This window comes from Hippocampus zosterae, chromosome 13 (assembly GCF_025434085.1).
Source record: "Hippocampus zosterae strain Florida chromosome 13, ASM2543408v3, whole genome shotgun sequence".
Classification (NCBI taxonomy): Eukaryota; Metazoa; Chordata; class Actinopteri; order Syngnathiformes; family Syngnathidae; genus Hippocampus; species Hippocampus zosterae.
In genome coordinates, this window is record NC_067463.1 from 15,116,462 (window position 1) to 15,246,220 (window position 129,759).

General features: G+C 42.9%; 10 protein-coding genes and 2 long non-coding RNA genes across 23 annotated transcripts; 6 read left to right on the top strand and 6 right to left on the bottom strand.

The window, feature by feature from the left end:
- Window positions 1–2,874: 2,874 nt before the first annotated feature.
- On the top strand, window positions 2,875–15,145 carry colgalt1b (collagen beta(1-O)galactosyltransferase 1b). Its single transcript, XM_052084950.1, has 12 exons — window positions 2,875–3,234; window positions 9,388–9,498; window positions 9,605–9,722; window positions 10,266–10,400; window positions 11,832–12,036; window positions 12,145–12,264; window positions 12,693–12,769; window positions 12,856–12,962; window positions 13,307–13,439; window positions 13,717–13,844; window positions 14,087–14,293; window positions 14,471–15,145. The coding sequence occupies exons 1-12, from the start codon at window positions 3,017–3,019 to the stop codon at window positions 14,739–14,741; spliced, it is 1,830 nt and encodes a 609-aa protein (XP_051940910.1). The 5' UTR covers window positions 2,875–3,016; the 3' UTR covers window positions 14,742–15,145.
- A 1,541-nt stretch (window positions 15,146–16,686) lies between these two features.
- Window positions 16,687–20,959, top strand: LOC127613824 (nucleoredoxin-like protein 1). Its single transcript, XM_052085084.1, has 4 exons — window positions 16,687–17,034; window positions 18,559–18,842; window positions 18,935–19,024; window positions 19,663–20,959. Exons 2-4 carry the CDS (start codon window positions 18,607–18,609, stop codon window positions 19,937–19,939), a joined length of 603 nt encoding a protein of 200 aa, XP_051941044.1. The 5' UTR covers window positions 16,687–17,034; window positions 18,559–18,606; the 3' UTR covers window positions 19,940–20,959.
- Window positions 20,960–22,627: 1,668 nt separating this feature from the next.
- On the top strand, window positions 22,628–25,312 carry LOC127613817 (nucleoredoxin-like protein 1). Of its 2 annotated transcripts, none has more exons than XM_052085072.1 (4): window positions 22,628–22,953; window positions 23,288–23,553; window positions 24,426–24,515; window positions 24,614–25,312. In XM_052085072.1, exons 2-4 carry the CDS (start codon window positions 23,315–23,317, stop codon window positions 24,942–24,944), a joined length of 660 nt encoding a protein of 219 aa, XP_051941032.1. In that variant the 5' UTR covers window positions 22,628–22,953; window positions 23,288–23,314; the 3' UTR covers window positions 24,945–25,312. The 2 variants fall into 2 exon arrangements, with proteins under 2 accessions (XP_051941032.1, XP_051941033.1); XM_052085073.1 differs by having other exon boundaries at window positions 22,628–22,926.
- A 2,182-nt stretch (window positions 25,313–27,494) lies between these two features.
- On the top strand, window positions 27,495–60,354 carry LOC127613681 (adhesion G protein-coupled receptor L1-like). 5 transcript variants are annotated; one of them, XM_052084822.1, is made up of 26 exons: window positions 27,497–28,364; window positions 42,365–42,484; window positions 44,513–44,726; window positions 45,120–45,229; window positions 46,312–46,326; window positions 47,802–48,009; window positions 48,429–48,693; window positions 48,776–49,115; window positions 49,194–49,487; window positions 49,939–50,042; window positions 50,154–50,339; window positions 50,451–50,489; window positions 51,174–51,354; window positions 51,444–51,566; window positions 51,718–51,929; window positions 52,016–52,189; window positions 52,859–53,071; window positions 53,165–53,385; window positions 54,464–54,530; window positions 54,637–54,725; window positions 55,341–55,509; window positions 55,579–55,728; window positions 55,813–55,909; window positions 55,990–56,100; window positions 57,139–57,159; window positions 57,433–59,824. In XM_052084822.1, the coding sequence occupies exons 2-26, from the start codon at window positions 42,415–42,417 to the stop codon at window positions 59,391–59,393; spliced, it is 5,634 nt and encodes a 1,877-aa protein (XP_051940782.1). In that variant the 5' UTR covers window positions 27,497–28,364; window positions 42,365–42,414; the 3' UTR covers window positions 59,394–59,824. The 5 variants fall into 5 exon arrangements, with proteins under 5 accessions (XP_051940781.1, XP_051940779.1, XP_051940780.1 ...); XM_052084821.1 differs by having other exon boundaries at window positions 27,495–28,364; window positions 48,776–49,487; window positions 55,618–55,728; window positions 57,433–60,354; XM_052084819.1 differs by having other exon boundaries at window positions 27,496–28,364; window positions 48,776–49,487.
- A 1,131-nt stretch (window positions 60,355–61,485) lies between these two features.
- LOC127613803 (phospholipid phosphatase 3-like) lies at window positions 61,486–68,880 on the bottom strand. The gene is made up of 6 exons (XM_052085059.1): window positions 67,882–68,880; window positions 65,824–65,981; window positions 65,466–65,752; window positions 64,989–65,046; window positions 62,822–62,998; window positions 61,486–62,748 (listed from the first exon to the last, which is right to left on the bottom strand). The coding sequence occupies exons 1-6, from the start codon at window positions 67,976–67,978 to the stop codon at window positions 62,650–62,652; spliced, it is 876 nt and encodes a 291-aa protein (XP_051941019.1). The 5' UTR covers window positions 67,979–68,880; the 3' UTR covers window positions 61,486–62,649.
- Window positions 68,881–75,088: 6,208 nt separating this feature from the next.
- On the top strand, window positions 75,089–78,722 carry LOC127613814 (uncharacterized). 2 transcript variants are annotated; one of them, XM_052085070.1, is made up of 4 exons: window positions 75,089–75,441; window positions 75,765–75,895; window positions 75,997–76,030; window positions 77,236–78,722. In XM_052085070.1, the coding sequence occupies exons 2-4, from the start codon at window positions 75,803–75,805 to the stop codon at window positions 77,616–77,618; spliced, it is 510 nt and encodes a 169-aa protein (XP_051941030.1). In that variant the 5' UTR covers window positions 75,089–75,441; window positions 75,765–75,802; the 3' UTR covers window positions 77,619–78,722. The 2 variants fall into 2 exon arrangements, with proteins under 2 accessions (XP_051941030.1, XP_051941029.1); XM_052085069.1 differs by having other exon boundaries at window positions 75,092–75,441; window positions 75,518–75,895.
- Window positions 78,723–79,379: 657 nt separating this feature from the next.
- On the bottom strand, window positions 79,380–83,792 carry LOC127613808 (tumor necrosis factor ligand superfamily member 14-like). 2 transcript variants are annotated; one of them, XM_052085063.1, is made up of 6 exons: window positions 83,592–83,792; window positions 82,009–82,077; window positions 81,909–81,924; window positions 81,320–81,385; window positions 80,944–81,181; window positions 79,380–80,825 (listed from the first exon to the last, which is right to left on the bottom strand). In XM_052085063.1, the coding sequence occupies exons 1-6, from the start codon at window positions 83,790–83,792 to the stop codon at window positions 80,624–80,626; spliced, it is 792 nt and encodes a 263-aa protein (XP_051941023.1). In that variant the 3' UTR covers window positions 79,380–80,623. The 2 variants fall into 2 exon arrangements, with proteins under 2 accessions (XP_051941023.1, XP_051941024.1); XM_052085064.1 differs by having other exon boundaries at window positions 81,891–81,924.
- Window positions 83,793–88,483: 4,691 nt separating this feature from the next.
- On the top strand, window positions 88,484–91,705 carry tmed1b (transmembrane p24 trafficking protein 1b). The gene is made up of 5 exons (XM_052085068.1): window positions 88,484–88,764; window positions 89,511–89,608; window positions 89,709–89,898; window positions 90,019–90,186; window positions 90,263–91,705. Exons 1-5 carry the CDS (start codon window positions 88,582–88,584, stop codon window positions 90,311–90,313), a joined length of 690 nt encoding a protein of 229 aa, XP_051941028.1. The 5' UTR covers window positions 88,484–88,581; the 3' UTR covers window positions 90,314–91,705.
- A 1,377-nt stretch (window positions 91,706–93,082) lies between these two features.
- Window positions 93,083–109,307, bottom strand: LOC127613840 (dynamin-2-like). Of its 5 annotated transcripts, XM_052085101.1 has the most exons (21): window positions 108,848–109,307; window positions 105,023–105,096; window positions 104,399–104,548; window positions 104,104–104,307; window positions 103,623–103,721; window positions 103,110–103,270; window positions 102,347–102,489; window positions 102,139–102,274; window positions 101,889–101,956; window positions 101,496–101,634; window positions 98,955–99,041; window positions 98,810–98,880; window positions 98,355–98,409; window positions 98,178–98,189; window positions 97,432–97,542; window positions 96,870–96,979; window positions 96,643–96,754; window positions 96,026–96,193; window positions 95,291–95,514; window positions 94,444–94,683; window positions 93,083–93,718 (listed from the first exon to the last, which is right to left on the bottom strand). In XM_052085101.1, the coding sequence occupies exons 1-21, from the start codon at window positions 109,006–109,008 to the stop codon at window positions 93,649–93,651; spliced, it is 2,595 nt and encodes an 864-aa protein (XP_051941061.1). In that variant the 5' UTR covers window positions 109,009–109,307; the 3' UTR covers window positions 93,083–93,648. The 5 variants fall into 5 exon arrangements, with proteins under 5 accessions (XP_051941061.1, XP_051941064.1, XP_051941063.1 ...); XM_052085104.1 differs by lacking the exons at window positions 98,178–98,189; window positions 101,496–101,634 and adding an exon at window positions 99,762–99,900 and having other exon boundaries at window positions 93,083–93,715; XM_052085103.1 differs by lacking the exons at window positions 98,178–98,189; window positions 101,496–101,634 and adding an exon at window positions 99,762–99,900.
- Window positions 109,308–109,820: 513 nt separating this feature from the next.
- Window positions 109,821–110,746, bottom strand: LOC127613848 (uncharacterized). Its single transcript, XR_007966332.1, has 2 exons — window positions 110,563–110,746; window positions 109,821–110,489 (listed from the first exon to the last, which is right to left on the bottom strand). It is a non-coding gene; the product is annotated as an uncharacterized LOC127613848 (long non-coding RNA).
- A 3-nt stretch (window positions 110,747–110,749) lies between these two features.
- On the bottom strand, window positions 110,750–113,844 carry LOC127613847 (uncharacterized). The gene is made up of 3 exons (XR_007966331.1): window positions 113,096–113,844; window positions 112,909–112,971; window positions 110,750–111,063 (listed from the first exon to the last, which is right to left on the bottom strand). It is a non-coding gene; the product is annotated as an uncharacterized LOC127613847 (long non-coding RNA).
- Window positions 113,845–114,899: 1,055 nt separating this feature from the next.
- Window positions 114,900–118,162, bottom strand: LOC127613821 (CMRF35-like molecule 5). Its single transcript, XM_052085080.1, has 4 exons — window positions 118,009–118,162; window positions 117,571–117,877; window positions 115,414–115,520; window positions 114,900–115,332 (listed from the first exon to the last, which is right to left on the bottom strand). Exons 1-4 carry the CDS (start codon window positions 118,058–118,060, stop codon window positions 115,160–115,162), a joined length of 639 nt encoding a protein of 212 aa, XP_051941040.1. The 5' UTR covers window positions 118,061–118,162; the 3' UTR covers window positions 114,900–115,159.
- Between the last annotated feature and the right edge of the window lie 11,597 nt (window positions 118,163–129,759).

A 129,759-nucleotide genomic window follows, 5' to 3' on the forward strand; every position in this document is an offset into this window, starting at 1 on the left:
TGAAGACTTCTCATTTTGCTTTGATGCTCCAGGGACCATGCAGGCTCTGACTCATCATCAGGAAATGAAACGGGGAGCATTGGAGCTGGTGATGGTGTGCGATTCACATATGGAACCACTTTGGTTTGGTTCCGAAGGAATATACCAAATGGAAGCAAGGGAACACTGGGGTGTGTGTTTGGTGGGACTACTGTTACATATATTAGTCTTAATGGGAGGCCGAATGAAAGTTTTCAAGATGTGTGCTAGTTACTGATGGCAAGATCAAAGGTTTGATGTTGTACACGGTGCACTGAAAAAAAAAGGTGGTGGATTCAATTTACTCAATGTCAGCTTTACATATTCAATAAATCAATCAATAATAATTTAAGGTGACCATGTTTTGATTATAAAAAGGAGAGGATTTTTCTTTGTGTGAACACACTGCCAGGAGAGAGTTTTTGTTTAAATGTGCCTCAGGCAATGTTAATTATTTGACTGACAACATGTAATCTCAAGGAATGTGTGGGTTAAATGCCTAAGGGCTGTACGTATTTTTATAGAGCATGTTGTATGTGATTAGCAATTTCTAAATTCAAATTAATATTTGCTTGGTTCCCATCAAATGATATAACTACTATGCATGGGGCGTTAAGAAACAAGTCACAGGACATGAAATTCAAGGATGACTTTATGATTTCCAATGACAATTCACACATGATGATGCCGCCTCCACCAGCCTTGGGTCCTCTTGGATGTTTTTATAAATGCTCCTATCTGTGCATCATTTCTTCCCACTCTTTTCTCAGAAGGCTGACATTTGAGCTGATTTGTTCTTCAGGCTGGTGTCATGATTCGTGGCTCTTTTGACACCTAACAAGCTTGGACTAGACCTGTGTAGGCTCAAACATCAAGTGGATAATATTTACGTAAACCCTGACTGCTGTGCATTTTGTTTTCCTATTCACGACCGGCATTTACATATGTTTGCATGTACCGTATATGTTGGCATAATCATCTTTTATTCATCTTTAAACATCAACCATCCATCCTCATAATCACATTTAGGGAGAAGATAGAATGTTCAGTTAACCTGCCATGCATATTTTTGAAATGTGGGAGAAAACCCACACAGGTACGGGGCAAACATGCAAACTCCACACAGGGAGCCCAGAGTCCAGAATCTACCACCAGACCGCTCGGAGATGGACGTGCTAAACAGTAGACGAGTGTGCCGCTATTAAAAGGTTGACAAATATTTATAGTTTTCAGAGCCTGTTTATTTCATTTAAAAGTTTAACATATGAAATAAAATAACATTTGAGCCCTAAGTATTAACAAATTAATTATGAAAAAACATCTTCATTGACATACTTCATTAAAACATCAAACATTTTCCTATTTTAAAAAGAAGTCTTTGTGAAGAAATGAAACATTTACTGAAATCCTTCCAATGTCTAAGAGTATGAGCAGATCCTGGGTGGTTTCCACAAAAAGAGCAACAAACATTATTGTCCCTTTTAAACGTACTCATGTAATGGTTGGCCAGATAATATTTATGTAATATGTTAACATTCAATTGCTTCACCTTACTACTGAGCAAATACTTTTTGGGAATAGACAGGCCTTTTTCCAACCGATATCAAGTGCTTTCTACTTCTACTTTGTACTTCTAATAATGCCTGGGTCCGCAGACCTGAGGCGCTCTGATGAGCTCTGAGACGTAAGGTGGCACGAGGTCATTTAAAGATTTGAAAACATGTTTACCCTTGATTTGCTTTGGGAGCTGTCCAGTTCCTTCTTTTCAAATATGTTTTGCTATCTACCCAAGAAAAGTCTAAACGTGAGGGTGTGCTGTGTGCACGGACTAATAGCTTCATGATATAGCAACATATATTGGATACAGTTAATCAGTGGTTGGATGCCGCAGACTGAGTCTGTGCATGAGTGCAGGGCCATGACACATGACACACTTCTCCCAAGTCAAGTCACATTTATTTATATAGCCCTTGATCATAAATGGTCTCAAACGGCTTCACATGCCCACAGTTGACAAATATTAACGACATTCCCTGACCTTAACCCCGAGAAGGGCAAAGGAAAAAAAAAACCCTCTGGGGAATAATGAAAAAACTTGAGAAGGGGCTGCAGATGGGAGAATCCCCCTTCCAAGATGACCAGGCTTCAATGGATGTTGAATGAGCAACATTTGACACAATATTGTGCTATATAATGTCAGTTAGAGTGGTATAAAAATGCATTTAACAAGACGAAAACGCTGCAGGGAGGTGGTTGTTCGGCTTTATGTGCCCTACGGCTGGCTGGCAATCAGTTCAGGGTGAACTCCGCCTGTTGCCGGAAGACAGCTGGGATAAGCTCAAGGACGGCCGCGACCCTCATATGGATAAACAGAAGAGAAGATCGATGGATGGATGGATGTGATACTGAAATTGTTTTACAGTCTGTAATTAGCATTTTGCGCGTCTGTATTCCTTGTGCAGAGTACGTGTGATCATTCTTTTGCCACCTGTGGAGCAACGGTCCCTGGAGTCCAGTAATAAATGTAGAGAGGAAACGTAAAAAAATATATAGAAGAGTTGAAGATGAACATTAGGGCACGCCCACACGTCGTCCTAAATACTTCCTGTAAAAGTCCCGATTGGTTATTCTTAAAGGGGACGCTTTGTGTGCGTGTGTCACGCACACGCACGCACACGTGTCAGAACGATATGAGCCATTCTCATCGATGGCACAGACGGAAATCACGTTTGCTAAAATAAGTCTTATCAATGTAACAGTGAAACTATGATGTGTATGTGACTGTGTGTGTGGTTTTTTTTTGTTACCAAAAGCACGACAGCACATTCTTCGGAAGGCGGAGCCCCACAGGGAAAGCCTATAGCTTCCCCTTTAAGTCAGCTAACTCCTCCGCCATGTCGCAACTATCGGCATAACACAAAAGCGGGACGCACCTAACTTCTGCACGCCGGTCTCCCCATCTGTCGGCCGCAACACCTTAAACGCTTCTCCCCTTGCCATGCCCCGCATCGCCTCGCTGTTATCCGCCCTGCTGTTCGTCCACTTTTCGGGCCCGAGCCGGGGCTACTTCCCCGAGGAGCGCTGGAGCCCCGAGTCCCCTCTCCTCGCCCCACGGGTGGTTGTCGCGCTCATCTGCCGCAACTCTGAGCACTCTTTGCCGCTCTTCCTCGGAGCCTTGGAGCGCCTTCGCTACCCGAAGGACCGCATTGCTTTGTGGTGAGTGTCGTTGCTGCAAAGTCACCAGTATAACATTTCCATTGAATAACAGACCTATTCTGACGGGCAAGCGATCGTAAGTATTATAAGAGTTTACCAAACCAAGTTAACCAGTGTGAGATAACATCTGTTTTCGTTGACATCCTTTTTTTTGCTCTCGTTATTTCCAGTATCGTTTACCCCGATAATACATCTCACCATATGATGTGCTTTTATAACTGTTGTAATAATTGTTTGATTGCTTTAATTTATGCAGCGAGGACTCTGGGTCCTCTGCGCTAGTCGAGTCGTGCCTGTGAAAAAGTTCCATTCAGTTTGGGATCCTCTCTCATTCCCCCCTCTGTCCCTGCCCCTCTTTTCCTGCCACATCTTTCGACTCGACTGGAAACACCGCCTCACTCCTCTGCACTCCACAATCCTGGCTCAAAAACTCCAGTGTAGAAGATTTATGTCCTTGTGTCCCAGTCAGAGGTGGCAAAAGTTCTCACACTCTGTACTGAAGTAGAGTACAGATACTTGTGTAATATAAAAGACCTTGCTACAAGTTGTTTAGATTTTAACTCCTGAACTAAAAGTAAAAAAAAAACATTGCAGGCTCTGAAAAGTACTTCAGACCAAAGTTAAAAAAAAAAAAAAACTCCCGACTGTCAGTTATCCATTCATCCATTTTCTACACCGCTTATCCTGAGGTGGGTTGCAGGGAATTGCTGGAGCCTATCCCAGCTGACTTCGGGCAGAAGGCAGGCTACAACCTGAACTGGTCGCCAGCCAGTCACAGGGCACATATAGAGATAAACGACTACTCACACCTACACCCACACCATCACTGAGTGGTAACCGATCCCATGCCGTTTGCACACAAGTCAGACGAGAGTACCACTACACCACCACTGACTGTCAGTTATCGACAAAGCTAATTTTTATACCCCCCCCCCCACACACACACACAAAAGCTTCTGTCTTTAGTACTCATACAGAGCAGAAGAAAATATGTAAAAATATGTATAACTCATGCTGTAGAAAAGTTTGCTCGAGTCAACAAGGCGTGTTCATATAGTTTTGGTGACGATGTGAACTGCCTCAGAGAAGATGCTAAATTAGCTGAGGATATCGTGAAAAAAAAATCTTAAATTGTATGTGTGTTTTGTTGTTGTTTTTTTTTGGGTTGATGCAGAAGCTAGTGGCTTTTAGGTTGTGGTATTTGCCACAAATTACACTGTGCAACAGCAAATTTTCATCAGAGATGGCTTAATAAATCCTTAAATGCATTTTATCTTCGTATCTATCAGGCTTTTGAGGTATCATATTTTTGAGTTTTAGATGGGTTTAGAAGTTTTAGAAAAGATATTCTTTTTTTTTAGTTTGATATATAAAAGCTGACACAATATGGATCTTAGCATGCCTTGTAATTTATAGCCATGATGTTTCAGAAAAAAATTCTACTTGTTGCTCAACCTATTATTTTACATAATAATAATAATAATAAATGTATTATTATTTTTATTATTATTCAAAGCTATAATACTAGAGAATAAACAAGGGAATATTCAGAATCAGTGCAAAACACCTGCATCTCTGATTTAAAAACTAAGATCTCAATCAGTCAAGATCCAACCACGATCACCATCTTTTTTTACGTAAAAAAGCCATGAGACTTTTTTTTGACAAAGTAACGAGTAAAGTGCAGATGTCTATTTTCAAATGCAGGGAATCAAAAAAATAAATACTTAGGTAAAATACAGATACCCCCTTCATACTTTCTTAGCTTCTACCACTGATCCCAGGATGTTTTTTTTCTCCTCGTTTTATCGAGTCTCGGTCTTCCAGACTTTTTATTGTATCTGGAGCTTACTCCCTCTTTTTTTCATCATGTGCCAGTGGACCTGCGTTTTAGAGATGAAACGAATCTTTTCATCAGCGATCACATTTGACAGGTTAGATTATATTTTGGCACTCAAGTGGTTTAGCAAAGCAACGGTGCATGAAGAGCGTCAAACAGACTAGAGTGTGGTTAAAATAATGGAGTGCCTTTGAACTAAACTTAGACGAAAGTGAATATATTGTTCATTCGAGTGAGAGGGCTGTCTCCTTTGAATGTTGAATTTAGTTTCAAACCAGTATTCCTCGGTTTTCTTGCGTTCTGGCCACAGTTTAAAATTGGTAAATCCACGTGGTAGCTTGAGCACAGCTCTTTGTCTTGCGTTCTCTGTTCAAGACCTTCTTGAAAGTTTCATAACATTAACTCAGTGGCCCTAGCCACCTGTCAATACCTGCAGCTCTCAACCCGACAGTTGAAGATAAAGCACCTTGGCACAGAGCCTCATATAAACACATGGATGTGTATTGTTACGTGGAAAGAGTGTGCTGCGTCGACTTGCAGGATGGAGAATAACCTTCCATTAGGCTGACATTCTTGCCTACCTCATGTCTCTACCATTGTTCAGGGCTGTTTTTGCTGCTATTGAACCGGTGCCATGTAAACTGGCGAGAAACTCGGTTTCAAGACAGCATTCTTCTTTTCCAAAGATTCTGTGGAGCGTTCAACTTTTATTGTCCCTGAAGTAGTTCACATTCTGAATTCCTAAAGCCTTCATCTTTGGGTAAAAGTTGCCTCTCAAGTCACATAACACCGTTTCAAATGCCTTGAAAAAGTAGAATAGTTTTGCCCTTACTCGGGCTTTTTGTGTAGTTTATTATTAAGATTTTTTTCCCCCAAAAGAGGGACTGTTTAGCTTCTTTTGGCATTTTTGTTTCAGTAAAGTGAGATACAAGAGGCACATCTACTTCATGACTCACCTTAATGTGATTCATTTAATTGTGGTTCAAGTCGCTGTAAGAGCAAAAATTGACATTTTAATTTAACACACCGCACGGAAGAGTCTTGTTCACGATCCTATAGCTGGAAGGCAAGCTTTATTTTTCCAGGACTTTGGAGTCTCATTTTGTATGTTTGGCCATTGTTTTGTTGATTCCAAATTGTTAGACTTGTCAACAATACTTTTGTGTTCTGACAAATTTGCAAGAAATTTTTCTTGATGTGGTCTTTTAGGAGATTTGTTTATTCTATGTGTGTTGGCCAAATTTTGCATAATCTACTATCAATCCATTTTCGATACTGCATGTAGTCACTAGGGTCCCATGTTAGCTGGTGCTTGTCCCTGACTTTAGGCAAGAGCAAACACGTCCCTCGACCTCAGTCGAGAGGGGCACATGAAATGCGCGGTGGGATGGGGAGGGACGCCAAATATTTTTATGACACTACAAACAACTGCGTAAGTCCATGTGTCAAATGCAATGTTAGAAATTTTACTCAATGCGTGTATGTAGTTATTTTTTTCTCTGAGAAATTAATTAATCATCCCTGGCTTCAGACAGGTCCTCTCATGTTATTGCTCAATGCGTTCGTGATAGGAAAATGAAACTTCAAGATTGTTTCATGAACCCGTTGTTGTGTTTTTAGAGATCTGTGCCTCAAGTTGGGCAGGGTGGGTGCAATCAACAGACGGAGCCTGGTACACATTTTTCCAGATTGTGTCGCAGTTGTCACAGATATACAGTAGACGACAGCAGGCTCGCATACGTGCCTACATGGCAATCATGTTAGCAGCGGCTAACATTGTTATGCAACAAAAAATGTACTTCAAGTTAACAGACAATTCTCTACCGCTCTAATTCTTGATCTCTTTCCCCCAGTTACTACATCAAATTGAGCTTCCACTGTACATTACACTTCAGAGTAGTGCCACTAGACTTTTGTTTTTCAGTCAAAAAATCAGATCTATGATTGTTTGTGTATGTAGAGGGTTTTGCTTGATGAAGTGTCATTCTACTATACGAAATACAGAAAATAAATGTTGTTGCAGCCCTTGTATTGGATCTCATTGGACTGTGCAGGTGTGCTCTACTAGATCTGGATGGTTCAGGGAAAGGCATGGAGACATTGAAGTGAGCAGTCGAATACCAAAAATGGCTGTGCTTTGAAGTGGTCGCATGTAAACGCTGAGACAGCACTTGAATGTGAGAACACCACACGCAGATGGCAAAGTAACCACCTGCGGCACGCCGTCCGTCAACAGCTATATGATGCCGAAGGCTGTAAATCCATTTCCTCCCATACCTACACATTCTATGTGTCGCTCTTTGCCCCTGCCCATCAGGCTCAAAGATTTGTTTTGATAACACGGACCGCGTGCAAGCCGCTTCCACTACTTCTACTCAGTCTTTGTCTGTATGCCACAGCCCACATTGATGGTACATAGCTATGCAAAAAAAAAAGAAAATACAGAGCCTGAAATACAAACTCATCATGTGATGCCAACGTTATGAAATAGGATACCGTATCGCCGTGATACAAATCAAAAATTACCTTCAAATTTGTGCCATTGTGTAGCGTGCATTCTAGTATCCTACAAGACCGTGCAAAATTCTGAATTTCAGAAATCAGTTCAGTGGATGAATTTGGATTTGAAGTGACTCCACCCCACAGATTGCTCAATTGAATTTGAATTTGAACTACAGGAAGTGACATTTCATTCATTCCAATTCAGAAAAAAATTCACATCATCTCCTAAACAATGTCCGAAATTTTTCGCCAGCCATTTTAAAGACCTAGATAAAGCAAGGTATCAAACCTTTATTTTTCAATTTTGATGACCTGATTTATCTGAGTAGGTTTTAATTTGAATAAAAATACAATTACTACACTGTACTGTTGACTATAATTAAGTATTGTGTACGTAAAGTCCTTATATGAAATTCTTGTTGTAAGTAGGCTTATTTACCGTCAAGCTTCATTATTATTCATTCATTTATTTTCCAATCCGCTTTATCCTCACAAGGGTCGCTGCCGTCTTTGGGGGGCACCCTCAACCAGTTGCCAGCCAATCGCAGGGGCTTCATTATTAAACACACTTTAATTTTTGCACCATCCATTTCTTTAAATGTTATGTAATTGCAGTTTTAGTTTTCTGGTTCCTGTTTGCCACCTCAATTTAAATTCAAATTCAGTCATTGAATTTGAATTTAGAATTCACTCTGAATTCAGTTCTGCGTTTGGTATGGCTATACTCTTTGTAAATTGCGGGTTGATCTTTGGGTGGGATTGCACTCGAGGAGGAGTGCTTGATAAGCAATTCTTTTCAATTCTTGGTATTTTGACAATTATTACCACTTTTTTTCTGTACTTGTCAGTAAAATCATGGGAAAGTATAGTATGTCAAGTTAGAACAAGATTTTGACAAGCACTTCAAAATCCTCCAAATAATGCTTTTCATAATGCTATTTCATTGTATGTCAAAACCCCCGAAAGTATTTGTGCCTTGTTTTTTGGGGGTGCAGCACAGCTGAGTAATGATTAGTGCTTGTGTCCGTTTTTGTTGCGATAAAAGACTCCAATATACAACGATTCAATGCGATCAAAAGGACGGTTCGATATTAAAGTGGAACCCTATTACTTGGTTCGATTCAGTGGGATTATGATTCGATTCCATACGGTGTGGCTCCGTTCGAGAGGGTACGATATGATTCAATGACTTCCTTCTTTTCAATTTAAATACATATAAATGAATTTGTCAGTACTGTATGTGGCGTTGCCTTCAAAGATATATATCTCCCAAGAAAAGACAAATCATTGCATATCTCTACATTTTAAAGTGGAATGATTCAATTCATTGCTTGTGTTGTTTTTACGCCCCTACTTTTTAATTTAAACAGATATTTGAATACATTTCATCGAACTGAAACTACTGCGGACGTTCACGTTTAGAAATTACTGTGCATCACTGACGTGAGAGTCCTGTGCACTTCTTACAACTGGTTGTGTGCAATTGTGAATTTATTGGAATATATACGGATGCAGCAGGACACAAAACGATAGTGGCGCTCCGGGCATTTGTGTGCCAGACGACTGAGGTGATTAGCTTGCCCTACTGTGATTGATACGGTGTTCCGGATTCAGTCATTGAACCCGTGCAGCCAAATTATACCACCACAGAATCCTTTTTATGAAGACCATATTTTATAAGCAGGCATTTTAATTAGGCATCAACACCTATGCTTTTCCGATATATTTAATCAGTGGATCCCATCCAAGTGCCTGGTGTCCCCCCCACCCCCTCCAATGAAAAAGTGTCTCTGTCCCTCATATTGCCACAGGGTGGCGACAGATCACAACATAGATAACACCACCGCCTTCCTTCGAGACTGGCTCATCAAGGTGCAGAATGACTATCACTATGTGGAGTGGAGACCAGATGATGGATCCAGGTAATTTTCTTTGTGTGTGGGTGTGTGTGCGTGAATGTGGCCGAGTGACCGACCCCAATCAGTGTGTTTCAGCTCTTAACACCAGTGTCATCTGTGCCCGCCTTAGTGCCTTTGAGGACGAGGTGGGCCCCAAACACTGGAATAATCTTCGTTATGAACATGTAATGAAGCTTCGTCAGGGGGCATTGGACACAGCCCGTGAAATCTGGGCTGACTACCTCCTGGTATGTTGTCAGTCAATCACTATCCTGATCGAGTTGCTTTTGTCATGCGTCCCGGATTCTGGGTAAATGGATGGTCATCAACACGGAGGCATTTAAATGAAGTGATTAAATGGACACGCATGGAAAATAATATTCAGTCTCACTGAAACGGTTTCTATTTTAATGGACAGTGAATGTCTTGCTTTCTGTTGATTTTAATATTGAATGGAATGGCCCGACACTGGCGCTATGTCCCTGGGAAATGTGAGTCACAGTCTATTTAAACATATTTTACTCACCCGCTTTGTATCTGACCATTTAAATGGAGGAGATGGTGCTAACAGAGATTTTTTGGCATCGGATGATAAAGCTTACATCCTGTTGCTATGGTTACCTGTGTCGAAATGCACTTTTTTTTCCCTGGTCGAGCTTCTTCCCTATTCAGTATAATTTGCCACCAGACACTTTTCCAGCCAGTACAGTTGTATCAAAATTCACAGAGGTGGTCTTTTCACCAAAGCATTATGTCCACCGGCAGCGTCATGCTCTTTTCTTTGGTGACAGATGGCCGACTGTGACAACTTGCTCACCAACCCAGATGTATTGTGGAAACTGATGAAAGAAAACAAGACCATTGTCGCCCCAATGTTGGAGTCCAGAGCTGCATACTCCAACTTCTGGTGCGGCATGACCTCACAGGTAATGTTGATAGTCCTTTGTGAGCCATTTCACACTGTGTTCGCTTATATAGCTTCCAATCCGCATGTCCTTAAAATTTGAAGGATTGTCCGAATGCCCTGCCTTTGTCGAGTACATCATTTCACTGATATTCGCTGGGTGCAATGAAATAGCATTGAAAGAAATTATTAAATTGAATTACGTACTAAATGGAGCCTAGAGTCATTCATAGGCCAAATCCGCATTCGTTGACCATTTAACTGCAGAATCCCGAATCCATTCCATTGGCTTTACGAATTGTCTGATAAGGTAGGCGTGTATATGTCACCAAATGGTGTATTTTGATCTCACTGTGCTTTTACGCTGTCATCGCTTATCCACTTTTGGAGGCATGATTTCGAACTGTGGATATCCGATTCCAGATATTTTTTAAAAATATTTTGAGCAAAATGCCAGAATTTTGTCCGTGTCGATCCAGCATTCATCCGTGTCGATCCAGACATTTCTTTTACAAAAAAAATATGACTTAAAAACACATTTTGTCGCATGTTTGAGAGATTTTGTTGTGATGCACTGGAACCAAGGTTAAACATTTTGGCAGGTACGTTTGGCGCAAACACAACACTGCTCATCACCTCAGAAACGCCATAACTACAGTGAAGCGTTGTGATGGCAGCAACATGTTTTAGGGCTTTTTTTTCTCCAGCTGGAACTGTGGCCTTTGACTTGGTAGAAGAAATGCTCGTGAACTGTTGGAAATACAAGTCAGTGTTTGTACGAAATATTCAGTCATTTACGCTGAAACAAAAAAACAACCAAAAAATTTTAAATCTGGACGTTGGTCAAACTGAATTTTTTGGGGGTTTAACCACAGGCACTTTAAATGGTGGCACGTATGTGCCGACTCCATTTAACCTGAGTTTAAATATAACTTGTCTCCTTTTCCAGATGATGACAAGTGAGCATTAAAATGTTTGTCAAGGCATGCTTTAAGATTCAGCTCTTGTATGCAATCGGATTGGATTTTCTAAGTGTATCAAAGTGCATCATACATACAGTATGTTGCATGCAAATGCTCACTGCATATTGAGACGTGATCTCACCCGATCCATGCCAGCGTTTTCGTCCACAATGTATGCGCAACTTAAGGCTCCCTTGAGCAATATTGCGCGTCAGGAAGGAGAAATGCTTTGACACGGGCCGTGAGTCTGAATTCCAAACGCTGAAATCTCCTCGCTAGTTGCAAATAAGATGTTCAGCTGCAGCAAAGGAAGTTATGGTGACCATCTACAAAAATAAAAATGTATGAATCGTGATTCTGATCATGTACTTTCCTCTATATATTGCATGTACCACTTAGCATTTATACCAATACCAGAATCTCTAATATTTAATATGTGCAGAACTAGTTTCTTTGTCATGATTGGTGAATGAGGGCAACCATCTTGGCAGGGCTACTACAAGCGAACGCCAGCCTACATACCAATCAGGAAGCAGGAGCGTCTTGGGTGTTTTGCCGTACCGATGGTCCACTCAACGTACCTGGTGGACTTACGGAAGCAAGCCTCTCGTCAATTGGCCTTTTACCCACCACACCCGGAGTACAGCTGGGCCCTCGATGATGTCATCGTCTTTGCCTATTCCGCTCGCATGGCAGGTGAGATGGATGAAATGGCCTGGCAGGTGAATGTTACATGTGTGATTTATTAATTATTATTGTTGTTGTTTTTTTTTTCATCGACTTGTCATCTCCTGCCGTTGTCAGACGTTCAGATGTACGTTTGCAACAAAGAAACGTACGGATACTTTCCCCTGCCTATGCGCTCCCACGCTACTTTGTTGGATGAAGCAGAGAGCTTCTTGCACACTCATCTTGAGATCATGGGTGGGTTCAACGTCAAATTGTAAAACTTGTATGAAGAGGCAACACAACACATTGCATAGCGCAGGAAAGTGGGTTTCATTAGATTGTCTCCAGTTTCCAAACATTGTCAGACAGCTCTAGAAAATAATGAGTCATGCATTAGGCAGAAAGCATGGAGTTCCTCTGAGCAACCAGTGAATGTTTTTGCTAGCGTTGTCACTCCTACTGAAAAAAACAAAACATTTTGGTAACCAAAACATTGCAAAGTCATTATTTTTCAGATACCACACGATATGTAGTCATCCACAGAGGCAGGAACACAAACAAGCCGTGAAAAATGATTGCTTTAGTTTGAACTGGGCACGGCATTTGGCGCTGCAGGCTGCTTTTTGAGAGCCTCGGATTCATTGCGCATTCTCTTTGTAACCCTGTGCCATCTTCTTTGAAAGTGAAAAATCCTCCACTGGAACATTCCAGCTTCCTCACCCTTCCTCCCAAACAGCCGAGCAAGATTGGCTTTGATGAGGTACAGTCTTGCCTTTCTCACACACTCGTATAAAAACACAGGCCGCGAGTGCACTAGTGTGAGGTTTTGCAATTGTGTGCGCGCAGGTGTTTATGATAAATCTGGTGCGGAGAGCTGACCGGCGGGAGCGCATGCTCAGAACTTTGCACGAAATGGAGCTCAGCTGTAAAATAATTGCTGCTGTGGATGGCAAGTACGTTTCGTCTCCTGCGTCGTTTTTTTTTTTTTTTTTTTGGTATGCACGTTTGTGGTTGGGCAAAGCGTGGACGTACGGGCGTTTTCAAATGACTAAATTAGCGTGACGTGCGTTTGAAATTAGAAAAGGGCCGTGCAATATTAGAGTGGGTATAAATGTGCAACTGGATTATGTAAAGCTGCTGTCAAATAAGATCCTCAAGTATCAATTGGAAAGACATTTCATCCATTGGGTCTCCTTATTTCTGCTGTATCGAATGTTTACTCACCGTTCCAGCAATCTCATCCGTATGATGCGTTATTCCTATTGCTAATCTTGTTTATCTCGCCTCTGTTCATCAGGGCTCTGAACAAGAGTGACATTGAGTCCATGGAGATTAATATGCTGCCCGGGTACAAAGACCCATATCACGGTCGACCTCTCACCAAGGGTGAACTGGGTTGTTTCCTCTCTCATTACAACATCTGGAAGGAGGTGAGGCTTCTGTACTTCCATTCATTTAAGTTATTACGACACATTGCATCAGCAGTCGCAAAGAATGGTTTGGTTTTTTTTCCCCAATGCTTTCCGAGTTGGGGAAACTATTCTCTATTCCCACCAATTTAGTGACATAGTCTGTAAAGTGCAGGAAAAATCATCTCGCAGCTGAGAATTTGGGTTAAAAAGCCCTACCCGCTGTGGCTGTTACATCCAGCTTGGATCTAAAAATACAAGAGAAGTGTTCCAATGTTGAGGGTGTGCGTGCGTGCAGATCGTGGATCGAGGCCTGCACACTTCCTTGGTCATTGAGGACGACCTGCGCTTTGAGGTGTTCTTCAAACGCCGTCTGCAGGCGTTGCTGCAGGAGGTGACGGCACACAAGCTTGACTGGGACCTCATGTGAGTCAATGCAATGAAAAGTCAGTGTTAAAAATAGAAAGGATTATTTCTCCCTTAAAGAAATCCTTCCATCTGCCGTTTCCTCGACACCCGTGACCAGACGCTGAAATCACCGCGACTCGGTCTTTTCACATTCACGGGCAGCACAAAAATAATAGAATTCTTTTCGCTCTAAATGTTTTCTGTGTGATTGAGCTGCTGTGATCGACCCGATGGTTGTCGTCCTCACTTTGCTCCTGCAGTTACATTGGAAGGAAGCGAATGCAGGTGGATCATCCAGAGAAGTCGGTACCTAATGTTCACAATCTGGTAGAGGCTGACTACTCGTACTGGACTTTGGGCTACATGCTGTCCTTGCAAGGAGCCCAAAAGCTCCTCAAGGCTGAGCCTCTGAAAAAGATGCTTCCTGTTGATGAGTTCCTTCCTATCATGTTTGACAAACATCCTGTGTGAGTATCATACTTCTCTCTCGCCTGTCGGTTCATTTCAAAAATGCTTGGCTTGGCTTGACTTGTTTTCGTTTCACTTTGGCACGGGTCTACCTTTTTGTTTTCTAGCACCCGCTACTTTTTGTAGGTGTGTCCCTCGGAACCTTTGTCAATCTGCTTTTGTTGTCATCTTTTTAGTTTAGACTACATGGAGCACTTTGAGGATCGGAACCTCCGTGCGTTCTCTGCGGAGCCGCTACTGGTGTATCCGACCCACTACACGGGAGACTCGGGCTACATCAGTGACACGGAGACCTCAGTCGTGTGGAACAATGAAACAACTCAGACCGACTGGGACAGAGCCAAGTCCAGGAAAACTCAGGAGCAGGTGGAACTCAGTCTCGAAGCACAGAACTCTGATGTGCTACAGTCTGAACTGGAGAACTGGAGTGCGCGGGATGAATTATGATGCCATCGGAGAGCACTCTGTTGCACACACTGAGCAGGTTGGCATATTTTCAGCAGAACAAATCTGCGATAGTGGTGAGGACCGTAGAAATGGACACAGTGAGACTTCCACCTTCACTTGGTCTTTCTCTTAAAGGAGGAGGTTCGAGTTACATTAGAACCAACTCTTGAAGAGTCACTTCCAATCCGAGTATCTTTCTTTCTTTCCGTTTTGAATTAGCAATCAAAAGTAAAAAGAATCAAAAAGGGACTGATTGTTTTATTTTTTGTTTCTTTTAATCCAACACAAAAATTAAGTGAAATATGTCATATACGTTTCATTACCGAAACAACCATCTTTCAAATATTTGTTTCTCTGTAACTGAGTAAAGATTACACTGAAATGGCTAACAATAACGTCATCCTCTAAATCTGTCGTATGTTTTGAGTTTTAATTTGAAACCGGAGTTGGGACAAAAAAGATTCCATATTCTCAGGTTTGGCGGTTATTTCCTTAATTTTAGGGGACAGGGGATTAGCCAATCTGCTCCACCAATCTCATCTCCCACTGTAGAGGTGTGAAAAAGCCAGCCACTGTCCTTTTTTTGCATGATGTGAGATGACTGATAGACTTTTCATTTTTATTTGAAATTACAGTATAAAACAACCCGTTTGTATTGTTTCACAACTATTGTCACTGGTTTACATTCAAACAAGATTGAAACATTGAAGGCGTATGCTGTTGGGTTTGAAAAAAAAAAACATCAGAATTGTCAGGACTGGCTTTCTGAAAATCGGTGATCGGCCAAAAACTTGTGATCGGTACAGCCCAACTCTTGATTGATGTTGATCAAATTCAAGTTGTCTCCGGTATGTTTGTTTGGAGTTTCCACCATCACAACCAGGTGCTCTGTTTTCCTCTGCTGTGATGGGTTCAAAGACCAATGACTGTAATGACAGCTCAGTTGCTTTATTTATTATCCATGTATAACATTACTTAAAGTTCTTTTGTCACTAGTGAATGTATGTATGTCCTTTTGTATTAAATATCTAACACAACCGTGCTTTCGCTTTTTTTCCCCCTCACTACTGTTTTAATGCTCAATTAATGCACATTGTTTGAAAACCAAAGCATAGATGCATTTCTTAATGTGTGTCAGTTTTGTGCAAATTCTGTTTTTTTTGGATCTGAGAATATTTGATGTACTCGTGTTAGGCTGATATTTTCTTTATGGTTTTTGAAGGTGGCCCTCCATCAAACCGTCTCCGTTGGGCTAATGGCAGTATGATCTGCACGGGGTAGAGGAATCTCTTTTAATTAGTGCCTGTTGGTGCATGGCTGCGAGCACACAGGTGACTGCATGCTGCAGTCGGCCTCCATTACTTCTCATCATCCGCCGCGCTTCTCGTCAGAGGCTCCTACAGTCACTGTTCACTTGTGATTTATGACTGTGCAAGCTCCTCTACGCGCTCACAATATTTGAGTTTATCAGCGAACAAAATGGCTACGGTCTACAACCTATTGGGGGCGTTTTGTGTTCCCTGTGTGTGTTTACGCATCCGTGTGCAGCTGCAGAGGTTTGTGTGAGCCAGACTAATCCTATTAGATCTCTCCCCCCCCTGCCCCCTCCATCCCCCACCTCTATATTTACCTCACCCCCTTTCGCTGAGATTAACGCAGGTTCTTTTTCTGCAAAAGGCCCCACAGATCAATAGTCACTTTTCAAGCGGTGGCACTGGCTGAGGTTTCAAAGAACTGCGCCATAAAATGGTGATCCACTTACTCAGCTTCGCATCTTGCCTGTCACGTCATCTTGATATCAGGGTGAAAAAACAGTTATGCTCGGAGGGATAAATGACTGACATTGATAATTAGTGAAACACAGTGAGTGGAGATCTTATTCAACGTTCAATTGTCCATTCTGTCCTGCTTTTTTTTTTTTAATCTTCACGCTGCCATCCAGTTCATCCAATTTTTTCATCCTGGTTGTCCTCCGTTCTTCTGTTGAAGTAATAAGATTGTCACTCCTGAGCCGCCGTTTTTAGGACCTGCACGATGACCTCTGCTCTGCTAAATGACTGCATGGACACACCCACTGTAACACATTCGTAATCTCCATCTGTAAATCCTGCTGTCGCTTAAATTCAAAGCGCTAAGTGAAGAGACGAGGCAGTGAAGGTGCCAGTGAAAGGGAACAATAATAATGAACTGAAGTGAAACAGAACAAGGCCAAGGAGGAGAGTCAACAAATCAAAGATGAACACAAAGGCTCGGAGGAGAAAGTTGGGATATATTTGAGACGAGGAGTTTCAAGGTGAGGTAAATTGCTTGTGCTGTATTCAGCTGTCACCACACGTACGATTGATCGCCTATTAAATTAGCTATTAACTCAACAAGACAGTGGCGCTCATATGTCAGACTAGGATCAGTGAGCTTCAAAAAGTGAACCGGATGATTGCAAAATTACTTTTTCAAATGTGGGGTTTAAGCTCTGACCTCTCCGAGTCTTACAGTAAATCCCCTTTTCCAGGCAATGTCCAGCTTCCAACATATTTCTCCTCTATCAGCCTCGGATGTTTCAGTGTGGAGTTGTAGTCCCAAATAGATCAGCTGAAAGCCAGAGAGCCAAATCTAATTTGTGAGGTTATCACTGTCAATTCACAGCCTGCAGTGACTCCTGCGACACTCCAATACAGGCTGGCCGAGACTGATAAAGTACATTTCGGAGACGCTGGCCCGAACTTTATTTCAACATCAGACGAGTATCGGTATTTCTTGTGTGGTGTCTCATCCATCGACACCATAATCCCAATTCCAAAAGGCTACCTGGGCCATGGCCTGTTATATACTGGACACCGTTATGTATCATACATTTAATATATACTGTGCTGTACGCTGCAATGGCAACAATAAGTAGCATTGCATTCGATTCTTCTTTGGGGCGTTGGGGTGGCATTCAAGGAGCAGAGGAAACAATTTTACCCTTAAAGTTTTCTTAAAATAGCCTATTGAGACTGAGATGCATTCTGGAATTTAGATTCCGTTTGCATGTTCATATTCTGAAGTGTTGTATAAGAAACATGAAAGCGCAACAATATTTTTCACTCTCTATGATGATGTGCATTTCTACAATATTGCAATGAGCCATTTTAAGAATTTGAATGTGTTTAAAAAAAATATATATATATAATATTGATGCTATTAAAATCCTAAATGAGTAATGAGTTACAAAGCCCTTGCTCCCAATTTGGTAAGTTCAGACTCCAATTGACAACCACAGTGTTCAGAAGAGAAACTCAAAGTGACTCACTACTGTATATGCCGGGGGTCAGCAACACGCGGCTCCAGAGCCGCATGCGGCTCTTTGGCGACATCTAGTGGCCCCCTGGAGCTTTATAAAAAATGTTTGAAAATGGAAAAAGATTTTGATAGTAGGCTAATATAGCTCAAATAGATATTGATACATGTTGCAGTTCCGAAAAGGGAGAGCTGTGGTGTTTTTTTTAAATATCCACTTTATTTATGCTTTTAACAGTCTTGACAAACACAGACACGTCTGCATCTCGTTCAACTCGAGAGGCGTTCTAAGACAGCTTCCAAAAAACGGAAATTCATGATCACTTCACTGATCACTTCACTGGACATAGTGGGCACCATTGTCCACTATGTGTATGTTGTTGTTTTTGTCATGGAATTCTGTATCTGGACTCAAATCCGAAATAATGACTTTATATAACATGACACGTATGTATCTAACTTTGGATATTGTCATGATAACAGGCGACATGACGGCTTGCAATACATTGCAACTATAGCGATAAATTTGCTCTCCCCACAGAGAGATCTTCTGTCCGTCATTTCATCCCCTCTCTGCTTGTGTTCCACCATGGTGGACTTTTTCCTCAACCGAGTTCTGGTGGAGAACAACTGGGATCAGGATGAGCTCAACACTGAGCGGGAAATTACTGGCATTCTGGAAAACCGGATCCTCATGCTGCTCTTTGCATGCGGAGAGTGTGACAAATGCTGGGAGTTTGTGCCCGTTCTCAACGACTTTTTTAAACGACTGAAAGACCCAGCTTACATTGAATATCCCAGATTGCTGGCGCTCATTTACATCAGGTATCTGCCAGCATCTTTGCTTGTTTATATGTCACCACACAAGATAAACTCATGTGTATTCACTTGATTACTTCCATCATACTTCTTTGCAGTTTGGACCAATCAGAGGAGCAGCAGAGAAGATTTCTTAAAGAGATGCACAAAAAGGTTCTGTTTTTGGCCTTTGAGGACCCGTACAGGAAGTAAGTAGAGGGTGGGTGTTGGGGATCGGGGAGTTGGAGAGGAGAGAATCATATTTTTGAATATTTACACAACATTTTGAACTTTTATATATTTTTTTGGCTGTGTTCAGAATCATTTGCTCATTCCTTGGTCCCTTTTTACTATACTCTATAGGGATTTTTATACTGTGGACTTTCTAATTGACTCATCAGTCAAATGAAAGTAGATTTCCAACACTAGTAGAGGATGCCTTTTAATAGGTCGTTGTTGTTGCACAATTACGACACAACCGGAACAATGCCAACTGGTTTATTTTTGAAATTCTATGATTAAATAATTAGAACATAAATAAAATATAAATGATCTCTCTGCTAGCTAGCTAGCTAGCTTGGCAACCAGTTACGGTAGCTAGCTATCGACCTAGATAGATAGATTTGAGAGGTAGACAAATTGCGACAAACATTGTGCATAATAATTGTAATATTCATTTACTATATAAGGGAAGACGCATACCAAATGCGCATGCGAACTGCACAACAAAATGTCAAACTCCCCAAATGGGGAACTGTATTTTGGCTGGGGAATGAATGGTAGTGATGTTGATTGTGATTGACCGTGATGACTGTGATTGTGGTGTTAAAAATACACATGCGTTTAGGGAACTCCAGGCCAAGTTCAAGGTGAAAGATGTCCCGACCATGGTGGTCCTTCGTCCAGATGGCTCCGTCCTGTCTCAGAATGCTGTACAGGACATCTATCGGTTTGGTTCCGAATGTTTCCGCAACTGGCAAGAATCATCAGAGCTGATTGAAAGAAGCTTCATGCTCAACGAGGAGTTTGACAACCTGAATATGCGCAGCGCCACCGACCCCGTGAGGAGGCTCAAATATAAGACGGAGGAGGACAAGAGGAAAAAAAGATGGTGGAGGTTGTGAGGTGGAGGGAAAGCTGTCAATGAAGAAAGTGAAATCGTGGAATACAAAGAGAGAGGAGGGCTTTAAAGGAACACGGAGACGACAAAAGGAAGGACCGAAGAGAAGTGTGTGTTCTCTCTAGAGAAGACAAAGCTTATCCAGGATTCTCCTTTTTATTTGTAGTCCTGAAAAACAACACCAATCGATACGATTATTGAGAAATGTCCAACAAAAGATGGCTGCAGTGAAAGGTCTGCTTTTCAAGAGTCCACAGTTGCCATTTTGAGCTGATATTGTTCTCCGATGTCTCACGCTTTGTAGGGACCACCAGGGGTGCTGCTGGAAAATTGGGTCTCTGCGTAAAATAATCACTTCGGGCCCCATCATTTCAAATGATGCAAGCTGAAAATATTATTTCCCGGGGGCCTTGTCAGTGACCGGCCTGTAGAATCGTCATCACTTCCAAATGTGGGTGTATTAGAAATGAGCTTCTTTTACATGATACATTTCGTATATTAAAGCAGTAATTGCCAAGCAGTGTACCGCGGCACATTAGTGTACTGTTCAAGATCTGATGTACCAGGGGAAATTATCTGAAATTATATTTCAGATAATTGGTGGGAATTCTTTGTTTTTATGCTACAAATAATGTATTTGGTTTATTTAGCTATGACAGTGACATAGTATATAGAAGGCCACTAGATAGCAGAAGGTACATAATTAACCTGTATACCCATTTATTATTTGGTGATGTGCTGTGAAATTATTTCTATTGTGCCCTGACCCCGTAAAGAATGAGACACACTGCTTTAAAGGTACTAAAAGTAATTTCACAGCATTAAATATCATGAACATCTTATCCACACTGTATCAGGAGCTCCCGGAGGTGAAGCGACAAGCTGAAGCACACTTAAACCTGCGCCTGCAGTTCGACTGACAAACACGATAGTTCACCTAGTCATAATATTAGAATTCCCTGTGATCGTCACTTTTGTGTACTCAGATGCATACGGCTTCCAATAAATATATCTTTCTGCTGCAGTGCTACTTGTGTGTATCATGACAATGGAGGTTGGTTTGTTTCCTCTGAGCCCTTCAACTGCTTTTCGGCTCCCATTTTGATTTTCTGACTTAGTAATTAACCACTGACAATTTGCTGCTCGCTGGTATGGCTGTGTTTGTTTCAGCTTGAGCTACTGTTCGCTCACAAAGTCGGCTCAAGCCTAAAAGTGTGTCAGGCTTGTAAATTGTAAATGGAGCAGGAAAGCGCCGATGCTACGATCGGAGGCTTGACTCCATCACGCACGAAAAAGGACTTACTGTTGTTATCGTTGGTAGATTGCAGTGTTATATGATGAGTCAAATATACAAAGTTCACCTGCTCTGAAGTCCGAAAGTTTAAACTTGAATATGAACAGTCAAGCGGGTCAAAGTCAATGTTGTGTCCTCAGCAAAAGTCGATTTTGCAGCCCTATATTCCTGCCAAGAATATTGATTACTGATCATTCATTGTGATAGAATGCTAAAAAAAATAGTATAAAATTAGTCTTTATGAATGGACTAGAGTTGATTAATACAATATTCCAAGTGTTCAAACACAACGTGCGGAACTCGTGATTATGAAGATCTAAAAAATTACAAATGCAAGAACAACAAAAAAGTGCACTTATTGAAAAAAATAAATACATTCCCTTTAACCTTTACGATTTGACTTTTTATTTTACTCTCTTCTTTTTCTTTACAAGTCCAAAAAAAACAAAAATAATACTGAGATATAGACCCTGTAAAATTATTTCTTTCTACCTACATGTACATAGGAAGGAAAAAGTGATGAAAAAGAAGAAACATTTCATTCCATTTCTATTGACACATTTTGGGGAGGGCTAAAAACAAGCCGAAGTGCATCCTTGCGTATATACCGAGTACTAAGCACCATCATTCAAATGGTCAGCTCATCAGTAAGCTCTGTAGAGGCCTGAAGGGATCCTGAACAATTGAATCAGGTGTGTTGAAGTAGGGAATGATCTCAAAATGGCAGGATATGGCTCTCAAGGAACTGGAGTTCCCTACCTCTGCACTAGTCTGCTGCAATTCAAGTTACATGGTTAGAATAACGTTGCCCTTTTTGACTGCTACAGGGGAGCTGCATTAACAAATGCATCTTCTCTAAAGTGTAAAAGTGTGTTATTTGAGCTATAGTGTCTCTGTTATGTGAACCTATGCACAGGGAAAGAGGGTGTCCCATTCAGCACCCCCTTGCTCCGTGTGCTGCGTATGGGTCCACACAACAGAGACACTTGAGGAAAACGTCACTGTTTGAACAAACTCATTTGCCTGTTAGCTCACAAGCTAAGAAGCAGACAACGGGGCTCGTCCAGTACATCGCCCGCTCAAACATGTTGGTGTGTGGGTCCCCGAATCAGAGACACCTCAGTTCCAGGCATGTTGTATTTGATTGACAGGCGAAGGAGAAGAAGGGCCCGTTTTTAGCGCATTTAGGGGCAATGTCCATAGTATTGCACAGCTCAGAGGAGAGCTCACTTTTGGTGCCTCATTCATTCAAAATTTTTTTTTATTCATTCAAATTTGTCAAACCTGTTAATAACACGGTGGATGGACTTTTTTTTTTCACTTTACAGGGTCCTTTTTTTAACAGTTAATTGTTCTTGGCGCCTCCTTTTACGATTGTTATTTTTGTGGTATGATTGAGTACTCAAGTTGGATGAAACAAAACAACGAATTACATTTGCTTTGGGTGAATGTTAATGTTTTTGGGCCTGGGTGCATGTTTGGGTCTTGCTGGTTTACATTCTATGCTTGTGTGTTACCCCCACCCCATACAACACACACACACACACACACAACCACAAGCGTACATCCACACAACACTCATGCGCACACATTATGCCCCTTTGTCCCCTTATCTCACCCCACCCTTCCAGACACAAGAGAGGAGGTGGAGCGCAGACAGACATGCAAAAAGGAAATCGGAGTGAACAGCAATCAAGGTGAGGAGACACAGTTGGTGAGAGAAGGTGATTTGAAGAGACAAATTTGATCATGATTCAAGTACAACTCGAAAGGGGAGATAAAGGTGCGGGGCGTAGTCTGTTCCCTTTTCGGATTTGCTGGTGTGAGATAGAGGTACGCAAGAATGAGGATTATCAGATTTAACAGCTAGCGAGACGTGCTCGTGTGATTAATGGGAGCGGGATGAGAATGACAGCGAGGAGACTCATTAGTTCATTTCAAAGACTGGCATTGAGCTACAAACCACAGCCACCTGTCGCTGCATTTCCCCTTTGCCTCGTGCTGTGTTGCATTCTTTTCATGTTACTAATAAAGCAAACACCCATACATTTTCTATAGCTTCAACGCACCGTCCCGAGACAGTTCATGATGGTGGACCTGTTCGTCGATCGGGTCCTGGTGAAGAATAACAGGGACCAGGATGAGCTGGACACTGAACATGAGATTGCCATTCGCCTGCAGAACCGCATCCTGATGCTTTTCTTTGCTTCTACTGCATGTGACAGATGTCGACAGTTTGCACCCAAACTCAGTGACTTCTTCACACGCTTGACAGATGAGTTCTATGTGGATCGCTCTGCTCAACTGGTCCTCCTGTACATCAGGTACAGCATACACACACTGTACAAGATTGCCAACCCCCATGTGCGTGCACAACAGTTCATTACCATAAGATACATTCAAGCCGGTGGTATGCATAGATCACATACAATAACCCCACTATATCCTTGCAAAGGGAACATTATGAATGTTGCCGATCTGCCTGTTTGCCGATTGACATTTGACATCTGGTTTTTCCTCTCCTTGAGCATACTGTATATGTATTGTATTTGCAAGGCCTCATAACTAGAAATCCATCCCTCCCTCTTTCTGTACTGTGTGTCCTCATCAGTGTCTCACCTGAGTTAGTTGGAGCTCCGGTTTCTCAAGAGCCATATCCTGCCCATTTTATATCCCTCTCAACTTCAACACTCCAGATTCAGATTCAGGAGAGGTTTCCAGCCATCCTTCCATTTAATCAATCAATCAATCAATCAATCTGCCAACCGGCCACAATTACATCCTTACATGCATTTTCTGTACCGCTTGTCGTGTTCGGGGTCACGGAGAGCTGAAGCCTATCCAAGTTGACTTTGTTCAAAAGGTAGACTACACTTTGGACTGGCTGCCAGTCAAATGCAAGACACATACTGTGAGGAACAACTATTGACACTCACACCATCACGGCCATGACATTTGACAACTGATTTTCCTCCCTAGTGTCTCACTTCCAGGGGGCCGGAGTGGCAAACGAACACACGCTGCCTGCGGTGAATAATACCGGTCGCAACACCATCAGTGACTTTCATCCACCAAGTCACCCATCAAATTATTTATCTCCCATCCCTCATTTTATTGCTACATACATTTATTTATGTATTTAGATGACTTCATTTACATAGACGTTTTGTTGTTGTTGTTGTGTGTATCATGTAAGTTTGGACCAATCGGAAGAACATCAGTACGACTTCCTCAAACAGCTGCCCAAAAAGTGCCTGTTCCTCGCCTATGAGGACCCCTACAGGAGGTGCGTGGTACAAGCTGCGTACACATACTCCTGGTTAAGACGATTATAATATATCGACATGCTCAGCTGGCTAAATCGACATTGACTCGTGTCCACAGGGAGCTGGAGGAAATGTTTAACATCAAGGAGCTTCCCACAGTAGTGGTCCTACGTCCCAATTGCTCCGTCCTCACCCCAAACGCAGTAGATGAGATCATCCGCCTCGGTCCGGCCTGCTACCGCAACTGGCAGGAAGCGGCAGAGCTCATCGACAGGAACTTCATGATTACTGAGGACTTTCAAGAGAAGTCCATTTGTAGCTTCACTGCCCCCGTGAGAAGACTCAAGTACAAGGTGGAGGACGAGAAGAAAAGGAACAAGAAAAGAATACCGGGTGTAGTTGGAGAGAATGCAAATGTGGATGGACAGGGAGGATGGTCACCATGGTGATGAAGACAATACCAACAAAATATTGAGTGAGAATGTGTCTGAAAAGCTGCCACTTTTGTCGGATTTATGGTCTTTAAGAAGGATGATAGAAAAAAAAGAAACTTTGAGTCTATCATTCTACAACTTATTGTAGTCAGTTACAGTATTACCATCAGATCAGCTGACGTCCTTTCGGAGCAATTGGTCAAGGCCAAGTTGGCATTATGGAAAATAACTTCCCTGCATGCCCTGATGCATCATTATAATTGTCGACAAATGGACACAAAACTGTGTCGCGTGCAGTGTGCAATTTGAGATAAAATTGCATTGAATTATTTCGCTGGTGAAATGGATTGTTTCCGGCGTAGCGTAATTAAAAATAAAGACATTCTGGCTATATTGCTTTGTCCACATTTTTTATTCATGATTGTATTGTGCCCCTGCCGCAATTCATATCACCTCCCGGCAGCCTGCGGCCAAATCTCATTCCATTGTGTATTCGACCAAACCGCAGGTAAAATGGAGTCTCTGGAAATGCATTATTTCAGTGTTTCCCCAACCCTTATTTACATGAGAAAAATCTAATGGCACATGGCGAAAAAGAAATGTCACAAAAAATAAGAAGACTGTATTTTAAAAAAGTGAACCTGATCTAGATCGTAGGGAGACGTGACTTTCTCTGTCGTAAGAATAGCAACAGGTGGAAACAGGGTTTGCGGTGCCTTCTGCTGTAGATGTATTGTGAGGATAAACGGATCAGAATATGGATGGATGGATGAACATTTGAGAATCAGGCCTTTATGCATTTATCATGAGGTTTCCCATGCTCAAATTTGCCCGATTGTTCATATATGTATCCTGCTCGGGTTTGTTCATGCCGTATTAGAGTAGTTCCAAAGCAAGGAAGGAGGACTCCAGCCACTCTGTCTTGGCATTATTGTCTGGCCTCACTACTGTGCGCTTGTTCGTGATTAAATGCTTTCTGTCAGAAGTTACAACTGGTGCCACCCACAACAACGCCCCCTCCCGCATACAAACAAACCCGTATCTGTTGAAAAGATACAGTCTTCTATTGATGTCGTCGGAATGCCGTTCTGATGAGTGTAATTACATTGCGTTCTTATTACAGAAATGGCTCGGTGCTCTCTACTAACAAGAGTGAGTATTGATTTGCGAGCTACCAATTAAAAGTAACTGAACAAACAGTAAAATGAACCAACGCTAATTTGAGATTGGATGCCTTGTTGCTTGTGAGCAAAGTCTTCCCCGTTGCAGGTCGTGTCGCCGTAAATGGGGAAGCGGCAAGAAGAATCAGGTTGAAGTAGAAAGCGAACCATTTGCATCACCCAATCAAAACATGTCATGTTTATTCTCAGATCTGAGACGCCGATGAATTATTCAGCGCCATTAGGATAATTTTGTCGGTGAATGTTGTGCTCGTATGTTTATCCGAGGGAGTCTGGCTCCTCTTTTTGGGCTGCACAAGAGGCAATCAGGCTTACTCTGAGTCTCTTGTCTGTGACTTTCACATAATTAGTGATTTCCTTTGAATGTGACGCATCTTCCTTCATGCTCAGGACTTCATGTTTCCACACCGATGATGATGGTGACGATGCAGCGGTGCTTTTATGTGATCTGGCAGGATCTTCACATTGCTTTGCAACAGTTCTTGATCTCTCCATTCTGAAATGTTTTTCGCCTTCCTCTCACTTCTGAGGATCGCTACACTGCCATTAATGCCTGCGTGTTGTAATCGTGATTGCAGGAAACTAAAATATGTGTGCAAAATATGTCACTTCCATCCTTACAACCATCTGCGATTGTTGCTTTTACACCATTTTAAACACAATGCCCCTCACCTCTTAGCAATGTTGTTGCCATCGGAGGAGGGGGGTGGGGTCTTTGGAGTTTTAACTATTGGTTTATTGATTGGAATAAGGGCAGCGCGGTAACTAGTGGTTAGCACGCATTCCTCACAATTGTGAGGTCCTGAGTTTGAAGCTCTCGATGAAGATGGCAGAATGATATTGAACCTATCCCTCCATCCGTATTCTGACCAGCTTATCCTCACAAGGGTCGCGGGGCGTGCTGGAGCCTATCCCAACTGTCTTCGGACCTTGACGAACCCTGAAGGAAACTCAACATTCGCTACCTTCGCTCACACTCGCGACCACGGAGGACAAACTTGGTTAGGGGGTAGAACTGCTACAGTAGTAAAAGGCTATCGGCTGACTGTGCTGCCGTATTTTGTTATTGCTCATAATGGTGGCACTTGGAGAGCCTATGATTATTTGAGCTGGTAGAACAGAAGATTGAACCGCTGCAGCAGACGCCCCTGGTAGATTTAATGATGAAGAAATACATGTTTCATAACCTCTGAAATAGCAACAAGTCATTCATTAAAACTACTTCTGTTTTTCATGACGATTTATTGGATACACAGCTTGTTGCTTGGTCAAACAGACCTTATAGAACATGATGGAAGCATCCGCTCCCCCATGTACTGGGCGCACACGCACGCGCGTGCACGTACGCGACACACGTACACGCTCACGCACGCGCACGCACGGAAATACACGCGCACGACCACAGGCAGGCGTTGCACGCTCCCGAGCACAGAACGCGCAACAAGCGGACCAGCGGATGAAGCGAGAGCGCGCACTCGGAGAGCAGAGGACGGACGCAAGGCGATGCCAGGAGCGGGAAAACATCGCCTCTGACGGTCCAGCTGTTAATGTGTCTGGGTGTGTGTGTGTTTTTTTAGAAACCCAGGAGCGTTTAATTTGACGAAATTGGCACATTTTTTTTTAAATAGAAAGCATACGGCATCCGCCCTTGGTGTTGCGACTGAACACAATTCGTCGTGATGATGCCTTTTCACTTCGACGCGATTTGGCGATAAGTGCAAAGAAGGATGTCTTGCAACAATGTCGGAGGAAGATGCGCAGTCGTGACAACAACAACAACGGGCTTCGGTGAAGTGTAGTCGTCGAAAGAGGTCCGCACGGGGTCTGCGGCTCACGTTTATCTCCGGTCGTCTATTTTCTACCCGCGAAGCCGATCGGACCTATCTACAACAAGGCCAACAGCCCGTGGCGTCCGTGGCCATGAACGCCGTGGGAATGAGGGTACCAACGTGACGCACAGTGCAGCGGAGAGTCGGGGACGTCATCGAGAGGACGGAGGTCCAGCAGAGAGCCCTCATTCCTGGAGGAGGGAGGAATAGGAGTAGGAGGAGAAGGAGGAGGGGGCGCCCAGTTGTTGTTGGACCCCTAATGACTGCTTCACTGTCTGCTGTATCACCCGCCATCACCACTGCCGAGAAGAGGGCATCGGTTTTCATGTAACGGGCAGTGTCGTGGAGGGAGCAGAGAAGCAGGAGGATGGAGACGCAGTGAGCGAGGAGGAGGAGGACGAGAAGAAGGAGGAGGAGGATTGACGGTAAGATATGGACAGAAGATGTCAGGACGCACCCCGCCCCTCTCTCTCTTCTACACATTGCACATGTACGGAGATCGATGCAATGGCATGACAGCAGGGGTTTATCTGCCCGCTCATAAAAATATACACCATTGCTCTTTCAGGGCTTGTGTTGCGCTCTCAAAAGTCTCGATACATTTTATACCCTTGCCGTCATGGACAGACGGTTTAATTTATATCCAGGCTCCCTAACAGCCTGAATAGCATTTGCGATAGCAGACTAAACACCCCAATATCAACGAATTAAAAAAAAAAGTTGATTATATATGCAGTACAATCATTTTTGGGTACCCACAGACATGTCGCTTCGGGAACCCCGAGAGCATCTAACCTTACATTCTAAAACTGATGTTGATTAAATTAGTTTTGATTGTCCCTAGTACCTCCATTTGCGACCCCTTTTTCAGCAAAGCAAGCCATTAGATGGGTGTGATGTGATGCCCAGCTCGGCTAGCATGAAGCTCCGTGGGTCAGTAGTAAGCAAGTGTGAGATGAGCGGTGAAATATTCATGTTCATTCGATAAATGTCCCCAAAGCTTTGCCAGACAGAGAGGTCTTAGAGTGTCCCACCAAAGGGGCACATTGTGAGCATGATCCAAATGCAGCTTCTCAGCGACGTCTCAAAACCTCATCGCACATGCACCGTTCGATATGCGACGACTGGTTTGACCAATTCACTGTAAATTTGAACACCGCGCGAGAAAACGATTAGCATCGAGTGATAGAGTGTTCGGATTGAATGAGAGCTCATGTCAAATTCAGAGAGGTGTGGGTCAGCAGAGGAGGCCGGGCAAGCATGCATGGCAGTGGATGGAGGGAGGCAGATGAGTAAAGGATGAAAGGATGGAGGAGAGAGGGGCAAGGGGGAGAGATGCTCCGTGGCTGACGGGACGTCTGCTCTTGTGTCAGCCCGCATTTTATCTGCATGTGTAACCTTCACCGTGTGCATGTGAAGGTAATGAACTATAGCATATATATTTACCAGCTGGCCACAACATCATGACCACTTGCACAACCGAATTACATTCAAACAGAAGCGCTGTATCAAACAGTGTGTCTTTGCAAAGATAACAATGCTCCCATTTGAAGGACTATTCATTTAAACCGTAATCGCATTTGTGCGATTACAATTTCCTGTAGTTGAAGCAAAATTGATAATGCTGTGTGTGTGTGTGTGTGTGTGTGTGTGTGTGTGTGTGTGTGTGTGTGTGTGCGTGCGTGCGTGCGCAAGAGAAAACAAAATGTAATCAGGTGTGCTTTCAAGTACGGGTAATTTATATTGACACCCAAGGGGCAAAAGAAAGAGAATTGATTCGTTTTTAATCCAGGCACACACGCAACCAACTCATGCATTTGGGATGGGGTCTTTTTTTTTTTTTTTTTTTTTTGCTGTAGTCGATTAGAAGAATGTACCATATTTGTTCCAAGTCCGTTTGGACATATTCCACTGAGGAGGCCTCTAAAGACTGCATCATACTGAGAGTTGTGTCTTTTGGCTCTCTTGTCATGAAAAATGGGCGGCCCGGTAGTTCAGTGGTTAGCACGTCGGCTTCACAGTGCAGAGGTACCGGGTTCGATTCCAGCTCCGGCCTCCCTGTGTGGAGTGTGCATGTTCTCCCCGGGCCTGCGTGGGTTTTATTTGGGTGCTCCGGTTTCCTCCCACATTCCAAAAAACATGTGTGGCAGGCTGATTGGACGCTCTAAATTGTCCCTAGGTGTGAGTGTGGGCGTGAATGGTTGTTCGTCTCTGTGTGCCCTGTGATTGGCTGGCAACCGATTCAGGGTGTCCCCCGCCTACTATCCGGAGACAGCTGGGATAGGCTCCAGCACCCCCCGCGACCCTAGTGAGGATCAAGCGGTACGGAAGATGAATGAATGAATGAATGTCATGAAAATTATCACCAAAAGGTCCCGCACACACCAACAATGTCGAAATGCTTTTAATAAAATGTATCGCAATTAGTTACTGGCTAATGTTGGAAACTTACATCAACAGTTTTGATCCTTGTTCATCTTTTCTCATGTGTCACAAAAAGCCCAGATGAGTGTTAATCATGAATATGTAAATCAGTAATCTTATAGAAAAACACAACAAGCATGCACCAGTGCTACGTACATCATCTGGAACAGTTCCGATTCCATATTTAAGATGACATGCACATGAACACATTAAAAAAAACACAAAAAAAACATGACGCTCCCCAGAGATTCTGTTCCTCCCTCCAATGTACGTGTGCAGGTTGTTGCAGATGTCTTTTGCTCTACTCAATGTTGCCTATCCACCACTGTAGACTAACTTTTGGACTAGTAGTACTGGTGCGACCAGCCACCATATTTGCTGATGTATAGCCATCTAAATTGGCATGCCATCGTTTCGTATCATGTAAAGATTGACAGTGACGGAAGATTTTACTAGAACAACGACTGTGATTGCACCAAGCAGCAGATGACAAAACAGATCAATTAAGATGAAAAAAGGAAATGAGACCATGGCAATTACTGAAAAGAAAAAAAATCCCCTGTGAAATTGATTATCATGAGTAAAATAGCAAAGTGACTTCACCCCTCTCATTCTTCTCGATATATGTCAGCTGTTATTGATTGTATGGAAACCTCTTTTTATTGACTGCATTGAGGGACTGTTTTAATTTGAAATGTCCGACTGTATTTGTATGCACCTCGCATATTGCCGAATGCGAGAGATGGCCATGTTTAATGTCATGTTCCCAAATCTGTTTGAACCACTAAAGTTGGGTTTATTATAAAGGATGATACAAATATGTATTCACAACCATCTGCCTGTTTTGTGGCACAAGTGATCCAAATGATCAGCCTGCAACATGAACTCACAGAATACACCGGTAGCGATTATTTTATAGTTGGAGACTGAACCGGCCATAAGCATGTTGTGTTTTAAAACAGTAGTACCCAACAATATTTATTATTCCACTTGTACCACGCAAAATAGACGAGAGCACAGTCTCTGTGAATGGCAGCAAGGTGATTGGGAAGCTGTCCTTTTCTATAGCAAGTAGTGCTAGTTAGATGGTCGTTAACGTAGCAAAGTAAACATCCAGACGTGAATATTTATTTAATTTGTACAGGAAAGATTTACCGTGACTCGCGTTCCATGAAGTTAGATATATCTGTCCTAGCGTTCAAACATGCACTCAAGCTGTGCAATCGGATGACATTTTTTACTAGAACACAGTGAAAAAATGGCCGCATTTGCATTGAGCCCTGCTTTAAGTTTTGCTTGACCAGACAATCAGAGGGCGTAAAAATGCTGTCGTTCGAGAAACAGTCGCATTGTTTATAAAGTGCAAATTACATTTGTCAGCATTCGTGATTCTGAAGGCTCTTGGCAGATGACATTGACAGTGCATCACATAGGAGGCTGGAATTTGATTGCGTGAAAAAAAAAAAGTCGTATCGACAGGAAGCCGAAAAAGGCTACGAAATGAAGAGAGCACTCGAGAATGAAGAGAATACAGATCTTACAATTGAAATTTGATTGTTGCTTCAAAAGGCACAAGATCAAACTGGTGAAGAGGTAATGAGGGCCTTTTGTCATCAATGTTGCCGATTGTGCAGTCGGACTTGACACTGTCCAGCATCAACGTAAAGTCCGACCGTCACGGTGAAGAATGTCTGACAAGAGTGCAACGTTTGAGTATCTCCTTCCACTGGCACATTTCATACAATGTGGTACCGTCCCTTTAAGTGTGAACGTGTCAAACCCGTATCCCGTGAATGCTCTGGTGAACATGTGACATCAATTGTTTTCAAAGTACATCATTCACAGTGTGCCCGTTCTCGCTCCTCCAGTTAAGAATAACACCGGCGCGTTTGTAACGATGTTTATGAATGACAGTGCTAATTAGGAAAGCTGAGAGCATGATTTATGGCTTGATAAAGAGAGATAAGTGGACTCCAGGGCTCGGAAGCAGGTCTTGTGTCCGTCAGTTGAACTCGAAAAAGCAATCATACTGTATATTCACACATGAAGGATATTTTGTTGTTGTTGTTGTCGTTGTTGTTGTTTTTAATCATGTAAAGGCAGAAGATGGCATGTTCATTACAATTTGTACTTTCGTCCAGAAAAATGAGGTCAGCCTCAGATTATAGAGTCCTTTTATATGCTATTTATGGTGAACTTGGGCGGCCCGGTAGTCCAGTGGTTAGCACGTCGGCTTCACAGTGCAGAGGTACCGGGTTCGATTCCAGCTCCGGCCTCCCTGTGTGGAGTTTGCATGTTCTCCCCGGGCCTGCGTGGGTTTTCTCCGGGTGCTCCGGTTTCCTCCCACATTCCAAAAACATGCGTGACAGGCTGATTGAACACTCTAAATTTTCCCTAGGTGTGAGTGTGAGTGCGAATGGTTGTTCCTTTCTGTGTGCCCTGCGATTGGCTGGCAACCAGTTCAGGGTGTCCCCCGCCTACTGCCCGAAAACAGCTGGGATAGGCTCCAGCACCCCCCGCGACCCTAGTGAGGATCAAGCGGCTCGGAAGATGAATGAATGAATGGTGATCTTTGAGCAGTGGTGGTTTTTTCAAGACTCTGCCTCCATTTGATAGGAGACACTTTCTTTTTTTCGTCCTCACTGAATAGGCTCCGCCTTTAGATTTTCTAGCTGCAGTCTGTTCCACCTGCCTTCAAACAAGCGCTAAACTGAATCTGCTCATCTTAGCTCTTCTCTGTCATATGTTGCCGTCGATAACCATGTTGCACGGACACGATTGCAATGATGTATTGTTCAACTATTCTGTATTTTGCGAAGATTTCATGCTGTAATATTTTGCGGCGCTTCGTTGCAACAACATACACTGATGCACAAACCCTAACCAGCATGCGTTTAGAAGACAGAGAAAGTTTTACTGAAACCTCACCACGTGGTGGTAAGAAAAACGTTGCTTAACGATATCCGCCATGCATATTTGGGCTCATTTTTATGTGTCCTGTGTTGAATGGAAAATGAATAACTAACTAACCCGGAGATATTTGGCTTGCATTAGTGTCTTGCACTGAAAAAATATGGTTGTTGAATTTACTCAATTTTATTTCTTCAAGTGGTTGCGCGAAATAAAATCATAAAGATCCCAATATAAAGTAGACATTTTTAAGTAGACTATATAGCTATCCAGATCCAGAAATAACATTGAGTCAATGCAACACACCATTTTTTTTTCCAGTGTGTACATTTCTAGATTTTGCATACAGGTTCTGATCCAGCACAATAGTTTGCATCTTTTTCCTTTTGAATCCAGACATGATACTGTAGTTTTTATTTTCGGCATATTATTACACTTCATGCAGATTATCAATTCAGAAATCCAAATTGATTCCCTTGCATTTAATGGCTATTCATTTCTGCTACTGTGCTTTATAAATGTACAGAGTTCAAATAAAAAAAAATGGATAAACTCAGGCGCAATATTGTAAATCCTGGAGATGTTCAGATACTGAGAAAGCGCCATGAGTCACTGGAACGCGGCGTGCTGTTATCTCAGAGGATGCTTGCCGGGGGTAGGATTACAAGCTTGATGAATATGTGAGGAACCTTATCAACATTTAATCAACTTTCTAGCTGCCTTGAGACGATATGTTATTCTTCAGGTGAAAGAAAATCTACCTCAGTTTTCTCTTCACAGAGCATCTGTCTCTTGACACATGTAGGACAAATAAACATCAACGGTTTAGCATTCATGTAGCTGGATTCTATTTGTTTATTTGGGGTCCACGCATACTGATAATTGGGCTTTTTTTTTGGGAGGGGGGAGCATAATTCCCACCTTCTGAAGCAAATCTACAAAGGCCCATTTTTGGATGTCCAACAGATTCTGGAGCGATTATCCTGTGGTGTGGGGTATTGTTAAGAGTGATTTTTTTCCCCTCGGTCATCTGAAAATGGTCGATGACGATAAACGTTGTTAAACCTGTTCAATTTTAACTATCGCAAATCGTTAGTGCGTTGTCAACACAAAGTTAAGCCGAGCCACGGATTTTAGGATTGCGACATGAAACTGCTTGTTGCTCATTCAGGAAGGACTCAATGAGAGGAGCAACTGGTTGTGTTTGTATAGCGGGTGACCCAAGTCATTCGCCTCAGTCAAAAGTTCGTAAGCTTATTTTGTCTGCATTGCCTCTCTAGTTTTCCTCAGAATTACATTTTTGTTCAAATCAATCAACTTTATTAACTGAAGCACATTTCTTTTTCTTTTCGGAACATTTCCCAGCAGATTTTTCAACATTATTTCATCACAATCTTGCACCGTACAGCAGAAAAATCACTGGCAGACAGAAGGCCAAACAGTTCCCATGATTCAGAAATTTCCAACCAGCGAATGACATTGCACGGGATGTGAACGTTTACATTTCACAATCTTCAAAAAAAATTCGGCGGCCCGGTAGTCCAGTGGTTAGCACGTCGGCTTCACAGTGCAGAGGTACCGGGTTCGATTCCAGCTCCGGCCTCCCTGTGTGGAGTTTGCATGTTCTCCCCGGGCCTGCGTAGGTTTTCTCCGGGTGCTCCGGTTTCCTCCCACATTCCAAAAACATGCGTGGCAGGCTGATTGAACACTCTAAATTGTCCCTAGGTGTGAGTGCGAATGGTTGTTCGTCTCTGTGTGCCCTGCGATTGGCTGGCAACCGATTCAGGGTGTCCCCTGCCTACTGCCCGGAGGCAGCTGGGATAGGCTCCAGCACCCCCCGCGACCCTAGTGAGGATCAAGCGGTTAGGAAGATGAATGAATGAATCTTCAAAATTGACTCCCCTTCAAAGTCAAAATAACTTACTTGTACAGTTCTATTTAAGGACGGTGTTCAATATTTCATCAGGAAATGATGTGGAATTGTCAGTTAAATTTGACTGCGGTGAGCAGGTGGTGTTTGAGGAGTTTCTTAAAGATGTGTACAAGAGATGAGATAGCAAATATCACTTCTGTTTGCCCTTCTGGCACAGAGCAGAAGGTGCAGGCTCATAGCGAAGGCCATGAAAAGCAGTCAACTTTGAAAATATATCCTGCCTGCAATTTGCTCTAATTTTTCGGTGTGGTGCATCGTGCTTGCCACTGCGTCCAGCGACAAATGCTGAAGGTCAAAACAGTAGCCTGCATTTCGTGCAACGCTGGTCCTCATGCTACCGATTTGGCGCTGAACGTTGCCTTTTGTTTCCTGCCTGCAACAAACAAATGATTGACTTGTGGCGACACCTCCACTCCCCCGAGTCACGCATCGACCAGACAAACACACGGACTCGAAAGCCCCGTAAGTGGTCAAACTGCAGCGTGCGTGCAGTCCCCAGCCCCGTGGGAGCCGTGGAGGTCAACTGTCTGAAACTCCACTTCACTACATCTCAAACGCAGGGCGCAGTGGAGTGCTTTAAAATGCACTTCTAATCTCTAGATATTACAGATGACACATTTTATACCACATTAGATAGTGTTGTTACCCGGTGTCAGAAGTGGAATGTTTGGGTCCGTCCCACATCCTTTGACTCCCCTTCACACACTCACGCATCACTCGTCCATTAGCGGCACAGCACCACACGCCTGTTTTGTCACTTGGTGCTTTACAGCAAATTAGCCTCAGGCTGTGCTGCACTCTGCAGCCAAATGAGGAGGCAGTTGCTCTCTCTTGACTTTATGGTTACTTTTATTATGGTGTGAATCTTTGTACCTGTGTGATTGAAATCATTTTTTACTCATCTCCGGCAGTCTAGCTTTATTGGCTATGACGTATCACTTGCTTTGGGTAGAGCAGCTTTTTTTTATTTGATATTTGTATTTTTTACTATCTCCATCAAGTATACGAAAGCATGGCGCTGCCAAAGTGGAGTAAACATATTTGGAATGGCAAATATGTGATCGCTTTAGAACGTACTCGCAAATATGTTCAAACGTACTCACAAATATGTTCAAACATACTTGTAGGCTAAATGCTACAAGCAGAGTATTTTCCCATAATGCCATTGGGTAGGGACTTGCGCATGCGCAAGTAAAAAAAAAAAAAAGAAGCTTTATTTATTTATTTTTGTAGGATTTGGCCTACATTGCCCAAATACGATTAAAAATGAAATAAATGTGCATTCATAATTTTATAATTTTATTAGGGCTGCGGTTCATGATTTAAGTTCAGTATTTTTGTTTTCCCAGAATGTCGCGGCTATTGACTTCTCAATGTGCATTTCCCGAATTTATTATTTTTTAAAATTATACCAATACATTAGAAAATTAAGTAAGTAAACACTGTTTACTCATATTTTTATGTTTTTATTATGGCTGTAGTGCATGATGTACAGTTACATTTACAAACAGAAAAAAACCGTCCATCATACCATGAAAACATTAAAAGCTAGTACCCGACTAAGGACACTAAAGAGGCTGTGTGAGAGAGGCAGTCCTTTTCTAAAAATTTTAAAATTCATTTAATAAAGCAAGAACGACTTCATGCCGTCATGCAAATATGCAGAGATGGGCAATTGACAACAAGTCAGTGGCCCAGGAACCCGTCCGGCATCATCAGTTCGTCTTTTTAAACAATTTTATTTTAAACCCAAACTGTAATCATCAGTCGGTCAGTTTGTCATGTTATTTTTACCGCGATTCCATCATCACTTCCGCAAGTCTTCGTTCCTTTTCAATGGTGACAGCAACACTTCCTCCTCGCGGAGGGAGTATGACTATCTGAGATCTGTGTGAAGTTTGTCTCAAAAATAAATGTGAATGCCCACTCATTCCCAAATGCGCATTCAACACTTCACAAGCAGAATTGAATATTTAAAATGTTTAAAAAATGCACCCACAACCATTTTTTAAAGAACACCTGAAAGTAACAAATATAATTTTGAGTCTATAAAGCACTTGTGAAAATGCGGATGTATTTGTGTGAATAATTATTAGTCAAATCTCTCCTCCGAGAGGGGCGAGAGTTTCACCCGGCACACAGAGGAGCGAGAAAGACATGATAGAAACAGAGCAAGGGGCCGCTAGCAGTAAGGAATAGTGAGGAAAATGAGTGACAACGGCAAGGTAGAATCTCGACACATTTAAACTTGATTGACAATACAGAGAGTGTAGAGTCTGCAAGGTAAAACAATTATTAATCGAGGTGCAAGCGTGTTCAATGCATCTGTTGCTGCTGATGTTGGAAATTTAATTGCAGTAACGTCAGCGCCTCCTGCGAGAATCTCCTCCAAAACAGGGCAGATCATTTCGACACAGAAGAAACCGGATCAGCTCCTCAAAGCTGAGGCACTTGCCGTTCCTCAATGCAAGTCTTAACAAGAGACAAGATAGCAGGATGCTGAGAATTATTATTTTTTTTGTATACAGCACTTCTGTCTCTCAGTGCAGAGGTGCGGGGTTCGATTCCGGCTTCGGCCTTCCTGTGTGGAGTTTGCATGTTTTGTTCAAATTCTTTCAAGACACAAATGTGCTCACATTCAGTTTGAAAATACTCTATACATTTCCATGGTGAAAACTCTCCCATTCAACCAAGGTTTTTATGTAGCTGTTTTGCCTGATAGCGAGTCAGTGATTGCTTTGTGGGGATCATGTTGTCACCTGTGGCAGTTTTCTAGTTCACACACACACACACACACACACACACACGCACACGCACACACACGCACACACACGCACACACACACACACCTACTGATATAAAGTGTTTCTGAATTTCTCTGCTTGGGTTTTCTCCGGCTCTTCCGGTTTCCTCCCACATTCCAAAAATATGCGTGGCAGGCTGAGTGAACGCTCCAAATTGACTTTGAGCGCGGATGGTTGTTCGTCTCTGTGTGTCCTGCAATTGGCTGGCAACAACCAGTTCAGGGTGTCCCCCGCGTACTGCCCGAAGACAGCTGGGCTAGGCTCCAACACGCCCGTGACCCTTGCGAGCATAAACGGATTAAAAAATGGATGGATGTATTATTTTAATTTACATTTTGTTGCGTTATGTTTTTTTTAATTATTCTGTTTTATTTCATTTAAAATTAGTTTGTTGGAAAAAAGCTTAAAGTATCACAAGTTCAAATGTAAATAATTCAACTTTTTGGACCATCCATCCATTTTCTGATCTCACAAGGGTTGCGAGGCAGGTTTTTTGTATTTAATATTTTTGAAGGACTATGTAGAGCAAATAAAGGCATGCTGTAAATGACTGGAAGTAGCAGCAAAAATTAGAAGAGCGGTTTGGAAGCCGAAAGAGTTGTTATTTATTTTTTTATTTTGGGTAAGCCAAGCCAAAGGAGCCACTTCTCTAAAAAGAGCCAGAATTCCCCCTACTGCTTCAAAGTACTTGTGAAAAGAGGATCATCTTTAACAGAGGATCAACCTCACCTAAATTCATGCAATTTTCAAATAATTTATTCATATTATGATGTTGATAGATTCACTTGCCATACATAAGTACCGGTATGTATATTCCTGATTTGAAGAGGATGGGCAAATGGGGTGGGGACTTGGTTCTAATTTTCCATCTACTAAGACGTTTTATGGTAGTGTAAGCAGAATGCCAGAGTGTGTTTGGGTGTGATCACCTATGCACACACAGTCCTGTCTGTGTGTGCTTATTTCACTCCAGGCCCACACACTCGCGCACACACACACATACACTTTCATTTTGATTGCCGCTCCCTCAAGTAGGCCGGCCGGTGGCCCGGGGCTGCATCCTGGTTGCGGGCAGGGAGCGCGTTGATGTGAACAGGGGGACTGGGTGTGTGGCTTTGTCAAGGCCCATCAGTGTCCTTGCTCTACTTACTCTGCACCAACACTTAAGGATGTGCTTAAGGATGTGCGTCTGAGCATATACATGCATGTGTGTGTGTGTGTGTGCGCGCGCGCGCGAGTGTGAGAGAGAGTGAAATGGGGAATGCGAGCAACAGAACATGCCGCCATAAGGCTTTTTGGCTGAGATGAGACATTTATGCGCACTCGAATTGTTAGTGTGTGTGTCCAGTGTCTGTGCGTGTGATAACACTGGAGAGGGTCTCATTCGAGGGAGCCTTTTTATGTACTGTTATGACCGTGTAGGGATGTGTGTGTGTGTGTGTGTGTGTGTGTGCGTGTCACTGTGGTCCTCAGGCCTTTAATACAGTTGTGTTGGTTCGGTGGACGTCAGTGGAAAGGCTACGAACTCACTTCCTTCAAGTATTCTTTTGGTCCCATGCTTTTCTTTGAGTGATGGAACATGCATACGTGGAATTATGTGAACACATGATGCGGACAAAGAACATGCTCATCATGTAAATTAGTATCATTTCAGCTGAATACATGGTCTGGACATGGTTTTAGTGAAGCATGGTTGAACTTGGAAATCGGATGTAATCTGTCTAATATTCCCTCAAGGGTTAGAAATGCTGTGCGCGCTTATGTGTGTGTGTCTGTGTGTTGGGTACACTCTCCTGCTGTAGTCCGTGCATGTTGGATGTTTGTGAAGGAATGACCTAAATCTGTCTCCCGTCATTATCAAGCACGAGGTTGCAGAGAAGCACAAGTCACATGTGAGCACACACATAACATGGGTCGAGTAGTAACCGATGTAGCCTCATCCCAAAAACTCATAGAAAACACTTTGGCTTAGCCCCCCCCCCCCCCCACTGTAAATGTAAGCCTAAATATAACCTTCTCCGAGACCCAGTTCACCTCAAAGCAGAACTAACCCGTCATCCTTCAGCAACCCTTTTCAAGTCTTGTCAGAAACACACACACACAAAAGAAATTCAGTTTCAGACCAGGCTGTAGGGTGTTTTCTTTTATTTTTGGTAAATACCTGTATTTTCGTTATCTTAATGTCAAGTCAAGTCAGCGTTATTGCCAAATGCTAATACGTGCAACCTACAGCACAGATGACATTTCTTTCCTCTCAACCACAGTGCAAACATGCAGTGCATTGAAAACACACACCGCTAAAAATGAGGACAGCAAAACTGAATTGCATAAAAAGATATAAAGACCTTGATGTATCAATATAAACAAATAAAACAATAAATAGCAATCAACAGACAACCAAGGGCACGTATGATTATTGCGGGTTAAAGTAAGGTGTTTGTTTCCTATTACTCCATTTTGACCGATAACATTTTGAGCTGCAGTAAGGACTAACTACTCCAGCAATCAGAATGAGAAATGGTTTGATGTGGAGCATGCAAAGGTCTACCGTTGCCGGCAACTATAGCCATCAGAATGAGAAAAAATCATAACATTTGATATCTGCTGATTTGTGGCACTGTTCTTAAAGACAGACAATAAGAGAAACACAGCATCCAGCACCATTATAGCATACACGCTGGAAGTGACATCAAATGCAGTTGTGATCTTTTGACAGAAAGTTGCTGAAATTGTCCTACACATACAATGCATGTGCTTTGGTCGTAAACGTGGCGATGATGTGAAGTAGGAGTGTGTAAGAAATAATAAGAAACTCTTATAAAGCCATATCGCCGATGGCAGCGTTAGTGATGTCACACTGTTTACTCGCTTTGCGAGGAGTATAGTGTGTGGTACTAACTGGGTGAGGGTTTTCTGAGTGTGTTGGACAGCTTTACTTAAGTTTTCATGAGCAGTAGTTCTTGTTTTGGAGTAGCAAAGTTTCCCCTCATAATCCTTCTTTATGCTTCATGGTGCTGAAACTGAATCGCTCTTCACGGCAACCGTTTTAGCCCCTCTTTCAGTGTTATTTTGACCAATGCCAGTCTTGTTAACCCCAAATCATTTCCAGGGTGGGGACGTGGACTTACGTCCGTCCATCCATCCATCCATTTCCTGAGCCGCCTAGTTTCACAAGGGTCATAGGGCATGCTGGTGCTTCTCCCAGCTGTCTTCGGGCAATAGGCGGTGGACACCCTGAACTGGTTGCCAGCCAATCGTAGCGTGGACTTACATCTTGCTATTAAATTATTCACGGAGATGGGAGACTCTACCATTTCCTCGATTGGAAATTGTGCTGTCTTCTGCTCAGCAAGGGCCACCGAGTCACGTGACTGAATCCTGCCCGTTGATTTGCAGAATGAAGACTTTCATGATTTTCTCCTACTTGGCTGCCTGCCAATCAAAGGACACGTTTTCTTTTTGAGAGACTCCACAATGTAAAATGTCACATATAATGTAACACCCTTCATCACACACCTGCACACACACACACACACACACACACACACACACACCATATTATCGCAGCATGCGTACATGATGCAGTTAAACCTCAATTTTCCTTCCATTCAGGGTCTTGTGTTGAGTTTCGATTGAGCAGCCATCTTACTCTTGTTCCTCATGCTCTAGTGTACTTGCATCATATTTGTTCTGTGCATTGTAACAGTCCACTGCAGCGCATCGCACATTCACCTACATTCAGCAAACATTCAGCTGTGGAGGCCGCCGCTCCTTTTCAGGGGGTGGGGGAGATTGTCTCTGCTGCATCATTTATTTAGGATTACTGAAAAGTGGTCTAATGTGTGTGTGAGTTTATGTGACTGTGTGTGGTTGTGAGTGATTTCAACAAGCTGCGTGTGGATTGTAAAATTAGGATTGGTTTGTGGGTCAGTGGCCATTGTTGCTCCGGGGCTCACGACGGACTTTCAACACGTATTCACATATTTACTCTTAAAAATGCAGACGTACACAAACCCAGCATGTCTCTTTGCTTTCTCTCTCTCTCTCTCTCTCTCTTGCTCGCTCCCGCCATGGCTCTCTCCTTCCCCAGACTGCACTGGGCTGTCACCATGGTAACAGCAGATTGTGAGACTTTGCTGCTCGATTGCTCAATTGTTATCTCGGTTTCTCTCGCACTCTCCTCTCTGTCTGTCTGTTACTCTGCCTCTTCCCATCTGCTGCATTTCACATGTGTGTCAGCATCCATCCAGCGAGTGCAAAGATGCGAGCACACGCACATCATTATTATGCACAGAAGCAACGGGTGCAGCTCTTCACTCCGCATGGCTCACCTCCACCTCTGCTTCCTCCCCAGGCTCTCCTAACGCGGCTGGCGGTGTGACGACCGAACTCTTCCTTCCCGGCATGGCGGTGTCATTGTGCTTCTTGGGCGTGTGCGTGCTAACTTTGGCTCAGGTCGCCCCCTCCAGCCAAGGTAAGCATCATCACCGCCACAATCAAGTATTATGCCAAGATGTTGACCCCTGGGAAAACGGAGATTTGAGAAGTGTAGCAAAAATAATAAATAAATCAATCCCAACAGTACAGTATGTGTCAGAGGTTGTGAATCCCCCAAATCAAAGAAAAGCCATCTTCGCAAAGTTTTCGGAAGACAGTGACCTACATAAACACAAGACTATGAACGCACTTGAAGCGTGGCCAAAGGGAGTGTTTTAAAGCTGCCTGGAGCTGCTCCTTAATAAAAGCATCAGTCATTCAGCACCATGGAGAGTTACGAGACGCCGCCAGCATACTGATCACGCCGCTGTCGTGTGCTCGCTTTAATCCACGTTTGGCGACGACCTTTTCATGTGTACGCGCCGCTCGGCTTGGTGGGAACAGCACATTTAGGTACCGGTAATGCTAATGGGATTTTCTTCATTAACCAAGGTTTAGGTGGGTTAATATGCCTTTTTGTATGTAATGCGATTAGAAACCCCAAATCTTACTGTTGGTGCTCATATTTTGTTTTCCGCATGATGAAAGTTTCGAGTCAGTGTCACGTGAATTATAATTCAGAAATTTACAAGGGGACGGTGTGTATTTTTAAAAATATATATTTAGTGTTTGTTCTTAAATGTATGAGAATCTAAGTCACGAATGGCAAATGGTATCTTACCATACAAGATGCAATTGGAAGTCCTTGGGAGAATGCTGACAATTTAAATTTTATGCAAGAAGGGGCCCTTTGACATTCGCTCTTGAGCTTGGCGAATGGCTGAATACCCTCGCCATCCGCAGGTGTCGTGATTCGGTTTAGGGACCAACAGGTGGCACTGTAGGGCTCGTCCGGCAGCTGCACACCTGTTGGTCATTTGTTAATTTGTTGTATAAAAGGACTCCTGCCCGAACACTCGGTGTTGTGTTGCTTCTCGCTACTGTCAAGTGGTCATGGTTTTTGTTTGATACTTTGGACTTTGTGTGTTTGTATTTGTACTTGTATTCTTTGGCGTTCGACTCAGCATGATTTTACTGCTTGGTGCTTTCTACCGCCTTTATTACCATTTCGTCTTACTGTTTATTGTGTATGTTAAATCGCTCCTTGTACAGCACTTTTATGCAGCGATGGCTGTTTGAAAGTGCTCTATAAATACTGTTGACTTGACTTGTTTTGGATTTAGTTTTCTTGGTTTTAAATACAATTCTTCAAATACACCCCGCTCCTCCCTCCTGCCTGCTTTTTGGGGTCCACCACCACCTTGCTACGTGACAGCAGGAGTAGAAGGGGTCATCATGCCCATATGAGTGGCCAACTTGGAGTCTGATCTTAACAACCTGTGTTTTGTTATCATGTCCACTGCGATTCGCTGGCGACCAGTCAAGTGTGAAGCCCAGCTCTAGACTGAAGTTTGGCCCTAGATCACCCTAATGAGGACATTAGAAGGAAATGGATGGATATGTGTGTGTGTGTATGTGTATACTGATACTGTGTATCTGTGTATACTGATACTGATACACTATATCATTTGTGCCATGCAAACTGTAGAAAAACAAAACAAAACATCAATCTATCCATCCATTATCTGACCTGCTTGTCCTCACGACGGTGGCAGGGGTGCTGGAGCCTATCCCAGCTGTCTTTGGGCAGAAAGAGGGGTATACGCTGAAATGGGGTACACATAAGAGAACAACCATTCGCACCTTGGGACAATTTAGAGTGTTTCATTAACCTATCATGCAAGTTTTTGAAATAGGGGAGGGAGAGAATTGAGTAAATTGAATGCACCATTTTTTTCATTGCAGAGCCAAATAGCCCAATCTGAAGTCCAACAATTTAAAAGCCGAATCACACTTTCAATCGGTAAAATGTGATAGTAACCACTTTTAGTTGTCGTTCACAGATTCCATAAGCAGATTGCTTTTCCAATGAACACAAGTGTGTTGTTGAAGTGAATGTATTTGCTTCTCCTTTCCTGCACTCTCCACCCCACCGTGACATCGCCAATCATCCTCACCTGGTCAGCCATGTCCCGGGCCGCCATGCCATTCGGGCTGTTGCGCAGGGAACTGGCGTGTGAGGGTTACCCCATTGAACTGCGCTGCCCGGGAAGCGACGTGGTGATGGTGGAGACCGCCAACTACGGACGTACTGACGACAAGATTTGTGACGCGGAGCCCTTCCAGATGGAGAACACGCAATGTTACCTTCCAGATGCACTGAAGATTATGGCTCAGAGGTGCGTGTGCGTGCGTGTGCGCGTGTGTACGCACCTCGTCCACGAGCTTGTGTCTTTCACAAGAGATGCAAATCGCTTTGTCGCTACGACTGGAAACGGATAAATCAATGGAAGCATCTGCCGTTTGCAGCCCGCTCCCGACCAAATCTGTCTGAGACGAAACATTACACCCAGCAAATGCGTTTGTTGTGTGTCTTTGTGTGTGCGAGTGCAATAATCACTCCAGCTAAATCTAGCTGCACCATTAGCTGTGTACTCAGCAGCGTTTTCCTCGAAGAACAAATCAATATTGGGGGTGAGGAAACAAACGGGCAGCCCTTTGCTTCCCCTTTCCTGTAAATTAATCACTCTCCTACTTTCTCTTCCCACTCCATCCCTCACTGCGTTGTGCAGGTGTAACAACAGGACGCAATGTGTGGTGGTGGCAGGGGTGGACGTTTTCCCAGACCCTTGTCCTGGAACATACAAATACCTGGAGATCCAATACGAGTGTGTCCCTTACAGTGAGTATGCATCGACACGAATTGGGTTTGTGTGTGTGTGCGCGCGTGTGTGTGTGTGTTTGTGTAGTAATAGTAATAGTAGCATGACGCTATCTTCACATGTATTTTGACACTATATTCACATATATTTAAACATATACCGTATGGCACACAAAGATTCACCATATGGTCATTGCATAAATGAAAAGGGAAAATCTAAGTCGGTATCGTTTAGACCCCCCCAACCCCACCTCTTTGGAGCTAAAACAGCTGATACTCTTCAGGGAAGCCTTTCGAGAAGGTGGCTCTGAATAAGCACGGAAGTGTTTTTTCAGTTCAGTCGGCCAAAACTGGAATCATAGCAATGTCCAAAATGTGTTGGTAAGATGGTGGCTGACAAGGAAACCTGACGAGACGCGCCCAACCCCTGATTAATTGATGAAGATATGTGTCTCAAGACTTTTTTGTTGATGCGGTGTGAAATCTTTTCATGTGAAGGCATGTTTTACAGACTTTAATAACCTCTTGTATCCCTGGGATGCTTTCTCTCCTCAGAGAGGGTGAGCGCGCGCTTGAAATACAAACAGAAATTTGAAGGAACAAACTAGAGAACTGGATTTTTGCATACTGTATGTCTCCAGTGTGCGAGTGCGTTTGTGTGTGGAAGTGTGTGTTGTGTGTATGCGTGTGTGTGTGTCTGGGGAGGGGGAACATTTGAATCTGCGCGTGCATGTATGTGTGTGTTTTCTTTTCCAGAGTCGCACCAAGCCCAGGAGTTGCTCTCTTTTCTCCACAGGAGTTGGACGAAAGGATTGAGCGAAGGGGCGGGGGGAGGGGAGGGGAGGGAAAGGGAGATGACGGGTGATGACGGAAGAGTGGGAACGCGGCGATGAAGGGTTGTGGGGCTAAGAGGCTCGTTTTGGGGATGAAAATGTTTGTGAAAATGGCACTCATAATCTGTGCACTTCTTTCTCTGCTTTCTATTTTCTTCTCCGTCTTTTTCTTTCTTGCTTGCATTCTTGCTTCTTTCATTCCTTCTTTTCTTCCCCCCCTCTGATTTCTCTCTCTTTCTCTCCCTATTTTTTTTCCCTATGCTTGAGTAGAAGTGGACCAAAAAGGTAAAGACAATACATTGTAGCATCTTGATCTCCTTCCCCACCCACGCCTCTTTTGCTCCCTTCCTTCTCTCGCTCTCACTTACCATTTCTCTCTCTTCCTCCTACCCTAGGACGTTGTTTGTAATCATGCTGGATGTTGCCCCCACCCTATTTTTTTCCATTTACTCCTCTGTTCTCCCCCTCATCCCTTGTTGTATGGAAATCAGTGTTTTTATCCAGTTTGATACAGGTTCTGCACACACTCTACCCCTTTCCTCCCTTCGTCTGCTCTTTCTGTCCTGTTTGATCTCATTGCACACATAAACAGCGCATCGCCTTTGCTTTCTTTCTTTCTTTCTTTCTTTCTTTCTTTCTTTCTTTCTTTCTTTCTTTCTTTCTTTCTTTCTTTCTTTCTTTCTTTCTTTCTTTCTTTCTTTCTTTCTTTCTTTCTTTCTTTCTTTCTTTCTTTCCACTCTTCCTTATTTTATTCATTTCTACTTACTTGCTTTCCTCCTCACTTTCTTTCTTTCATTTTTCTTTCACTCTTCCTTCCTACTTTTCTTCCTCCTTCCTCTTTCCTTCCTTCTTTATACCCATCTTTCCTTCCACTCTTCCTTTAATTGTTCCGTCTTTCCTTCCTTCCTTCCTCCATCCTTCCTTCCACTTTATGCTTATTTTCCCTTTTCTTCCCCTAGGTAGAGTCCCTTATTTATCTTCATAGGACAAATAAGACCAAATCTGTGTGATGGGTCTGGATGTGTGCTTATTAAGCACTGCTAATATATACGTGTGTGTGTGTGTGTGTGTGTGTGTGTGTGCGTGCGTGCGTGAGAGCGTTTCCATGTGTGAATGTGTGTATGCATGCCTTCTTGCATGCCAGCGTGGGACTGTACAGTAAACCTATGTGTCCATATGTAATTTATTTTTTTTTGACATGTGGGTGGACCAATCTTTGTGCTCGCTGTAAACTAACCTGCCCTCTCATTCACTTTAAGGCAAAATGTAGCCCTGCCCTCTGCGCCCCTGATTCTACCTCACACTGCACTAACCGACACACCCACGCACCTATAACATACTCACACGACTTTCATTGCAGTGTCCCGTTATATTACTCACCACACAAACACAAACATACGCACACACAGACTCACCCCCCCCCACACACACACACACACACACGCACACACACACACTCACACACACAAACATATGCTCACTTTTACGTCTCGTCTCTTGCTTGCCTGTTGACATCAGCACAGGTGTTTTAAAGCGCTTTGTGTCTCCTCTTCTTTGTCTTCCTTTAATCTCATTGCATCAACTGCATTTGGCTCAATCCAATTTTCATGCATTGATCCTTTTGCACCCACAATCTTTCCTCTTTCTCCCCCTCCCTCTCTCTCTGTCTCTCTCTCTCTCTCTCTCTCTCTCACCATCATCCATCCATATCCTCTGTCCTCTCTCTCACATCCTTCTTTCTGACAACTTCCATCTCCCAGTTTTCGTCTGTCCCGGATCACTGCTCAGCATCCAGCCAGCTTCCTCTCAGCTGGAGGCAGAACATCAGTCAGGGGCGTGGTGTAAGGATCCTCTGCAGGCTGGCGACAGACTATACGTCATGCCATGGACGCCGTATAGGACCGAGGTGCTTTATGAATATGCTTCCTGGGACGACTATCGGCAGAACCGTGTCACCACTACCTATAAGTGAGTGTGCGTGCAAAACATCGGCAGGTCTGGCTTCCAAGTGACTGTTTGCTTTTCTTCCTCTTTGGTCTTTGCTCAAATTTTGTTACTCCCAATCCAAGTCCCAATTTAAAGTCGAGGCCCACTTTTATGATTCCATTAAAGCCATCTTTTATTATGAATATAATATAATTCTGTTTGTAGTCTCTTTAAAAGCATACACGGAATTTTGGGTTAAAATAATACCAAGCAAGTTTTATTGGGGTAGAACTACATCAAATTAATCTGCATGTACAAAAAAAAATAAAAATTGAGTGTTTGAACAGGCAAACGAAAATCGCTGTTGTTGTGTGTCTGTGTGCGTGCGTGCGTTCATTGAAGAGATATGCACCCCTAACGGTTGTGTAACTAAACAATGTGCTTTATTTCCATTATCCTAGACTTCCAAGTCGTGTAGACGGTACAGGTTTTGTGGTGTATGATGGCGCCGTGTTCTATAACAAGGAACGTACACGGAACCTGGTCAAGTATGACCTGCGAACCCGCATTAAGAGCGGCGAGGCGGTGGTGGTCAATGCCAACTACCACGACACGTCGCCTTACCGCTGGGGAGGGAAGTCAGACATCGATCTGGCAGTGGATGAGAATGGCCTTTGGGTGATCTACTCCACTGAAGCAAACAACGGACGCATTGTGGTCAGCCAGGTAACGCAGACTACAAATTTGAGAAGCGACAGCGACACAACGGCATTTTCGCTCGCCTTTCCACCTCTTCCGTGTTCTCCAGGTGAACCCGTACACCCTGCGCTTCGAGGGCACGTGGGCCACAGGTTTTGACAAACGTGGGGCGAGCAACGCCTTCATGGCCTGTGGTGTGCTCTATGCGGTGCGCTCAGTCTTCCAGGATGATGAGGGGCAGGCGGATGGCCGTGTGGGCAATGATATGGTGGTTTATGCCTATGACACCAGCCGGGGGCAGGAGCTGCCCATTCAGATCCCCTTCCCCAACGCTTACCAGTACATCTCTTCCATAGACTACAACCCTAGAGACAACCAGCTGTATGTGTGGAATAACTATTATGTTCTCAGATACCCGCTTCAGTTCACGCCACCACCACCAACTAAAGGTCTGTTGATCCCGAACCTCGATTGGCGTAACTCTGAGGCGTCTCCAGAACCCGAAGTCAAGTTTTCGTTCCCTACAGGTCCACTTTCCTCTTTGATGACAACCGTTCGCTCTTACACGGCTACCGTTGCACTGACTCCTGTGCGGCCATCAGCCTCGCACCCGGTAGGCGTCATCAACCGAGGACCCTTTGACCAGAGGCCAATAACAGCCATGGTCCCCTTAACGCCCCGCCCCCCTTTGCGTGTTCCCTTGGCCCCGGGGGGCCCTGGTCAAGTGGGTGGATGTGAAGGAAGAGTGGCCAGAGGGGTACAGTGGCCCCCAACTCTGAAAGGGGAGACCGTGGAGAGGCCCTGCCCCAAAGGCTCACTGGGTAAGACAGACGTGTGTATGTGTGCGTTTGTTTCATGTCTTTTATTACGCGTGTGTGTGTGTATCTTGTTTCCCTTTGAAATGTAGTCACATGCCCTCGCTTTGAACTCCCCTTCACATGACAGAGAAGAACCAGTCGTTATACTTTTTACAGTCACGATCCGTCAACTTTTCCTCTCGGTGCGCAGCTGTCTTTCTCTGTGCTGCTCTGCCCCACAGGAAAAGAGGACATTTTGTCTGTTGCACATTGTGCCTCCTAATCCGGTTTTATGGCTCGATTTAGGAGCCCAGTTAAACTGGGGAATAATTCTCCATCATAATTGAAGTGACCTAGTTGCATCTAATTTTCAGACATGTACACCAATATAATGTTTCTGCCTCTCATGGCCTTTAATTATTCGGTCGTATGACTCAGCCTTCTCGAACGTCTGTACCTGTGTCTTGTTCTGCAGGGATTGCGTCCTATGAGTGCACGACGTCGCCAGTTAGCTGGAGCTCCAGAGGTCCTGACCTATCTAACTGTACCTCTCCGTGGGTCAGCCAGATTGCACAAAAGGTCAGTTACACATGCACACACCTTGTGCAAACGGTCCGAATCCCATAAAGAAGCAACTCCCACTTTAAATGTCAAACATGAGTGATTCTGGACAACGCCACTTTCCTCCAGATTAAAAGTGGAGAGAACGCAGCAAATATAGCTGGGGAGCTGGTCAACCTAACCCGGGGACGGATCTATGCAGGTGATGTCAGCATGTCTGTCAAATTAATTGAACAGTTACTGGACATCTTGGACTCCCAGCTTCAAGCCTTGAGACCAGCCAATAAAGAGTCTGCAGCACGCAACTACAATAAGGTGGATTGCTCCTTGAATTCATGCTGATGTGTACTTGACCTTTTATAGGAAAGAGGAGCCAAATGTCAGCACGGGTATTTTTAACACGGATGTTGTTTTCTGTCTTTCTAGCTGCAGAAAAGGGAGCGCACGTGCAGGGCTTATGTGCAGGTAGGTAACCAATGCATGGATGGACAAATGGATGTGAAATGAACGGATGATCATTGGCTAGATGAACCGACAACTCACGGATGGACAGACCGCTGGGTAGATGGATGAGGAATAAAAAAAAAGGAAAATGGATGGACAGACGGAAGGATGTAAGATTGCATCGGGGATGACTGATGAATGATGGATAGACGGAGGACCATATGCAACAATGACGGACACAAAAGTGCTCATGGACAGATGGACATATGATTGAAGGGCCTACAGCATAGATGCTGGACAGATTTATGAACGGATGAATGATAACTGATTGATATATGGTAGACGGATGGAAGCACGCAAGATGGAAGAATGGATGGATGGATAACTGTGAGGTAGACAATGGATTGTTGGGGAAACGGATACAGTTAGATACAGAGGTAGAAGTGGCAAGCTGACAGTCAGGTGGATAATCGACAACAAAGGGGCAGATTATTGAGTGGCGGATGATGGATGGATAAATGAATGGTTGAAAATGACGGTTTAAATAGATTGACTGGCGATGGAAGCATGCAAGATGGAAGAATGGATGGATGGATGGATGGATGGATGGAAGCACAGATGGATTCACGGATAAAAGGACAGATGGAAGGATGGACAGGCGAATGGATACACCAACAGAATGTGGTCTACCTTTCTCCTCGTCAGGCTGTGGTTCAAACGGTAGATAACTTGTTGGGTCCCGAGGCGTTGGTGTCCTGGGCTGACATGAGCAATTCTGACCAGTCCCGCTCTGCATCACTCCTGTTGGATGCGGTGGAGAAAGGAGCGTTCCTGTTGGCTAACAACCTCTATGAAGGTCGATTCAGTGACAGAGCACCAAATGTCGGTCTGTTGTCTCCCTTTTTCTGAGCGCAGAACATAGCGCCATTTTAAAACGAGCTTCTCGTCCTGACATTTCTGTATGTGTGTGATTAGATCTGGAGGTGTACGTGCTCAACACAGAGGCGGACATACAGGACCTAACTTTCCCGCACTCCTATGACAGCGACAGTATCCTGCAGATCTCAGCTGTGGCCCTGCAACAGTACAGCAATAATGGTGTGAATATTTAATTTATTTCACAATATTTACAACAGTGGATCAACCGCAATTACAACTGATGATTGATTGTGGACTTCATGGGATGATCACACTCGTACACAATCAATGACGATATGCCTCTAAATATCTTGTTTCCTTCACTGTACAGGCCAAGTGAAGTTGGTCCTCTCTCTGTATAAGAACTTGGGCAGCTTCCTGACCACCCAGAACTCCACCTTGCGGCTTGGACTCGGACAGGGGTCAGAGGTCAGGCTCAGGAGCCTGGTGGTCAACTCCCACGTCATCTCTGCCTCTGTGCACAGAGGCTCCAATAGAGTGTTCCTCTCTGAGCCTGTGGTGTTCACTCTCAGGCACCTGCAGGTCTGTTGGGAAATGCAACTTTGGCAAGAAAGATTCTCGATCATATTCATCAACATTTAAGAGTCGGTTTTGTGTCGCGTCTACAGCTGGACAACCACTTTGGTCCCAACTGCTCTTTCTGGAACGCCTCGGGGGTCTCCGGGACTGGCAAGTGGTCCACACAAGGATGTCGCCTGTTACACACCAACAATACGCACACGACTTGCGCCTGCAACCACCTGTCCAGCTATGCTGTACTCATGATGTACCAGCAACCAGCTGTAAGTGAACCCTCAAGTCCACAAACTTGCATTGGCTGTGGTTGTCTTTTTTATTTTTTATTTTTTTAACAAAAGACGCCATTGAAAGGTTGACATTAAAAAAAAGTCACACTTTTTAGAATTGTGTACAAGAATTCTGATGCTCCAGTTTCTTTGTTCGGCATTTAATGCTATATAATTTTGCCACAGGATGACTGACAGGTAGATGCTGTCATGTTGACTGTCTGTTTGACATGAACTGTGTTTTTGCATTCGTATTTTGCAAGTCAACAGAAGCCAGCCAAAAGTGTTGTTAAAGAATCAACAGTCATTTCTCGAAGTCTTATATGTGACTCTCTTGATTAATTACGGCAACACCGCTGCGTCTCAAACTCCAAGATACGGTTCAGTTCTCAAATTAGAAAGGCTGATAAAATGCTGTGATTCCAAATAGTCTCCGGCAGTCAGATCCCATTTTTGCACTAATTTGTAAGATAAAGACGTTTATTAATTCATCATTCAATTATCTTGAGTTGAAACTGTGAGAGAGATTTTTCTGAACGCTGCAGGCTGCTGTGCTTTGGTCTCCCATGAAACACAATTCAAGTGCTCGATGTATTTGTAATTTTTTTTTGTGTCATCCATCCAACTATCAAACATGTTTTCTATTTTTCTATTTGGGTTTCACAGTCTGGTGTGGGAGTAGAGGAGCTTCTGGTCTACATTGTCTCCTGGGTGGGCATCTCGGTTGCTCTGGTGTGTTTGGCCACCTGTCTTACCACCCTGTGCTGCCAGGCGGCACCGTGGCACACTGACCACAGCACCATCCACTGCAACTTGTGGGCCAATCTGCTCATCACTGAGCTGCTCTTCCTCATTGAATCCATTAAGACGCAATATACCGTGAGTTTTACCTAAAACATGAGAGGTGCTCGGAAAACGTTTGTTTCTCTTGTTCTTGTTGTATTCTGCTTTTCTCACACTTATAATTTATAGGTGGTGTGCTCCATCATTGCCGGCCTGCTGCACTTCTCGCTGCTCTCAGTCTTCTGCTGGCTATGTCTGGAAGCGGTGGAACTGTACATTTTGCAACGTGAGGTGTTTGAGGGTCGTAACTCCAGGCGGAAGTATTTGTACCTGAGTGGCTACTCCATACCCGGGTTGGTGGTGGCTGTGTCTGCAGCCATTGACTTCAGAGGCTACGGCTCAAAAACGTTGTAAGTTCATCACACTACTATTGCGCAGCGTGTGAATGTGTGTGTCCCAAGATACTGTATGCGCTTTGCATATGTGATCACTTGTTATGACATTAGGAACACTCATGTAGCAACATAAAATGTTCATCAAAGAATATGTTGTTCGGATTGACACTGTCACTGAGCAGCCGGATGGTTCAGTGGGTAAGACTACCGACGCAGGACTCGAGTTCAAATCCCGGTCAGGCCGAACGATAACGTCCACGCAGGTCCTCAGTCAAGACCCGCCAAATTATACCTCGGACCAGTGATACAAATAATGATTGAGTCATGCAAATTAATAAGTGTCTGGTCTGTGGAGAGAAAATGAAACTCCTGTTATGGTGTACCTCAGCCGGGAGGAGTGGCCTATAAGTTTAAAAGTATATGAATATAGATAATGTCAATACTATAATTAATGTTATTTGTTTGAACAAGAGTTTGTTTGATTTTGACTTTTGGGGTCTGCACAATAAATATTCTCAAAACCCCGTTGTCAGGTCCATGGGATGAACCTGCAAAAAAAAAAGTTCCACAAACTTTGCCCCGGAAATTAACTCATGACCTTGATTCATAAAATGTTTTATTCTTGTAAAGGCACATTTTCTGATACCACTTTAGAATTGCTTCACATTAAGGACTGTGATTGCATCGACAGATATTGATGTTGTCATAAGAGGGGGCACATAACTCCTACTCTGGCATCCCTTCACTGGTTATTTTCAAGATCCTCTTATTTGTTTTCAAATCTCTGAATAACCACTGAACATTCGGCAAGCCTCCTCTCTGCCCATCTTTAAAACCCGCCTCAAGACTCACTTGTATTCTTTGGCATTTGACTCAGCATGTCCCAAATTATGATCTTAGTTATACCGTTTGGTGCACTCTACCGTCTTTGACACTGATTTGTTGCTTTGCTTTACTGTTGTATGTGTTAGTTGCTCCATGTACAGCACTTTGTGTGCAGTGATGGCTGTTTGAAAGTGCTCTATAAATACATTTGAGTTGATTTGTTTGTGTTCCTCCTCAAACATGTTTGTTTGTGTGTCTTTATTCACAGCTGCTGGCTGCGAACTGACAATTACTTCGTTTGGAGTTTTCTTGGACCGGTGGCCGTTATAATCACGGTAAGATTGTTGTTCCTGCCCTCATACAGAGTGAACCATTTATGTGGTTTACAAATGTATGTGTGAAAAAAAGCCGAGTGTTGACAGTGTGTGTTCTGGTCTGCAGCTTAACCTTGTGATCTTAGTGATGACCTTACATAAGATGCACAGCACTGCGGCCCTGAAGCCCGACTCCAGTCGCCATGACAACCTGAGGTTTGTAATTGTCTTTAGATCGGGGAACAAAATTGTTACTGGGCAAATTTGGGGTCAAAACCAGCCCCGATTCTAAAAAACAATTCAGTCAGGCGTGGAGCAGAGGTTCACCTTGTGGTATTAGCTTCAGGCGGGATGCGACATTTTTAACAACAAGCCACCAACGTGATGAATCAAAAATGATGAATTGAGTAGTGTGATGGTTGTCAAGAGTCAACTAAGCTGCGAAAAACGGTGCAGTTCTGCGTATTACACCCACGCAACCTCTCAATGAACAGATATTAGCATTGTCCATGAAGGTAAGAATGTATTTGAATCGGGCCCATGACAGCAGTGCTAAACTGCAGCCAGGAGGAAGACCCATCAGGACCACTCCTACCGATACTGTGTTGTTGCAGTCTGTCGCTTGGTGAAAGATCAATCCTCCGCTTTAAACGGCATTGGACTGCGTCATGAGGAATGGCGGCTTGATTGCCATCCAGCTATCACACGTGCCCTCAGTCAAACCGGTTTATGAAATGCTTGGGTCATCCTTCTTCTGACTGACCGTGGATTTTTATTGATGTTCAAGCAAGGATTTTCTCATGACATTGATGTGCGGTCTTGTGTGTCCAGGGCGTGGGCAGTGGGCTCGTTGACGCTTCTCTTTCTGCAATGTGTCAACTGGTCCTCAGGCCTGATGTTTTTGTCCGCGCCCTCTCTCCTCCTGGCTTATCTCTTCGCCTCCCTTAATACAGCGCAAGGCTTCCTCATCACCATCCTGCACTGCACCCTCACCAGGAAGGTCAGCCTCAGAGCTGAGCATCGTTATCTAGCCGGTTACGTCACCGCCGACGTTGTTCTTTGTGTTAAGGGTCAGAAAGACTACGGCCGATGTCTCCGTCTTTCCCAGTGTTGCGCAACCTCTTCGTCCAGCTCTCCGGACTCGATCAAGGGCGCTGCATTGCGCTCCAACAGCCGCTACAGCAGCAGCCAGGGGCGGAGGGCCACGGCGAACCGACAGGTGCTCACTCCGTTTCGTGCACTTGCTTCAAGTCTGACGGACGAACGCCCGATTTGACTGTCTGCCAAATATTCCGCGCTCCAGAGCCGTATTAGGAGGATGTGGAATGACACGGTGCGGAGACAGACCGAGTCATCTTTCATCGCCGCTGATGTTAACAGTACCCCAACTCTTAACAGAGGTGAACGAGCATCTGCTTTCTTGTTTTCCTCCTTTGTTGTCGCACAGTGCAACGTGTATTTGTCTATTTTCTATACGTAGCTGCATTGGGGAATCATTTCCTGACCAATCCAGTGCCGCAGACTCGCGCAGGAGCCTCTCCGTATGACACCATGTTGGCACAGGGATACAATCAACCCTTCACCTCCACAGGTATACCTTATCACAACGTCAGTGGCTTTATGGCTTAGTTGGTGCTTCCCTTCACCACACTTCTATTTGTGAGAGTCGTCATCAAGTCTGCAGGAGTGATCATGTTTGTTTGTCCAGGCGTTAAGTTAGCACACAGTACTGTGCTAGAGCCGCTGCTAGTTGGTGGTTTTAATGATCTATTACCATCGCAATCATTTTGGCATCATTAAAAAGCTAATAGTACAGATACAACATGATACAAGCAATACCATCCACCCATGATCCCAAAATGTACACTGTTGTGCAATAAGCCGCTCAGTTTTTCTATGAAACCGAGAACACAAAATATTCTGCAGTGTGATGCTCGAAATAACGTTTTTTTTCTATTAGGAGCAGTTTTGCGAATCAATATGTAACTTAATTTGAGGGGCAACTTTATTATTTTAAGAAATTCTTTTTTCAGGTTAATCTCAGGGATTTGAAGCAACGGGTAAATCGTGGCTCCTCTGTCTGGGTGGAAAATACACAACCCCTCGCCCCTCACAATAGTAGTTCTCATTTGAAGGTATTCCCGGTGATTGTATGGGTTTTTCTGGACCCTCCCCCCACCCGACCCCCCACCCCCACACACATTCCAAAGCCATTCATGTTCGGATCCCTGAAGACTCTAAAACATCCATAGGTGTGATTGCGTGTGTAACTATCTGTTTGCCTAAATGAAGCCTGTCATTGGCTGGGGACCAGTTCAGGGTCTACCACTGATGACAAGCGTAATCGAAAATGCACGGATGGCTTGATGTTTATTGTTTGTGTTCTCAGAGGAAGCAATCTCCGTAATACTTTGTGTTTTTTCACATCTTCCTAATCCACTTTGAATCAATTATTTTTGCTGGTGACACACGCAAACAAAGATTACAGCCTTGGTGGCAATGTGTTTGTGACTTTTTCCTTTCAACAGATAATTGCTGCGTACTTTAGGGCTGCCGTGCTTTTATTTTTATAGTTGTGTTGGAATGTTTTTGACTTTTTTCTTCTCTGTCTCACTCTTTCGTGGAGCAGTTGGAACCTTCCGAAACAAGAGTATGAGCTCTTCTTTCTTGTGCTCACCCAAGTCATTTAGCACTGTGGTTGTCTTTCATATTTGCACACATTTGTCATATGTAGTCGATCAGAATGACATTTTTCTCTCAAACGACCACATTTTTTTTCCCCGTAAAACTGAAAATGCCTCAGTCTTTGGGAAGACGCTCTACTCATTTGATCATACGTCTACTCATGCAACTCCTTTCAAAACACAATTTTGTTGGCCCGTTTAACCTTTTACAACTGTTAATTTCTTGTTTCTTCCTGTAGAAGTTGGTGTGTCGCAGAGTCAAGAATCCTGTGGGTTGGACAGCGTGTGTCTCAACGGAGGCTACACCCCAAACACCTTCACCCTGCATGGACTGGGGGCCATGCCTGGATCCAGAGCTGGAGTGGTGGGCAGCACTGACCTTCTGAAAGACGGAGGAGTCGGCATGGGAGGCGATGGCATCTCCCCCGCCCTGCTAACCCCGCAGGGCGCCGCAGATCTGGGCACCGGTGCCGCAATGCGTCGGAACTTGTCCGATGCGGCTGCGCTGGAGAAGATGATCATCTCTGAGCTGGTACAGAGCAACCTGAGGCCTTCGGGTGACATGCCCGTCCCTCCCGAGCGCTACGGAAGCCTGGCAAGGCCTCATCATCTGGACAGGGCGGCCCTGGCTCCCACTGCCACGCTGACTCGGCACGCGCAGCAACCCCAAGAGGGCTGGGCGGCCACCATGCAGCCCACCTCTCGACACAACGCACAAGAGGGTTGGCCGCATTTGAGGCAGCACCTACAAGGTGCTGAGACACATTCCTCATCACATGAACAAGATCATGCCACAACACCACACTCACAAGATGGCTGGTCACACGCACGCACTCCAGCAGATGCTGAGTCCCGCGAGTTGCTGAAAGATGCAGAGAGGCTCCAGCTGCAAGGCACTCTGGGTCGTCGAGGGCTCCAGGAACGGCAACAAGCGCGTCCCCCCGATGTTCAGGCTCGGCCATACTCCACCCTCAGCCGCACTCCTGGCACCCTGTCCCGCCACCGAACCACAGCCGAGTCAGGCGGAGGGACGGACAAAGAAAGGGAGCGAGACCGGGATCGTTATCGAGACAGACCCTTACCGCCGCCTCCTCCCCCACCCCCGCAGGAGTCGGAGCCCTTGTACAAAGCTCTGGAGGAGCCACTTCTGATGAAACAGCGGGAGGCCGGTGTCGACACTTGGCGAGGAGTGCAGGACAGGGAGAAGGATGAGACATTTCTCCTAAAAAGAGATGGACTTATGGATGAGTGGCGGGGACGTAACAGAGCAAGGGAAGAGTCTTTTTGCTCTCAAAAGAGAAATGGAGACATGGCTGAGTGGCGAGGTGGAATAGAAAGAGGAAGGGAGGAACCTCATCTCCTGGAGAAGAGAGATGAAAGGATGGATGCCTGGCGAGGAGCAGCAGAGACCGACAGGGAAGAAACCTTCATCACTCAGCGAAATGATTTTGGGATTGGTGGCTGGAGAGCTGGGATGGAGAGGGAGAAGGACAGAGATGGGTGGAGAGTAGGATTTGAACGAGAGAATGAAAAGCAGAAGGACAGAGCACTCGATGTGTGGCGTGGAGGGGTTGATGTCGACAGAGAGGAATCTTTTCTGTTTGAAAGTAACGACAGTGGTCTTGATGGCAGAAAAAGAGGAAAAGATCGAGGTCCGTTCAGGTACCATGGTGACCGAGAGGATTCTGATGGCTTTACTCTGCCTTTGACCCCTGATCTTGACCTTGACCCCGACACCTCGCCTATCTACGCCCAAGATTCAAACCCCTCGCCACTGTACCCGGGAGACCGTCCATCGCCGCCTCTCGGTCTCTTCCCGCGAAGCTCACCCCCAACCAACATATTTGCTCCCCGAGACGCAAATTCTCCTCCCAACAATCTCTACTCGCGCCACTCACCTCAAGTGTACAGCCGCAGTAGTTCGCCTCCCCGCTTCTACAGCCGCACCTCCCCCCCGACACTCTCCTACCCTGACAGTAGCCCCGAAGGTCCCGAAGAGCTCAGCCCCAGCAGCCCGCCCCAGCAGCCTGCCCTGGAGCTGCCGTACAGCCTCGGGAGACCTCCTCTCGGCCCTCGTCCCAATCACCTGCAAACCTTTTATCAGCCACCGCCGCCGACGACTAATGGAGAGGCTATGTACACCTCTGAGCCGTCTTCGGAAGGAGACGATGGTCAGATGCAGCGGGTGACAAGCCTGTGACTAGGGCGGTGGTGATCGGGGCATAGAAAACAGGGAGGTGGAGAAGAGCACAACCAACAGGAATAAACAAGCAGTTTCTAATGATGATGATGACGATGCTAATGTATCTCAGTTGGCCAGTGAAGGTAATGATGATGTCAGAGATGGCTCCTCCCTGCTTCTATCTCCCGATCACCACGAGACTCCCCCTTTCCCCTTTCTCATTCTTTTGTTATCTTTCGAGAAGTGTGACCGTCATTGGCCGTAACTCTTCCTCTGCTCTCCTTCCCTGGACCCCTGCTGTGTCTTCCTGCTTCATCAGTGCTTTATTTTTTACTGGCCCATTATCTGACTTTCTGTTGGTCAATTGGCTGGGTTTCGCCCTTCCTCGTAGCAAGAGAAAAGTGTTGTGACGGATCAAAGCACTAATGTGTTGCCAAAAAAAAAAGAAATCCTTTTAAAGAACACATGCATGACTTTCTAATGGCTCTTACAAGGCCATGCGTTCTGTAAGAAGGAAATGTTCAAGTGCAAGTGAATGAATGTGTGTAGCTTGATGAGCATGCGTGTGTGCAAGGTGTGTATGTATGCGCGCGTGTGTGTGAGAGTGTATATATACAAATCTTTTATGATTATGATTTATGATTAATGTATCACAGATTAATGTATCACAGAGGAACATTTTAGCATTGTTGATAGAGGTGGGCCTTCAACGTGTGCCCTCCTCCTGATTTTCAACTTGTTCCATCGCATCAAGACCAAAACGTGTCCTCTCGTCGCCAACTGTTGGCAACGGAACAGTTTTCAGTGGAGTCGTCATAGCTACAGCGGAGTTGTCATAGCAACAGAACTATTGTCTCCAGAGCAGATCATGTGAAACCTCAGAACTTTTTCTGCAACCCCTGATAACTTTGTACATATTACCCTCAACTGTTCTAATTGTCTTGTATTGCTATTGACATTCAAGTAAATGTGAAATTAATCTTTCTTGTCCTTTCTTTGACTATAGAAATTAAGGCAGTCACGAGGCATAAAAAAAGGAAGTCGGAATATACCAATGTAGCCTTAGTAGCCCATACAGCCATCCAATCCACCTTTTGATACTTCAGTTCTCAGTTAGATATTTGTGAACGATCAATCCATTCATTTTCTTCCAATTCTCCAGAATCAGGTTGCAGGGCCAGCAGTTTTAGTAGGAAACCCCAGACCTCTGTCTTTCCCAACCACATCATGCAGTTATTCTGGGAGGGTTCCAAGACCTTGTCCATGTGGGACATGCTAGCCAGAGCCCTCACCAGGGAGGTGTCGAGGAGTCACACTGATCAGATGTACAAGCTCGCCTTGATGCGGAGGAACAGCGGCTCTACTCCAAACCCATCCCAAATGACCGAGCTTCTCACCTTTTCTCTTAAGGATTCCTGGCACCTTGCAGGTCTTCAATGTATTCTCCTCATTGATTCACAATGTCCTGTGTCAAGGTCAGCAGTCTCCCATCTCCATTATACAGAATTAATGGTGTTCCACCTCATCCAGAAGTCATTCTCCATGGCCTTAGGTTCCCAATCACTTTCATACTTTTAAATATTTTCATACTTTTCATACTTGCTAGCTTTTAAATGAAACCCATTTTGAAAAATTCACTTGACAAATCTTGACATAAATTAAGGTCACATTGTGCAGCATTCGCACTTTCAACGGCAAGATTGCATCCACTGTGGAGCAAGTCAGGGAATTTTCTGGCCTCCTATTGCCACAAAAACAGAATGGCGTTGAGACTCTCACCTGTTTCACACTTTACTTCATCAGAAGAGACCAATTTGGAAAAAGTCAATTGGCAAAAAAATTGAAGATAGGGAATTCAAAATGTCTTACTGAGCCAAAAGGGCTGCAGAGTCAACACTTTCGGTCAATTTGGAGATTTTGGTGGCCTCATTGTCATAAAAGTAAAATGCCATTGAATTTCTCATCTGTTTCACACCCTCGAGATTTCAGATTAGGCCCACTTTGAATGAGGAGAGTATTCATGCACTTTGAACACCTTGTAAGGAAAAAGCACTATACAAGCCATTTACCATTTTTGAAAATGATCACCTTTAACAATAAAAGAGTGATGAATAATCAACATTCATTTATTCACTTCTTGGAAAAACAGTAAATGTAGTAGACATTTATTCAGCAAAAAACATATAATGCATTTAAAAGATGTCAACCAAAAATAAAAACCAATTATTTGTGAACTCTCAATCTGTTATGTTGTCTGGGAACTTAGATACCACATCCTTTGCATGTTCTCCCCGTGCCTGCGTGGGTTTTCTCCGGGTACTCCGGTTTCCTCCCACATTCCAAAAACATGCGCGGTAGGCTATTTATCACTCGAAATTGTCCGTAGGTGTGATTGTGAGTGTGAATGGTTGTTCGTCTCTATGTGTCCTGCGATTGGTTGGCAACCAGTGTAGGCTGTACCCCGCCAATTGGCCAAAGACAGCTGGGACTAGCTCCAGCAACCCTCGTGAGGTTGAGCGGATTGGATAATGGATGGATGGATGAACGTTTTCATTGTGGTTACAATCAGATTAAGTGCCGTTTCAGATCAAAAAATTGCATATACTTCACATGCAGCTGTTGATCACTGACGCATTCATCATAACTGAGTCACAAGGTTGGGTGCACACGACTTCACCAATGAAATGGAAAAATGGTGTTGCTTCTAGTTCAGCTGTGAAGTGTACTTTGTTATCCAATGTGCTAAACGGGAACTGGCAGCATTATGAAACCGTCAGCAGCTAAAGGCAGCGAGCCGATATTATGCACCTGCTAAATACTAACAACCTGGCGGTCATAACATGATGTCTTCAAATCAACATCGTCTTGATCATGTCATGAACAGCAACACTTTTCTAAGCATTGCAGACAGTGCTGAAGTGGGTTAACACTAACAGACCATATGGGGTGTCCTGTCTGGTCAACCATGACAAAATCTACAATGTAGATGATGTTGTTGCCATGACAACAATGGACGGTACTGTATTCATCGTAACACACAGCAATGCACTGTCACAATGATTTCAAACTGCTCTTGTAGGGCAAAATTACTCGCTTTTATGATGTACTCTTTTCTGTCACACCCTACTCGCCCCTCCACTCACTGATACTGTTGTCCAAACGGTAGAAGTGTGTGGTCTGACTTCACAGGAAACAGTCTCACACGCTTCAGATCCCCACAGGCTCCTTGCTGACGGATGCCGAGGCACGCTGAGAGCGATGGTGGAGGTGAGCTTTAGCAGATGCTGTGGTGCGCTGATAAGTGGTCATTCTGGGTCTCATCTTGGGATTGATGCAAGATGGGCCTCTTAAACATGGAAGAGATGTAGAAGGCCTGACAAGACACAAGAGATGTGAATGAATGTTGGAACCGGCACCAGAACAGCCAAGCAAATGGGGGAACTCACCACCCAGTATGCGGCGAGTGCTCCAAGGATGAAGCCGGCAAGGACATCCGATGGATGGTGTCTGTTGTCAGTGATGCGGGTCAGACCCGTGTAGATGGCCAGCAGAAAAAGAAAGAACTGCAGAACGGGTCTCAGCAGGCGGGCTTCGCGCCATGTCAATCGCGCTTCAAGGTAAAACTAGGAAGCCCCCGGGGGGAAAAAAAAACCAAAACAGTCAGCGTGCTGGCATTTTTGTGCGTCATGTAAAATTGACCGAGCCCTCTATTTATATGGTGAAGCAATGCAAAGTAATGAATTTCCCCAAACTTCAGCACAGTATGACAGTTCAGGCAAGACGAGAGAAGAGTGCAATATATGAAGAGTTTAGCAAATCCTTGATAAAGAACAGCCACCGATGTAACTATTTGACCTTTGGTGTATTCTAGGTCGCATTGACCAAAAAACAGATATCTGTGTTCACGCCATAAATTTGAAGTCAACATTTGTATTTACATGCAACTGTCAGGGAATACACCCGAACATCTTGAACTATGAATGAAAAGACTCGACTCGACTCAGGAACACATAGATTTCACATGAATTGAGACACTGTAACAAACTGGAGGACATCTGGTCATGCTGCCCTCCCGTAGTTGAACCTTCCTGCCTGTCTTATCAGTTAATGAGGCCCTGGCGTCCTTCAGCTCAAGTTGTCCCTTTTTTCTGGGTTCTCCATTGTGTACAAATTGTGAGAATATAGCGTTTGAGGTCAATCAAGCATATGCTGAAATTAAACTTTGAAACATGATAATATTAAGTTTGTCTTTCTCCATCAGCAGTCCACAATCTTTTTGTGTTGACAAGAGGAATGCGTGCTCATGTACGGAGCCCCCAGACATGACATGAAGAAAAAACACCCTTTATGCGCACAAACTACTCATTTGTATCCTAAATAGTTGCAGCATGCACATGAAGTAGCGCTGATCTCTTATAGGACAAGAGAGTAAACAAATCGAGCGCACCTTCCCTAACTCACTTCTCACTGATCGATTCATTCATCTCATCTTCCGAGCCGCTTGATCCTCACTAGGGTCGCGGGGGGTGCTGGAGCCTATCCCAGCTGTCTCCGGGCAGTAGGCGGGGGACACCCTGAATCGGTTGACAGCCAATCACAGGGCACACAGAGACGAACAACCATCCACGCTCACACTCACACCTAGGGACAATTTAGAGTGTTCAATCAGCCTGCCATGCATGTTTTTGGAATGTGGGAGGAAACCGGAGCACCCGGAAAAAACCCACACAGGCCCGGGGAGAACATGCAAACTCCACACAGGGAGGCCAGAGCTGGAATCGAACCCGGTACCTCTGCACTGTGAAGCCGACGTGCTAACCACTGGACTACCGGGCCGCACTGATCGATTCAGTGCCTTCAAAAATCCTCAAGTTGCTGTATCTGACATTTATTTTTCTCAACATTATGTAGGGATATTATGATAAAATGTTTTCATTTCATCTACATCCACCCGTAACCATTGTCCCACCTAGAGTGTTGCAGTTGCTGGACAATAAAATCGATCCAAGTCGTACCTCCACCGGTAAAGCAAGTTTGCTCTCAACAATCTACTCAATTGTCTCTCATTTACGATTCCTTGCCATGCCAAGCGTTTCATGATGTCCTTGTTACTCCTTCCGAGCCTAAAATAAATTTCGATCATAGCGTGTGCATAAAGTAGTTTTGTTTTTGTTTTTTTTCAAAACAAAAAGAAAAAAACAAAATAAACATCCAAATGAAAATCAGAAGTCAACATGAGACTGGTTACACAAACCCCTTCGTAGTAAGCATAAGCATGTATAAAAATGCCATCGAATGAGTATGAATGCTCCTCCATCAACACATAAAAATGCAGCTCCTCTCATACAAAAACTCCCAGACAATAGAGGAGAGCAGTGAGGCAGGGAGCCAAGGTCATACCCCTCCCACAGCAAAACAAAGCAACTTCTGTCTCTCACGTCTCCTTCCAGTATTTCCCCTCCTCTCTTTTCTCATGCGTTTACACAGTGCTGCTCACTGGACTGGCGATGGCTGTGTTTCATTCCTTTTCAGCATAAAAGCACTGGTAATTGTAAAATGTGAGGGGCCACACAGCAATAAAGATAGAAAGGAATGTGTAGAAAATATACTCACAGCTAAATACAGCAGCGTGTACATCGCAAAGGAGGCATGACCAGAGAAGAAGGACTTCCTAAATTGAGAGACAAAAAAATGAATTATAATAGCTGGAACAAATACAATTTGGGCATATGGTCTCTAAAGTGTCAAACTTAAGAATGTTATACAGAGTCAAGTCTGCAAAAGTGATGTGCTGATTTTTAGATGGATGGATGGATGGATGGATGGATGGATGGATGGATGGATGGATGGATTGGGTGGTATGACATCAGCACATCTGAGTATCTGGAAATGAGCTGTGGATGACAGCAGCTGGTGTGAGTGTAGCCATTATGTTTGTTTTATTGTTCTCCTGGCGACCGTGGCGCTCTTTTCCCAAATGCAATGATCACTTTAAAAATTCAGATGAAAGGAAGGGCTGGACGAGCAGATGAACGAAGGAGCGGCAGCAAGTAGTTGATGGATACGTAGCATACACACACACACACACACCTGGCCTCCTCTACAGAGCGGTGGTCAGTACTGTTGCATCTGACAGACTCCAAATAGGTTCCGTGCGTGCAGTTGAGTGAGACGTAGGTGACGCCGCACACCGACAAGAAGTGCGGCCGCAGTCGGCCGATGCTCAGCTTGGCTACGTTTGTCAGGGATTGGCCGACGCAGCAGCCGAACAGGAAGGAGCCCAACTCCTTGTAGAGACAGGACACATACTTGTTCCTGAGGAAGGCCTTGGAGGTGACGCCAAGGAAGCGCACGCGGTAACATTCCCCTACAGCGATCTGCAGGGAGGCATGTGGTCACAACGATTATGTTAAGAGTCCAAATGTATGGAATTCACTGTAGTACTCACACCGAGGCCCGTGATAAGGATGCCGCCAGCAATGAGCAGTTTGTCCGATATGACCTCCGACTGCAGGTACGGGTAGGCGATGCTGGTGTCTCCACAAATGAAGCCTCTTGTGTATGGTCTGACCGCTTTTAGCTCACTTAAAAAGAAAGGGATGGAAACTGGGGGGGGGGGGGGGGGGGGTGAGTGCGATTGCTATTAAAATTGTGATTAAATTGTGATTAATTGCGATTAATTGTGATTAAAATAATGCTTGCATAGATTCATTCTGCAACAAACACAACATTTTTTCGAAAGGTTTAGCAAGAATGCGGTGAGAGTGCGAGAACAGGACAGTAGAAGAAGACAAGTGATTTGTGTTTGACTTGAGCTCAACTCTCCGCTGGAAAACAAAAGAGTGAATTCTGAAACAGACCAGAGTCAGAAGCTGCCTGACACTGCCTATACCCAACGCCACCCGCCCCCCATTCCTCCCCCCCCCACATCACCCCGATACTCTTCTCTGCCTCTCAGCTCACACTCCTGCATGCACACAATCGAGCAGGCAACTGGACCGACAAAAATGTCCGACACATTGTCCTCTGAACATTTAAGACAGGGGTTACAAAACACGACCTCTCCAGCCAGCGAGTGTGTGCTGATTAACCACCATGACGTGACGTCGTCCTGTCACGACGAGAGTCAGTGACACACACGCACACACGCATGCACCTGGGGCTCATACATATATTTATTTATAGCAAATATAACTCCCCCAATTCCCCACCGACTTTACTCTACCCTGAGAACAAGTGGTTGCTATAGAAACAGTCGAATTCCCCGGGCAATACACAAAGCAGCTGGCAGAGTCTCAGAGTGTGCATGGGTGGGAAACAAGAGTTTTACATGCGCATAGAGGGAGTGAAAAAAGTTTTAGGGTGAATATATTTCTTTGAATGGCAGTGTGTTCAAGAGAAGTCAGCGTACTAAAAACAGCAGCTGCTGAGCAATTTCACGACAAAATGTGGGGGGGAAAAATGAATCTCTTGTTGGCAAACCTCTGCCTACGTGACAAAACATCTTGGCATTTGGAGTGGCGAGTGCTTACACAACGCCAATGGGATAATGCATTTTGGGGGAACTATTTATATAAGTGAGGATTTACAAACCCAATTCCAATGACATTGGAATGTCGAGTTCAACATAAAACAGAATATATTGATTTGTATCATGTTCAGTTGAGATTTAATTGAATCAACTACAAAGAAATTTAATATACAAACGGATAAACTTTATTTTTTCGCAAATAATCATCAACTCTGAATTTTATGGCTGCAATGTTTGAGCGCTGGCTTTCAAACTTTGCAGGGTTCGATTCCTACTCCGGTCTTCCTGTGAGGAGTTTGCGTGTTCTCCCCGTGCCTGTGTTGGTTTTCTCCGGGTACTCCGGTTTCTGCCCACGTTCCAAAAACATGCGTGGCAGGTTAATAGAACACTCTAAATTTTCCCGAGTTGTGAGCACGGATGGTTGTTTGTCTATGTGTGCCCTGCGATTGGCTGGCAACCAATTCAGGGGTTGTTCAATTCAGGGTGTACCCCGACTACAGCCCGAAGACAGCTGGGGGATAGGCTCCTGCACACCCCGCAACCCGCGTGGGGATAAGCACATCAGAAAATGGATGGATGGATAATAACAATAGAAAAAATAAAAATATACTTCATATCTATCTATACAGATAGATGGATAGATAGATAGATAGATAGATAGATAGATAGATAGATAGATAGATAGATAGATAGATAGATAGATAGATAGATAGATAGATAGATAGATAGATAGATAGATAGATAGATAGATAGATAGATAGATAGATAGATAGATAGATAGATAGATAGATAGATAGATAGATAGATAGATAGATAGATAGATAGATAGATAGATAGATAGATAGAATATATGCTCCCCCACAATGGGCTGCATTGGCTGAAACTTAAACACGTTTTATTCCACTCCAATTGTTCCGCAGAAAAACTGACTTGTAGAAAGCCATAAGAAATAGAAAAGACGGATCTTATATTCACCTAGGAAAAGGCACAGGACGTCTGAAACCACCAGAAGCTTCCTTGCGAATAAAGCCTGTCCAGTGTGCGGTGGTTTATTGCCGGCGATGTTCTCCATCCCCGTTGTGGCTGCTGCCGGTTGCGAGCCGCTCTTGGTGTTAATCCCTTTGGGTCGGATAATTAGGTTCGGTCGGAGCTCTGCGCTCACACGGGCGCGCCGTGGTCCCAACTGGTCCAGGTGAATAACTTCTCATCACAAAGTTCAAAGAGTCTTTGCGTCGGGCTACAAAGTGACGCGTCAGAGCAAAGTTGCCCCTTCACGCGTTTAAGATGTGACGACATCACATCCTCCGCAAGACTCGTTGGAACGGGCAACGAGGACTTGATGGGCACACGTCACGTTAAAACTATGCGTTGCGTGTGGTGGCCTTGCTTTGTCTCGCTGCCATTTTAGCGTTTGTCCTCTTGAGGGCTCTGGACCCTATCCCGGCAGATTCCCGGCGGACAACGTCCTGGACTGGTCGCCAGTCGCCCGCAGGGCAGAGTCCAGACAACCGTTCTGGCTGGTCGCACTGTTCCTAAGTGGGGACTGAAGTGCCTGCACCGAAGTCTGGCGAATATACCACAATACATCAGTGGCAGAAAGAGCCATCGTGTCAAATCACTGGGGGGTCCGGATCGAGTCTTTTAGAGGGTCTGTGCTCAAAGTTCAAAGTAGGCACATGGGAGAAGAGTTGGACGCAACTTACTTTTCTTTATGACTCATGAGTGTACTTTGTATAAGTAGTATTATCTAACCTTTATTCTGCAATGGAAAATTATTTTCCATCATAAAAATCTCACAAAACACCACCCAAAATGAATACTGTATTTAACCCATTTAATCCCACTGGTCACATTTGTTAAAGACAACAATGGTTTAATTGACAGGGCTCTAAAATTTGTTATTACTGATTACTTAAAAGGGCTACCAATGACACCTGATTTTGACTTTTAAATGTCTGGGGAAAATGTGGGATTAAATGTCTCATTTTACACAAAGAAATTTACTTAGCCTGATACAGTGTTTCTTAACCTGGGTTCGATAGAACCCCAGGTGTTCGGTGAATCTGTCTCAGGGGTTCGACTCAACATATCAATTAGTTATGACGCCTGCTTGGCCATCACTGGCTGCAGATGATTACATTACATTGCTTGTCCAATCAGTGCTGCGGGAAATTTAGTTCACTAAGTAGTCAGCGTGTGACGGCCGTGATAGTACGCCATGTGAGTTTTTTTTATTTATTTCTTTTTAATTTTTTAGGACATGCTATGACGAGCAAAAATGTAAAGTGGTCGGACGAATATGTACCACACGGATTAACATGCACCACGCAACGTCGGCGTCATCTGCATGATTTGCACAACTCTCGTCTCGCACCGGCAAAACGGAAGGAACACCTCTCGAATCATATCTTTATTTTTCACTAAAAGGTCGGTGCATCTGCATATGAACTCGTTGGGTTCGGTACCTATAACAAGGTTAAGAACCACTGCCCTAAAATATAGTCAGAAATTATTTTCTCAGGCCCCCCTACATCTCAGTCAAGCAATACTGGAGCCGTCCATGTATTGTGCTGATTTTACCCTCGTGTTGTAAAATGGCAACTGCGCTTTGGAAAATAATTACGTCTCAGAAACACATTTATGCTAAACAGTGACACTGAGGACATGTTTGTTTAGATTTATAGTGTACTCCTTATTCCTCTGTCAGAGCACTTTGAATGGCCACAGTCTGTTCGTCGCAATCATGGAGAGGAAGAATGTGCTTCCAATAATCACATGGCAATCAGTTAACAAAATATCATGTTTTTCCTTTGTTTTCGTAGAAAGCAGCACAAGAACATTAGGAAAATTGTCATGTTGCAAGGTGGTAGTTGTAGGACCCCAAAAAGCAGGGAGGCAGGGAGGAGCAGGGTGGAGTGACCAAAATGTATTTAACAAAAAATACATACAGGAGTACAGTGGGAAAACACAAAGCCAAATTACTCAAAAATGCCTGGAAATCACAAGGAATAAACAAAACTAAGACAGGAACCAAACATGACAGGTGCACACGTATGCTCACATACTCACAGCTCACAATGACCCGACACCGAATGGTCGTGCCGGGAGTCCATTTAAACAAACCAACTCATGACACAATGGCCAATAGGTGTGCAGCTGCAGGTGGAGCCCTACAGTGCCACCTCTTGGCCACAAACAGAACCATGACAAAAATGTTGAAATTTAATGAACATATCTTTTACAAAACATTTGACAAAATGCCTTGACTCTCTGTTTCAAGTGGCTGTCTAAATCTGCTGATCGGTCAGAAATCCTCTCTGGTATAGTATTCTTCGTCGGGCTAATATTGGCAAAAGTGTGTCGCTTCTTGGGATGTACAAGTTCAGCCACCTTCATCATGCATCCTTAAACAAAGTCACCGTCAGAATACGGCTTTGATTCTAATGTTATTTCTCTAGCAATTAGGTAGCTGGCTTTTATTGCTGTGTTGGGGCTGTCTCAGTGACAGACTAACACCGCTGCTGTCTTTTTCTCTGATTAAAGCAGTGTTTCCCTAGCGGATGAATCATGAATTGCAAATTATTCAAATATTAATTCCATGTGTTTTGTGTATTTTTTCACTTTGAAATTATCCTGGCCTGACCGACCTCCTTGGGGGCCGGTTCCGGCCCGCGGGCCATATGTTTGATATCCCTGGCTCTCACCCGACCTCTCAGTTCTTCCTCATAAGGTGTCTTGATGTATGTATTACGGTGCTGTTTAATCCGACAAACTCAAACCCCGTCCTAATTGGCTCTGTCATCAACTGTCCCGGGCTCTGGGGTGACTTGTCAAAAATTGGGTCATTTAAAAAAAACAAATTAAACAGCCCAGAATATATAGATAACTTTTTGAGTGATAATATTTTTTGATTAGTTAAGTAAGTTGGGGTCCAACACCTTGCCGCCCTCTGAAGCAAGTTGTGTGAGAACGTGTTTGTCACGTTGCATGGTGGTGGTGGGCCCCAAAAAGCAGGCAGGAGAGAGGAGCAGGGTGTATATGAAGAACACAGAAAACTAAATCCTAAGCAAACAAAGTCCAAAGTAGCAAACAAAATCATGACTGAAGATAAAACATAACAACCAAAACATGACTCAAACAGACATGACAGTAGCAAAAGCAACAATGACCCAACACCGAGTGTTCGGGCAGGAGTCCTTTTATGGGCCTGATTACCTATGACCAACAGGTGTGCAACTGCCAGGGGAGCCCTACAGTGCCACCTGTTGGTCCCTAAACCAAATCGTGACAGTGTTAGTGTTATGTTTCTTTTTAAGTCACGTTTTGTTTTGTTTCCTCACGTGTCCTTTTTTTCACCTGTTCTAGTCATCTGTGTTTAACCAATCAGACCCCTCAACCCTTCATGTCTTGTCCAGGTGTATCTCCATTTCTCGTCACTTTGCTTGTATTTAGTTCCCTGAGTTCTGTCAGTCTTTGTTGGGTCATTGTGAGTGTGCTCCTGTCATGTTTTGTTTCCTGTCATAGTTGTTTGTTACTTTAGTTCCTTGTGATTTCCAGGAATTTGTTTGGTTACTTCAACTTAGTGTTCGTGGTTTCATCGAATAAGAAGGCAAGATGAATCTCAAAGCGCTACCCATCACCATGTTTTTGTCCAATTTAAATACCTCACAGCTACATCCTTCACCTCCACCCTGTATGAGTCAAGTGAGCTATTTTTTACGCCACTAACCCAAGCCTCTTCACCTCTCCCAGGAGGCGACATTGTTGAATGTTAATGACTGAGGTTTTCAAAGATTTAAGTAAATATGTGTACTGCTGTATTCTTTGTCTCACATATGTAAAGTACATATAAATACTGTTTAGATATTTTAAACATGCTGGTACCGGTGATGTTTCTTGCTTGCAATAAGATCAATGATCAGACAGACAACGGCATGTCACTGGTCTGTTGTCAACTGTCTGTAGTCTCACGCGTTCACCAACAGAGGATGCTAACATACTGTGGAACAGCCGTGAAATTCAGGTTCACATGTAACTGGGCGGCCCGGTAGTCCAGTGGTTAGCACGTCGGCTTCACAGTGCAGAGGTACCGGGTTCGATTCCAGCTCCTGTGTGGAGTTTGCATGTTCTCCCCGGGCCTGCGTGGCTTTTCTCTGGGTGCTCCGGTTTCCTCCCACATTCCAAAAACATGCGTGGCAGGCTGATTGGACACTCTAAATTGTCCCTAGGTGTGAGTGTGAGTGCGAATGGTTGTTCGTTTCTGTGTGCCCTGCGATTGGCTGGCTACCGATTCAGGGTGTCCCCCGCCTACTGCCCGAAGACAGCTGGGATAGGCTCCAGCACCCCCCGCGACCCTAGTAAGGATCAAGCGGCTCGGAAGATGAATGAATGAATGAATGTAACTGGATGCAAATATTACTGTACATCCACATCCAAACACGAAAATTGCTACAGGGGGCAAATTCTACTTGGCGTTTTCTCACTTTTTGCGGGTCCCATACCAATTAACGTCGAAAACAGGGATTACTGTATATTTTCACCCAGTTGTTTTCAGAGTGTGTTTTTGTACACGCACACACACACATACTCCTGTCTCTTCATTTATGTCTATCTATCCCAGTTTTATTGTTTTTTCTTTTTTATATAATTACGTTGAGACACCGTTTTTTTTGTTTTGTTTGCGTTTTAGCAAACCAAAACAGAACTTTTCCTTCATTCAAAAAAGGGATGTACATACAGTCACTGTTTGAATAGTAATCTGTGTAATTTAGATATTTCAGCAATCACCGCATACAAACAATGGTAGGTTTTAAGTGTGTATTTGCATACATACAGTATTGAGATATACTATATACAGGTGGACAAATAGTTAGCATGTCCGCCTCACAGTTCTGTAGTCAACCTACAAATCTGGCCTCCCTGTGTGGAGTTTACACGTTCCCTTGTTTGAGTGTATTTTCTCCATCTTCCTCCCACATTTCAAAGCATGTCAGACTCCTAAATTGTCCATAGGTGTGTAACTGTTTTTTTTTTTTAATTGGCTTAAGGAATAACGGCTTGGGTTTTTGGCTCATCACATAATTTGCTGACTCTAACTCTACAATCTCAATTGTGGCTGAAACAAGTTTGAGACAGCTAGTGGCACTATGTGTCAGGAAAACAAACTTTCCCTTCGCTGACTGTCAAAATGGTTTACAGCACTGTGAAGGTGAGTGAGCGCTGTTGTCAGAGTGAAAAAATGAAAGTGAACACAATGCAGCAGAGGTAAGCCCTAACCCCCCGCCCCCTTAAGTTTAGTGACGTTCATCTGTATGTGCTATCCTTAGCTTTATACCGTCATGCTGAACTGTGAGGAAAACACACACAAAAAATGTAAAAAAAAATTCCCACAAAGGTTACGGCAGCCCAAAGTTACTAATAGCCAGGAATGACTCACACGACTTTAACGGTCTGGCTTTCATACTGTCATGAGTGTGACATGGTGACTTCCACATCTCTCCCTGTCACTCCCCCATATCAAAGATCCTCTCATTTTCCTTGTATATTCTCGAGTGTCGTTTTTCATGATACTCAAATTACCCGAGCGCTGACTTCAAAGTCTGCATGTTATGTGTGATTACATCACCTGGAGAGATTTTTAGTGCAAAATGTTTCAGTGGACTCCACACATCTTAAAAAAGAAAAGGGAGCCCAACCACACTGGGAAATTTAAAAAAAACAAAAACATTTTTATCGTTTCATTGTGATGAATTAATTTCTTTTGCCATATTCTTTTAGTTTTTTGGTTTTAAAGCTTGCCAAGACAAGAACAAATGCCAAAAAATGCTTTAAAAATTGTAATCATATCTTCCCTTCTTTTTTGAGGACAGTGCAAATGCCTTTTTGACTGTGACAAATTATACTTAAAACACAAAATACTCCAACAATGATGCCAAATAATCTGGGTATCTTTATTTCAATTTCTTTTCTTCTATTTTATCTTGACTCAGTTTCTCATGCATGCTATATTTTACAATTAAACGTCACATTGCAATGTTCTTCGTATATTTGCCTCGCTGTGAAAGGTTCAGAGCTCATCTCAGGGCTTTCTGTGTGATATTTCTCTGGGTACATCAGTGTTAAAAATGTCCACAGCTTGTGCGTTTGAATTGTATCGGTTCTACACTTGCGGCCCATTGGGCCAGTGGTTAGCGCATTGACCTCACAGTGCAGAGGTTCAATCCCACCTCCGACCACACCACCATGCATACCATGTGCCCCATTTACGAACGGGTCTGCTTGATTGTGATGTACACGGGTGCTGACAGGAGTGCAAGTTTGTGAGCTTGTTCGTTGCGCGCGCCCCCGCAATGCGGGTCAAAGTCCGGGGTCCATTTTCTTACACCAGTGCCGCCTTGTTTACACCCAAGAGCAATGTAAGTGCTCCAGTTCACTTAGAAGCATGTTTTGGGAATCGAGGAAAAAACTGAACAGGAGCATGTACTGGTAGAGAAACCCATGGAAGGCTGGGGAAAACGTACAAATTGCACACAGAAAGCATGAGCCAAGATTCACAGAATGTGTGGGTTTGGCTAAGAGGCAGATGTGCTGAACACACTCGGCCACCGGATCTTAATCCACTGGAGGGGGAAATAATAATTTTCCAAAGGATTTAACAGTATGCAGCAGCAATTTTAAAATATCAAAAGTTTTTAACAATGGCTATTTTCATAAACTGTTTGACAGAAAAGCATCCTCTTCCTGTTTGCTAGCTGTTTAGATTTGAACAGACAGTCATAAAATAAGTTGTGGATAGGCAATACAGTACACATGCAATCGAAAACACGTGGGGAAAGCGATTGTACCTCCTTTCGCTCTCTGAGTTGCGTCAACAAGTCATCCACATGACGGGGAATTCCTGACGTCACATGAATGCATTAATATGATTGGTTGACATGGGAGGCGAAACCGTTTATTGTGGATGTGGCAAAATTGCGCCTGAAAACGTTTTTCCTCTCTTATTCCAATGATGTAACTCAAGCGCTACACTCCATCCATACCTGCACAGCGTCCCCCGCACCCCGACCACCCCTGCCCCCCCCGCCCCCAATACCGGTGTTTTTGTTGTTCTTTTTCTTTTTCATTCGTTTATTTTAAGATTTAACAGGTGCTTTTTTAAACTTTCGTTCGATCGGTCTGTTGCTGTTATTTTTTTTCGTATATTCGCCGGGTTTCAAGTTTTGTTGTTTTGTTTTATTCATGATCAATTTGACCGTTCAAAATATGTATTCAAATGTTTGTATGCCTTTTTTGTGGCTTTTTTAAAAATGTCTTTCTTTATTTGTAAGGTTCACGGGTTAGATGTTTTGTTGCTCTTTTTTTCTTACTTTTTGGGGCATTTTGACAGTATGGCGGAGAGTGGAACCGGTTTCATTTCCTCTGTCTCAAAATAAATTATGCGGCGCAAGAGGTTGCGAAACCTCGAGGAGTCTCGGAAAGTTTTCACGCCCCCGGGCAATGAATGCATAGTGGAGGAGGCGGCGGCGTGAGAATAAGGTAAGGAGGGAAACCCATGACTTCCGTGATTTTTCCTTTTGTGTGAAACCGAACTCTCGCCTTTTGGCTATAAAAGGGCCGGCTCGGCGACACTCTGTTCAATCCCGTGGGCCGGACCGGACTGTGGTGCAGAAAGAGCCTCTATCCTGTGGAAGTTATACCCGCTACAATTAGACGTCTTGTCACCTCAACCGTGCTCATGTGCGCATTGTTGGGACATAGACCAAAAGACATGGATATTGAGTGTCCGGAGAAGAGAAGCCGTGATCGTGGTCGTTGTCTGGACGTGTGCATGCTCGTGTCAATCCTCGTCCTGTTTGCAGCGCTCACTGCCCTGGCTGTTGCTTGCATCCCGGTGCTGATGGAGCTGCGCTCCACTGTGGACTCACGGCTGCCGCCGTTTCAATCTGCTCCAGAAGAACTGAGAGGACTCGCATCGAGCCCGGCATACAAGGTTCATTTTGGATTTTTTAAATCAGACATATCACTCAAATGCCTTTTCCTCTTTTGCACAGCATATGACGTATTATGCCATTGTTGTTTGTCTGTTGACAGATGCAGAACTTTGCGTTCTTGGAGGCAGTCTCAAGTAAGTCCATTTATTTTTTGGGGTGAAATGTGTTTGAAAATCATCCGTCCGTTTTGTCCAGCGCGAATCCTAATTAGGGTCTAGCTGTAGCAGCTGATTCTGGGCGAAAGGTGCGCACCCTATACGGATACAACCATTAACACCTCCTGATAATTTCGAGTCTTCAATGAATCTAACATGCATGGTTTTGGAATGTGGGACGAAGGCGGATATCCGGATGTCAACTCTGCAGTGGAAGCAATAAAATATTCTAGCCTCATTATTTTACATTGTGTTTTTTTGCTCACTTTAGAATCTAGGAAAGTTATTTCATATCCGTTTCCATTGTCATGACCAATCTTCTAGAGTACTGCCTTATTGTGCAAATTTCAAATCAGTTAGCAGCGTGGCTCCTTGCTCTATCAACGACACTCTTACTGATGACTACATACCATTCATGTGTATTATTAGTTGTGGCGTTGGATGTTCAGAATAGAGATTATTTATGTCAAAATAGAAATGAACACAATCTTAAAATGTCAAATATCAGTCATCTCATCACATTTGAAGTGAATTTGAGGTCCAACTGTCATCAATATAAAACGTGAACAGACTCTCTGTCCTCCCTCATTGACCAAAGGGGAAATGAACATTCACTGAGATCAATGAAAGCCGATTGAGAATCACCTCATTGAGGTTGTCGGTTTGAATCGGGCTCCGGCCTTCCTATGTGGAGTTTGCATGCTCTCCCCGTGCTAGCGCCGTTTTTCTCCCGGTACTCCAGTTTCCTCCCATATTCCAACAAAACACACAGGGTAGGTTGATTGCACACTCAAGTCTAGATCGTCCCGAGCTGTGATTGTGAGCACGAAGGGGTGTTTGTCTTTGTGTTCCCTGCAATTGGCTGGCAACCAGCCTACTGCCCAAGGGCAGCTGGGATAGGCTCCAGCATGCCCGTGAATGAGGATAAGCAGATCAGATAAGGGATGGATGAAACTATTATTTCCGAAAGCAAACCTCACATGCATTGCAGCAACAAAAGATCATTTAACGTGTAATTTTTGAATGGATATTGAAAGTGAACCTAAGCTAAGCAGGACAAGTGTTTTGTCCTTGATATGGATTCATGTCAGCTGTCTAAATTGCCTGCCTTGTTCTGACGTCTCCGGTTCTGTAAATGAAGGAAGGGAATGTCCCTAATTGGATGCGTTTGTCTCTTTTCACAGGCAAGTTGATCAACTCAACCGTTCAGTGGGATCCAGTCCACTACGGCACTGAGAAGTCGATTGGAAGCAAATTCCATTTTGACTCAAAGCAACACTCGCTGTGGCCCCGACACGCGGGGATTTACTTCATCTACTTGAACCTCAACCTGACCTGTACGTACAATTGCAATGCCGGCCTCCTCAGCGTGCGTGTGGGAGACGCACTGAGCTGCCAAGTGGAGCTTCGCGCAGAGCCGCTTCCACAGAGCAAGAATTGTTGGACAGTGGGCTGGTTGGACGGCAACACGCGGCTGCTCACCCACATGAGTATACCGAAAGAGGGACTGCAGGACTGGAAGCTGGAGCTCACTGGTTCCAATTTGGGCATGTTCCTCGTGGACTAATATCTGACATCAGAACCGCCTCCCTGTGACCTGTAAGTAATCCAACGAAAGAACAAAACAAGAGTATCTTGTGCACGACTTTGCAGAGCTCATGGGTGGGCGGGAGAAGAGAAGAGATGTTGCAATCAGGAAGCAGATATGGACTCGACACTGACTGCCTCTTTGTAATAATTTGCATATTTATTTGACAAGATGGGACTATTTATGTTGCATGTTGCTGTATGCCAAATACGATGCTATTATATGTTAAGAACACTACATTAGTGTTAATGTGCAATACACTTTTTTAAAAATTTGAGTTGCTCGTTCTGTTTTTGTTTTATAAATGGCTTTGAGATTATCTTCTGGTTTCACTTCATGACATGTTGGATCAAGATCAGTTGGCAGCACTGCAACACTGACTGTAAATCATTGCTTGGGTAATAACACAATAGAAAGTCGAAGGCGTGATTAGTTTTGCAAACAAAGATTGAAAATATCTACGGAGCAGTTCAGTTTTGCTCAATCAACACAAACTAACATGTAAATATAAGCTTGTGTAAGATCAACTTGAATTTTCACTCAAAAAGGAATTGATTGAATTGATGAAGCTTTTCTTGTCATCCACACATTCATCCATTCGCTGCGCCGCTGATCCTGTTCAGGGTTCAAGCGTGATGGAGTCGATCCCAACTTTCTTGGCATGAAGCACTCCCACAAACCGGTCAGTCAATCAGGCGCACATAGACGACTGTCGACAATTCAGTCTCCCATTCGCGCCGTTTCTGACTGAACTAAATCCTTCCATGCATGCTCGGGAGTCCGTGACTCCCGTCAACCAATTCCATGCACTTGTAGTTCATTTCCAAATCTGAAGAATCAAACAGAAGTAAGCGAAACAGGTTGACAGGAACATACATGTTTCATTTAAGGTGTAAGATACAGAGATGTAGCTCTAGATTTGGACATTGTTCAAATAAAGTGTAACCAAAGGATGTCAGGTGTATTGTTGAATGCACAAATTGTGGTCTTGCAAAATGTGATGAACCAATGTAAGTCCAATGGACAAACTGCACCGCGCTGATTGTATCCATATTAACATGGAAATAAATATATGAGCTCATATTTCTCTTTGTGTTTGCATGTGTGTCTGCGCGTGTGTGTGTAAAAAGGAGAAAATGACGTCTGTGAAAACAATTGCGACAAAGTTATCAGTGGAATATTTGAAAAGTGTCTCGCGAAGGGGAAAGTTCCCTCTAGTTGCGAGTAGCGGGAAATAACAGTGCATCACTTCCTGTTTATTTATTTTAAAGTGTGGTTTAGTTAAAAAAAAAAAAAGCCCATAGCCACCCAAGGTGGCAATGTTAACAAAAAAAATGAATAGAAATTGTTCCTCGGCATTGTGATTTGTAAGCTTTATTTCATCAAAAGCAAATTCCGGAAATGTTTTTCTTTGGTCACTTGCATGTCGTGCACAGACGGTTAGAATTACCTTTCAAGATTCAGCATGCTCAGCACAAATTTTGCTGGAAATGCCACATCAGTTTAGCATTTGTTATTGTGATTGTAGTTGCACATTGAATATATAATTACGTTCATATATTTTGTTGTTGTTGTTGCGGCAGAGTTCTACACCACAGAAAACTACAACTACAACAATAAATGTATTGTCTGTGATGTCATTCTTGCGCTGGATCTCATTCAGACAAGATCTTTCGAGAAATCAAAGACAAAACAAGCAGCGCAGGGTGAAAAATTGAGATTTTTTGGGGGGGGAGGAGGGATAAATGTATAAAAGCCAGACAGGTACTGTATGATTAAATACATGCTGTAGAAAGTTATATTTTTCACTGAAGATTTATTATTTTCAATGAACAGATGTAAATTCCGAGTAAATCCGTTTTTGAATTGTTTTGAGATTACCACCAACCACATACTGCCCAACATTCATGTTGTAAGGTGTACACAGGAGATGCGGATGTGTTGATTCGGTGCTTATGACAGGAAATAACCCAATTATTTCAAGAGTCTGTCTAAACATGGTCTCTCCATTTACCACGTGGTTTCCATATCTTGTAGACTCTTTTTGTCAATTTCCATGCTGTGCAGCCTTGCATGCACTTTTATCTGAAGAATGGTACTTTTAGCAAAGGTCCTAGACCGACATTTACACAGTGCGATGGAAACGTATTTGGACAATGAGTCTGCCTCCATACTTCATCACAATCCTTTTTTAAATAAAAGTCAAGATGTCATCAAAGTGTAAGATTTCAACTTCAATTAAAGACGCTAAAAAGATGCGCTGGAGCCTATCCCAGCCGTTTTTGGTCAGTAGGCGGAGGACACCCAAAACTGGTCAGCCAATCGCAGGGCACACAGAGACGAACAACCACTCATGCTCACATTCACACCTGGGGACAATTCAGAGCGCTCCATTAACCTGCCATGCATGTTTCTGGAATGTGGAAGGGAAACAGGAGTACACCCACGCAGACCCGGGGAGAACATGCAAACTCCACACAGGGAGGCCGGAATCGGAATATTGGATGTTTCTTTACACTTTGCAAAAAGCTGAGTCAACCACACCAACATGGGTGTCGTTTTTCTGGTTGCCTTTCTATCCTCTCCTTTTTGCATCTATCCCTCACCACATCCTGCTCTTAACACACGCACACCCGCACACACACACTGCTTTGCAGGCGCATGTTTTAAGACACATCAGCAAATTTGCAACTGTGTAACGTGACCTGTAAGTTTGTGGTTAGCCTGTATGTGACTGGAGCACTAAATATAATTGCAAACAAATTTAGGAGTATTTTAACAATCCGGAATAGATATAATCATATACTGTGGTAATACAGAGAATTTTTAGTCACGCAACCAATAATCAAGTCTGAATATCAGATATAGTTTGAGATTTCAATCATTTTCTTTTTTTTTTTTGGAGTGCTTCTAGTACATTCAGACTAAAAGGAAGGAAGAAATTAATCACAATGAAACACATGTGTGATGAGATATATATATTTTTAAACATGTTTCTGTGGAGATATCATAAAGGCGCCCATAAAATTTTCAGTCGCTCCTGGACGCAACTTGCGTATGCTATCCACCGTGACAAAAATTTGATCTCCGGACTGCAGGTGGAAAATTCCCGCCAGGTAACTGTCCCACAAATCCTCCCCACCTGATGACTTGACACTTGAAGGTTCGCGAGTCCAGCAGCGGGACCTGGAGGAAAGAGTCGACATAGCGCCAGCAATCGAATGGCCCCACTCAGACTGAGAACAGTTTGAAATGGTTGTGTAGCAAGTTAGCAAGTGAAAAAGAAAACAAGGTGCTCACTCACCTCTTTGATTGCATCAGTTCTATAGATCGGTCGTATGCTCCTGTGTCTTTCATCACTTTGTGCTGGATGAGCGAACACACTTCTGCAGCATTTATTTGCACTTTGGAGTAGAGGTAGTAATAACCGTCCTTCTCCACCAACAGGCGGCCATTTTTGTAGCCCATCTGGTGGGTGATGGAGTCGCCATCTTTGTCCAACCACTGCACCACATTTTTCTCCCCAAACTGATCGCTGCTGCCTGTCATCAAGTAAACAGAGGGGTCTACCAATACATTCAAGCAGTAGCTATAAATGTCGATCTAATCAGACGCGCTTATCTCCATTTTGATCTTCATTTTGTGTAACACTGAAGGTGTCGTATTAAGAGGACTCTTACATATCAGGTGAGCAAAGGGCTTCGGCCCCAGCAGAGTTGATTCTGGGTGAACCTCATCGGAGCCTCCTGTTTCCAGAGGGGAGAAAATCAATCAGTATGACTATATGATTAACTCATTCAGTACCAGCCAATTCTAGACCAAGTCTGAAAAGACGTTTAAAAACGTCTTTGGGAGTGAATGAGTTAATGACAGTCATCTACAATATTTTGAATCTGTCCCATCAAATAAGGATGTGAATCATCATACATTTATCCGTTGTTCAGAGTTGTGTCAGCTGTGTAAAATGGATTGTTGAGTGATTTTGTCATGAATCAACTGAGGCATGTTTTTACTATTTGCATGCCTGCACCAGAGGCCTACTCGACTTGGTCTCCAGTAGTTTTTGGTCTAAAGAAGACTCAGCTATCATCCACATTGACTTAAGCATGACATATATTTCTATTTACGGACACACTTGTGTTCACAAAAAGAGCCTGTTTAAATTATGGCAATAATACATTTTTTCCGCATCAGATTGTAATTTTGGCTTTTGGCTTTTTTTGTGTGCAAGTTTCAACATAATCATCAAACCGTCCGATGGCGCTCGACCTTTTAAGGGGCCAACCTGCAAGAGACAAAAAATAACTCTAGCAATTCAGAAGCACAATGTGACATATTAATCACTGACAAACTCACCATTTAATCTTACCTGCTGGGCGGATGTTCTAGTGTTGGACATGTTTCGACAGAGAGGATCTGAGACACAGATGGAAAATGCCTGCAAGGGGGAAAGTGAAAAGACAAGTTAGACAAAGCACAGTTAAAGTTAGACAAGCACAGTTAGATGTCACAAGTTCAAGAGCAGGAAGTGCTGTTGTTGTCTACAAACCAAAAGAGGCATTTTGTCAGGAGATTTGAAAGGTGTCATCGCAAGCACATGCAGAACAGTTTTTGGTTGATGTGCTGACATACAATATAAAGGGGAGTGAAAAGGTGGATGTCAAACCTTTGTGCGGATAACCGTTGAATTTCCTGCCGTGGTAAATTAATGTCAAAATATTTATATAAATCCACTTTTTTTTTAATTTACTGAAAATAACTAACGAATAACTATTATGTCGACTTCATCAGGATCATAATGTTTGCGATTACTCCTGTTAAGAGGAAAACACCATTTTCTCTGTGCACACCGTACCCTAAAATCACAAATAAAGACCCTCAAAGTTTTAGAATGCAATCTAAAAGCACAAAAAAAAGAAAAACAACCACGGGGGGAAAAAATAAAGTAGTATGTCCAAACTATTTTAATCGACATCCCCTAACACTTAAACCATTATTGGAAGGAGTCGTTCTGAAATGTTAACGTCATCGGGGGCGGGGATGGAGCGGGCAAATTCCAAAGTATTATTATTATTTTAATGATATTACGATCATATTATTCAACAATTTACTGCTGTGCTGTTTTCGCACAGTTCCAATCTTGTGAAATACAGTTTTAAATAAATAAAGTGCAAACTATAATGTAAGACACGGGTGCCGAAACCTTTTGGACCAAAGATCTACTTTTCGATCAACTAACCTCACGGGATCTACCCTTATCGGCACGCGCGCGCACGTGTTTTAAAGTGCTTCCCAGGGCCCTCCTAGGTTCCTATTCTTTGCCCGTGCCCTCTGTGAATTGTACACGAAGCAAACTCTGAATGAGAATAATGACGATAAAAGATAGAGCGCAACAGCTCTGATCACAAGCTGCAATTGCAGACTGCTGAGCGCCAACAACTTCCGGTGACGTCATCGCGCCCCACCGTAAATTCAAGATTTATTTGCTTCATTTTATTTTTTAAATATGTATTTTGTGAAAATGAGACTGATAGGATGATTAAGGTGCAGCGTACATGAACACAAAAAATATATTACTAACATGTACAACGACACACAAATGGTTGTTTGGGGTTTTTTCTCCTCGACACTCTTCGGATCTACTTGGGGCCGGTCTTAGATCTACCGGTAGATCAGGATCGACGTAATGGGCACCCCTGATGCAAGACATTTATTTTTGGAACTTGACAAATTTGACACAATGGGCATGTGACTTAAAGAGAGATTGCCAAAGCAAACATAATGGGGATGTTGAGTTGTTTCAGCTTGCGAGTGTGTCTGTGTGTGTGTGCGTGCGTGCGTGCATGTGTTTGTGAAAGGTGGAGTGAGAAAGTTCATGACGTACGGAAAGGGAAATTTTGGATGGAGAAATGCAGTCTACACAAGAGCAAGATTTGAAGACATCAACCTCACCTCAGTTATCAGGTAAAGTTTATAGACAAAACATCCCTCCACAACAAGTCCCAGCATGGCCAGCGCCACCACCAGCAGAAGAACCTTGTTTCCTGTCGGAGTCCATCGTGTTTTTTTCACAGGTCTGGGAGCGGGGAAGAAGCCAGCTTGGCTGTCCACCACAAAGACTTGAGGGTGCCGAGCCACGCCGCCCTCTGCCATCTCCTGTCTCCCGCTCCACCTGTGACGCAAGGAGGCAAAAGGTCACAAGGCCCATCTGGGCAAGGAGGCAGCGGGCATACTCGGACACAAAAAAAAGATAATGAAAGGAAGACAGACAGATGGACAGACATAAAAGGCCTGTAAAACAAATAGCGGTTCCCCCCTGTGGGAACATATGATGCAACCTCACTTCTCGGAAGTGAATACTCTATAGCAGGGGTGCCCAAACTTTTTGGATCGAAGATCTACTTTTTGATCAACTAACCTCACGGGATCTACCCTTACCGGCGCGCGCACGCACACACACACACACAAATTTAAGATTTACCTGCTTTATTTTATTTTTTAAATATTTTTTTTTGTGAAAATGAGACTGATTAGTGTGCAGTGTATATTAACACAAAAAATATATTACTAACATGTACAAAGACACCCAAATGGTTGGTTGTTTTTTTTCTTCTCGACACTCCTCGGATCTACTTGGGACCTGTCTTAGATCTACCGGTAGATCAGGATCTACCTAATGGACACCCCTGCTCTATAGTCTATTGCAAGAATATGAGTATAGCGTTTGAGAACAGACACTAGTACATTTAGCAATATTTATTTTTACAGACAGTACCTTGGATTTATTGATGCTCCAGATGTTTCTTCTGAACTCAGCCACACATCCAGCAGATAATTTACCCAGGTTGGGATGCTATAAAGCCAACAAAACAAAATCCATAAAATAAACAAAACGATTCAAACAACCACATCGATGGGAGACGTTAGATGAATGAATAATATCGTGAGCTTGGAAAAATGCCTCACCTTACAGCCACCACTATAGGTGAACACAGAGCTGACTGTCTTGCCACACACATATCCTGCTGTCACCAATATTGTTTTTTTTTTAAACAAGCTCGTGTAAGGAGGAAATGAAGACGACACAGGGAAGAAACAACCCGAGAGTAAGAGAAGATTGTGTGTCTGGGACACTCCCCACAATGAGTACTGAATATATATTTATAGTAGTTTCTCATCAATGAGGCATACTAATCTTAGCAATGTAAATACCGGAGAAGAGGAATTGATTCAATGTTGGGTGGCGACGCGTGTTAACTGTTTGAAGGTGACAAATGGCTTGCCCAGACATGAACATGTCGTCCACGTTCTATTAATTGTCCTCATGCGCTTTGTCAACACTTGGATGACAGCGAGTATTCCCTCGTAGTGAGTATGACAAATACTGGAAGTTGTGATTGTGATTTATAGTAATTCTCCGTGAGCTCATGTTTCCTTCTGGTGTGTGTGAACACGCTTTTCAGCAGCAGATTTTCTTGCTCTCGGGCTCCTCCTGTAGTTGTGAAGTGCCAAATTGTGGGAAATACAAATGACACCGCACCAGAAGTCTTTGTTTACTTGCAAATCATCTACACGACTTTTAAGATAAGCACTCATCTGCATTGTTTGGGACTAGGGTGTGTGGCAAGAGGGTTGCATGGAGCACTTGCATTCATAATAATGGGAACACAAACGCACCATGAGCATGTCATGGATTTTTTGTTTTCATTGAAGGTTTGTTCCAGTACATTAAAAAGAAGAAGAAGAATGAGAACAAGAAGAAGAAGACAAAGTCAAAGAGCAGAAAGAATAGGCAGCAGATGCACCCGTAGCACCACAAAGGTCACTATTCTCAATCATTTAAAAAACCCCAATAATAATAAAATAGTTAGGGGTAGGTGTACTGTAGTCTAATATTAGTTTATAAGACATGGAAAACAATTATTCATTTTATCTCTACGGCGGCCTGGTGGGCCAGTGGTTAGTCCATCAAGCTCACCTCGCAGAGGTCATTGGTTCAATCCTGGCTCAGGCCTTCCTGTGTGGAGTTTGCATGTTCTCCACGGGCCTGCGTGGGTTTTCTCTTGGTACTCCGGTTTCCTCCCACATTCCAAAAACATGCATCACACGCTGATTGAACACTCTAAATTGTCCCTAGGTGTGAGCGTCGATGGTTGTTCGTCTGTGTGTGCCCTCTGATGGGCTGACTGGATTTTAACTAGTTGGCTGTGTAAAATCACTGATCAAATTTCACCCGCTAAATTCCACGAAAGATGCGGGCAGCTTTCCAACATATAACAACAAAATTTTCATGTTTCTGTGTAAACAACTGTTTGAAAAAAAAAAAGAAGTCCAGTGGTCAACTCACATAATTACTGTCGTAATAAGAGGAAGACAGCACTTCATCACTCGGCCACCATTACAGTTGTCAAGTTGCAAATACCTCTCAATATTTGTATCCATAGATTAAAAAGTATTTCCCCCCACAATATATCCCCTTAATGTAATTTAATTTGGCCATCTAGTTTTAGTTGTGTTTTCCAAATTACTTCCTCACATCAACAACTGTAGAAAGGGCACAAATGTATATATTCAACGCAAGTGTGATCGTGATGAACTTTGCACCCGATATGCTGTCTTTCTTGCAAAAGGGAATTGAACGTGATTTTCTCCATATGGTGAAGTCGTATGCACACATTATTGTGTTTAGTGGAAAGATGTCGGGCGGACAGATGGAAGTCTGCAGTTGCGGTGGGCTTGAATGAGTGCCGTTCAATTTACAGCTATTGCGAAAGCACACAGTGGAAGTGTTTGTATGGTGTCCCGGAGGTAACGGTTATAGTGCAAGAATTTCCTCGCAATATAAAATTAAAACAGCCTCTTGGAAAATACGAACAAAACCAAACAAAATCGCAGGTCAGATCCCGCATGTGTGACCCCTTTTGGGAGCCTGTCATAATACTTTTCTACTAAAATCCCATCATATTTCACAACATGGCTCCCCCCCCCTCCACCCGCTTGTAAATTAGATATGTTTAGCCCCAAACTTAGTTGGCTGTAACTCAGTAAGTTAAGATTTAGCCCTTTGTGCTTGGTTTCGGGATCTGACGATGGTGGGCTCGAGACTCACAATGGAGCAAAGAAGCAGAATAACTTCCATCTTTGGGGAACAAAGGAATGTTACATTTCTTAAGAGTGCAAATTAAAGTTCCCTTCACGGGGTCTATGGGTGTGTGTTTTCTGTTTCTCAGCAGCCTCTTTATTAGGTACACTTGCATAAGTTACTAATAGCTGTATCAAAATGATTCCATATTATATAGAATGTAAGTTTTAATAAACCTGCAAAGTAATTTTTAACCCGAGGAAATATTGGAAAGTTTTGGTTGAGTTTTCTCCCACGCAAATCCAACAACTTGTCTTTTAGATCCAATTCCCATATCACTCCCAAAGAACTTCTTCTGGATTCTTCGAGGAACATATATTCAAACATAGTCAATTGCTCTCTTCGGTCAAGTCTGTTCCCCACGGCCTTTCAAAACGGTGGTGGTGAAGCCCCTTCTGAAGAAGAGCAGTTTTTACCCCAGCATTTTTAATATTTCCTGGCCTGTATCCATCTTACCATTTTTAGGTAAAATTTGAGAAAACAATGGTTTTCCTCCAATTGTGTTATTCTTTTAAATGCAAATATTACGTGAGAGAAATATCAATCTGCTTTTAGGATGAACCATAGTACAGAGGCGGCTCTTTTAAAGTTTTTAAATGATATCAGGTGCGAGGCTTGGAAAAACTCAGCCTTGGTGCTGCTTTCGATGCATAGATCATCACATTCTATGGGGAAAAAAAACTTAAAATCTGATGGGCATTTCTGGTGTGTCTTTTAACTGGTGTTATTCCCATCTAACAGACATGTTTCTTTGTCAGTATGGATACATGTTCCTTCAAAATGCAATAAATTACATGTGGGGTTCCCTCAGGGTGGCACGGTGGGCAAATAGTTAGCATGTCGGCCTCACAGTGGAGAGGTGCTGGGTTTGATTCCACCTCCGGCCTTCCTGTGTGAAGTGTGCATGTTCAGTCCACATTCTAATAACATGCATAGCAGGTTAATAGAATGCTCAAAATCGTCCCTTGGTGTGATTGTAAGTGTGAATGGTTGTTTGTCTACGTGGGGTGAGAACCAGTTCAGTGTGTCCTCCGCCTACTGCCCAAAGACTGCTGGGATAGGCTCCAGCACGCCCACGTGAGGAAAAGCAAATTAGAACATGCATGAATGGAAGTTTTCCCCAAAGTTAATTTTTAGGCCCAATACTTTTGAATCTTTATATTCTACCCACACCTATGCTGAGAACACACAGCTGTACATCACTGTGTCTACAAATGACACAGGGCCAATTGATACGCTTTTAAATGGTATTTTAGATAATAAGTCATCGATGGCAGAGAATTTCCTACAGCTCAACCAGGACAAAACATAGGGTTAGTTATCAGACCTGAAGGTCAGAGAGAGAAACTTTTACTAAAACTTGAAGATTTTAAACCTTAACAGTGTGTGAAGAACCTGAGCATATTTTTTTACTCTGACCTTAGTTTTATTCCTCATAAATGTAACTAAGATCTGTTTTGTTTTATAAAAATATAGCCAGGGTCTGCCCATTTCTCGGTCTGGGTAAAAAGGAGGTGCTCATGCATGCTTTCAATTCTTGTCGTTGAGATTATTGTAATGCCCTAAAAGGGTATTTAAATTTTACAATTATCCGAGCGAAATTATCGAAAATGCTTGGTGAATATTTCTCTATCGTGATTGGTTGATAAGTGTAACGCTGCCTCCTCTAATTGGTCATTTGTGTCACATGACGTGACGTTTCTTATCTACCCAATCAAAGCACGAAAAAGTTCTCCTGCGGAAGAACGATGTCAAGGAACGTCTGATTGTAACCTGGAATCGTAATATAATATTCTCGATATGGATTTTCTGCTTGTGAGCAAAACGCGACTGCTTCTCCTAGCCGTGTTTGGATTGGGTTTGGCGCAGGTGTTCGTTTTCGGGGAGGAGAGCAGCGAGTTCACTTTCCTTTTACAAGCCGGAAAATCCGATTGTTTCTTCCAGCGGGCAATACAGAATGGTACGATGGAGGTCGAGTATCAGGTAATTGTATCCGTGCCCCATAAACTTAAAGCTCCCTATTTAATCGTTGCATATTGAGTTCTTTACCCTTCAGTGTTCGCTTTCTGAGCTTGACGCTGTTGCTGCTTTAGCTATGCAATCAACAGTTAGGTGCGTGGAGCAAAAACGTCATTCTCTTTCATTTCAGTGCAATATTGAGGTTTCTCTTTATACTTTTTCTCACGACCTTCTGATTCAGGCGTTTTTTTAATGACTAGAAATGTCATTATGCGGCGGGCCAAAAATGGCTCTTGGACGGGTTTTGGACTCCCGCACTAGTGCATTGTCAAAACTGTTTTCTTGAGGGTCTATCTGTTAGGGAAATAAAATGTGCGGATGTGTGTTTTTTTTATTTTTTGCGGGGGCGGCACGGCGGTTGACCACCCAGCATGTCCACTTAACAGTGTGGAGCTCATAGGCCTTCTATAAGGAATTTGCATGTCCTCTCCGTGCCATTGTGGGTTTTCTCCAGGTACTCAATTTTCCTCCCATATTCCAAAAACATACACGGTCGGTTAATTGAAGACTAAATTGTCCTTTGGTGTGATTGTAAGTGTTTGAATGTTGTTTGTGTGTGGGTGTGTGGGTGTGCGCGACCTGCGATTGGCTGTCAACCAATTTAGGGTATACCCGATTTACTGCACAAAGACAGATAGGATCCGCTCCAGCACGCCTGTGATCCTCGTGAGGATAAAACGGTTGGATGGATGTTTTTTTTTAATCTCCAGGTGATTGGAGGAGCCGGAATGGATGTGGATTTCACCATCCTCAATCCAGAGGGCGCACCATTGGTCGCAGAGACTCGTCGCTCTGATGGAGTTCATGTGTTAGTTATGCAACCTCAAATAACACCCAGATCCTGGATCGTGTTCCTGGATCCGTCCATTTACGACTGTCTTTACTTCCTGTTTTTGCTCTTTACCCAGGGTGGAGCCCACAGTGGAGGGAGACTATCAAGTCTGCTTTGATAACAGCTTCAGCCACTTCTCGGAAAAGATGGTGTTCTTCGAGCTTTATGTAGAGGGGCAAGGAGGAGATGTGGGCGGTGATGAAGAATGGGCTGGTTTAGAGGAGATGGATGAAAACATGTTGCAGTACAAGTTGCAAGATATGAGAGTGAGTTGCAGTGTTTCTAAAGAGCACAGACCAGCTGCAAAATTATGACCACTTGCACAATATCACAATCTCAAATATTTTGCATTCAGCTGAATGGCTATTTCCTCTTTACTCCCTCAGGAGTACATGGACTCTGTACAAAAACGTCTTGAACGTAGTCGGCAGATGCAAACGGTATTAAGAGCTTTTGAGGCGCGGGACCGAAATCTTCTAGAAGACAACCTGTGGAGAGTCTCGTTTTGGTCATGTGCCAGTGTACTGGTGATGCTGTGCGTGGCCCTCACCCAGGTAAACTGCTGTTCATTCCTACCTTTGGTCACTCATATGGTTGGTGTTGACAAGATTGTCACCTCTTCCCCTTCAGGTCTACACTGTGCGTAAACTGTTTGACGATAAGCGGAGGATCTACACGTAGAACGAACTCTGCGATGTGACAAGACAAGCTGGGTGCAGCTCACAAGCCTCGGCAAATGGGTGGAGACATTGTACATAGCACCAGCTGTCGGCACCAAGTGATGTGGTTCACTTACGCAAGCTTGTCGCGCACCAGTCTGTGCAATAACAGTTCACAGTGAAGAACAGTTTCTACGTTGGTGGCCGTTTTTGTTTCCGTTAGTGCCTTTTTAATGTGAAATCTTACCACAAGCTGATCCCCAAAATACATTTTAAAAGGTACTGCAGTATATTTTGTAGTTAAACAATGGTGAGTGTTGCTGTATGTTTTTTTTTCTAAAGGTGAAACGTCCATAACTTGTAAAACCTGTCAGCTTTTCCAGTTTATACGCGTTAATAATGTTTATTAAATTTGATCTACAAGGTTTTTATTCTAAAATGTAATGGTTAAAAAAAATATAAATGTGTATATATATATATATATATCTCCCGTATTGGTCCGAATATAAGACGCCCCTGATTATAAGACGACCCCCTCTTTTTCAAGACTCAAGTTTGAAAAAAGACCTTTTGAACACCAAATTAATTTTATACAGAAAATAATTACATCTGAAACAAATGATGATAATATATTTGAGAGAAAAACCATGTTATTTTGCCTCATTCAAATCTTAATATCTGAACATTTAAATATGTAAACTAAAGTGCAATCACATTCATAAATCAATGGCTTCTGGTGTTTTAAATGTAAATTACATCATAACTTCTCCTCGGCCGCCAGTTAACCTGGCCGATCTTTGACCCACTTTTTTCCAGATTGTCTCCGTTTCTCCATTTTCTGTTATCGCTTCTATTATTTTCTTCTCTTTTCTTTCTTACCGCTCTTTATTTTTCTTCTTCGTGCTACCGCTATTTTTATTTTTCTTCTTCGTGACGGGTTCATTTTGGCGTGGGGAGTCAAGTCCAGCATTCACTTCAATGATATCTGGCGCCATCTAGCGTCGTAAATGGGTATAATGTCTCGACCCCGAATATAAGACGACTCCCACTTTTTCAGTCTTATTTCAATGCAAAAAACACCATCTTATATTCGGACCAATACGGTATATAAATCTATGTTTGGCTTCCAAAGATGAATTAGGAACATAATGGTAATGTGCCTTTGTGCTGAAGGTCTCTGCCCTTTTTTTTTTTTTGCCCATTGCATCCAGTGGGTGGTACTGCCACAGTAAATGCTCAAGGCAAAATTTTCATGGGAGCGTTTGCATTGATTTTAATGTTTGTTGAATTGTTGTGTTGATGAGACAGACGTCTTCAAAATAGAGTTGAACAATAAAACCATAAAAAATTACAAAAAAAATCTATGATTACAGCAATTTGCTGTTCACAAATAAACATTTGTTTTTTATTGCAATGATATGCGTTTATCTTTTTCAAATGAGGTGAGAAGTGATTCAAGTTGTTTTGACAACCCCAAATGGTGCATGGTCACAGGGTGCTGGAGCCTCTCCCAGGTGTCTTGGGGCAAAAGGCGGATGACACACTGAACTGGGTGTGTCAGTCACCGGAAATGTAGAGATTAAAAACATAGAGTGACAGACGGCATGTGCAGATTAAAATGGAGAGAGAGAGAGAGTTTTTCAGGCGTACATTCACATCTTCGCTGAGTGTTAAACAAACCCACACTACCTGAACTCGTCAATGACAATGTCAAGAAACATTTTAATGCCATCTACATTCATGAATGAATGAATGTCTTGAGTTTTCAATGACAATCGTATATTTCTGCATGTATACCGTACAATCAATTAATATATTGTGGAAGATTTCAGTTGGTTCGAAAAGTAAAAAATATAGATTCACTATAGACGGGAAAATATTTCATTAGTTTTTCTGATTTTTCTGACCCAAAGTCCACCATCTCAAACTACTACATAAAAAAGGATGATTATTTTTCCAATAGAAATGTGAAATTAGTCTTCTGAAAATTATTTTTCTGTTAAATGAATCTGTAAAATATGAGTTAAGTTTTAAAAATGACCAATAACTACCGGTACTGAATTATATGAACCTTTCTACAATATTTGAGGTGCACCTGTGCATACTTTGCCGCACAGGGCGTGGACTGAGATCCACATCCTGCGGCAAATGACACTTTACTGAACTTGAAATAGTGCATCATGCATTTCATTTAGCAGTCATCCTCTCCTTTGGGAAACAAATTCCTGATGTGCCACAAACCGAGTGGGTATCCATCCTTGCTTGACGAGCCAGTTTGTGCTGCGTTCGGGCGTCCCTCACCTTTGGTTGCCACGAGAGTGTGGAAGAGGGCGCCTATCGGAAGAGGCAGATTTTATTTTTTCTTTCTTTTAATTTCAAAGTCCAAATAGCAGACACAATGGAGAAGCACATACAACAATGCAGAATAACCAGTACACTTCCAGTTGCATACCTTGTAGTCATTGCAGCTCTGCGAAAAGCCTCATGCTGCACTGTCTTTATTCTGTTGCTCCTAGAAACTGTACTTAACCATAGCAACAGATTCCCCAAAAAATGAAATCAGCCTTAGCAGCACAGATGTTTTCATTTGACTCATGTAGATCAGATGTTACCTGAGCAGACCTGTGTAAATACAGCATACAGTCCAATAGCGTGCATGCTACCTATCACTCCGTACAAGACTAATTAGCATGCAAACCCACGAAAGGTATGGTTGAAAAGGGAAGCAATGGCACATACGCATTAAAAAAATAAAATTACGGCATCATTGAATAAACACACTGAGAAGCACTTTTACTCATAATGATATTTATGGCTTTGGATGTGATAATCATGATACACAAAAATTCAAGGCAGGATTAAAATTCAACATAGGTTGAGCACGAGGAGAGAAAGGATTTAATAAAACCTAACGAACTCATGTCTTACGATGTTGAGTTAGGTTATGTAAGTAATTTAGCAAAAAATATTAAGGGACAATGACTGTAATGGTTCATTAAAATATACGAATAGTAGATCTGCCACACGTGCAGAGAAACGACTCATCAAAAAGTGCTGCTTACATCATGAGTTGCTAAGTGGGTAAGATTTTAGACGCAACATTAGCATGTACAAATCTCTTTCTTGGTGATTACCTTGGAAATAAAATTTCAACCATAAAAAAACAATTTAACATTAAACAATATAGATAAAATGATCTTAAACCAGAAGCCTCATAAAAATGCTCCCTTTGCATCATGTCAAAAGTCATTGTGCACGTTGTCAAAATGTCATAACAGTATGCCTCCAAACTGCAAGTAAAAAGTACTTAACTGGAAATTTAAAAGTGTAAACTAAATGCATGTTGAATGTGTGCTTCTAATCAAGCAGGGAGGGTTCTGAAGGACGTATGATGGTGGGTCTGTTGGGAGCAGCCGGGGGTCTTCTGCTGCAGGAAGTCAGAAGTGGGATAGAATGGGAGGGAGAGAGAAACATGCAAGGAAAACACATCATCAGCGAGTCATGCGCCATGATCCCCAAAGCACCACAAGCACCGCCACCATGGACATTCCCTTAACTTGCACTACACCGAAAAAATGCACCGTAAGCTCCATTTCCACCAAGAAATATGGTTTAGCACAATTATGAGAGCTTCCACTGTCTAATGTTCGGAAACGTACCAAAATAAACGACTTACAGTGGAGGCAGACACACTGACTTGTCTGTTAATTGTCGAAGAGCAGCCACTTTCCATGCTCAAATGGGAAGAACATGCAGTAAAAGGTGCCTCTTCTTAAACTTACATGTTGGTGTCCCCCCCCCCAACCCCTTTTTTGTTGTTGTTTGTTTGTTTAGTCTGCCATGATTAGTTTTTTCTTCTCAATTTAGTACTGTTACTGTGTAACACTGACCACTGTCACGTTAAGGATAGCTGCTTTCTTGCAAGCTCAATGTTTCCTTATTTTGCTGTAGATTATTTTTTTTAGATGGGCCTTTTAGTTGGGACTCATCCCACAATCATGATTTAGAAAAGTCCACAGAGCGTTTTTTTTTTTTTGTATCTGCATTTGTGTTGTATGTTGTCACATGTCACACTCTTCATGGAACTGTCTCAGCAATCTCTATCTTTGTAGCTCTATTATTGTTATAAATGCAGCTGATGTTGTTGCTTACCTTGGGATGCCCGGCGGCAGCGCAGGAGGCACACGTGCCGGTCTGGAGGGAATCAGCGGAACGTTTGGATCAAAACCGGGCTGGGCAGGCGGTGGGCCAGGTCGAGTGGGGACAGGTGGAGCCCCGAATGCCGGTGAGGGATTCAACGGTGGGGCAGGACCAGGTGTGGGTCCCCTGACTGCCGGGGGTCGGTTTGGGGGGGGCGCTGTTGCAGAAGCAGGGCGAATTCCTGCAGGAGGACTAAGATAGACAAAAATGTCAGTACAGTTGGGAAACATACAAGAATAAACAGCATTTTTGCAGAGCTGATGGGCATAGAGGAAATCATTGTGGTCTTTCAAATAAATTTTGAGGCAGCAGTCGGGTGTTTACAGCTCCAACATGGTGAAAGACATTACGGGAGTATTCAAATTCACATTCACTTCTGGGGGAATGACATCATCGTTTTCAGTGCGTTGGCTATACTCGCCTGTCCATAAACACTAATGGAGGAATAAGTAAGAGAGATTTGCGTTTTCAAAGCCAGAAGTGCAGTTACTATTTTGAGATTGTGTCGGCTAAAAGCAAAAGTATTAAGGTTTATTGCACACACTGCTGTCTCCAGAGGTTCTCTCGCTTCAATAACCATACATTAAAAAAAAAAACAACAACAACAACAAAAATGGACCACAGCGCAGTAGTCCTTGAACGAAACCTGGCGAGAACCAAGCATTTGCTAACTTCATAAATACTCGTAAATGTTCGCCGCTCAGTGGGAAAGGGGCTTTTCGCATTTAGCATCTAACATTTTTCATCTAATGTTAACATTCAAGCTAGTCATGCCACACATTCTATCCACACTCGTTACCAAGACTCTTTGATCCAGGTGTCATCTACCGGTGGAGGCACAGGGGTTGAAACAGTGGTGGTACTGATGTCACCAATAATGACCAGAGATTCCTTCAGAGCATGGTACATCCTGAGCAGCTCATCTCTCCTCTGAGCCTGCTCAGCAGACTCTTCCATTAGGCTGCTTTGGTCCCCAGCTGAGTACAGGTAAGCCAGCAGCTCAGAGTGGATGAAGTCCTTTGCCTGGTGGTCAAAGAGCACAACAATTCATCCGTTCGTCTATCCATCCATTCACAGTGTGTGTGTGTGAGAGAGAGAGAGAGAGAGACATTATCATCAACATCATGCGGCCTGTCCAGAGTCCCTGAACAACGCCTTTCTGAAGTCAACATAAAACAAAAGAATGAGTGTCGCTTCTATGTGAATGTGTCGGGAGCGCGAGCGATTATTCAAAATATTTCCAGCTTCATAAAAAGGCAGCAACGTCGTGTTTGACATGATTGAGGTTAGCATGTTGGTGGAGCCCTTGACAACCGTTTCAGTTTCTCACATGGCCCCCTTTTAAAAATGAAATGCCCACCCCTGACTCATGGGATGTTGCAATCAGCTTATTCAGCAATGTTCTCTGTCCTCAATTTTTAGCACCGTGGGCCAGTTACATGTCAAGACATATTTCGATAGAATAATTTCTTGTGGCACATATAATGAGATGCTGAAAGCCTCTGCAGGTGTCAAAAATAAAAGGGAAACCTACATTGTTAATCATGAGGTGCATAATGGTCTTGGGCATGAGGTCTCTGATGGACTTGTTGACAATGCTGATATACGAGTCCACCAGGTTGCGAATGGTCTCCACCTGCCGCTCCAACTGCGGGTCCATAGACACGGTGTCGCTCGGAATCATCGCATCTTCATTTTCAGTCTACAGGGAAAAAGACAAGCCAAGTGAAGAGATACATATAGATACACACATATAATGCAGCTATTCCGAACATTTCGAGTTACAGATAGGATCACGGAACCGATTAATTTTGTAGGTAGAGGTACCACTGTGATTATTTGTGTACGACACAGAAGAAGAATTTTCCCATTTTTTTTCCCAGATTTTAAAAACATTTTCATTTATTGTTTTTCAAACTTTTAAAATCAGTCAATTTGACCAACAACACAAAATAGTTGTGGCCCTCTATGTTCTGTATCCAAAAAAAAGGGGCTAGTGACTACTTATCTGGAAAAGTTACCGTTAAGTGTCAACCCAAGTGTGCTTTGACCATCATCGCAATCTGGTCCAACAAATCCAAAGTGCCTAAAACCGAAACTGTCACACAACTACGAGTATCTTCAAATATCACGTGTTTAAAATGTAAATACCTGGTCTTTCTCAGGGTAAACACCAGCTCGGAGGAACGAGGCTTTCCAGCTGTCAACGTCCTCCTGAGTGTCACACGCCAGCTCAATCTGCCGCAGGTCTTTGTACACGTTTCTGTGTGATACACACACACACACACACACACACACACACAAGTGCAATCAATGACAGGACAGGTTACAATGTTCAAAAGGTGTAAAGGCGCAGTCGATGGCAGCGGTGCACTTACCTCTGCTCAGTGTTGAATATGGCAAAGACGTGTTTGCTGGACATGAAACCCTTCTCCACATCTCTTAGCTTCAAGTTGTCAAGTGGCAACATGTACTTCTTCTCCTTTTCCTGATTACACAACATGCGATTCGCCACTTTACCATGTAAAATCACTTGTGGGAACATGATAAAGAGAGGTGGGCATTTTCCCAAATTTTGCTGGTTCGTCATTCGTCAGCGGCCTAGGCAGCGGTCCGACACCTCACTTTTCCCAGATATCCACCAATTAAGCAAATGTATGTAACAATGTCCATATAATGAGTGTGTATTTATTTGCAGTACTAAAATTGAACCTTTTCTGACAATGATCAAATTTACCCTAGTTACATTGAGCATTGACCATCTCAAAGATGTGCACGAGCTGGAGCTAATAGGCTGTTAGTTACGTTGGTCAGACACGTGTAGTATACTACATTCAATATTTCTTTTAAAAAAAAGTGTTAGGAGCAATACAAATGTCATGCAAATGCAACAGCTGGAGTGAACAACTTTTTAAACATGAAGCACTGGACCGTCCTTACTTCTTCATCTTTGTACCAGGAAAGGGACTCTGCAGTGAGGACGAACCAGTAGTCCTTAGAGCCTCCCTTCATGATGCTAATGTTGATTGTCAACCAGCCTCGACGGATAACCTGTGCAAGACACAAACACTTTACGACTACTGTATACACAAACCACCAGACCCCCCCCAACCAAGAAAACACCCATTAAAAAAAAAATGTTAAAAAAAAAAAAAACAATCCTGAGAAATTCCAAAAAACAAACATGCAAGTTAAGCCCCTAAAAACAATTTTAAAAAACGAGACACACACAAATTCAACACACTTGAAAGAGAGTCACCTTCCCTGCATCCGTTTCTCTGCCAGACTTCGGCACAAGCAGACAGACACAAGGGAACATGCGCATGAGGAAAAACGGACATTTGTAGAACACCGGGTTGTGTAAAAGTATGATACAACTGGAAAGTAACAGTTGCAACCAATTTGTCTAGATCTTTATATTTGTGCACTTGTGCGAGTGGGTTAACGTTGGGAATAGAATTTCACTTTTGAGCAGACCTATCTCAGCGTATTACTTTACCCCTAAACTGATGCGAGGGATTGAATGAAAAAAGCCCATTACTCAAGAGTCATCCATGATGATGATCTCTTTCACCCTCCCCTGCCCCCACTGTCACAAAATTCCACAAAATGCTCAAAAGGATGGTTGAAGGACACCCACGCAGGATTAAGGCACAAGAGATGGAAGAGGATGCTAAGATACTTACAAGAATCTCTCCCTGGACCGTGAAATGTAGAAACAATACGGGAGAGTTAAAAATTAACAAATAAAAAAGTACACAAGGGCAGACGTGTGTTAATGGGAATCAACAAAAGACAGATATGGCATGACATGCAACCACAACTGACCGAGACATAAAAAGAATCACAAGGCAACCAATTACCTGGTTCGGCATGACTCTTTTCTTGGTGGCATTCGCAGCCGTCCTCTGTTGCGCACTGCAAGATCAGATGTTTTGCTTAATAAGCAATGGTCTACTAAAGATTTAAAGATGTACAGTGTTTTTATTAAGTAGGTAATGAAATGATTTTTTTTTTTCCCTGGGAGGCCCAAATTGACTTTCTTCTGACTTTACTACACTATCTATCATGCATGTGTACAATGGGTGTACTGTAATTGTTTTAAGCACTGCGGCTGGCCATCTCTCTTTCTGATGGGATTTTTATTACAATCATCTTAAGAAGTTCCTTTAATTCATCAGTCATTGTACATGCTATTTATGTATTCATCACTATTGTATATATAAGGCAAGCTAAAAAAACACACACACAGAACTAGAGTGAGGCAGAAAAAAAATAAACAACTGTTCATCCCCTTGAACCGGAAATAATATCTCACTTGGCAAACCCGATGAAGTCCTCATGATTCGTGTTGATGTAGGAGAGTTCAATGTCAATTAACAGGAGCACCTGATGGGCCAAACATGACAAATATTTGCTCAAGACCTTTCAAAGATTCAACGTGCACACATATGCGCACTGACCTGGTCTTTAGTCTTGCTGTCCCTCTCTCTGATGTAAGTGGTGACAATTCGTTCAGTCTCTTCTCTAAGGCGAGGATAGGATCCAAGCTACAGACAGCAAAAAGAACACACACTGCTGCAGGCACCGCAACGACAAACGACACAACACTGTGCGCGCGAGTCAGAATAAAAACGCCGTTCCACACGAGCACAGACAGTTGAAATGTGCATTATTAACAAATGCACAAAGCAAGAGTAAGACATGCAGAATTAGTATGGTGGCACCTCAGAGTTCGACCATTTCACATCAAAGAGGAATTATTTTTCATTTTTTTCCTAAATGAACATGTAATGGATTGTGTTCGACCTTTGAGGTTCCACTGTGTTAGAGTAGCGTAACCTCAAACTCTGCCAGAACATCAGTGAGATACTTGAAACGATGAGTGCAAAGAGCTGTCGTGAGGAAGGAAAATGGGTTGAAGGACAGAGGATAATATACTTTTGATCAAAATACAAGGCAGGTTCTCTTTTCAAATTTGTGTTATTCCTTAGCGTCATGGGAAATGGGTTTAATCAGTGAGAGGGGGTGGTTAAATCACTGCTCTTAGTGCGGATGGGGTGAAGAGGGCTGGTCAAGGTCCAGGATCGGGGGGGGGGGGTCTTAAATTTAAAAAGGGAATCACGGGATGAGGTGGGTGCTGAGTGAAGCCTGGAATCATTAACAGCAATTAGACAGCAACACGTTAGTGCTTTTTCTTCTGTGCATCGATCTATCTCGGATTGCGTTTTATCATTCTGTCGCACCACCTGTCCGCAACTCCCGTTTACCTTTTCGGTGCATTTCCTTATCAGGGTGACAAGCTCGGTGACGACGAGGTCAACGCATTTCAGACAGGGGTCTTTCAGCTTAATGATCTGCTTTTTCACTATAGCTTCAAACGCCAAGTCAGGAGTGAACAGGCCTGTCCTGTGGTGATGCATTATGGGAGTTGGACAATTAATGGAAGATGAGCTAGTGTAGCATTGTATAGAAAGGTGGTGGAGAAGGGTGGCAGAGAAATGAAAGCCCATGTTTGAGGAGTAAGTAGTGATGCAAATGAGGAAGACTATGACAAAAAGGGAAAAAAAGGAACATTTGAGTTAGTTCTGCTTCATGTTCTGGCTAATTAAACAAGCTGTAGGTTTTAATATGAAAAAATAAAGCAGGGGCATACCTTGATTCATTATTTAATGAATCGAGGTAACCCATGAATAGTTGCCACTGGATCATAATTCTTCATCTGACCAGGAAGTTTTATCCAAATAGTTATTTGTAACAATAAAGTGAAAGGTGCAACAACTTTCCTTTCACCTTACAGAGCATGACTGTTACTATGCATAGTTTATAGCAGGAAATGCTGAAAAAGCACTGCCACAAAACCACAAACAAAACTGACTCTCAGAAAGAAACAATAAACAAAGACAGGTGATGATATTCACCAAGAAGGCAGAAATAAAAACGAGTAAGGCACGGTGACAGCTGAAAATGCTGTATACCACATATCCCTCCTGTTTAAGAAACTGTATATGTGGAGTAGGTACATGTATCCTAGTATTTTTATCTGGTCAATGCTAGGAAACATCTTATGTGAGCATGTTCCAGACAAAAAGACTCAGTGGTGGCAACAAACGACTCTACGACCAATACATTTAGCTGAGATACAATAAAGTTATTACATGTCTCAACTTTACTCGACTCTTTCTTGATATGTCAGACCAAGTCTGAACTAAGAATAGTGGTAGAGCTTCGGTTTACTATCAGAGCACAAAGTACATCATGACACAGACCAGATAGAACCGCAAAAAGAGAGAGCGAGAGAGAGAGAGAGAGAGAGAGAGAGAGAGAGAGAGAGAGAGAGAGAGAGAGAGAGAGAGAGAGAGAGAGAGAGAGAGAGAGAGAGAGAGAGAGAGAGAGAGAGATAGCTGCAACTTGAATTGTTACGAACCGGCACAGGAACACATGTAGACCTGTTTCTGACCACACAGCTTCTCAGAGACACCACTGCAGTGAACCCAGTGCAGCTCAGACTTTAAAGTGCAAAACTAAATCAACTTTTAAGGGAGACATATTATGATTACCCCATCCGCAATCTAGAAAATGTGGCAGGTTCACCTCCACTACTGCCAAACCAATGATGAGTATGCCTTTGTGTTAACATGATGACTGGTGTGAAAGTGAAAAGTAGAGAATGCAGAGCCCAGAATGTGGACGAAAAATAAGTGAGTATTTTTTCCTAATGCAGGAAGCGCTTCAGAACACGTCACTGAAAATCATCTGTTGAAACACATGTAAGACTTTGGCTGTTTGATTTCATACTTGATGAGTCAGCCTAGCCTCCAGAGGGCCAATTATTTGTAAGCAATGAATAGGCCACATTTCCATAATATGTCCCCTTTAATGCTAATGTGAAGATGAAGTGCAAAAACGTGTAGTTGCATTATGGCCACAAAAATGCTCCTGGCAGCACTGCAGTTGACTAAGCTCTCTGGTGCACGAGCATGGCAGAGACCATGCGGTGATACCTTATTAGTGCACTGCCTGACTGTGTTGATGAGCTCCTGGATGACCATGTCGATGCATTTCAGACACGGTTCTTTCAGCTTAATGACCTGCTTTTTCACTATGGCCTCAAACGCCAAGTCTGGGGTGAACAGGCCTGTCCTGAAGGACATACAGATGAAACAGACATGGAGCAGGAAGACAGGAGGAGCACACGGAGGGACCACTTAACCAGAAAATAAGCCAGGGTATCAAAACAGATCCAATTTTCAAAACACCACAGCATAATGAGTCGTAACATGAAGAACATGGATGTTATCAGACTAACAAACAAGGGAGAGCGCTGAGACACAGGCTAACAGAAGGAGGCAAAGTGTTTATATGCACTAGTATGTTGACCGGCTGTTCCAACTTGCCTGACGCCATGGATGTTTTTGATTGCGTAACTGATCTCTTTCCTCAGCTCCTTCTCATCAAACTCCATCTAAGACACAAAAGAAGCAAAGTCTTAAATATTTCATAGAACGAAGGAATTTTTTTAGACAGTACATCCTTCCAGGCTGCGTGCTTGTTGCTATATGCCTGTGAAAAATAATCAACCTTTATCCGTCAACATCAGTCATGATCAGTTACCTTAATGAAAGTGAACACCGTAACTATAGTTACCTTCACCAGCTCAAAAGGAAAACGCTCGTGAAAAATGCGGTTGATCTTTGCTCCTCCAGATAAGTTGGAGGTATCCACCTGATCCCCCGAGCCTTCGATGCACTTCTCAAAGTCCACACCAAACTGCTGCACCATCCTGCATGTGAAGCGGTGTCATAGTTTTCAAATATATTAATGTGTGTGTGTATGTGTGTGTGTTTGCACTGACTGAAGCAACGCCTTGGTTTTGCGTGTAGGATCATCAGGACGAAAGTTTTTGTATTCCTCAACCTCTTTCTCAAGGGAGAGCAGCTGGCTTTGCAGCTTGCTGCGCAACCCTGGCAGGGTGTCACGGATGTGGTTGGTAAGTTGCTGAAGGAAAAAAAAAAACACTTAAATTGAACTTCAATATTGTATAAACAATAATACAACACAGTCGGTGAAAAACATCTCAAAGAGACATTTCTGGATATGTTTCTTGAATAGTTGAGTGTAAATGCAACAAGATGGCCTTTGCAAGTCAAGCAGATGTGACACTTCTCGTCTTTCTAGAAACTGCCTCCATCTGCATCAATTTTGCTCTTCTGGACATTTTGGCATCATTTTTTCTATTGCTCAATTTGTTGTGTTGGGAAAATTGGTGGTTATGTACACTGTCATCTAGTGGCAGGATGCTGTCACTTCATCAGTAATGATCGCCATGCATTGTGGGAAATGTAGTTAGACCTCAGTTTGGCCCTATCAAGTTCTCACCACATTAAATGATGTGGCAGGCCACATTTGGCCCATGAGTTGATACAATAGAATACATCCTGATTTATATGCTTGACATGTATGTGTTAGGAGAAGAACATGAGAAGATTACACTACACACAGAACGTTGTCTGCAGGGCAACATCATGCGTGCCGTGTCAAAGTTATTGTTTTATTACTCTTTCATGTTAATATAAACATTGCATAGCTTTTTTTTTTAGGCTAGGTGTGGGGCTGACCTGATTCAATGACTTCTGCAGGTGTGGCGTGCCCATGCGCTCTGCAAAATGTCTGTATGCAGGATGGGACAAAAAGAACTTGCGCTCAGCAGCCAAAGCAGCACGGATGTCTTTCTTCCCATCAATGTCCTTCTGACTGCGATTCACCACCCCAATGTAACCTGCAGAGGATAAAGACAGAACATTTTACGAATGACAGAAAAGGAGGCCCCGAGTTGTGTTGGTTCTTAACCTTGTTGAAGGAACTGAGTGTGTGTGTGTGTGTGTGTGTGTGTGTGTGTGTGTGTGTTTGTGTGTGTGCACATCTTGTCCGACACCTAACCCCTGAGACTAGCACCCAGATTCCTTGGGTGTTGTTCAAAACCGACTTAAGAACCTGTGCTCTATAGGCATCAAACTGGCCAAAAATGAACAGCTTTTTTGGCTCTCTCTGCTTAAAAAATGGGTGCACCATAAACAACGGGCAGGAATAGCGTGTATATAAGTTTGTTGAGTGTGTGTGTGTGTTTTCACCCCTGCGAAGAGGAAGCAGTTTGTTTTCCAGAATGTCTCGAGCATCAGTCCCCTCATCCATCAAGTCCAGCTTGGTAATCACGCCAATCGTCCGCAAACCTGAAGACAAATATGTCACAACCAAAAACCCAATATTTATTTCACACATTCAATAGAATTTTACACACTATTCATTCATTGACTCAATTATTCAGCAGTGGTCCCCAACCTTTATTGTGCCACGGACCAGTTGAGACAAGTACATGCTGTTCGCGGCCCAGCAACCATTTTTTAAATTGTCAATTTTAACGTGCTGGTAAAGACAACAAAGATAATTATAGACTAATTGAGCATTTTCTTAACATATACATTTTTTTCCATTCATTTCAAAGTGCTATTTTAGACACAAAGACAGAGAGACAAAAGTCACAATGTAGAGAAAATGTTGTAAAGAGAATAAGTTAAAGAGGCTGAAAAATTCAAACGGCCACAACCATCCTACCCTGAGGATCGACCTCCTTGGCAATCTTGAGGGCATCTGAGTTGGCCAGGTCAGTATTTGCGGGAGTGACGGCCAGAATGAGGCAGCTCTCCTTGGTGATGAACTGAAGCAGCATGTCTCTAATCTGGTGTTCAATGTCTACAGGCTGGTCTCCAACAGCCACTTTTGTCATTCCTGGCAGGTCAATCAGGGTCAGGTTTAACACTAAGAGGTATCGACAGGGGAGAAAAGAAACCTGAAGTAAGAACAGAGAAAATGTTTGTGTGTTTTATCTCTTAGTGGGTGTTTTCCTCACCATGGGGGGAGTAGACTCGAAGGTTGATTGGGATGGGTGAAATGCCCTTGTTGGATCCGGTGAGCCGGTCAGTTTCTGCTTCAATCTCCTGACGGACTTCGTCAAAGTCCACAAATTTACGGCCCTTACAATGAAGGAACTCTGCATACTCTGCATGAAAACAGAGAACATGAAAATAAGATGATGCAGAGAACGGAAAAGGCTGATTGCCTGCTATAAGACAAATTTTAAGTAGCCATGACAGCCATATTAACAGCCATATAAACTCATAGGGCTGTATTTTTGTTCTATACTAGTAGCACAACTGCATGGTCACTACTCACTTACAAGGGGTGAACGATTACCGTATTTTCCGCACTGTAAGGCACTTCAGAGTACCAGGCGCACCTTCAATGATTTTTAAACTGTTTTCATATTCTGTATAGGACACATTACTATCCCATCTGTTTTACTCCTGAGGTGAAAAGTGGAGTTGTTTGTTTTGAGTCAGGCGCTAATTCAGACATCCTCCATTTGGGGGAGGAAGAGAAGAAAAGTCAACATATATTCAACCCACAATGGGGACATTTGCAGGAACACATATATGTATTTATGCCTCGAAGTACCGGTACATATTCCACTTGCCTGCTTTGTTGTTAACGAGTTGCAGGATGAGTGGACGACGGGTGACGATACCAGACCCTCTGGGCAAGAAATCTCTGCAGGGGACAGAAAAGTGATGTTTAACAAACACAATAATAACAACCTAAATATATCAGGATCAGTATCTCTTATGGCTGCAGCACTATAACACAACTGCAATGGGCAGTTCAGAAAAAAAAATCATTGGTACCGCCCTACCCACTCTCGGGGACTTGCACACCACTAGAACCAAGACAATGAAAATCCTACTGGACCCCCCACACCCTGCACACCACCTTTTCCAGCTACTCCCTTCTGGTAAGCGCTCCTGAACCATGCACACCAACCAGCATTCATTCAAACAGCTTCTTCCCTCTCGCCATTGACTCCTTAAACAGTGACTCAAATTTATAGTGGCCCTTTGTATTTTTGCACACCCCAGTGGAACAGTTTTACCGCAATGATCATTGTAGCTCCGGCTCTGTACATACTTTGACGATTGTCGCTGATTAATATTCCACAGCACCAGACACCTTCAAGTGCTCAAGGACTTTCTGTATAATTGCACACCCAAAGTTGAACTACAACTTCTACTAGTCACTTAGAAAATGGTGCAACGATTATCCGCACCAACTGCACAACCGTCATAGTATTGTATCACACCACTGATCACTTATCTCTGCTCGATGACTCTACACATTGGCACACAGCTGTCATTGGGTGGTACTACTGCACAATGGTACCCTTGCATATTGGAAAGTATTTAGATACTTATATGTCATGTCTTTGTTTATCGTAGTTGCTTGTTATTGCAATACTGCTGTAGCCTATACTACAGGAGACAAATTCCTTGTGTGTTCTTGTTCCCTTTGTACACATACAATATGAGCTCATCAGAATGGAAACTCCTGTTCAATAGAATTGTGATTATTTCCAGGTCAATGATGACACATCACTCTCGGCAATGGCAACGTGGCTGTCCTTATTAAAGGCACACTGATTTGACAGTCTCAACAAAATACACATACTATATATAACGTAATAATACGCAACATGAAAGAAGCTATAACGCCCAAAGCAATGTTGACACAAATGTTAATGTAATGTAATATTTTCTGACTGACATCATTTTGTTTTGGAGTTGTTGAAGTTTTTATGGTTATGTTATGTGATTTCCAGAGCGACTGACCCCTATGTACAGTAACTATCACTTCTTATTTCAGTGGGAGTAAAATTATATCAACTTTACATAATACAACTTTTTTGGGATCCATGAACAATTATGTGCAAATTGCTATTTTCAGACGTTTTATTGCCGTAAAATGTGACATGACATACCACATTTGTGTACTCGTCAGGGTTAAGTGTTTCAAAATTGATTCTTATTTCCAGTGTTGCAACAATTAATTGGTTAATCAATAAGTAATCGGTTATCAAATAGATAATTATTTTTTATGGACTCAATCAGTAACTGAATCATAATTGTTTTCTGCACTGCTAACTTAACATAATGTCCTTTTTTTAATGACATGGTGAAAATCAAAACTTGTTTTAATTCGATTTTTGGACAAAATTATGTACAGAATAATTGATTATTCTGTAATTCTTCTCATACTTGTGTAATCATTATAATGCTGACATTCAACATGTTCTTTTCTTTTAAGAGGATCAGTGATTCAATGGTTAGCCACTCCATGTTTCCATGCATATGAGCCATTGCTTCCCCAATATAAAATATTCAACAGAAATTCAATAAATCGGTCAAGTCTGCTACACAGCATCTTTTTAGCAAGTTAGCAGGTCTGGCGCACACACACACACACACACACACACACACACACACACGCGCACGCACGCACGCGCACACACACACACACACTAACAAACACTCACACCCACTACGCCTATTCTTCAATGCTGACTGAGCATTCAGGAAGTTACACAACAATCCCATCCTCTTTCCTTCGTATTTCCTATGACTTGCGACAGCACCAAACCAAATTATGTGACTGGATATGAATCTTGAAAACATATCTTTACATTAAATGACTAAAAGATCTGTTAAAAAGAAAACACAAATGGAATGAAAATAGAAATACTGAATGGTAAAATTAATGGATAAGTTAAAGTACATTGAACTCTGACAGAAAGTCAAATGTAAAAAAAAGGCCTCAAAGATCTATTTAGTATCACATTTTAACAGTTGATAGACCTCAAGTCACAAGAGGAACAATGACAGAAAATAATGTAATGTGAAATATTCTCCAAGTTATATTTTAGTTCACATCCATGGAAAATCACCACATTTTGCAAGTGTGTGCATCCTGTGAGTTCCAAAACCTACTCGTGAGTGCTTCCTGTAAAATGTGCATATAGGCTGTACAATGGTTACAATGTGGTATGCACTGGTAGACATGCCTATCATGCCAAGATTTACAAATTAGGTCTGTTACCCCTAACCCAAAATACAAATAATCTTAATCAATTGGCTTCATCTAACCACCCTTATTTCTGATTGGTCTCACCAATTGCCACTGTGGGGCCAGTGGCATTAAATACTTGAACTTGGAGCAAACAGATTTGTTAATTGCAAATGTTTGACTCTTAAAAAGTCACTCCAACCGTCAAACGAAACAAAAAATATCAACAGCTTCATTAGTGGGCTCATAAACAGACATGAAATAGCTCAGGCACCCTTTGTGAAAATCTGCTTGAAAGTGTGTCATGTACTCATGACAGTGCAGCTGGTGATATCACTGATGACCCCACACATCAGCGCATCAATGGCCCTACTGTCTCCCCGAGAAACCGCTTGGGACCCAGACAAAAGGCAAAAGGGTAAAGGAAGGCATGGCCGCGCAAGCCACATTCCCCAACTCAACACTGACAACATCATGAAATGTAGACCCGTCAGATGTTCCTTTTCTGAGCTTGTATGAACAATAATTTCTTGAAGGAAGTTTTTATGCGCCTGTATTACCAATGAAGTTCTAACAGTTGGTTTCTTGTTATTTGTCTGGAGGGGGACCTCATTAAGATTCTGTCAGTCTCATGCGAATAGCTCACAAATTCAGCAGTGCTGGCATCCTAAAAGACTCCAACCGGTTCCACTCATTTTTGCTCATTAAATCTATTTATCCAGAAAACACAACACTCCGGGACACAGGTGTCGAATTCAAGCCCGGGGCTAGAACAAGCCCACAAAATCGTGTTATGTAGTGGAGCTCTAGTATCAAAAACAGGTATCCATTCAATTTGCTGTCTATATGTAATAATGTGATTTGGTGATCATGTATTTGTATGTTTGTTGGAGTCATAAACGTCTGAGGGAAACCGTAACTACAATGAGGCACGTGACAAAAGTGAGTTGTACTGTACTAAGCCTGCTGTAAATATACTGTAGATTTTAAAGTGAGACATTGACCTGAGCTATGCAGTGCATGGCCAATAAAATACGTGCTTACAGCCTTAGGGGAGTGTTCTTAAGGAGCTATGACTAGGTTAATGTTTGACAGAAATGCTGGAGCTGAGCGATCAGACAAAAAAAATTCTATTGTCTGTGCAATTACGCGCGTTTATGTGTGTGTTTTAGCTAATTAAACCGTTAGTGTTTTGCTTCAATAAAAACACGAATTAACTTGCGCCAAAAGCGTAATCGTTGATGGTGAATCGCTCATCTTCTAAAAAGCAAAGAAACCACAGAGAAAGCGCCTTGTTGGCGACTTTTACTCGAGACACAAGTAGCGGAACGAGGAGCAAGGAACTGAAAATATTTAACTTCATAAGTATCACACATTCGCAATGAAAAGTTCACATCAAGAGTACAACCTGCCAACGAAATTCTCCAGAACGGAGCTCTTCCCCGCGCTCTGGCCGCCGACGACCGCTATTTGGGGCAGTTCCAAGTTGCAACTCTGGCCGATGGAGCTGAAAGCGTCCTGAAGCTTGTTGATGAGGGGAATAAGGTCTTCCATCCCCCGGTTTCCCATGGCGGCACCCCGATCCGCTCAGCGGGCTCCAAGTGCTTGTCTCCACTGTCAAAAAGAAGGCCGATGGGTCGCTTATCAAAAGTTCCAGATGTCACTGCGCGGTCAGGCAAATATGTAGGATTTTTCCCCTCTAGTAAAAGGAGGTGATAATAAACCTTGACACGTCTTGGATGCAATAAAATAACGGGCAGGCTTAATGACGATGTACTGAAGCCACATTGAAAACTTTTGTCATTATCCGGTCAGGCGACACACGCGCACACACTTCACACGCACACACACTCAATGTCAGACGAGAAGCTCAAACCCGCCCCCGTAAGCACTCACCCCTCTCATTGGCCCTTCGAAACGTCCGTCAAAACCCACATACATATTTCAAGATGCGTTATAATAGCAATACGGACGGTAAGTTGGAAAACTCGTCAAGCCACACGAACTTAAAGCTTGTCTCAAAAGAGACAGAGTTGTGCAAAAAACAAATACAGCACTAGGTGGCCGTTACTCTGTAGAAGATGACGTTGACTGAGTAAAAGGAAAGACGTCACACATGGTCACGTTTCGCATTCGATCAAATTTCTCAGCGATGTTCGCAGTTCAGCCATCAGAGGGCGGAAAAAGACCTAACAACGAATATGATGAAACGAGAGTAATAAGAGAATTCTCGACCACGTAAAGGGGTGTCAAACACAGTTTTGGGGATGGCCTCATCATAGTTATGGCCGTTATAAACACAAATAAATGTATGATCGCATCATATTAAATTCACACAACCAATGTATGAATAAATGGTCGTGGAATCAAACGACTGGAAAAACTGTTAAAAATCGTATTACGTTTATTTTAAAATGAGAATTTGAAACAAATGCTTGCAATATCTCAACATTTTTAAAAGTGAAGATAATGAGCAATGTTGGTATTTCAGCAAGAAACATGAACCGTTTTTCGCGGGCCACATAGAATGATGTGAATTTTCACCGAACCTAACATGGACCTGCATGTTTTCAGAAAGTGTGTGGGAGCCAGAGGTACCACAAAAGTACAGGGAAATGTGTAAACTGCACGACTGGAAGAAGTGACATTCAAACCCAGAGCAGAACAACTGTCAGTTAGATGTTCTCACCGCAAGGCCATGTGCTCTCTGAAAAACAAAAACTTATTGGGTGTTTTTAAGACCAACACAAGTTAAAGGTATTGTATGACAAATTGCAAGGCTGGTGATGTCATGGCCCTCTGGGTTTTGTTACAGTGGAGTAGATAGTATTTGCCACTGGAGTGTTGCTCAGGTGAATGTCACGGACAGAGGAGGAGGAGCTATTTTCTTGAGGCTCAAGGTTGGAGTTATGCACCATTGAGATGCTGCTTGAGTCATGCTGGAAGCTAACACTGGAATAGTGCACAAGTTCTGTTGGAGAGCTGATCATGGCATGTCCTGGGAGGGACTGCATGTGTATCTCCTCATACAGGTGATCGTCAGGATCTCTCTGTCGTGGACAAGAAAAGTGGGTGATGATGAGAGCTGTAGAATCGAGATAAAGACAAACACACCCAACAAACCTCAATGTTGGGTCCACAGTGTGTCGCCTTCGCTGATGATCCTCCTGCAGCACATCACATAAAAATAATTTGAAATGTTTGATGTCTGACAGTACATATGGCTCGGGTTGGGCACCACGAAGCTCCAGCGGCTAATTGTTGTGGGCTAATTTGTTTCTGCTTTTGTTCATTTGTTTTCTGAACTGACAATGTGTCACTTCTACTCACCAACATGAAGTAGCACTTTGGTGTATTCACTTTGGTTCCTGTTTGTCTTAAAGATACACCAATATGTTCCAGAGTCTTCTTTGCCCAGGTCACTGATGTACACCGAAAAATATTTTTTTCTTTCATTTACTGTCAACACTTTGGTTTTCTCCATCATTCTCTTGCAACTGAGAGGGTTATCTCCTTTGCACAAGAATTGATCATCCTTGTCATGGCTGCTTGGGAAGGGGCACTGGATTTGGACAGATTCTCCAACCTGTTTGGATATTACTGTTGCTTTCAAGTCTTCCCAGTCTGAAAAGAAATCAATATCAATGCCGCCCCTTTGCTGCAAAGACACATCTTGGCAAGAATTTAGACCCTTGGCCTTTTTGGATGTAATTTTGGATTGGGGTGTCATTCAAATAGGATATCTCTATCTATACACGATACACATATGTGCCATGTGCAATATATACAGTTGTCAGTCCTTCTCATCTGACACAAGTATCACAGTGTTAACATAATTGGTCCATTCGTAGATCAAAGACTTGTGAATTTTGCTGTTTGGGTTTGCATGGTGTGCAAACAGGTTCTGAAACATTGAAATAACAAATAAAATAATACAAATGGCAGTGACAATAATGTAAGCTTTTGTTAAATTGTTAATTGTTATCATTTTATATTTGAGCATTATATTATTTTATGGTACAGTTACCTAAATTATATTCTGTTTAATCATTGCAGAAATATTCTTATGTTGCTTGCATCTGATTGGCGAAAAAAAAAGCAATAAGTGTTTTGGTTACCTGAAAGAGGTGTGCTCGTTCGAGAGTTACGGAGCAGACGTTGGAAAATAAAAAGCTGCGTTCAAACAAAGTCCATTTCTCCTTTTTGCCCATTCCGAACGTAGAGACATCCATCCAAAACCTACGAACCCCTCAACTTACAATAGTTTTCTATTTAAAGACAATAGTTCTATAGACAATCGATTCGACAAACGGCGCACAAACCTCTTTTCTCACACCCACAAGCCGGGTCACCCTCTTCCTTCGTTTAGTCAGTACAGCAGTTAGCTATTCTTTGGCATTATCGTTTCAGAATGTTTGTGCAGAGTTCACAAAGTAGTCGTACTCGTCCGTCTGAATGCGCTTTGGCAAATGTACTGCGGAACGCTTCTAAGTTACAATTGGTTCCTGTTCCTGCTAATAGTTACCACGAGATGGGGTAGGAACACTAACAAGGCAAACAACTCAACCGGGAATAATGAGACTGTTAACGATGGGGGCGGCCGGGTAGTCTTCTGTGTGCCCTGCGATTGGCTGGCAACCGATTCAGGGTGTCCCCCGCCTACTGCCCGAAGACAGCTGGGATAGGCTCCAGCACCCCCCGCGACCCTAGTGAGGATCAAGCGGTTCGGAAAATGAATGAATGTTGACGATGGGCAAGAGGCGAACAGCACCCTTCACGAGTTGCCAGTTAGTCACAGGGCGTGTATGTAGAGATACAGTAAGTACACAATCATTCAAACACACTTTCACACCATCAGCGAGTGGGAACTAAACCCACCTGCACGAAAAGCAGGCTTCAGAATCACTTCACTACACCATCAATGACTGTTCTTAAATAAAGCATTTTTGGGCGTGATTTTATGTTTAAAATCATCACAAGTCTCATACTGTCTTTAATCAAATCATGCCAAATTTTTCACGTGTTGCTTCAAGATAAGATGGGAAAACCTTCATTTGTCTCACCACGGAGAAATTCCCAATTTATATTGTTTAATTGTACTCACGTGGGGCGGCCCGGTAGTCCAGTGGTTAGCACGTCGGCTTCACAGTGCAGAGGTACCGGGTTCGATTCCAGCTCCGGCCTCCCTGTGTGGAGTTTGCATGTTCTCCCCGGGCCTGCGTGGGTTTTCTCCGGGTGCTCCGGTTTCCTCCCACATTCCAGAAACATGCATGGCAGGCTGATTGGACGCTCTACATTGTCCCTAGGTGTGAGTGTGAGTGCGGATGGTTGTTCGTTTCTGTGTGCCCGGCAACCGATTCAGGGTGTCCCCCGCCTACTGCCCGAAGACAGCTGGGATAGGCTCCAGCACCCCCCGCGACCCTCGTGAGGATCAAGCGGCTCGGAAGATGAATGAATGAATGTACTCACGTGTATCACCGATTGCTTGAGAACCACTTTTGCCTCCTGTCACTGTCAATAGAAGCACCGTGGCTGAGAAAAAACATAACTTTAGCATATGTTAACGATGGCACTGCAAGAATAGACATTTTAATACGTCGAAAACCAGAACCAAAACCATATTCATTAACCAACAATAAAATCAAAACAATATTACCTGTCATGATGTCAATGGAAACTTTTAATGTTCTTGCCATTCCTTTTATGATTTGGTTGATCCAATTCTTGTTTTTGAATCAATAAATAGCTATGCACTCTGTCATATGTGGCACTACATAAAAGGTGTTACGATCTGTTATATTCTCTCTCATCACAAATCCGTATGAAAACATGTACCGCTTGTCTTTTATGCACCCAGCTTAAAATATTTGCATCGTGTTTTTAAAATAAGGATGTGACTCCTGATGTGAATCAGAAATTGAAACAGAAGTAACAGAGGTGGTAAAAATAACAGCAAAAGGACAACAGGCAAATACTTTGCTTATTTCATGATATATTAAAGTATGTGGGGCTAAGTTATTTGATCAAACATAGAATACACAATCGTAGCTTTGACATGAGACTGCAGCAGACTGGTGATGTGTACTGTGTTCAGACATTGCAGTACACTGCTGATTCATCTGTGAAGACAATGGTGGAGTACGTCACGTTTTTAGGCTGATTAGAGACCTGGCTTCTGTCCATGTGGTTTATGTGGCTGACAGTGGAATAGAGGAGGGTGTCTGGAGGAATCGGGGAGTCGTGAGATTTGACGGTATCCTGGTTTTGAGCAGCAGATGACTGAGGTGTGCCGGATGATTTTAACTTTTCTTCGGAAACCGTTGCATAGTTTGCATCCTTTTCTTTTCCTGTGGGGGAAAAAAAAACGCACCACATTGACATGATTTCAAGCTGTACTTATTGTGATTTGCAAATATTGTCATAATTGAAGATTAGAGATATGTGTAATAAACTACAGAGTGAAATTATGAATACGTTTAATTTATATGTACAGTATATTTATATTTATATTTATTTAGTGTGGTTGTAGTAAAACTGCACTGCATCAAGTGCCGCACAATTGTTAAAACACTAAAGCCTTCTCTGGACCAAATTCATAGTTGTCTCAATCCATTTTCAAATCAAACACTATTTTGACCAAACCCTAAACGCTGTTCAGGTACAGTACTTAGCTTCTCATTCTCATTCACCTAACATATTTGCAACACTGTGACACACTTGCGTTGCAATATTCTAAATTCAAAATGAGAGCACAACTCCAGCACAGCTGTCAAGTTTTAGACACAGCAACTCAAAACTGATGATACAAGTTTCCAATAGGACGGCCCGGTGGGCCAGTGGTTAGTGCGTCGACCTCACAGTGCAGAGGTCGTGGGTTCGATCTCAGCTCCGGCCTTTCTGTATGGAGTTTGCATGTTCAGCCCGTACCTTTGGTGCGAGTGTGAGTGCGAATGGTTGTTCGTCTTTGTGTGCCATGCGATTGGCTGGTAACCGGTTTAGGGTGTCCCCTGCCTACTGCCCAAAGACAGCTGGGATAGGCTCCAGCACGCCCCACAACCCTTGTGAGGATAAAGCAGTTCAGAAAATGGATGTATGGATGGAAGTTTTCAATAATGTGATCAAACAAACCAATCGTCTAAAATAAAATCTATTTCAGGTGACAAAAAACAGAACCACACAGAGAGGCAAAGGTATTTGTATGAGTGGTGGAGGAAGGGAACAAGCAAGGCCAAGACCAATCATCAATGATGACACTATTGTACACCATGTCCTGTTCATGGGATGACAATGGCAGATGCTGGGCAAAGAGTCCAATCACGTTAGAGCAGATTCCATGGCCAACAACAGCAGGACATCAGAGAGGACAACAACTAATTGTCTCTTGTTTGCACAACATTAGGCATACTATACTGTAAGTACTGTAATGCTCATCAGAACAGTAGTTTTTCTCGTGTACTGTATATTTGGAAGTGCCCTGTTCTCTTAATAAAATTAAAAAACAAAATGACAGTGGAAGGATGGCACACGGCAGTGTTGCAAGGCTCTCCCCAAACTGAGAGTGTCATCTTCCGACCCCTTCAAGTCTGTTTCTGTTCCTACAATATCAAGCTTCCAACCGTGCTTTCCAACCACCCTGATTTTAAGCCAAGACTCGGTTCGGTTCCACCCCACAAAGCCTAGTAAATTACTAAAAGAAAGAAAATTCAACCCATGCATACAGCTAGACTTTACTTTGCACTAGAATTGCGCTGAGAATGAAAATAGGGTCCTCTGTGTCATTCATACCAGGATGTGTTCTAATCTTCCCTTTTTGCTGTGTGAAGCAGATGAGAAGAACGAGTGCCGTGGTTAGTGTGATTACTCCGAGACTTGCTCCGATGTACAATGGCGTCACTGCAAAAAAAAGACAAAATTAGTTCTCAGAAGTATGTGTTGTACACATATAGGTTTGGTGGCCAAGTAATAATAACTTACTCGAGGATGAAGTACTTGGAGGAACTTGCTCAGGAGACTCTGTTGTTGGCTCGTCTTCCTTGGGCTCCTCTGTTGTTGGCGTGTCTTCCTTGGGCTCCTCTGTTGATCATTCAAAAAATACAAAATGGAAATAGGAAAACAAGCAAAAAGATGACCCATAAAAGAATTAATGCATTCAGCATGTCTTTCATTTGATCAATTCCTTTGTCTGATCCTTACTTTATTGACTTTGACCGATGAAATGGCAATTTGTGACATTGAGATAGAAATAGATTGATGATCTTCGTTTACTTTCTGAGCTCCATTTTAATGCCCAGTGCAAGTTCGGTGCAAGGTGCGGACTAAGTCTGTGCAGAGTTGGGTGTACTTCAAAAAGTGCACCCAAACATTGTGGGGATGAACACAGATACCTTAACTTGTTTCGTCCATCCATCCATTTTCTGATACGCTTTATCCTCACAAGGGTCGTAGGGGGTGCTGGAGCCTATCCCACCAGTCTTTGGGCAGTAGGCGAGGTCACCCTCAGCCGGTTACCAGCCAATCGCAGGGCACAAAGGGACAATTTAGAGTGTTCAATCAGCCATGCATGTTTTTGGAATGTGGGAGGAAACCGGAGTACCCGGAGAAAACCCATGCAGGCTCGGGGAGAACATGCAAACTCCACACAGGAAGGCCAGACCCAGGATCGAACCCAGGACCTCTGCACTGTGAGGTCGACGCACTAATCACTGGGTTACTGGGCCGCCTGACTTGTTTCAATGGTTCAAAATGTACCAAAGCGACTGAGAAGAAGTGTAAGCTTGTCAGGCTCTCTGATAGTGTTCTTCATGGCGGAAGAATGAAATGATTTGCTCGTGTCTCGGAGCAGGTCGAGCACAGATCTGTGAAGTGGTCACTTGGATATCAAATGTGTCTGTGATCTCAAGAATAACTATTGTTAAATGAATATGAAATGAAGCTTTCTCACAATGTCATTAAAAACTGTACAAAACCCCATGATGGTGGTTACAACAGGGGTCACCGAACGGGGTCTTTGAGCTTTGGCGTCAGCAAAACAGTTTCAGATAAATTAGTGTTGTGTCATGTGTTTTTTTTATTTTTTATTTGTTTTAAATAAAATGCATAGCTTCATAGAGCACACCAATAAAACAAACATGATAAACCATTACTTCCCCCTCCTTTGGCTTTGGGCCAATAAAAAGCTCTGACAAGACTGTGTCTCGTCGCAAAATTTGTGTCATCCTTGCATCAGTCATTTTAATCATAACTCACTTGGCACAAACCATTTCTCGAGCTAAGGGGTGGGCAACTCCGCTTTCCTTCATGTTTTAGATGTTTCACATTATTTATTTATTTATTTTTTTATGGGGGGGTCAAAAATCAGCCAATCAAGTCTCACTGGCAGCCATGACAGCCATCGACATTCTGTTCATATGTCTACACACTCAGCACCGTGCTCAGACACGTTTGACATTTGAATTTCTTAATTTCTCACTGTTTTGGTACACATTTTAATCTTGAAAACTGTCATGTTGCCTTTATAACTGCGTGTGTTGGACAGGGGAGTGCAGGAATCATAACAAAAATCAATAAACATTCAAACGCCTCCTGATGGGAAGACAATGTGAGCCCCTATTAATAATATTAATAGCCTCTATTGCATATTTCTCAAATTGTATTAATTTTTGTTTAGATCTGACATGTTTTGATATTTTTCTTTGAGACCCAGGCGGGAACTCAACAGAAGCAATTTACTGTACATCAGTTTTATATTTCGTGAGACTCCTTCTGACTCCGAATAGAATACACTGTTGTTGTCTGCTGCTATATTTTAGAGAGATGGATGCTATCCCTATGCGTTCGAGTAGCAACCGGAAGTTAGCGCGCCTCCATAGCCCAAATGCGTAAATGGTGCGTGCATGTAGTCCATTCCATTAATAATACATTTTGGTTGAATTTTTATAAATAAAAACTTAATATGGCATTTAGGAGTCCACATGGTAGTTAATGTTTCTTTACTTGGCGTGAAAGGGTATGAAGGGGTCCTTTAAAAATGTTTTCCCATGTCGGAGGTCCCCGAACCAAAAAAGATTCGCTAGTGCAGAGTTACCTGTTCCTAATAAAGAGATTTTAAGTGTAGACTTGTTTATCTACTCACCTTCTCTGACCGTGAGGACAACCCTTTGGTATGTATCCGGACCAACTCTTTCCCATCCACACCAGTAGGTCCCAGCATCCTGCTTTGTCAGATGAAAGATTGTAACATAAAATATGTTTCTCGCATCTACTATGCTGTATTTCTCTTGAGAATACCAATCCCTGCTTTTTATTAAGACATCTTTATCACGTATACAGACTGCATTGCAGAAGTATTTGACATTATCAAATGCACTGTCGTGAGAGCATGTTATTTTTATGTCCTTCCCAGATACTCCTGTCACTTCAACCACCGCGTTTGCTCTCCCTGCACCAAACACAGAAAAGACACCACTTATATAACTTACTTTGTAACTTGCAATTCAATGGGTGACAGTACAGAAAATCGACAACAACAACAAAAGAAAAAAAAACACATAAAATGAGTTATTTTGTTACCTTGCATGAGAAATGCCATGACAAGGAAAAGTATCTTCATGCTTTCTTGCATCGGTTCGTTTTTACCTTTGGTCTCGTTCAGCTCTTAGTTGTACTTGGTTGGTTCCTCTTTGCTGCACTTCCTCTGTCAACATCTACCTTTGAAAAACGTGAGAACAGCATGTGAAAATTCTTTTGTATTTTCACATGCTGAAAAATAATATATATATATTTTTTTTTTATATATATGAGAAATGCCATGACAAGGCTTGTCCTCCCATGTATTGTGTATATATATATATATATATATATATATATATATATATATATATGTGTGTGTGTGTGTGTGTGTGTGTGTGTGTGTGTGTGTGTGTGCGTGTGACTCTCTCTATACTCCTTGAATACAACTTTCTTGGGATGGAAAAATTTTTTAAACGCTTTGCGACTCCCTACAGAAGATTTGGTTTCACTTTCAGGTGGCGAGCATTAGATGTGGACAAGTTGGCTCCTGAAAGAGGAAGCGGGGTAGCACATGGACATATAAGGAGATGCTTCCTCATTCCTGCACCTTAGCACACACAGTAGACTTGGAGAAGCTTGAAAGTGATGGGAGTATCTTCAATAATCATAATGCTACATATTCAAGGTAGGCTACGTGCTCTACTTATTTTTAAAGTACAGTACATTGGTTTAAACTGTTAATCAAAACACAATAATGCAACATTAACCATTTCTTTTGATGGACCGCTGTGGTCAGTTTGAAAACGCATTCTCTAATTCAGGGGTGGATAACTCTGTTCCTCAAGGGCCCCTGTCCAGCATGATTTGGATGGCTTACATCTCCAACACAACTGATTCAAATGATGAGCTCATCAGCAAGCTCTTAGGAGCCTGATAACCATCCGGGAAGGTCAACGCATTGTTCTTAGATGTAACTATCCTCATGGTGAGCAAAGTAAAGCAAAGTTCTTCAGCCCAATTGAAGACAACATGCTTTCCAAATACCTGATATCAACGGAACCATACAATACCTTGGTGTAAGGAGGAAGGTTTTTCTCTTTTGGCTCACACCAGTGGAGGCTTTTTCATTGTCAGGATGGATCAATTCCTCCCAAACGACAGTGGCATATACGTGTGTGGCGTCCATGGTTACCTTAACTCAAGTCATTACAATTTCATACAATTAAATGTTTCCACACTTAAAGTATACAGTAGTGCTGCCCAATTGTCCAGTGGTTAGCGCGTCGACCTCACAGTGCAGAGGTACAGGTTTCAATTCCAGCTCCGACTTCCCTGTGTGGAGTTTGCATGTTCTCCCCGGTGTGGATTTTCTCTGGGTACTCCGGTTTCTTCCCACATTCCAAAAACATGCATGGCAGGCTGATTGAACACTCGAAATTGTCCCAAAGGGTGAGCATCAGCACTGATGGTTGTTCGTCTGTGTGTGCCCTGCGATTGGCTGGCAACCGGTTCAGGGTGTCTGCCCGAAGACAGCTGGGAAAGGCTCCAGCACCCCCGCAACCTTTGTGAGGATAACTGGATCGGAAAATAGATACATGAATGAATGAAGTATACAATGTGTTATATCCCATTTACTGGTGAGGAAAAGTGTGAAAAGCAGGTACAGTCATGGAAAACAGATCTCCAAAAATCTTGCACCTAGGTGGATGTGTTTGTCCGACCACATTGTGGAAAATGTCAGTTTCAGCAGCAAGCAGTGTCAGTTTTTACAAGAACAAGGCAGTTAGATACCATAGAAGCCACACACTATGACAATTATCTCTCTCACATGACACTTAACTCTTAGCCCTAGCACCTCTGTATGTAGTTGTTCTTTAATTTTAACATTTGATGTTTGGTGTATTTTTCTTTTCTAGTAAACGGAACATTGGCCACTCCAAAAAACATCATTGTGGAGAGTAAGTAAGAGACGTAACACAGCTAGTATCATTGGAGTAAAATACTACACAGCCTCAAGGTACACTGTATGTAAATGTCTTCAATTTTCACTGACAGGAGAATCATTTGATTATTTTTTTGCTATTGTTACGTACGCATCAAGTTATTATTTATTTTGTTTGGAAGCTAGAATCAAGAAATTGAAATTCACCACAGTACATTGAGGTTTGATTTGGGCAGACAAGAAATCAATTAGCACAACTAAAATGACCGTTATGCATGAATGCAATGCTAGAAATAAAAATGCGTATTTTGTGACTAATATGAACACATAGACTTGTAGAGTGGCCACTCACCTCGTCCAAGAAGCCGCAGACATTTTTATGACACCATGTCTGGTAATATAGCACAGTGAATGACAAGAATAACTCTCACATTATATTGTCATTTTTTATTGTTTATTTATGTCCCTGGAATGAACCCCCCCCCCCCCCAAAAAAAACCCATAAAATATGATCCTCTATGTTACGAAGTTTCTCCTCAAATGATGTCACTGGTGATCAAAAATGCTTATTTCGAGCCTTGGAATGAGTCCTGCTGAAAGATGAGTTGTCGTTTTTCTTTCTTGCAGAGGCTAACCCAATGCTGTTTGTGGCTGCGGTGGTGGGTACAGTTGCCATATGTGTGTGTCTATATACAATCGTTTTGCTGGTGACTATGAAACCCCAGCGGATCATCCCACAACAGAATAGAGAGGTTTGTTCACAGTGAAACACGCACTGCTTGGTATTATCTTGCATCGAATTCAATGAAAATAGAGCTCTCCAAAATCTGAACCGGGAATCCTGCAAAATTCTGATTGGTCTCTCGCATATTCCAACAAAAATATACATGATATCATGCATTGTTATTTTTTTTTCAGTAAAACAATCATCGAAATTTTCTGGATTTTCTTTTTCCATTTAAATTGTCACTGTGTGTAATGCTGCAAGATGTCGCACAAATTTTATGTGAAAAAAATGTCACAAGAAAGCAGGCAATTTTCTTTGAGTATATCACACGCATAGTAAGAATTTGCTTTGCTTTGTCACAACACGATAACAACAGCATAAATAAGATTAGCCTTTTTTTTCTTTAAGTATCTGTAACCGCCTAGCATGTCCTATGTTGACCTGACGTATAACAAATTGGTTTTAACATGTTTGTTAAATATCAGCTCAAGCGGGCCATATGTTGCCCTCATTAAAAAAAAAAAAAGGTTTGAGGTCCCTGCTCTAAAATTTGTGCCCATCAAACAGATGTCATCTGACTATGAGACCATGATGCCTGCTGTTATAAGTGAGGGTCACTTTGGGGACTCAAGTCCGGAGTGTATCGCTCATTCGGATGCACCAAAAGACCTCACGGAGGAGAAACAAGAGTCCGGAGGCCGTCTCAGCACCAGTGAATACCTCGACTTAGATCTCAGCCAAGTGGAGGAGCATGTCTATTATAATCTCCATGAAAAGAAAATGCCAAAACAGAAACACCTGGGCACTGAAGACTGCTAATCTCTGGTTGTTAGGAATTTGAGAAGAAAATGCAAATCCAAAATCATCTCTTAAATTAAATCCTCCACCACAGAGTTTTCATTGTGGACTTTGTGGATGGTTTCAACGATGACATTGTGATTGCTGTATTGTTTTGTTTGCCGAATTTTGCTAATTTGATGGTTGGTACACCCTCCACAGCCCATTTGACTGCTGTGATGGAAAATTGTACATACTCCTAAATTGATTTCTCTACATTTTTTACTATGAAACGTTTGTGACTCGCTTCATACCGACCAATGACTGATTAGAAAGGTGAGAATGTTTGTTTTTTGGGGGTGAGTTCCCAAATGATCTAGTCTGAGGATGACATTTGTGGGCGAAAAGAAAACGCTGGTATTCAGATAGCATAGTTCCATTTTTAGTGAAGGTAATGGGGCGTGACTTACTAAAAAGACTTGTTTTAAAGTTACTGGTAATCCAAAGCAATTCACCTGCAATGTAGACTTGCAGAAGTGAAAGTTCTCTGTTCTCTTTCCCATGTGACGTGTTGAGTATCGTCAAAAGGTTGGCTTGTGAAAACAAGTGTAGTCATTGACACACACACACACACACACATTTACTCAGCTTCTAATCCGATTGCTCGAAATGCCTTCCCAAACCTTCTCACAGCCCTGAAGTGTCATAGTTTCACCATAAGTGCTTTGAAAAGTTGTCATATTCCTAAATTGATTTAGGGACATATTCTCACGTTTGCGCTGAAGCCATTTTTTTGCACACTTGCAACCTTCGGCAATTCTCCTGTCCAGACTTCTGACACACCCACAACGTGTAAACTGGAAATTTGTGCATAACCATCAAAGAGGCGTGTTTCGGTGAAGTCATGGCCCTACGTTCTGGATACAATCAATGGCTCATTCGTTCAAATCATATCAAAAAAGCACAAGGACAATAAAAAGTTAATTCTTCACAATTTTAAAAGTTACTTTAGGTTTGTTCCTGCTTGTATTTTGCGTGTGTGTGTGCATGCGTGCGTGTGTGTGTGTGTGTGATTGGAATAAGGGTGCATCTGATTTCATGAAACCATGACCGTGGATGCTTTTATGCAATTACAACAATTACTTCTACGCCATGTTGTTTGGTTGCCATGCTGTGAAAGTAACAATTTTATTGACAAACAACAGTAACAATTGAATGTTACTTATTTAAAACACATTATATGCATTCAGATTAATTTTACATGTATTTTTAAAATATGCTGAAAATATCTGTAACACAAATATGACAGACAGTCAAGATCTCTATGGGATATTGCGTTCATGTGATAATGGCAGCAAAATCATAGCGATAAAAATGTTTCCCAAGGTATAGGAGTGGCCGCAGAGGCTAGTTCATGTCTTAACAAGAAGTCTTGATAACAAACAAGTCACTTGATAATCATTGTCAGCATTCAGCAAGGACAAACATACAAAATCCCAATCCATTCAAGATTTTCCAGATCTGGCTGCTTGAGTGGTAGATGCGGCAAATAAAAAAGGATTCTGCTCATGGGCCACCGCTTGATTGAATGTAGCCTTACTGATTAATTTCCCTCAATCTGTGTACAAACAAATCAGAGAAATCTTTGAGTAAACATTGTGTAAAGTGTTTTTCTTTTTGAGTCACACTTACGTTGCTTTGTTTGTGCCTGGTCTGTTCTGAGCTTCTGAAAGAATGAAGTGGCAAGGCTGAGCCTATGTGTGATGCTGTTTTGCCGTGTGTTAAACTTGTTTCGGGGCCTCACCTGCGCTTCTTCTCCAGTTTCCATAGAATATCAGCGGGATGACCGCACAAACCAGAAGAGCCAAGCTCACGGATACAATGATGACCACAGTGGTGTCTGTGAACATTACAGAGGTCGGCAAGAATGCAGGTTCAGACAAACCAAAAAAAAAATGTAGTTGGAAGTTATGCAAAACATTCGAAAAGTATCATTACTGTGGCTGGACAAGCCTGCTTACATGAAGAACCCTCGAAAAAAGATCCATCCATCTAATGTCTGTCCCACGTTTGTGTGTGTGTGTGTGCGCGTGTGTATATATAAAAAAATCTATATATATATATATATATATATATATATATATATATATATATATATATATATATATAAACACACACACACACACACCGTATATAAAATACAGATATAGCCCACCATGCTGCCTTTCCTTGGAACAAAATTTGACCCAAAAGTAAGTCGGAATAATTTACTATGTGATTTTAAATGGATAACATTTTATTATTTTATATTTCTATCCTTTACAACAACATTGTTTTCTCTGTGAATGTATCTCTATAGCCCTCTTCCTCAACTGGCGGACCGCGATCCACGACCGGACCGCCGACCTCCTCTGTCCACTCCTGACCGCCGACCTCCTCTGTCCGGCCCTCCTCTCTCCGGACCCTCGGCAAATTGTAAAAAATAATTTATAAATAGATTTTTACGTTATACATTTTATATTTGTGGATTATAATCTGCGCATTACCGCGATCGCTTGTTAAAAATATCCGTTGTATTCTTTGCGTGAACGAACAGATGTATTGCAGAGGACGCAGCAGCGTGACTGTGTGTGTATAATGTTTGACGAACTGGCTCATGCTCATGGCTGAGCAGGGCATGTCGGCGATAACGATGCGCCGATGCTCCTCTGAACTTAAGGTGTGCCCATACATCAGCGTCACGCATTCAAAATGGATGATTGTGTCAGGAAACAGACGCATGCGCGACGCCACAGTGTGCTCACAGCTTCAGCACAGGAGAGCCGCACACAGACAATTAGACAAGATGAATCGCGGGAGGTTTCGATTGTGTGCAGTTCTGCTGCCGTCTACTTTGCAGCTGTTTAATATCAGAACACCGCAACATGGTAAATGAACATCCCAATGGCGTCCTCAAATAATATTTGCTGGCCTCAGACATCGCATTCACCTGTAGTGGAAGAAAAGCACTGCACATTCCTGTGCTCCCTTGTGTCAGTATTTAAAATGGTTCTTAACTCCTCTTCTGATATATTTTTTAAGTGATTTCAGAAGGGATGTGAAAAGGGAAATTGTACAAATGAAAAGGATATTTTTGTTTTTATGTTTAGTATTTATTTTGGTGAAATTAGTATTTTGTTTTGTTTTTGTTAAATTAATTGGAAAATTACAACTACTGTTTAACAAAGTTAAAATAAAAATGTCTTATTTCCCTAAAAGGGCCGTTTCTATTATTAAGCAGGCACAACTTAACAAAATAAAAGAGTTCCTGTGCCTCAACACAATACCCCTCATTATTTGCTGTGTACTGGCAAAGTGAATAATTGTTATTTTCATGCACCCCATTATTGGTTGGTTGTGAGGAGTGTTGATTTGTATGAGCTTAGCTTGACCATACTAAATGGGCATATAGCCCTGCTCCCCATGACCACCGTGCATGGGACCGGACCTTGGTCTTATTAAAAAAAAAAAAGTGGACCGACAGCATTTCTAGTTGAGGACCACTGCTCTATAGGATGGTACACTCATGGAAAGACATATCAGTAACCAGCTAAAATTAATTCACCAAAGTTTTATTCCCACACCCGATCTTATTTTAGTGACCATTTTGACCTTCTTCAGTTACTAGTCAGAGACATGATGCCGTTGGATAACTTGCTCGGGAACTGAAAATAATCTCTCCATTTTTGACCGCTTATTCAATTTAGGTTCATGAGTGAGCTGTAGTCTTTTCCAGTTGAATTAGGGTGAGAGGCAGGGGACACGGTTCCTACATAAACTGACTATTTGCCCTTGCGCTCACACACATGGGCAATTCACATATTTAGGTCACTTGTCATCAGAATCAGAATCATCTTTATTGGCCAAGTATGTAGAACACACAAGGAATTTGTCTCCGCTATAACACGCTGAATTAGTATCATCAGAAACAAGGACATGACAAATAGGTATGGTAGAACATTTCGTAATGTACCGGTAAGTGAACCGTAGTGTGGTGGTACCACCCCTTGAAAACTGTGAGACAATGTGCAAAGTATCAAGCAGAGCTAAAGTGATCAGTGGTAGAATACAATACTATAACAGTTGTACAGTTGGTGCAGAAAATCATTGAACCATTTTAAAGTGACCAGTAGCGGTATTTGTAGGACAAGAAGTGTGTAATTGTGTAATCATGCACGTTTGTGGAATGTTTGGTACACCCATGAAAGCAGGGGGGTAATGTCTGTTTGTAATCTTCATTCATCTTAGTTTTATTTACTCGTTATATTTGATCTCAACATATATTCATAGTGGTACTCAGTTGAGCTGTGGGTTTGAGATCGTGTTTTGTTTCATCTCGTTCTACTTTGTATTATAGTTTATGGCATTCACTGGAGTGATCTGTACCCTGTTTAAAATTGGGAATATTTTTTTTTATTCAGTTGAGTTTTCCACTTCAACGCCTCTCTTCCATCATCCATCCATCCATTTTCTGGACCGCTTAATCCTCACTAGGGTGGCGGGGGGTGCTGGAGCCTATCCCAGCTGTCTTCGGGCAGTAGGCGGGGGACACCCTGGATCAGTTGCCAGCCAATCGCAGGGCACACAGAGACGAACAACCATCCACGCTCACATTCACACCTAGGGACAATTTTGAGTGTTCAATCAGCCTACCATGCATGTTTTTGGAATGTGGGAGGAAACCGGAGCACCCGGAGAAAACCCACGCAGGCCCGGGGAGAACATGCAAACTCCACACAGGGAGGCCGGAGCTGGAATCGAACCCGGTACCTCTGCACTGTGAAGCCGACGTGCTAACCACTGGACTACCGGGCCGCCCCTCTTCCATCATGTTTGCTGAAATTGACTCTTAAGATTATGTTACTGATAAATATTAAAAACTTAACAGATATTGTGTTATTTCCAAGGTAAGTTACATACTTCAAGTGTGTGAACTTGCACAAAAAAATATATATATATTCCTGACCCATCTGTCCATTATGAGATGTACCGTATGTTGTTGTTAGAGGAACTTATGATTCGAACCTGATAGTTTGGTTGTCGTTCTTTGGTTGGTCTGCGCCTTGGTGATGGACGTTGTTGATGCTGCTGGCAACCTCACAGTGCTGGATGGAATGTTTTCTGTAAGTGTCTGCAAACTCCCAGAAGGGGGAGATCCAGGAGGGAGTGCCAGCACTTGAAGACAACAAATACATGTTTTTATTATGTAGGTTTATTGTCTCACAGGTTTTAAGAAAAAAGCCAATGGGCTTTATTTTACACTCCCATAGAACAAAAGACAAGTCATATGCTCTGGTTAGTATAATTTGAAAGGTTCTTGTACTAAGTCATTTGACGACATTCAACTATAGTAACAATGTACAGTAATTTTGATTCACGGATTCTTGGAAAATCAAATCAACTAGTATCTCCATCTGGTTTGAGAAGGTCTCAAAAATGACAAATAATAGGTGAATAAAGTCTCCCCCCAGCCACCCATTATTTTTTCATAAACCATTCAGCATGTGCATTAAGTCTCTTGATATTTTTCGAACCACTGAATGCCTCCTTTTATGACTACTTACAATAATTCAAGTCAACCCATCAAATGTTTTCTTGTTTTGTTTGGCGCTCTGCTTTCGCCTGTTTATTAAATTGCACGTAAATGTTACCATTGTGTAAATAAAGCACCGGTTGCCTGCGGCTGCTTTCATTTTTGTCAGGTTATCTCTCATTGATTAAATGGTGGGAGAATCACAACATAGATATAATTTAAGAACCTGTCTGTGCATGGTTGTTACAAATGAAAGCTACAACCGCTGCTTTGACCAGCTCTGTGAAACAAGACCAGGGCTGGGCAACTCCAGGCCAAGAGAGCCGCATTCCTGCTTATTATAGAAGTTTCCCTCTTCCAACATACCTGATTCTAATGACCAGGATTGGGTTGTTGGGAGAGTGAAACTTCTAATACAAATAGAACCGTGGCTCTCAAGAATCAGAGTTGCCTGCTACCCCTCACATACATAGCAGCAAGTTTTAGTCATTTTCACTGATGGATCTCATAATTATAATACATTGTTACAATTTATCACTCCAGAATAGATGCAAAAAAATCTGACAGGAAATGACTTGAATAATGAATAAAATAACAATTGTATTTTCTTATTGTCTGTACAGTGTCCTTGGGTGGCATGAAAGGCGCTTTTAAATAAAATGCATTATTATTATTATTATTATTATACTAACATAAACAAAACCAATTTATGCCATTTATTGTGACCAAAACGTTCATATGAGACTAAATTCAGAACTCACCAGAGAGGCAGCAAAACAGGACAACATGAAGAACGTCCATCCTTGAGAGGAAGAAGTCTAATGATTCTCATTAGTCGCCTGCTTTAGTAATACAGTACCACGTTACATGAGTGCCCCACAGAAAAGCTACAAAGAATTCATTGTGGTTTGTATTCGGTGAAGTTGAAGACAAAGAATATCCAGTCGGATCATTCAGATTGCCGATTCCTCTTCCCTTATCTGATGCTCAGTCTGCCCACGACGGCCTTCCAGCCTCAACATGAATGTCTGCAAGTGTTGTTTCTACAGAGGGATGTTTATCTTGGTGCCTGACCAACACAAAATGCTGGGAGGCACGAAACGAAAATCTGCTGACTGTGTCACGGGTATCGGTAGTTATTCTTGGTAAATAAAGTTAAATATATGTTCCTTGTGACTATCCAAACAAAGTTACTCTCAGATTTATTGTATCATGCTTATACAACAAGCAACAGCTTGTATTAGTTCAGTTCCCACCTGTCATCGGCTGCCAGCGGTTCAAATTGTTGACTATAGTTTGAATTTAGAGCACAGTGACAGTCGAGAACAGGATCTGGGACTGGAAACCCCTTAAATGTTCTGTCTGTGAACCAGGGGCGATTCTAGGTTTCTGGGCTATGTGAGGGTTGGGATCGGTGATGGCACTTAGCGGGAAAAGTGTGCGACAAGTTTCGGGGTAAGCTTGTGAGTAAACCAAATCCACTGGGTTTTGATGAGCCACATCAAAGGAGTATTTACAGTGCTGTGAAATAGTATTTGCCCCCTTGCTGATTTCTGTGTTCTTTGTCTATTTCACACATAGAAAGGTTTCATCTAAATGCCAATTTAATTTATTAAGGCACAAGAAGAAAAAAAAAAAACTAGCTGTCCCTGACAAGCGAGCGACAACACAAGATTTGGCCTTGAGTGATTGAGCAGTGTTTTTGTATTTTGAAAATGACTCGCGGGGACTTATTCACATTACATAATACTTAGTTCAGTAACTTCAACAATTATTAAATGTAAATATTGTAAATTGTAATGTACAAAATGTGTTCAAATGATGAAGTATTTAGGATAAATTACTTGCCTCACCTTTTTGTGCACATCAACCATGCACCCATCCATTTCCCGATCCGCTTTATCCTCACATGGTTCGCGGGGTGTGCTGGAGCCTATCCCAGCTGTCTTCGGGCAGTAGGCAAGGGACACCCTAAACCGGTTACCAGCCAATCGGGACACCCTGAAGTGGTTGCCAGTCAATTACAGGGCACACATAGACACAACCATCCACTCACACCAAGGGACAACGTATAGTGTTCCATTAACCTGCCATGTATGTTTTTGGAATGTGGGAGGAAACCGCAGTACCCGGAGAAAACCCGCACAGGCACAAGAAGAACATGCACACTTCACACAGGAAGGCCGGAGCCGGAATTGAACCCTGTACCTCTGCACTGTGAGGCAGACGCGCTAACAGGTCGATCACCAGGCCGTCCATTTTAGTGCATACCGAAACTGAAAAAGCACAACTCTGGTTGGAGTTCAGTCAGTGAGTCACTGTCACTATTACTCATCATAGGAGGGAAGTACGTTACCGGTACATAAAAATTCTGATTCCTTTTAAAAAAAACACGTGCAAAATATTTATGGAATCGTCATATGATAAGTAATATATACTGTTTTTAAGAACAACTTCTTAATGTAACCCATATTAATTTTGTAAATTTTAAATAGTACTGCCCATCCCAGCCGTCTCCGGGCAGTAGGCGGGGATGGGCTCCAGCACCCCCCGCGACCCTAGTGAGGATCAAGCAAGCGGTTAGGAAGATGAATGAAAATGAATAAATAGTACTGCGATTTATCCATTTGTGTTCATATTGTATTTAATTGAAAGATGTTTGTTGTTTTCTTTTCTCTTTCTTCTTTCTACATACATTCTTGCTGCTGGAGGCTGTAAATTTCCCCAGTGTGGGACGAATAAAGGATATCTTATCTTATTGAATAAGAAAGCCATCTGATGAATCGAGTGTTT

What these genes read in the sequence shown, in the direction of transcription:
- colgalt1b (XM_052084950.1), top strand. Translation starts at nt 3,017, where the DNA reads ATGCCCCGCATCGCCTCGCTGTTATCCGCCCTGCTGTTCGTCCACTTT. An exon ending in ATTGCTGCTGTGGATGGCAA is followed by an intron (nt 12,963 to 13,306) that starts GTACGTTTCGTC and finishes TCTGTTCATCAG; the next exon opens with GGCTCTGAACAAGAGTGACA. An exon ending in ATGTTTGACAAACATCCTGT is followed by an intron (nt 14,294 to 14,470) that starts GTGAGTATCATA and finishes TCATCTTTTTAG; the next exon opens with TTTAGACTACATGGAGCACT.
- LOC127613824 (XM_052085084.1), top strand. Translation starts at nt 18,607, where the DNA reads ATGGTGGACTTTTTCCTCAACCGAGTTCTGGTGGAGAACAACTGGGAT. An exon ending in CTGGCGCTCATTTACATCAG is followed by an intron (nt 18,843 to 18,934) that starts GTATCTGCCAGC and finishes ACTTCTTTGCAG; the next exon opens with TTTGGACCAATCAGAGGAGC. An exon ending in TTTGAGGACCCGTACAGGAA is followed by an intron (nt 19,025 to 19,662) that starts GTAAGTAGAGGG and finishes ACATGCGTTTAG; the next exon opens with GGAACTCCAGGCCAAGTTCA.
- LOC127613817 (XM_052085072.1), top strand. Translation starts at nt 23,315, where the DNA reads ATGATGGTGGACCTGTTCGTCGATCGGGTCCTGGTGAAGAATAACAGG. An exon ending in CTGGTCCTCCTGTACATCAG is followed by an intron (nt 23,554 to 24,425) that starts GTACAGCATACA and finishes GTATCATGTAAG; the next exon opens with TTTGGACCAATCGGAAGAAC. An exon ending in TATGAGGACCCCTACAGGAG is followed by an intron (nt 24,516 to 24,613) that starts GTGCGTGGTACA and finishes TCGTGTCCACAG; the next exon opens with GGAGCTGGAGGAAATGTTTA.
- LOC127613681 (XM_052084819.1), top strand. Translation starts at nt 42,415, where the DNA reads ATGGCGGTGTCATTGTGCTTCTTGGGCGTGTGCGTGCTAACTTTGGCT. An exon ending in CCATTAAGACGCAATATACC is followed by an intron (nt 53,072 to 53,164) that starts GTGAGTTTTACC and finishes TATAATTTATAG; the next exon opens with GTGGTGTGCTCCATCATTGC. An exon ending in TACCCCAACTCTTAACAGAG is followed by an intron (nt 55,910 to 55,989) that starts GTGAACGAGCAT and finishes TTCTATACGTAG; the next exon opens with CTGCATTGGGGAATCATTTC.
- LOC127613803 (XM_052085059.1), bottom strand. Translation starts at nt 67,978, where the DNA reads ATGGAGAACATCGCCGGCAATAAACCACCGCACACTGGACAGGCTTTA. An exon ending in CGTCCTGTGCCTTTTCCTAG is followed by an intron (nt 65,982 to 67,881) that starts GTGAATATAAGA and finishes CCCCCCCCCCAG; the next exon opens with TTTCCATCCCTTTCTTTTTA. An exon ending in CACTCGCCGCATACTGGGTG is followed by an intron (nt 62,749 to 62,821) that starts GTGAGTTCCCCC and finishes GTGTCTTGTCAG; the next exon opens with GCCTTCTACATCTCTTCCAT.
- LOC127613814 (XM_052085069.1), top strand. Translation starts at nt 75,641, where the DNA reads ATGTGCGCATTGTTGGGACATAGACCAAAAGACATGGATATTGAGTGT. An exon ending in CATCGAGCCCGGCATACAAG is followed by an intron (nt 75,896 to 75,996) that starts GTTCATTTTGGA and finishes GTCTGTTGACAG; the next exon opens with ATGCAGAACTTTGCGTTCTT. An exon ending in GTTCTTGGAGGCAGTCTCAA is followed by an intron (nt 76,031 to 77,235) that starts GTAAGTCCATTT and finishes CTCTTTTCACAG; the next exon opens with GCAAGTTGATCAACTCAACC.
- LOC127613808 (XM_052085064.1), bottom strand. Translation starts at nt 83,792, where the DNA reads ATGGCAGAGGGCGGCGTGGCTCGGCACCCTCAAGTCTTTGTGGTGGAC. An exon ending in GCCCTTTGCTCACCTGATAT is followed by an intron (nt 81,182 to 81,319) that starts GTAAGAGTCCTC and finishes ACTTGATGACAG; the next exon opens with GCAGCAGCGATCAGTTTGGG. An exon ending in GAACTGATGCAATCAAAGAG is followed by an intron (nt 80,826 to 80,943) that starts GTGAGTGAGCAC and finishes TCTTTCCTCCAG; the next exon opens with GTCCCGCTGCTGGACTCGCG.
- tmed1b (XM_052085068.1), top strand. Translation starts at nt 88,582, where the DNA reads ATGGATTTTCTGCTTGTGAGCAAAACGCGACTGCTTCTCCTAGCCGTG. An exon ending in ACAAGTTGCAAGATATGAGA is followed by an intron (nt 89,899 to 90,018) that starts GTGAGTTGCAGT and finishes TTACTCCCTCAG; the next exon opens with GAGTACATGGACTCTGTACA. An exon ending in TGTGCGTGGCCCTCACCCAG is followed by an intron (nt 90,187 to 90,262) that starts GTAAACTGCTGT and finishes CTTCCCCTTCAG; the next exon opens with GTCTACACTGTGCGTAAACT.
- LOC127613840 (XM_052085101.1), bottom strand. Translation starts at nt 109,008, where the DNA reads ATGGGAAACCGGGGGATGGAAGACCTTATTCCCCTCATCAACAAGCTT. An exon ending in AAAAACATCCATGGCGTCAG is followed by an intron (nt 101,635 to 101,888) that starts GCAAGTTGGAAC and finishes TATGTCCTTCAG; the next exon opens with GACAGGCCTGTTCACCCCAG. An exon ending in TGCACCTCATGATTAACAAT is followed by an intron (nt 95,515 to 96,025) that starts GTAGGTTTCCCT and finishes TTTGACCACCAG; the next exon opens with GCAAAGGACTTCATCCACTC.
- LOC127613821 (XM_052085080.1), bottom strand. Translation starts at nt 118,060, where the DNA reads ATGCAAGAAAGCATGAAGATACTTTTCCTTGTCATGGCATTTCTCATG. An exon ending in CATGGCATTTCTCATGCAAG is followed by an intron (nt 117,878 to 118,008) that starts GTAACAAAATAA and finishes TGTTTGGTGCAG; the next exon opens with GGAGAGCAAACGCGGTGGTT. An exon ending in GTCCTCACGGTCAGAGAAGG is followed by an intron (nt 115,521 to 117,570) that starts TGAGTAGATAAA and finishes ATTTTTTGAATG; the next exon opens with ATCAACAGAGGAGCCCAAGG.